This window comes from Dromiciops gliroides, chromosome 2 (genome assembly GCF_019393635.1).
Source record: "Dromiciops gliroides isolate mDroGli1 chromosome 2, mDroGli1.pri, whole genome shotgun sequence".
In the NCBI taxonomy this organism is placed as follows: Eukaryota; Metazoa; Chordata; class Mammalia; order Microbiotheria; family Microbiotheriidae; genus Dromiciops; species Dromiciops gliroides.
The window spans coordinates 621,904,077-622,048,255 of NC_057862.1; the positions used below are offsets into that span (position 1 = coordinate 621,904,077).

At 38.0% G+C, this 144,179-nt stretch overlaps 3 protein-coding genes across 3 annotated transcripts; all 3 read left to right on the forward strand.

The window, feature by feature from the left end:
* The first annotated feature begins 4,291 nt into the window (after window positions 1-4,291).
* On the forward strand, window positions 4,292-30,795 carry LOC122740396 (zinc finger protein 624-like). Its single transcript, XM_043982525.1, has 6 exons — window positions 4,292-4,421; window positions 4,765-4,825; window positions 5,916-6,051; window positions 6,563-6,658; window positions 22,013-22,157; window positions 22,485-30,795. The coding sequence occupies exons 2-6, from the start codon at window positions 4,790-4,792 to the stop codon at window positions 24,265-24,267; spliced, it is 2,196 nt and encodes a 731-aa protein (XP_043838460.1). The 5' UTR covers window positions 4,292-4,421; window positions 4,765-4,789; the 3' UTR covers window positions 24,268-30,795.
* Window positions 30,796-45,783: 14,988 nt separating this feature from the next.
* On the forward strand, window positions 45,784-120,452 carry LOC122739389 (zinc finger protein 420-like). Its single transcript, XM_043981147.1, has 13 exons — window positions 45,784-45,914; window positions 46,258-46,318; window positions 85,087-85,222; window positions 85,785-85,880; window positions 94,210-94,354; window positions 94,834-96,269; window positions 108,042-108,324; window positions 108,442-108,666; window positions 109,010-109,070; window positions 111,163-111,298; window positions 111,820-111,915; window positions 116,435-116,531; window positions 117,161-120,452. The coding sequence occupies exons 2-13, from the start codon at window positions 46,283-46,285 to the stop codon at window positions 118,380-118,382; spliced, it is 3,969 nt and encodes a 1,322-aa protein (XP_043837082.1). The 5' UTR covers window positions 45,784-45,914; window positions 46,258-46,282; the 3' UTR covers window positions 118,383-120,452.
* LOC122740395 (zinc finger protein 850-like) lies at window positions 46,038-57,277 on the forward strand. Its single transcript, XM_043982524.1, has 5 exons — window positions 46,038-46,506; window positions 49,039-49,174; window positions 49,908-50,003; window positions 53,280-53,421; window positions 53,873-57,277. The coding sequence occupies exons 2-5, from the start codon at window positions 49,141-49,143 to the stop codon at window positions 55,833-55,835; spliced, it is 2,235 nt and encodes a 744-aa protein (XP_043838459.1). The 5' UTR covers window positions 46,038-46,506; window positions 49,039-49,140; the 3' UTR covers window positions 55,836-57,277.
* Window positions 120,453-144,179: the final 23,727 nt, after the last annotated feature.

The window sequence follows — 144,179 nt, forward strand, 5'->3', positions numbered from 1 at the left end:
ATCCTGCAACTTTGCTGAGGTTGTTTATTGGTTTGCTAAGTGTTATAGTTGACTCTCTAGGTTGCCCTGAGTAAACATCATATCATCTACACATTGTGATAGTTTTGTTTCTTCTTCGCCTATGCTTATTCATGGCCCATTGGAACAAATCATTCACCTCTGCCTGTTCCACTAGGGGAAGTTTTCACATGCTAGGGGTAGATACCCCTTAACTAAACCCATAGGTTGCCCTTAATCTGGTTTAGCCCATCTGTCAAAAGTTCTACTGGGGTACAGCTGCTGTGTATGCTGCAGCTTCTTTGAGCCACAGGTGAGAGTTGGGTAGCAGGTGGACACGAAAGGTAGAAAGCAACCCTGAAAAAAGAGCTTAGTAACCCTTATACCAGAGGTTCTAGTCTTCCCTGAACACCCATACACCTTGCCTGGCAAACAGTAGGCACTTAATAAATGTTAATTCATAAACTGATTAAGTCATAGAGAGGATGTTCATCAGATTTGAAAAGGACACAAAACTGGGAGGAGTAACTACACAATGGATGACAAAGTCAGGAATGAAAAAGAGGCAAAAGACATTCCTTGCCCTCAAGGAACTTAATATCTAATGGGAGAGACAACATGTGAACAAATATAGACAAACAAGTTATATATGAGATAGATAGGAAATAATTAACAGAGGTAAGGCACTAGGATTAAGGCAAGAAACCTTTTCCTGATCTTACTTAAAGAAAGCCAAAGAAGTTAGCATTCCAATCATTAATAAATTCCCAATCAATCATAAAAATCTTAAAGAGCACATTCCAAGCTCAGATCCCTGGCACTTTCCATTAAAGGCCTTCTCCTAAATTGACACTGAATCACTTGGACAGCTATTCTCTGAGTGAAGCTGTACAATCAGTTTTGAATCTGTCCAACTGCATTATTGTCTGATATACATCTCTTTATCTTTTCCACAAGAACAATATGAGATACATTATCAATTTTTTTTGCTGTTTCCCTGATCTATTATTTTGACATTGTCAAAGAAAAAGGTAATACTGTACTCTGTTGTAGGCCTGCAAAATAGTTTAAAAAGTAATTTTAAATTATTTTAAATTCAACCATTGTTCTCAGAAATTTCCAAGCTGACAGCTCCCTCATGCCCTCAGGCATGTCTCTACATAAGTAATTGTAAAGTCCCAATTTATATGACTTGAATGAACAGTCAAGATAAATCAATGGCTTAGAGTTTAGGTGACAGTTCCCTTAACAGTTTGCTTCATTAAATATTAATCATTTAAATTTCAGCATACTCTTGGAGAATCATTTTCCTGAGACCACTGAATTCCTCTTTGACCACTCTCTTCAAAGATTTTCCTTTTCAGGTAGTTAGTACTGATCTAACTTCTATTTTAACAGTATTAATTAAAGAGACCTTTTACTTCCAATCATTATCTTAATTCCTAGAGCAATGCACTTTACAGTGGAATAAGAAGTTATCTGTCATGAACATGAACATGAGTATAATGGATATTGCTCTTAGGTTGATCCATGAAGGGCTCTTCACTCTTGATTGTTGATATCTTAATTACTTCAAGGAAGGGTCTTTCCTGAGCTGATCAGAGAGAAGGAAGTGTGACATTGTTTTGAAATTGATAGTGTAACACGTGAAAATTCCGAGAGACAAAGTTCCAGGTATGAAAGATCAATTTATTAATTTAGGCTAGCATATAATAAATCAAGACCAGGGGTCTCTTTCAATAACCAAAGATGAAAAGGTAGTTTCTGGGCCACCTTAAATCCCATGTTTTCCTTCTGACAGGGACCTCCCTTGACAAGTAAAAGGCAACCCTGACTAGTAGACATTTAATAAAGAAGTGCACTAAGAGTTCTCAGTTCCTCCTGCTGAGCAAGTGGGCTGGTCATAAGTTCAGCATTCAGAAGCAATCTGTGCAAGGGAAGCTCTCCTGATAAGGATCTCTCTGGGTAACTTTCTCCTTTAAGGCCAGGTATCCCACAACTCTGATGAAGGAAACAAGGACACACAAATAGCTCTTGGTAGTGTGGACTAGCTGTTTGGTTTCTGTTTACAGGGTTAACAGAAAGGCCCATGTCAGATGTTGGGAAATGGAGGAATATGATGAGATTCCTTAGCTAGAATAGACTGAGTAGGTTTTTTCTGTAGGCTAGCATAAAAAAATGGCCTTTTAAACAGAGAAGATATTATAAATTAATATTAATCATAATGATGTAGTATTAAAATTAATTTTTCTCAACAGTTAAAGACTGATAAGGGTTCCACTTTCAAATTAATCCAAAGGTTTAAGACTAAGACAATTTAAAATACTTAATTAATATTTATAAAAAAGGAGAGGCTCTTTGCTTCTACAACATTATAAGGTGACATAATGTAATACAATAAAGTTTTGATAAGATCATATGACACATAGGAGATAGTTTTTAGCATCTAGTAATTTGCTGATTATTGCTGGTCCTTGTGGGTATAGCAAACAATAAGTGAAAAAAAGGATGAAAGTGGATGAATGGGGTGGAGGCAAATTTCCCACAGTTCACTGGCCTTATTCAGCTTTTCTATTACAACCTTTTGCCTCACTCCCCACTCCCTCCCCTCCTACCCCAACACTCATTTCTTCTTGTGACCATTTCTGCAACAAATAGTTTTTGCATGTTGCCTCACTTGTTAGATTCAGCTCCTCAAGAGCAGGGACTGCTTTTTGCCTTCTTTTTATTCCCAGGGTTTAGCACAGTACCTGGCACATAGTAACTGCTTAATAGATACTATGTCCATAGATACCCTATCTGAATATCTTAACATCTACTCTGTGCCCACTCTTGTGCAGTTATCAATTAGTCACAAACAATTTATTAAGCACTTACTCTATGCTAGGCACTATGCTAAACTTTATGGATAGGAGAGGTTTATTTTTCATTTTGTCTTTGTGTCCTGAGCAAGGCTTCACACAGCATAGATGCTTTTATTTTGCTCTTGTTCATTTTAAAAATTAAAACAAAATTAATTTTCTCTCCTTCCCAGACCCCAATTATCCTCCAAGTGAAACTCCATGACAAGCACAATTGACTGACAACTGGCTGAGCCTGACCTGGTATCCATTCCCAGGCCAGTGGATTGCTGGCAGCTGACCAGACTTTGTCAATTCCAGACTCAGGTTGTTTTGTGGCTCCCCCAAACTCTCCCCTCCAGATACTTTCAAGCTTTCTTTATGTATTTTTGCTTGTTACACAACCTACCTTGTGAAAATATAAAATACATAACCCTCTTTAAGGTAATCTCTGCACTTTCTCAGCCTGTTATGGAAAAGAACTTATCTGGTGAAACCATGAGGTACTTAACCCTCCCAAAGGCAGTAGTCTCTTTCTTCTCTCTGTCTTGGTGCCCCATATAAAGCCTGTTCCCAAACCCCACTCCTAGCACTTGCTATGGCAGTATCACGAATTGCAATTCCTGGGCCACACTTAAAGAACTTAATTGTTATGTTAATTGTTTTCATTAATTTTCAGGTTGACATGGGATTCTTAATGTTTTTTTTTAACTTTCCTGGACTTGTGCATGGAATAGATCTAATGAGCCCTTTTAGAATAACATTTTTAAATGAATAGCATACATAAGATTAAAAAAGGAAACAATTATGTTGAGATGTAGTTATCAAATTAAAAAAAAACACAACAAGTTCACGTGCAGCTAGGTGGCACAGTGAATAAAGCACCAGCCCTGGATTCAGGAGGACCTGAGTTCAAATCCGACCTCAGACACTTGAGACTAGCTGTGTGACCCTGGGCAAGTCACTTAACCCTCACTGCCCCACCAAAGCCAAAATAAAAACCAAGTTCACGGACTCCAATTTAAGAACGTCCGCCTTAAACTTTTAATAAGATTTGGTGGTGACTAAAAAGCTCTACAACACCTCGCAGTTGCTTTTCCTTTTCTTTATACACATGCGCACAAACCTCTCTTGATCTCCGGCTACATTTCCGGAAATACAGAGCCAAAACTCCGCTTCCGTTAGAGTAAGGAAGGACTTTCAGTCGCGGTTGCCAAGGAAATGTTGATTGACGCTAATCCAGAGGGAGAAGTATTGAAGTACTAAATCCTGGAGCTGGGGTGCAGTAAGAGAAAGGCGGGAAGGCTGGGAGGACTAATTTGACGTCACTTCCTGTTCCTTTTCGCTTGCGCTCTGTTGGCGTGGCCACTTGGACTTCCTTTTTGTCTCTTCTTTCCTTCCTGTAGTGGCAGCAGGACCTGGGCTTATTCTGGTTTTCGGCCCTCCGTCCCTCCCATCGTCTCCCGCGGCCTTTCCCTGCTCCTGCTGCCCCCAGGGATCGGGGGTCTGCGCTGAGCGGAGCCGGCTGCCAGGCCTTGCCTCGGGGGTCTGCGTGAGCGCGGGGCCGGGCGATTCTCTTGACAGGTGCCTGGTCCGGCCCTTTCCTGGACTAGCCGTCCCCCGCCGGCCCTTGAGCCCGTCTCGTTCTCCCTGTCTGCGGGGAAGGAGAGCTGGGCGCAGCCCCGCGTCCCGCCACCCCTGAGCGCCCGCCCGCCCGCCGCGTCCTGGCCAGGCTCCCCTCGGTCCCCCTCCGGGAATGGGGCTGGAACGGCGAGTGCTGCTCGTGTGCCCGGCCCTGGAAGCCGGGGCCTGGGCTGTTCGTGAGCTCCGTCCGCGGGGGAAGGGAGGACGGGAGGGCTAGTCCTGCCCGTGGTTTGGAAGGGGCCGGGTAGACTAATGCTTGTCTTTGGTCGCTTTCCTTTCCCAGTTCTGTCCTTCTCCAGGAGGGCGGGATGGCCCCTGTATTCCCGGCAGCTCCAAGCTACAAAGTGAGTTCAAGTTTGTTCTTTCGGGGAATGAATTTTACCTGAGTCCTCGAGGAGAAGTTTAAATTTCCAGATGAGTCATTTCAAACTTTTAAGTACTCTGCACATTCAGAGAAAGAAGATAATACAGACTCTAGTTGTGCGTCTGACTTACTTCATAGCAGTCTTGTCTCCTTGAGCTTACAAAGGGGTTAACAGTACAAAATAAAATACAAAAGGAAAGCTTGAAAAAAAATTAAGACTTAACTGGCCACCAATTCTATGGTGTAATTGGGGAGAAAAAAGACAACTGTTGTAATACAGATAATAGTGTTTGGATTAAATTTATTGTGAAAATTTAACATTGTGACAATGTCTGTTTATGGGATTGCGTGGTGTTAAGCTACAAGTGTTGACAATGTATCCAGAAAGACCTGGATTCCAGTTCTGCTTTCTGATACGGGCCATTTTCAAGTTACTTAACATAATTAGGCCTGTTATCTCATTTGTAAACTAGGGGAAGTAATGCCCACAGTATAAACATTGCAGGTTTTTTTTTTTTACCAAGTTCAAATGGGATATCAGCCATATAAATGTATGCTATTAATATTAAAGGGTAGAAATCTATCTACAGGATAGCTATAGTATGTTTGAATTAGGATGAAATGGTGCAAGAAGGAAGAAATGATTTAGAGAATGTTCAATAATTAATGGAGGGTGATTTTGCTTTGTAGCCTCTCGGGTCAGTAATATTTGGAGTTTGATGATAGATGTTAGAGTGGTGTACTTAATTGTTACAGTGTTATCAAATTAGGAATATTTGAAGGAAGTGTATGATTTACCTGTGCTTAGTTAAGGAGATGATGGGTGTGATTGTGCTATGTGACAGCCTTTCTTAGATTCAGTTTTCTCTATTTCATGTGTAAGATGACAATAAATTCTTGGAATTGTCTCACAGGATTTTTATAGAAAATGTACTTAATGAGCCAAACTCGTGCAATCTACAATATAAGCTGCTATAGTTGTTTGTACATAATAAATCTATATCTACATCTATATTACTCTGGCGGGTGGTTCTCCCTAAAATTCCTTCCTAATTTGCTATTCTCTGAAGGTCCACAGGGAGTCAGTGACATTCAAGGATGTGACTGTGCATTTTACCCAAGAAGAGTGGGGAAACCTGGACCCTTCTCAGAAGGAGTTGTACAAGGATGTAATGTTAGAGAATTATAAGAACCTTGTCTTCCTAGGTAAGAAGAGCATATTCCCTGTGACTCTCTATGATGTCTTTCTTCATCCACTTAACTAAATCATAATTTCCTACGTGGTGAACATTTGAGAATAAGTGTTTGCTATTCAGAAACTAATTTGCTAATTCTCTTGTGGCCATTGATGGAGCAGAAGTTGCTCTTTGATCACAGGTGACAGGCCCTTATTGTATGCAGCTAGAAAGTGGCTAGTTTTTTGTTGCCTCTGAGGTTGTGCCTTGCCATTCTTTGTCCCTTCAGCTCAAAGATTCTCAGGTATCTGAGAACAAGGAAGTTTCATCTTCTTGGTGGGGGTGGGTCAAAACTAATTTTTTTGTAATGACAAGTCTGTATGTATATCTTAGGAATATAATGCAGTGGATCTTTCAGAGGTCCTCTGTACCATCCTTTGATCATGATCATCCCTGGCATGCTTCTTTACCCCAGATAATAAGTGAATGGTGATAGAATAATAGATCTCTGTCTTCAATGATTCTCCATTTCTAATGAGCAGGACTTACAGTTTGGAAACCAGATGTGATCTCCCATTTGGAGGAAGGAGAAACACCTTGGATACAGGACCCAGAAGTACTTTGGAGTACCTGTCCAGGTGAGTCATTGAAAACCAGGCATATGAGAGTCGTTATAAGCCATATTTTTACTGGTCTTTTGGGGGATATGCCAGTGATATGTTGGACTGTAAGACCTCCTTAGAGGCCCTTAGATGTCTCTGGAGGAAAGGTGAGGCTGTCTGGCCTGAGCTGTCTGCAAATCACTTTGTTGACATCTCTGCACTCTTGAGTACCTCCAGTTTTGGGGAAAGAGTTTCCTTCAAGCAAAGGTATATCTTTTTCTTCCATTTTTACTTTGGGTTATCTAAATCCTATCAACCATTCTCTTGCCTTGTTTCCAGTGATCATTCTTTTTTAAAAATATGTGTATTAATTTTAATTTAAAAATAAGGGAAGACATCCTATTTTGTTTTGTAATCCTTTCTCATCTTTTTCTCCTCCATGTTCTTTAGAATTAATGTTTTGGGGGTTTTTTATGTAATTATGATTTGAGTGTGTAATGATTGGAATGACGCCACTTGCTGGAGATTTGCTGTAGGAAAGCTCCACTATGAGGAGAAGGCCTCTGAGAGCAAGGCCATGCAGCTTTTCTTTGGTGTCAGGAAGTGATGTTTGCTGGTGGGAGGAAGAGGGGGCGAGGCTGGCTCTCTCGCTCTCTTTCCTGAGGACACTGGTGGAGAGTGGAGCTAGAAAGGCGCTCTCCCTTAGATAATCTGATAGATGAATCTAGGCCTTTCTCTCTCTCTTTACCAAATTCTTATTCTCCTTAATAAATGTTTAAAAGTCTAACTCTTACTAAAGCTTATAATTTATTGGTGACCACTCATTAGATATTTTAGACAGACTAGCTAGAATTTTAGCCCCTTAAAGTGCATATTCTCATTCTACATTTTCAGCATAGTTTTTCCTGGTTTTTCTGATATTAGGAAATGACAATGATGATAGAATAATAATAATAATCCAATTTTAATTATTCAGTATCTTTTCAGCCATTTACCCAAGCATAGGTCATTACAGGCTGGATTTTTGTTATCAGAAATAGGACCTTTGAATATTTGAGATATTTTTCAATTATATCTATAGGGCATTTTCAGTACCCATATTTTTCTTTTTCTTTCTTTTTTTTTTTAAAGTGAGGCAATTGGGGTTAAGTGACTTGCCCAGGGTCACACAGCTAGTTAAGTATTAAGTGTCTGAGGCCGGATTTGAACTCAGGTACTCCTGACTTCAGGACCGGTGCTCTATCCACTCCGCCATCTAGCTGCCCCAATACCCATATTTTTCAATAATATTTTTAGGGTATTTTGGTTTTTTGCAGGCAATGGGGGGTTAAGTGACTTGCCCAGGGTCACACAGCTAGTGTCGTGTCTGCAACTGGATTTGACCTCAGGTCCTCCTGAATCCAGGGCCAGTGCTTTATCCACTGTGCCACCTTGCTGCCCCCTAGGGTATATTGTTAATGTGGGGCAATGAAGTAATATAGAGCACTGGAATTAGAATCAGGAAAATGAGAGTTCAAATCTTTCCTCAGACAGTTTGACTTTGATCTTTGGCAAATCACTTAACCTCTTTATGCCTCAGTTTTCTCATTTATAAAATAGGGAAGTTGAACTTAATGGCCTGTAAGATCCCTTTAAACTCTAAATCTCTGATGCTATTATCCCATAAATAGTGCGATCACTGGATCAAAAGGTATAACTAGTTTTGTTGTTTTTCCATCTGTCTTGCTTTTTAAGATGACTGTTTTATAGGCAAAGTATTTTTGCTAGTTTAATGGGTCTAAAGTATTGCAGAGTTGTTTCCATGTACAATTTTCTAGTTTGAATAAGTTGGGTGTTTTAATCATTTTGTTTCTAGAACCACCTTTTTGTGTGCTTTGACCTTGTATCTGTGTGGTAATAAAACTATCTAAATGGTCTTTTATTTAGATTTTAGAAGTCTAGTTTTTAATTGAAAGGTTCATAGCAAATATTTTTCCCTATTCTTTTTCCTTCTTTTGTAGGCATCTAAAACTCACCATGTCTTAAGAAGTCATATTATCTTTCCCCCCAAATCCTCCATTCTTACAGACTTCCTTCAATAATAGTGTAGTGTACCTTCCTCCTCCTAGTTATCCATTCTCCCTGAGTCAATGTCATTCTCCATTCTTCACCCAAATTCACTTTACATAACTAGTCTCTTGCTAAATCTTGACATTTTGACTCCAACAGCATCTCTCATATACTTCCCTTTTTCTCTGCTCACATGGCTCCCTATAAGGATACTATAGGAACAAAGAGGCCAACAAACTGAGAACTATTGACAACTATGTAAAAGAATGTTTAAAAGGGGCAGCTAGTGAATAGAGCACCAGCTCAAGTCAGGAGGACCTGAGTTCAAATCCAGCCTCAGACACTTGACACTTACTAGCTGTGTGACCCTGAGCAAGTCACTTAACCCCAATTGCCTCACCAAAAAAAAAAAAGCTTCAAAATAATAATAAGAGAAATGAAAATCAAAACAACTATAAGGTTTCACTTCACACTCAACAAACTGGCAAAGAAAACAGAAGATGTAAATAATCAATGTTGGAAATGTTGCAGAAAAACAGATACATTCCTGCTCTGTTGGTAAACCTATGAATTCATATACCACCATGTTGGAAAGCACCTTTAAATTATACAAATAAAGTGACTAAAATGTCTATATCCTTTGACCAAGAGATTTCACCACTAGGAATAAGCCTCAAGGTCATCAACTTTTTTAAAATATCCCTAAGGATTACAGGACTTTTCTGTCTAACTTACAGGTGGGAACTTACATATATTGTCTCCTCCATTGGAATGTGAGCTCCTCAGTGAGAGCAGGGGCTGTCTTACTTTTGTAGTTAAATCACTAACACTTAGCATAGTGCTTTGCACATATTAGGCACATAATAAATGCTTTATTCATTCTTTCATTTGTAAACTATTAACTTGCATGAAAGAACACTTCAAATAATGTAAGTGTCTAAGGCCAGATTTGAACCCAGGAAGATGAATCTTTCTGACTCCAGGCCTGGCACTCCATTCACTGTGCCACTTAGCTGCTCTCTTTTGTGGCATTTATGGAAGTTCTTGATGTCTTATTCTTTTACATCACAAAAATTCCTCCCTCCCCCCTCCCATTTTCCACTCCTGATTCCCAGGGAGCTATACTATATAACAAATATTTCCTAAAGACCAAAAAAAAAAAAAAGATTTTAAAAATCCACCAAAGCTCATCAGTATACCTGCAGAGTTTGAATATATGTGTAAGTACCACACTTATGGATCTCCCACCTCTTCAGAGAGGTTGAGCGGAACGTCTCCTTATAGCTCTTTGGAGCCGTGCTTGTTCTTTGTAAATTTGTACCATTCACTTCTGAATTTTTTTGTGTTTGTGGTGGTTTTTCCACATCCTTAATGGAATCATTATGTGTATTGTTTCTTTCCTTTTTTTACTTTACTCTGCATTAGTTCAAATAGATCTTTCTATGCTTCTTTGCATTCATCATATTGTTCATTTCTTACATCACAGTAATATTTCACAAGTGACCCTGGGCAAGTCACAAGCCCAATTGCCTCACCAAAAAGAAAAAAAAATGCTTCAAAGTACTAATAAGTGAAATGAAAATCAAAACAACTATAAGGTTTCGCCTCACACTCATGTTCATGTATCAGTTTGTTTAGTTATTTCCTGATCAGTGGACATCTTTATCTTTCTCCAGTTCTTACCAACCACAAAAGGTGCTGCTATAAATATTTTGGTGAATACGGGCACTTTCTTTTTTTCAGTGGCCTCCTTGAATTTATAACCTACTAGTGGGACCTCTAGGTCAGAGTTTGGATATTTTAGTTACTTTATTTGAATAATTCCAAATTGCTTTTCACAATGATTGTACTCATTCACAGCTCTATCAGTAAAGCACATGTCTGCCTATTTTCCCCAAACTCATCCAACACGGACTATTCCCTTTTTTTGTTATCTTTACCAACTTGTAATCTGAAGCCTCAGAATTGTTTTGATTTGCATTTTGGGTCAAACGGCTTCTACTAGTAAGAAAGAAATACATTCTACAGTGCTCCCTAGACTAGCTTGCTTTCTCCCTACCCTAGCAAGAGAGAAAAGTCATTCTATCACATTCCTTCCACAGGAATCCTGGTCTGGCCTGCTTGTTGGGAAGGAGAGAAATGCCATTCCACCCTCCTTCCCCCCAATCACTATCTTTAAGCCTTGTTCCCCTTTAGGTATCTCTACTCCCTTTTACCTATACACTACTGCTGAAAGCCCTGTGCTCAGAGCCCAGTCCCTAGGAATGAACTTAGCTGTGATCATTCCTCAGTGATTAGCAAACTCTTAGCTTATTATGCTCTCCCTGTTCCAGTGATTCTGAAATTCTAGCTCTTATTCAAACCCTTTTCTTTGTCCCCCACTACCTTCTCCCTTATTTCCATACCTCTCAACCCAAACCTCCCTAACATCCCCCACTAAAGCTATTGTAAGGGGCTAAAATTCTAGCTATACTATCTCTAAAATCTAATGAGTGGTCACCAATAAATTATAAGCTTTAGCAAGAGTATTGAAGTGTTTAAGTATTTATTTATTTATTTATTTATTTTTAGTGAGGCAATTGGGGTCAAGTGACTTGCCTAAGGTCACACAGCTAGTAAGTGTTAAGTGTCTGAGGCCGGATTTGAACTCAGGTACTCCTGACTCCAAGGCCGGTGCTCTATCCACTGCGCCACCTAGCTGCCCCTTAAGTATTTATTAAAGAGCATTAGGATCAGAGAGAAAGTTAAAAATCTAACTATTTCTAAGAGGCCCCATCATCTGACCCCCCATGGCAAGGTCAGGAACCAAATGAGGAAGAACCCTCTGCCAGCGTCCACTTCCTACTTCGTGTCCTCCTCCCAGAAATGGGAGCTCCTCAAGTTGATTGGCTGGTAGCCTTGATAGATAGTACCCCCGAGCAAATGTCGGGAAGCCAAGGACCTTGACCACATGGCTTGCCCTCAGACACCTTCTCCTTATGGCAGAGCTTTCCTACAGTAGCTCTCCAGCAGGTGGCGTCATTCTAATCATTACACTATCCATCCCTTCCACTTTGTTCTCTAGAATGGCTGGTCCATATGTAACAAACTTGCTTCCATAATAAATCTTTTCTTTTACTTCACCATCTGTCTTCTGGCTTTCAGTGAATCCTGGTACCCTCCTGATGACACATCCTCACTGACAATCCTTTTCTTCACTGGTTGCATTTTTATAAACCCCAGTTCTTTAGTCTAGATGGGGAAGTTAGAATACTCCTTGCTCCTCATTGCTTCTAGGCTCTCTTCTACCATCATCACTCATTAACTTTTTTGAGGTTTACTCAGTTCTGTTTACCATCTAATCAAGATTCTTATAACACTAGGACACTTACCTTCTTTCATCATTGAGTTCAGTACCTGTCTCACAGTCTTTGTCTCCTTCCTATGTCTTCTCCCTGTTATAGGGGACTTCATCATACATACTGATAATCCCTCAAATCCCCATACCTCACAGTTTCTTAATTTACTCATTTCTTTTGACCTATTCCTCTGCTCCACCTTAGATAACGTACAGAGGTCATACTTTTGAACTTGTCATCACCCACAAATGTTCCAATTCTATGTCTATAAACTCTGAAATCCTTTTATCTGATTATCTTTAATTGTTCCATATTTTCTATCTTGCAATTGCATACCCTGTTCTTCATTCTCACTGTGACTTCTAATCCCACCCTTCAGTTCTTTTCCAAGGCCATAACTCTTGCACCGACTGTACATACTCTCTTCCTTTCCCCATATTGGTGCCTTGATAAATCATTTCAGCTCTATACTGTCTTCTTTTCTTGAGTCCCTTTCTTTCTTATCCTGTGTATTGATCTTGTTCTGCTAAGCCCCAGCCTTAGATTATTCTCAACATCCTGAGAAAATCATTAAACTATGGTGACATTATCCACTACGAATTTCTTTTACATAATCTTATGTGACCCCTTACAATGGCAAGGCAGTCCTTCTAAACTTTTCCAATTAACTCACTATTTCATTCACCACCTTTTCCAAACTTTTCATCTTTTCCTCAAGCATCCTAAATTGCCCCTCTCTCAACCTTAACTGAGAACCTTTCTTCATGCTTTACTTTTTTTTTAAAGAAACAATTCTTTCATTTATTTTTCTGAATAATAGAAATATATGGTTTCCAGTCAGTAAAGAAGGGACAATGATAAGACAAACTAATAAATATGTTACCACACAAATTGGTTCTGAATAAATTGTCAACATTCTGTAATTAAATGCAAAAAATTACAGCATGGGCCCAAGAATAAAGAAATTTCATTCTGTTCTTTAGAGGAAACATTTTTTTAATGCAAAGAAACATAAGCATGCCAATAGTTGGGTTTTTGGTTTTTGTTTTAACCCTTACGGTGTAAATTCTTTGATGTTTAATAAGATTTGTATGAGGGGTTTCTGAGATTTTAAAACATTTATACAGATTCTCTTCAGTAAAAATTCTCTGATGTCAAACAAGGTTTGACTTTTTATAGGTTTTACCATGTTGTTTACTTTTGTTCTTGAAAATAAAATTTAGGTATCTTTCATTTTTACATTGCATAAGTTTTCAATCATATTCCTCCCACTTCCAGAGAGCCATCCCATACAACACTGAATATATTTTAGGAAGAAAAATAAGGAGAGATAAAAGTCAAACCCAATAAATACATAAGGGAAAACAATCTGAAAATATTAGGGTTGATCGATACCTGTGAACCTCCCCCTCTTCCAAGGATTGGCAGGTGGGGAATGGAGATGTCTTCTCATAGCTATTCTTTGGGAGCCAGACTGATTCTTTGTAATACTTCACCATTCTTTTCTGAATGTCTTGTGATTGTTCTTTCCATTGACTTCGGTGGTGTAGCCACATGTGTTAATACCTTAGCTTTGCTCCCTTCAGTCTACATCACTTTAGGTTAGGTTTTTCCTTGAAGACTTCCATATATTTATGACTTTTAAAAGGCTTCTCTCCAAAATGAGTCCTTTTGATGTTGATAATGCTTGAGCTTTGACTGAAGAGTTTAAAACATTTATCATATTCATAGGATTATAATTTATAAGGCTTCTCTGCAATGTGAAGACTAATGCTTGAGCTGTGAATAGCCTTCCCCACCTTCATTATTTTCATTCTGAAACCTCTGGTGAACAGTAAGGCCTGAGTTGTAATTAAAGACTTTTCATAATAATTACATTCAAAACATTTCTTGCCTTTGTGAACTCTCTGATATTCATTCAAATTTGAGTTGTGATTGAAGGCTTTCCCATATTCCTCTCATTTCAAAGGCATTTCTCTAGTAGGAATCATTTTAAGATCAGCCACTTACTTCACTCAGATATCTCTCCTGGTTTTCCTCTCTTATCTTTCACATTCCCTGGCATTTTCCAAATTGGAGTTTCTTGCATGTATGGTACATATGCAATGCATATGTAAGTAATGTATATTACATTACATATAAGGCTTCTCTCCATTGTAAATCGTCTTGTATTTAAGATCTGATTTAAAAATGAACTTTCCCACATTCAGTGTATCATAGTAATAATAATAGCTACCAATAGCACTATGTTCCGAGCACTATGCTAAGAACATTACGGATACCTCTTTTGATCTTCACAGCAACCTTGTGAGGTAGGTGCTGTAAGTATCCCCATTTTATAGTTGTAGAAACTGAGGCAAACAGAGGTTAAGTGACTTGCTCAGGATCATAGAGCCAGTAAGTGCCTACAGTCAAATTGGATCTCAGTCCATGTATGAGGATTCTGAATTATTTGATGATTAGACTCATATTTTTCTTAAAAAATTAAAACCATTCACCTAGAGCTCCTTCTCCCACTCCTCATTTCACCCAGATGCCTTTCTTCTCTGTCTCCTGCCATAATCCCTCTATCATATGAAGAGGTGGCCATTCTCCTTGCCAAAGCAAACCCTTCTATATACACAAATAATCTGATTCTTTCCCATCTTTTCTAGAAGATTGCTTACTCTTGGATCCCCATTCTCTTAAGTTTTCTTTTACTTGTTAGTGCTACTACTCAACTGCCTACAAATTTTCCCATGTCATTCTGGCTTCTGACTTCATCACTGAACAGCAACCACTTTACAAAGTTACTAATGATCTTTGATTTGCTAAATGTTATGACCTTTTCTCAATCCTCATCCTTCAGCCTTTGAACCTTGTGATAGTTCTTTTCTCCCTGATATTCTCTCAAGCTTTTCACTACTATATTCTCTCCTAGTTTTCCACCTACTAACTGACTACTTTTTCTTAATCTCCTTTGCCCTCTAAGAGTGGGTGGCCCTAGTACTCTGCCCTGTTATTTCACTTAGTGGATTTTTTCTGCTCCCATGGACTGAATTATCTCTAAGCAAATGTTTCTCAAATGTTGTTATCCAGCCCTATTCTTGGATGTTTTGAACTGGACATCACAGACATCTTAAAAGTTAATATGGGGGTGGCTAGGTGGTGCAGTGGATAAACCACCGGCCCTGGATTCAGGAGTACCTGAGTTCAAATCCGGCCTCAGACACTTAACACTGACTAGCTGTGTGACCCTGGGCAAGTCACTTAACCCCAATTGCCTCACTAAAAAAAAAAAATTAAAAAAAAAAGTTAATATGTCAATAGCTGCCCTCATCTTTCCCCCTAAACCCTCTCCTCTAATGTACTTTTGTATTACTGTGAAGACCACCATCTTCTCAGTCACTTAGGCTCACAATCTGGGTATTATCCTCAACTACTCATTCTCTAACACTCTTCATATACAATAGCCAAATCCTTTTGGTTCTACCCTTGTAACATCCCTCATATAGTCCCCCTCACTCCTTTGACTCTGCAACCAACCCTTTTTCTGGTTCACCCTCACCTCACACCTGCACTAAGTAGACTTCTTGGTTTCCAAAACTCAAGTGTCTCAGGTCTGACCATGTCACTCCCCCATAAACTCTAGTGCTTCCAATAACTTGGAGGAAATATAACATTCTCTATGTGGCATTTAATCTGTCCTCTTCTAACCCTCCAGTCTTCTTACAGCTTATTTTCCCCTTCACATACTTTGGGATCCAGTGACATTGGTCTCTGTCCTGTTCCTCCCACAAAATACTCCATCTCATTTGATGGCCCCCATGCCTTAAGTTCTTTCCCTGTTCATCTCTATCCCTTTGGAATCCTTTAAGTCCCAGATGAAATTTCATGTCCTACAAGAAGCCTTTCCTGATCTGTCTTAATGCTGAGGCCTTTCCTTTGAGATTATTTCCAGTTTTTTCTACATATATATATTTTTTGTATATAGTTGTTTGTATCTTGTATTCCTAATTTAGGAAGCTAGGTGGCATGGCAGATAGAGGACTGGGCCAATAGTTAGGAAGATCCAAGTTCAAATTCTGGCTCAAACACTTAAGTTCTATCTGCCTCAGTTTTAGCTTGAAATTTTTGCTCTTTGAGCCTTTTTCCCCTTATATTCCCCTGTCATGTACTTTCTGAATACTCTCCTATTTATGATACACAAACTTAGCTCTACTATTGAAAAGCTGAGGGAATTTATACTTCCCTACTCTTGGTTTCTGCCCTTTAGTAGAAGGTGCAGGGTCAGTGCTAAGTATTTTTCTTCAGACTCAATCCAGCCTCTCATGCTAGTCCTCAATCCTAGTTATTCTCGTGGAATTTTGCCCTTGCTTCTTTGCCTGGGCTGGACCAATGTCTGTTCCCTTTTGTTGGTATTTTGGTAGGTTTCTAAAGAGTCTCTCCCTTGGGGGTCCCTAACCTAAGTGCTACCCCAGGCTGAAAACTGTCCAATTCACCCCACTCATTTTACTGAGCCAAATCACTGTCTGCCTTAAGGGATATGCTGGTAATCTCAGCAGAAGGGAAGAGATTCCATTATGAGTCCTAGGCACAAAGCTGCTGGTCATTTATGTGTTACTGCCTGCCTGCAACCAGGAGCTTGAAACTATTTGGAAAAGGTACAGAATGTGCTCTTTAGGGAATAGTGTTTTCTGGTTTAGTACATAAGGCAGTTAGCCAGAGTTCTTTCTTGGTGCAGGATTCCTCCTTTTGGGATTTTTAAAAAATTACTAGGAACTGGAAAAAAATATTTGCCATTTATTGTTCATATGACCTAGAATTCTTCTTTAAACTATTTTCCCACAAAATTATTTTTATTTTTTTTCCTTCATTTTTCCTGGCAATTTTTGTTGAATAGGTCATCTTTCTCCTTATTAAGCACCTTAGATGTTATCTGGTCTAATTCCCACATTGTCAAATTAGGAAACCGAGGCCCCAGTTGGTTAAAGAACCCATGTAAGGTAACAGATGTACTAAAATGGCAGAAGTATGATCAGGAAAGGCTTCATATAGAAATAATGTGTCAGCTAATTGAAGCAAACTAGGGATTCTAAGGTAGAGCTAGTGGCAGGGGGATGACAAGCATAGCAAAGGTGTAGAGATGGGAAATGAAGTGCCATGTTTGAAGAAAAATAAAATTGGTTTGCCTGGATTACAACATACAAAAATGGGAATGAAAGAAAGTGAAAAATGGCATGCTTCAGTCATCTGTTCTTTCTTTGGAGGTAGATAGTATGTTTCATTCAATAGTCCTTTGGGATTGTCTTGGGTCATTGTATTATTTTTTGGTTTTTGTCTTTTTTTGGTGGTACAGTGAAGGTTAAGTGACTTGCCCAGGGTCACACAGCTAGCAAGTGTCAAGTGTTTGAGTCAGGATTTGAACTCAGGTCCTCCGGAATCCAGGACTGATGTTCTATCCACTGTGCCACCTAGCTGCCCCTTAAATGTTTTTTTTTTTTTCCAAGCAAAAACTGGCCTTGTCATCCCCTTAACTCAAACTCCAGTAGCTCCCCATTTCTACAAGGATAAAAAAAAATTCCAGGGCAAGTCACTTAACCCAAACTGCCTCACAGAAAAAACAAACTAAGAAAAAACCATTTGAGCAGCTTTGTGGTGGATGGTTTGGAGAGAGACATAAGGCAGGAAAAATATTTAGGAGACTGTTGTAATAATCTAGGCTGAGAGGGGGTGATGCTTTTTACTAGGAGTGATGTATATATGATGTTGAGAAAATTTCTACATTAAGAAGAATTACAGAACCCATGAGAACTGATTAGGTCACCAAGCATGAGTATTAAGAAAACAGTTTAGGACAGAGACTTGTATACTTAAAGTTTAGGGTCACGATATGGTTGATGAACCAACAAAAAGAAATTGAGGAGTGGTTAGACGGGGAGAAGACCCAAGAGTGTAATGAAAACCCTCAAAGAGAAGAAAGTATATAGCAGAGAAGGGTGGTGAGTAGTGTAAAATGGTACAAAGGGATCAAGAAGGATGATTGAGAAAAGGCTGTCAAATTTGACAGATTATGGCAGATTTATAGATTATAAAGTATTAATAAGGGAGTGAGAAAAGAAATTGAGGTGCCTAGTGTAGACAGGGTTTTCTAGTGTTGGGAGAGAAATTCTGAGAGACTTCATCACCGTGATGTCATGGTCCTCTTTGAGTAGGAAGGACAGACAACAATTCATCATTATCAATTTGTTTGTATACCAGCATTGCAAAGATACTGCCTATTAGGAAAATAACAATCACATTGAATATAAAAACATGCAAACCACGATTATATCAATGGATGTAGAAAAAACCTTTGATAAGATATAAGACTTTCTTAAGCTAAATATCTCTCAAAGCAGAGGCATAAAATGAAACTTTAAAAAAATATAATAAGTATAACCCAAAAACTACCTTTGTATTTGGAGGACACACTAGAAATTTTCCCAGTAAATCCTGGAGTAAAGAAAGGACACCCCATTTCTGTGCCGTTATTTGACATAGTTCTGGAAATATAATGAACAGAAATAAAACAAGAGCAAGAAATTAGAAGTATTAAAAATAGGAAAAGAGTAGATAAAACTGTCCCTTTTTAATGATGAGATTATGGTTTATATAGAAAACCCCAGAGACTCAACAAAGAAACTTAACTAATATCATTAAGAAAGGAGAGGTTAGGGGGCAGCTAGGTGGTGCAGTGGATAAAGCACCAGCCCTGGATTCAGAAGGACCTGAGTTCAAATATGACCTCAGACACTTGACATTTACTAACTGTGTGACCCTGGGCAAGTCACTTAACCCTCGTTGCCCTATAAAAAAACAAAAACAATAAATCTACAAAGAGCACTTATATAAAGCAAAAATAAAACTAAGGTGTTAAAGATATTTCTGAAAATGACTACAAAATGCATGAAATATTTGAGAGTCAGTCAGTAAGACACACTGAAGACTTATTTTCTCTTTCTCTCTCTGAGAGATCTCCCTTTGTTGCCAGGCTGGAAATACTTGACTACTGCTGTACAGAGTGTTGCAAAAGTCTTAGTGAAGTTTCAACAGTCAACTAAAAGACTTTGAGATACCATATATAATAAAAATGAAAATACTATGTAAGCTAATTTGGAGATTTATTACTTTTACCAAGCAACCATGGGGATATTTTATAGAGACAGACCAAGTGATAACATTTATTTGGAGGAATAAAAGGACCAAAATTAAATTAGAAGTTGTTGGTTTGGTGTTTATCTTTAACTACAGATGAAAGAGGGAAATATACTTCTCTACCTCCAAGTAAATCAGTTGCTATCAAGATCATTTGACACTTATAACAGTTAAAAAATTGAAAGACACAGTTTCTGGGTAATTTAATAATTTTGTTGATAAGGCCAAGAGGTTATTAATAAAAGGATGGTCATTTGACCGTTTTTCTTAGACCAAAGACCCGTTATGGCAGTGGGGTTACAGCTTATATGCCCTTCAAAAAAGAGGTGTTCCTGAGGGATGCCTAATCACCTCTGATTGGTTAATCAAATGGGATATCTTGGGATATATGACTTAGGTCACTCAAATCTTGGTTAAAGAGACACCAATTTCCATATCATGTGGTTTGATAATAGGGAGAATCAACATTTTCCCAGGACCTCTTTGAGCAAACACAGTGAGCAGTAATACACCCATTAGCCCAAACTTAGAATTTCTTTTACTGTCTGGTTAGATCTTAGCCTGGGTAAATCTCTAAGAGAAATTTTCCACACTAGTTGCTTTCTGGATAAAGAAGTAGAAAAGGGGAAAAACCTTGGTCCTAATACAATAATTAGTTATTAAATATAAGATAGAAATATTCATTTTTCACATACTTTAAAAGTTAAAAAGTTATTTCAGTAGAATGGAATAGGTAAAAAATGGATTTGAAACAATCCTTTTCAACAATATGGTTTTAGTAAACCTGAGAACAAAAGTTATTTGAAGATGAACTCTCAGTTTGATAAGAATTGCTAGGAAAATCCGAAGTTGGGCTGAATTAGGTTTAGATTAACATCTTACACAATATTTCAGTAAGTTCAAAGTGGATATATAAACCTTTATTTTTTGTTTTTAAAAAATTTATGATTTATTTAAACATTCTTTTAAAAATTTTTTTTGAGTTCAAAATTCTCCCTCTATTTGCCCCCTTCCCTACCCATTTAGAAGGTAAGCAATATGATATCAATTATACATGTGAAATCATGTAAATATATTTCTTTATTAGCCATGTTGCCCCTCCTCCAAAAAAAAAAGGCAAAAAAAAAAAAGAAAAAATTTAAATTCAGTTTGCACTCAAAGTTCATCAGTTGGGGGGCAGCTAGGTGGCACAATGGATAAAGAACCGGCCCCGGATTTAGGAGGACCTGAGTTCAAATCTGGTCTCAGACCCTTGACACTTACTAGCTGTGTGACCCTGGACAAGTCACTTAACCCCCATTGTCCCTCAAAGAAACAAACAAACAAACAAAAAATGTATGTGACAAAGTTCAGCAGTTCTCTCTCTGGAAGTCAATAGCATTTTCATCATAAGTCCTTTGGATCATTGTATTGATTGGAGTAGCTAAGTCTTTAATAGTTGACCGTTATTACAATATTGCTCTTCAGCATGTGTTCAGTATTCTGGTTCTGTTCACTTCAGTTTGCATCAGTTCATAAAAGTCTTCCCAGGTTTTCTGAATTCATCCTGCTCATCATTTCTTAACAGCATAATAGTATTCTATCACAATTATGCACTACAACTTTTTCAGCCATTCTCCAATTGAGGGACAGCCCTTCAGTTTCTAAGTCTTAGCCAACACAAAAAGAGCTACTAAAATATTTTTGTACATCTAAGTCTTTTCCCTTTTTCTTTTATCTCTTTGGGTTATAGACCTAGTAGTGGTATTGCTGGGTCAAAGGGTATGTAGTTTTATATCTCCTTGGACATAGTTCCATGTTATTCTCCAGAATGGATAGACAAATTCATAACTCCTCCAACAGTGCATTAGTATCCCACCTTAATTTTAGAGATTACATCAAATAAAGAAGAACCAGATCAGGTAGTACCTTTTGTGGTAATGGTTCTGGTGAAGTTTAGGCAAAGAATGCCAGTCACAAATAAAATAGATCATTTCAGTTGCATGAAACTGAAAAGCATTTGTACTAACAATGAAAAGATTGGAAAGGATGCTCTCATTTCAGGAAAAGCAGCTATATCTAATAACTCTGACAATAGTTTGCTATACAATATACATAGAGAAATAATACAAATATATAACACCAAAAGCTTTCTGTCAAAGGACAAATGGTTCAAGGATATGAAAAAAATGTCTTTAAGAATTGCAGACTGTTGGGGCAGCTAGGTGGCGCAGTGGATAGAGCACCAGCCCTGGATTCAGGACTACCTGAGTTCAAAATCTGGCCTCAGACACTTAACACTTACTAACTGTGTGACCCTGGGCAAGTCACTTAACCCCAATTGCTCCACTAAAAAAAAAAAAAAGAATTGCAGACTGTTAAGAACTATATGAAAGATTTCTCTAATTTTCTACTAAGATGAAAAATATAAATCACAAGTACTGATGGCCAGAAAATTGAGAAAGAATAGAAACCATAGCCTAAAGGGAAATTGAACAAGCCATAACTGACCATCCCAAAGGAAAATAAAATCCAACAAGTGCTCTTGTTCTGATCATTTTAAAAATTAGTGCTCTTAAGTTTCCAGTAGTACAGAAAGAAAATGACTATGCTAAATATCTCTTTCCAACTATATGTGATTCTCAACAATTCTGAGAGAAAATAGAGAATGAAAACTAAAGATAAATAACCTTGATATTGATACAAAAATTTTACAGGACATTTCAGCAAAAAACCTATGGTGATATGAAAAAACAAATGTTGATTTCTTTATGGCAGAGTCAGAAGACAGTTTACTATATTTTCTTTTCAAATTTAACAGGATGTGTTTACATGTTTTTTCTTTCAGATTGGGAGACTGGGCCTGGAACTAAGCAGTTAACAGAGAAAAGACTCAGAAAAGATGGTTCCTATGTCTTTAAATTGGGAGAAGCATTGAAATATTATGTCACTTTGGAGAAGCAGGAGCAAAACCATGAGGAGAAACATTCTAGGCAAGTAAAAAAAAATAATCATCCTAAGGAAAAATGCTAACAAATTTAAGACTTTTCAGGCTCATAAATTCAATCTACTTTTCTTAGCTGATGTCCATATAAGAAACTCTCCATGAATGTGATAATACATAAGTAAAATTTCAGACGTTATTTAGTCTTAAGCATTATTTAATAGATCATTATCAAAGGATCAGTTTTCTAAATATAATGAATATGAAAATGCATTCAGTTTATTATTCAGATATTTTCAAAAGCTTAGAAATCCCACGAATGTAATTCATGTAGGTAAGTGTGCAATCACAATTCATCCATTATTTCTCATCACAGAAATCCTATTGGAGAAAATCTCCATAAAAATCACGAATATACTAAGGCCTTCTGGAAGACACACATGGTTGATCATCAGACAATTCACAACAGAGAAAAGCCTTATGAATGTACTTATTGTGGAAAGGCCTTCCGCTCAAGCTCATACCTTATTCAACATCAGAGAACTCATACTGGGGAGAAACCTTATGAATGCAGTGATTGTGGAAAAACCTTCCGCTGGAGCTCACAGTTTACTCAACATCAAAGACTGCATAGTGGAGTAAAACTTTATAAATGTAATGATTGTGGGAAGGTATTCCCAAATAGGACATACCTTACTGAACATCAGAGAATTCATACTGGAGAGAAGCCTTTTGAATGTAATGATTGTGGGAGGACCTTCCGATGGAGCTCACAGTTTACTCAGCATCAAAGACTGCATACTGGAGTGAAACTTTTTAAATGTAATGATTGTGGGAAGGTATTCCCTAATAAGACATACCTTAGTGAGCATCAGAGAATTCATACAGGAGAGAAACCTTATGAATGTAATGACTGTGGGAAGACCTTCCGATGGAGTTCACAGTTAACTCTTCATCAGAGAACTCATACTGGAGAGAAACCTTATAAATGTAACAATTGTGAAAGGGCCTTTCGTAGCAAATTACACCTTACTCGACATCAGAGACTTCATACTGGAGAGAAACCTTATGAATGTCATGAATGTGGTGAGTCCTTCCGATGGAGTTCACAATTGACTGTACATCGGAAACTTCATACTGGAGATGCTCCTTACAAATGTGATGATTGTGGGAAAGTCTTCTGCTGGAGCTCACAGTTTGTTGAACACCAAAGAATCCATACTGGAGAAAAACCCTACAAGTGTAATGATTGCGGAAAGGCCTTTGGCTGGCTCTCACAGTTTACTAGACATCTAAGAATACATACAGGAGAGAAAACCTATAAATGTTATGAATGTGGAAAGACCTTCCTTGATAGCACATATCTTACTGAACATCAGAGAATTCATACTGGAGAGAAGCCTTATGAATGTAATGATTGTGGAAAGGTCTTCCACTGGAGTTCATATCTTACTCAACATCAGAAGACTCATACTGGAGAGAAGCCTTATAAATGTAATGAATGTGGAAAGAACTTCTGCTGGAGGTCACAGTTTACTCAACATCAGAGACAGCATACTGGATTGAAGTTATATAAGTGTAATGATTGTGGGAAATCCTTCCTTAACAAGACGTACCTTACTCAACATAGGAGGACTCATACCAGAGAGAAGCCTTATAAGTGTAATGAGTGTGGAAAGAACTTCCGATGGAGCTCACAGTTTACTCAACATCAGAGACTGCATACTGGAGTGAAACTCTATCCATGTAATGATTGTGGTAAGTCATTCCTTAGTAACACATACCTTACGCAACACAAAAGGACTCACACAAGAGAGAAGCCTTATAAGTGTAATGATTGTGGGAGGACCTTCCGATGGAGCTCACAGTTTACTCAGCATCAAAGACTACATACTGGAGTGAAACTTTTTAAATGTGATGATTGTGGGAAGGTATTCCCCAATAAGACATACCTTAGTGAACATCAGAGAATTCATACTGGAGAGAAGCCTTTTGAATGTAATGATTGTGGAAGGGCCTTCCGATGGAGTTCACAGTTAACTATACATCAAAGAACTCATACTGGAGAGAAGCCTTATAAATGTAACAGTTGTGAGAAAGCTTTCCGTTGTAAATTAAATCTTAATCGACATCAGAGAATTCATACTGGAAAAAAATAAGTATAATAATTGTCAGTGGCCTTTGGCTAACTCTCTCAGTTCATGACATCTGCGAATTCATATAGGAGAAAAAATACCAATATATGTTACAAATGCAGAAAGACTTTCCTCAACAGCACATATGTTACTGAAACATTAGAGAATTCATCCTGAAGAGAAGCCTTCTGAATGTAATGATTGTGAAAAAGCCTTCTATTACCAACCCACATCTTAAGAGACTTCAAACTGGAAAGAAACTTTATGAATGTGGGGACATTTTCCACTGGCACTCACAATTTATATAGTATCAGAGAATACAAACTCTTATGAAAGTTGTACATGTGAGAGTTTTTTCTGAAGTGACAACTTAACTGAACATAAGAGAAACATTATGAATGTGGAAAGGCCTTTTGTGAAAAGTGAGCTCTTAATCAGCGTCACTTACCTCTTACTGGAGAGAAACCCTATAAATATAATGAATGTGGAAAGATCTTTGAGAGCAAAGCTCCTACTCAACATTATAGTTATATTAGAAAATGGAGATAGAAACTCAGCTAGTCAGCTGAGTCTGGAAGGAAATCAGTAATTGAATGAGAAGATTTAAGATTAGAGGGCAATTCAGGTATGGGGTTCAAAGAATTCAAAGACAAAGAGTTATAAGCTGGATAATACCTTATCAAAATTCTCCTGAAACACCCTCTTTTCCCCCTTCCACATGCTCTTTGCTATGTAGATTATGATAGTTCTTGTCCTGAAAGGCAAGGAAGCTATCCCTAAGACTTAATTGACAAGGTGGGCTAAGCTCAAGCTGTCTGTTGATTGATGCAGCTTCTCCAAACTATGTTAAGGTAGCTTCCTAGTCACTTAAGAACATAAAAAAGCTTGGCTTCCAATTCTTGGAGATTTAGCACATTCTCCCCTGCTAACTAGATTTGTTTCCATATATACATGAAAGGTGGCCTGTCTACCCAAGCTAACTGTGGTACCCTTATTGAGTATCTTTTATGCTATGGCTAAGTAAATCTTTTTTGACTGTTGAATGAGTATGAGTATCTCATTCCATTACAATATTTTACTTTAATTAATGGAACAGTTTGAGACAGGCCTGGCCCACAACATTCAATATATCTGGATCAAAGTCCATGGAGAGGAGTAATGTATGAGTACACCAGAGAGGTAAGAAGGACCTTAAGTGTAAAGAACTTTTAATGACAGATGGTTATATTCTAGAATCACTAAAGAGTCATTGGAGTTCATTGTGTAGGAGACATAATATAGTCAGTTCTATGAGTTAAGAAAATCACCAAATACATAAAGAATGGATTTTAGTTGTAATAGGCTTAAGGCAAACCAGATAGCAAGCTATTTGCAATAGTCTTAAGTGAGAAGTATGATGAGGACCTGAATTAAGGTGATGGCTGTATGGGTGAAGAAAATGGGAAATTTCTCCATCTTTGTGGAGAGACTACTGATAAGATTTGATAGCTAACTGGAAGTTGGGAGTAAGAGTAAGTAATTGAGGATTACACAGGGGTTTGGGACCTGAGTGACAGTAAGGAATAGTGAGTGTCTTGTACAGTAACCGGAACATTCTAATGAACAGTGGGTTTAGGGAGGTGAAAAGATATGAATTCTATCATCTATATGAGAAACCTGTGGGGAAATCCAATTAAAAGACCTGTTAGATAGTATGGATGATGTATGATATGGAACTGAAGCTTAGGAGAGAGCCTTTTGTTAGATATATAATCTAGTTTTCTGTATTGAGATGATAATTAGATTCTGGGGATATGATGAGATAGCTAAAGAATATAGAGAAAAGGAGGCCCAGTACAGAACATTGAGTTGTACCCACTATTAGTGGACGTGTCACAAGATGAAGACTGAGGAAAGAAGAGTGTTCAGCCAAGTAAGAGGAAAACCAGCAGAGAATAGTACTAGGGAAAAAAAAAGAAAAGTATGGTAAACAGTGCCAAATGCCATGAACAGGTCAAAAAGGATGATACCACTAGTTGGGTTATATTATACCCAACAAATTCAGGTATGAGTTGGACTAGATGGCAGCTGACTCCCTTCAGACTCTAGAATCTTATAACTTAAGTGAGTACTTTGCTCCAATGAGCCCTAGTTCTTTTTAACCATTAAAAAATTGTAAGTTATCCATCACTAAAAATAAAGAAAAAAAATTTTGATTAACATTAAAAAGTTAAATCACACAAATTCACAATATGAAGCAAACACTTTTTATTTTTTGTTCTATATCTCTAGGATTCTGAATCTCTAGGTTTTAATCCTAGTTCTCAATTCCATTGTTTGTCCATTTGCAGTGTCAGTATTCCAGAAATCTTAGTACAGTTTGAAGTTTAAATAACTTTAGAACTTCACTAAGACTTTTGGGAACAACTCACATACACATGTCCTTCCATATCTCTGCATATACATATATATGTACATATACAAACACATAGTACATATATAATATACATACATATGTATATATTTATATATAGCATGTGTGTATATATATTTTTAAATTCATTGATGAATGAGTTCTGTAGATTGGCCATTTAATTTTTATATAATATTCCAGACAGTAGATATTCTTTATCTACTTTGTTTTTCCTGTGTGGCTAATTAGGCCAAAATATCAAATGATTGTATATCTCATTTAGGGGGCTCTTCAGTGTTCTAAGATATGAGATTATCAATACAGTCAATGTCATTCATAAGAACATCCTATTGGGAATGATATATATCATATAAACACACATATACACCATATTTCAAAAGAAGGTTGCATTTAATCTATGTACAGTTCTGCTAATCACACTTTGTATGACTTGGTATAGGTCATTTCATATTGCTTTTTTGGTTTTATATTTCCTAATTAATAGCATGATTGTTTTGCATTAATATTATCATACTTTATTCAGGCATCCTCCTATCAATGTGTGTGTGTATGTGAGTGAGAGAGAGAGGGAGGGAGGGACAAGGAGAGGCAGGCATTTTTTCTCTTACATAAAGGCATTAGAGAGGCCTTTTTTTTTTTCATTTTTATTATAAATTTAGTATGATGTCCTTTTATGGAATTGCTAGAATGAAATGTTTGGCCAGTGTTTTCACTAATTGAATATTGCCACATTCTTAAATGTTTGCTAGTTTACCACTTGATTAATTATTTAACGAAGGGTCTATTTTCCCACAGTCTTTATATCATTTCTTCAAAGTTTGAAGGCATTGTGTTCATTATCTAAATTAAATTTACAATTTGACAAGTCCAGGTACTGTCTGGAAAAGGAAAAAGTGCCCATCATTTGGAGTGACTGAACACATAGAAAAACATAATGGAAGTTATTGTAATATAAGAAATTATAGAAAGGGATGGTTTTGGAAAACCTGAAGAATCTTGTGTGAATTGATGTTAGAAACAACATTGCAAAGACTTAACTCTAACAAATGCAATGGCCAAAAATTTACATAGGACTGATGATGAAGAATGCTATCAGCTTCCTGATGGAAAAGTAATAGACTCAAGTTGTAGAATACATTGGAGTTGAGATATGGTTTTGCTTAACTGCATGTATGTTAGAAAAAGAGAAACCATCCTCTCCTATTTGACCATATCACTTACATTTTAAAAGTAGAACAAAGGGTTTTCTATTCCTTTTCTTCCTTTAATTATTTTCTTGGAAAGTATAACAGAGACATGGAGCAGAGAGATAGAAGGAAATATAGTCAAATTCCTCCTCACTGTCCCCCAAACTCCCTCCAGAACAGATCTAGAAAACATATCGAATTGACTCTTGAGGAGGAAATTCTTGAAAAGAGTCAGTCATTTTTCTAGCCCATGTCTGCATAGGGAGATGAAGAGGTCTCTGGACACTGAGGACAGGCTGGCCACAAGCATGCTGTGTGCAGAAGCACTCCAGTGTAAGGAAAGTGTGTGTCCAAGGTAAGACTTGGACCCCAACCCATACCAATGCATCTCAACTTTGTGCAGATTTCAGGAACAGGTGCCACTTGGCAGTTTTGTTGCCTACTACCTGGTTCTAAGTCACAGATTCAAGGTAGAATGAAGAAGAAACCTTTGACCAAGGATGAGAGAACAGATGCTGGGCTGTGTAATAAGTGGTTCAAATTCATAAACAAAGCAGGAGTATGGCCCAGATCTCAAGAGCAGAGTAGAGTTCCAGTTCTAGCCTCTAGCCCCATCTAAATCCTACAAAGGATAACCAGGACAGAATAGATCTAAAGGAAACCTACAGTTTTTTCACTCTGACCCAGCAGATCTTAGCAGGTGGCTAGTAGTGGCTATGTCAAACATTAGTCCATGCTTGCTCAAACTGAGGTCCGGAACTTGCAGAGTTCAGACTAGGGAGGCAACAATTGTACTTTGCTCTGAATCAGAACACTTCAGAAGCATTGGGAGCTTGCAAGTCTCTAGCCTTAGCTTCCCTGGACTCAGTACCCCAAGCAAGTAGCAACAGGACTAGCCCAGACCTTCTCTCTAGGAGTCCTACAGAGTCTACACCTAACATCAAGTCTGAAGTTATAAAGTGGGCTAGAATAAGCAAACAAAAAGAATCCCACCATGAAAAAACTATTTGATGACAGATGCTTAAGACAAATCTAATCAAGAGTGCTTCTAAAAATCCCCACAAGCAAAGTCTCAAAGAACACACCTTAGGCACAAATTCAGATAGAATTTCTGAGAAGAGATGAAGCAAGAGTTTTAAAATGCTTTTAGAAATGAAATGAGAGTCCTTGAGGAAAAAATTTAGAGAAGAAATAAGAGCTATAGAAGAATTGAAAAGGGAATTATAAGCTTGGCATAAAGTCATAAAACCTTGCTCAGGAAACAAACTCCCTGAAAATTAGAATAGATCATATAGAAGACAACAACTCCATGAGATAATCAGAAATATTCAGGGAGTCAAAAGACAGAAAATGTAAGGTATCATAGCAAAAACAACTGGCCTGAAGAATGGATTGAGGAGAGGAAAATTTAGACTCATTGGACTACCTGAATACTTTGACCAGAAAAAGAGGTTAAAATCTTAAAATCATTTACAGCTCTTAAAAACCTCAAAATAGAAACTTTCAGGAATATCATGGCCAAAATCCAGAACCTTTAGGATGAAGAAAAAATACTGCAAGCAGCCCAAAAGAAAGGATTCAGGTACAGTGAGGAGAACCACATCCAATTTAGCCACCACCACTCTAAAGGTGGAGAAAGCTTGGAATACAATATTCCAGAAGACTATATAGGCTTACAACCAAGAATAATTTACCTAGCAGAACAAAGCATAATCCACAGGGAGGAAAATAGATAATAATGTAATAGAGGCCTTTCAAGCATTCCTCATGAAAAGACCAGAGCTTTATAGAAACTTTAAAGTTCAAACACAGGTACTAAGAGAAACATAAAAAGTTAAACATGACTTAACAGTCAATAAAGGACTAAACAAAAATAAAGGGAAATGATATGTGTCCCTTTGGATGCTATCAATAGAGGTGATAACAGGAGTGTAATTAGAGAGATGGCCTGGACTGCTTCAGTTATATCTTAATGATCTTAAAGCAATGGAAAGAAGGGAAGAGGAATATACTGGGAAGAGAAAGGAAGGATATGAAAAATAATCTCACATAATGAGGGTGTACAAATAACCATATATACAAATAAGTGGAGTGGGAGAAAGCTTGTTGACCCTTGAATCTCACTGTCATCTTAACTGGTCAAAGTAGGAAAGAATACACACAAAGTTAGATTCCAAAATACATTTTCTTCAAAAGGGAGAATTAGAAGGAAAGTGGATTGAGAGAGAGGTTAATCCTAAGAAAAACACACTAAGGATGTACAAAAATAATTCTTTTGATTTGGCAATCAATGGGAATCTGAGGGAGATGCTCATAAATTGGGGAATGGATGAACAAGTTATAATATGTAAATATAATGCAATTCTGTTGTGCTGTAAGAAATGATGAAATGGATGGTTTCAAAGAAACCTGGGAAGACTTATGTGAACTCATGCAGTGAAGTAAACAGAACCAGGTAAACAATTTATATAATAACAATATGACAAAGACAAAGAAATTTGAAAGAATTAGAAACTCTTTATCAGCATAATGACTAACCACAACTCCTGAGGACTAATGATGAAACATTTTACCCACCTCCTAATAGAGAGGTGTGTTCAATGCAGAGTGAGATGTTTTATGGGATGTGGCCAATGCAGAAATGTTTTCTTTGACTATACTTGGATATAACCAGGGTTTTTGTTTTTCTTTCATTCTGAATTGGGAGGGGGGTGGCATTAGAGCAGGAGGGAGGAAATGGATATTTGCTGATTGAAAAAAATGTTTTTTTTTAAATGTAACAAGTATAAACTCAATAAATTAAATTCTTCATTTGTTCTAAGTGTAAGAAGTATGTCTTACCACTGACTCATCATATACAGGCTGCTGGTGGAACTGTCACTCCTGATGTTTCTTTGATATAGGGAGTCACCCAACCTCTTTAAAGTTAGAAAAGAATGGAGATCAAGACTATAACCATTAAAGTTGTTTAGAATAAAAGTGGTTTAAAGCAGTCAAGAATTTTTATTTGGCTCATCTTCCTTTGGTATCATTGTTTTTAAAAAATACTAATTTTGATGCCATTTTAAGTCAACTTTTACAAATGAAATAATATTAAATTTTTAAACAGTATGACCAGTATAATTTAAGATGTGTAATTATAAAGTTATCACTGTACAAAATGGGTCATCTTTAAATATCATTCTACAGCTGGTTTTGACTTGTTCTGTCACTGTTTGGTGCCCTATAAACAGAAAAAGTAGAAGTGAGTTAGTTACTCTGTGATCTGGTAACACTCAGTTCCTTGTACCATCTTCCTACTTGCCTTTTTACTGGCTAAAATGTTATCTTCCTATGCTATTTCCATCTTCTGCCTTCCTTCAAGTCTTAGCTAAAATCCTTTCTACATTAATCTCCTTGGTCCTCCTTAATGTAGTTGCCTTCCCTACAAGATTATCTCTAATTTATCCTGCATATATCTTGTTTGTATAAATTTTTTGCATCTTGTCTCCCCTATTAAACTGAGTTTCTTGAGAGCAGGGACTAGTTTTTCTCTCTCTTTGTATCCCCAGTGCTTATCATAGTGCTTGGAATGCATATTGACTCTGGGCCATAATTTTAATTTTTCATTCCTTTTACTTTGAAAGATAGAATTATATAGGAGTGTAACGACTTTATCCAGAAATACTTGTCCTCTTAAAGACAATGGAAGTAGACAAAAAGACGTTCGGCATGTCACTTGCTTCCCTCTACTAGAAGTGCTACTCAGTACAGTTTTTGCATAAGCCAGCAGGTGGTACTCTTGACTTTAGTTACCATGGCCAGTCTCTTGGTATCATCCTAACTTATGGGAAACAAACTGGTGTGAGTTTGCCCTCTAGTCCTGTGGAAGTTAAATTTCTAGTCTAGGGTTTAGAATGTAAGGTGAACTAGGATAGTGCTGTTTTTTTTTTTTTTTAAGTGAGGCAATTGGGGTTAAGTGACTTGCCCAGGGTCACACAGCTAGTAAGTGTTAAGTGTCTGAGGCCGGATTTGAACTCAGGTCCTCCTGAATCCAGGGCCAGTGCTCTATCCACTGTGCCACCTAGCTGCCCCCGATAGTGCTGTTTTAATATAGAGAGAAGAGGACAGATGCATGATCTGTTTAGGATGTTTAATTATTGATTTAGTAATTGATTAGATATTTAATATCAAGGAGAGTGGGGAGTCATATAAATATGTATACTGAAAGCATGGTGGTACTTTAAATAGAAATAAGGAAGTTTGGTAGAAAGGGAAGGTTTGCCATTCAACAAGCATTTATTAGAATAATGGGAAGGGAATAAGCATTTATTAAATGCCTACTATGGGTCAGGCACTATGAGTTTGAGGGATAAAAAGAATGGCAAAAACAGAAACAATTCTTGCTTTCAAGGAGCTCACATTCTAATAGGAAGACAACATTTAAAAAATATGAAATGTATAAACTAGACACAGGATAGATTGTATTAATCTCAGAGAGAAAGCACTAAAATTAAGGAGGACTAGGAAAGACTTCTTTCAGAAGATGGGACCTTAGCTAAGACTTAGGAAAGCTGGGAGGTAGGGATGAGGAAGGAGAACCAGGGAATACACTTGGGAGATGGTGTGTTGTGTTTGAAACAGCACGCAGGACAGTGTCTCTGGATCAAGAGTATATGGAAGAAGCTAAAGTGTAAGAGTATTGGAAAAGTAGGAAGATGCCAGGTTTGTGGGGAGATAAATGAAGCAGGTAAACCAACCAGCAGCCTATTGTAGTAGTCTAGGAATGAGATGATGAGGTCTGTACAAGGGTCATTGAAGTATCAGGAGAGAGAAGCACAAAAGATGTTATGAAGATAGAAATGACAGGACTTGACAGTGGAGTGAGATGACAGCCAAGTTGTGAACTTGGGTGACTAGAAGGATGGTGGTACTTTGGAATGGGATAGGGAAGTTAGGAAGCAGTAGAGGGTGTAGCAGGAAAGTAAATGAGTTCTTTTTGGACATGTTGAATTTATAATATTTCTTTTATGTCCAGTTTTAAATATCCAATAGGTAATTAAATATCCAATAATGTGCTTTGGAAACTAGGGCGAGACTAAGTCTTGAGTCCTTGGCATAGGACTCAATCTCAATCCAAGAGATTACCAAGAGTATAGAGAACCCTGAGGAGCACCCACAGTAGGAGTGTGAACTAGACGAGTAGTCAATAAAGCATCAGAGAAGGATCAAATAAATAGAACTAGGAGAGAGTAATATCCTGTGAGAAAATAATGGGATTTGGGAGACGCCCAAGGCCCTACCTGAAAACTGATTTGGAATTGATTGAATTCGGTGAGACTGAGAACCTAAATTGAGATCACACCTGGCTGGCCCTGAGCGGGGTATTGTTCTCAGAGGCTATGGACTACTACATCAACACTAGACCACTCTCAGCCAATCAGCTTGAAGGATGGCCTCTTCCAGGGAGGGCGACAGGAAGTAGGAGGTGAGGCTGACTCCCTGGGTCTGTTGCACCTCTGGTTGGTGGTAGAGAGGAGAAGGGAAGAAGGGGGCCAGTCTGAACCCTATGGTAGATAAGGCTATTTCTTTCTGTACTCTCTGTACTCCAAGTGTTCTATCTTTACTGACTTCTAATATACTTTAATAAATGGGGGCAGCTAGGTGGCGCAGTGGATAGAGCACTGGCCTTGGAGTCGGGAGTACCTGAGTTCAAATCCAGCCTCAGACACTTAACACTTACTAGCTGTGTGACCCTGGGCAAGTCACTTAACCCCAATTGCCTCACTTAAAAAAAGAAAATGCTTAAGGCCCAAACACTGTTGCTGAATTTTCTAATTTATAAGTAAATTCTAGCTAGTTTCGCACACATACACACACACACAAACTGGGGGGTGGGGTAAGGTGGAGGGGGGGGCAGATGAGGATACACACATTAGATTTTAATTATCACAATCCTCAGGAGAGGGGATACTTTCTAGGAGGAGAGAATGATCAGCAGTATCAAAAGCTGCAAACAGATGATACCAAAGAAGATACCATCAAGTTGGGATATGTGGATCACTGGTAACATTAGAGAGAGGATTTTCAGTTTAGTGAAGATATTTGAAGTCATATTGCAAGATCTTGAGGAGTGAGAGGAAATGAAAACAGCAAATGTAGACAGCTTTTTATAGGACTTTATTAAATAGAGGAGAGCTTTGAGAGGATAATAGGGCCTAATGAAGGTTTATGGATGAAGGAAGCACTTAAGCATATTTGAAGGTACTAGAGGGGAAAACAGGAGAGGTCATCATGAGTCAGCTAGGTGACACAGTGAAAAAGCACCAGCCCTGGACCCAGGAGGCCTGGAGCTCAGATCTGGCCCCAGAAATAAGCTGCCCCACAAAAATCAAGAATAAACAAAAAATAAATGCTTTACAGATATCATCACTTCATATTCAATTCACACCTGTGCCCTCTGTCTAAGTATATTCCTTTCAGCTGCCCAAATATTGAGAAGGATCTTAGGAGTTAAAATTATTATCTTCCCATGCAGGAATGTAAACAGTTTAACCTTTTAACCTCCCTCATGAATTCTTTTTCCTGTTTACCTTTTTATACTTCTCTAGGGTCTTGTATTTGAAAGTCACATTTTCTATTCAGTTCAGGTCTTTTCATCACAAATGCCTGAAAGTCCTCTTTTTCATTGAAGTCCCATTTTTCCCCCTGAAAAATTATACGCAGTTTTGCTGGGTAGGTGATTTTTGGCTGTAGTCCCAGTTCCTTTGCCCTCCAGAATATCATATTCCATACCCTCCAGTCCTTTAATGCAGATGCTGCTATATCTTGTGTTATCCTTACTGTAGCTCCACAGTATTTTAATTCTTTTTTTCTAGTTGCTTGCAATATTTTATTCTTGACCTAGGAGCTCTGAAATTTGGCTATAATATTTCTGGAAGTTTTCCTTTTGGGATCTCTTTCAGGAGGTGATCTGTGGATTCTTTCAATGTCTATTTTGCCTTCTGCTTCTAGAATATCAGGGTGATTTTCCCTGATAATTTCTTGGAAGATGATGCCTAACCTCTTATTTTGTTCATGGTCTTCAGGTAGTTCAATGATTTTCAAATTATCTCTCCTGGATCTATTTTCCAGGTCAGCTGTTTTTCCAAGGAGATATTTCATATTGCCCTCTATTTTTTTTATTCAATTGGATTTGCTTTACTGTGTCTTGGTTTCTCATAAAGTCACCAGCTTCCATTTATTCAATCCTAATTCTAAGGCTATTATTTTCTTCAGAGAGCGTTTGTATCTCCATTCCCATTTGGCTTTTCAAGCTGTTGACTTTTTTCTCATGACTCTCCTGCATTGTTCTCAATTAGAGTTTTAACAAAGCTTATATATTTTTTAATTATGTCAGAGAGAGAAATTATTTTGGTTTTAGAGCTTTCATAAGGGAGACAAAATCTTGTAAGAATTGGAGTGACTCCACCTGCTGGAGTTACTGTAGGAAATCTCTGCCATGAGGAGAAGGCATCTGAGGGCAAGCCATTCAGCTTTTTCTTGGCATCAGGAAGTGATATTTGCTTGTGGGTATTATCAGAGCTATCAGCCAATTAGCTTGGAGCTGGGGAGGGGTGGGGGACAGGATGTTTCCAGTTTTTCACAGTAGGCTTGTGGGATGAAGAAGGGGTGGTTCTCTCTGTTTTGTCAGGACTCTCATGGAGAGTGGAGCAGAAATGCGGGCTTCCTGAGATAGATAACTGAATCTAGGCCTCTTTCTCTCTCTCTTCACCCAATTCTTATTCTCCTTAATAAATGCTTAAAAGTCTAACTTTTTTTTTTCAGGGCAGTGGGTAAGTGACTTGCCCAGGGTCACACAGCTAGTAAGTGTCAAGTTTCTGAGTCCGGATTTGAACTCAGGTACTCCTGAATCCAGGGCCGGTGCTTTATCCACTGCGCCACCTAGCCTCCCCAAAAGTCTAACTCTTGCTAAAGAGTTATTGGTGACCACTCATTAGATATTTTAGACAGTATAGTTAGAATTTTAGTCCCTTACATTCTCACACATTAACCAGGAGAGATATAAAAATTTTACAGAAATAAATTTAAGGGAATTACTTTTCAAGACTAGGCTTATTAAATTTGCCCTACAAGGTTACTTTTGGAGAATTTACAATGAGTTACTGAGAGGAAAGATTTATATGCCAAAGAGTCAGAGCTGGTTGGGATCTTTCTGCAAATAAAGCAAGTTAAATCAGTTTGGGAAGTCTTAAAATGTAGGTGTAATAATTTCCTTTTTCCTCCCTTTTGGCTTCTTATCTCAGGAATGTCTAAAAGCCTTCATTCAATATTAACATCCCATGAAAGAGGCTTCAGCCAACAAAAAACCCTCCTAAACAAGAATATAGAATAATAAAAGGAAATAAAATTTTTATGACAACAGTATTTATTGAGTTACATACAAGGTCTTTCCAAAAGTATTTTATTGTTTTTACTTATCTGGTTTAAATACTTCCTAATATAAAAAGCAATTGAGAAAATATTAACATGCTGGAGGTTTATACATAAACTGTATAATAATTCACTAATGATAACCATAATTTACTGAGAACTGACTGATCCTCACCTATTCCCCATTCCTAGGCCCATGAATTGCCTGCAGCTAACCAATCTTTGTCAGTTCCAGGCTCTTAATTTTCTAATGAATCTCCCTCAAACAAACTATCCTCTCCCAAAGATTCCCCAGCTTACTCCCTGGAATCTGGGTTATTATGTAAAAGGATCCATTTACATTAAGTAGTTTCTATACTTAACTCAAGGATGGTCTCATAGTTCCCTTTGTTCTGTTACCCCATCCATATAAACCTTTCCTCAGTCCCCATCTTTGGGTATTCCTGGCTATCTTGTTTTGCCATACTTCAAGTTATAGCTCCTCTGCCCAGATTAAAGACTCTATTTCTCTTATAGTGATTGTTTCATTCATTTTCAGGTTGTTAGAACTGCAGCTAACAGCATTAGCAACTAAAGTATTGCTAGCAGCTTGAAGGTCAAAGAATCTAAGCAGCCAGCAGAGGGTGATTGAAGGTTTCTTTATTCATCTTTGCGAAGATGGGCACTTAAGTAAAGTCCAGCACCATGATTTATACCCACCAAGGGGTCCCTCCCAACCAATCACATTCCAGTATTATAATTAACCTTATTTATAGCCTATTTCCTCCAATCAACCAATCAGATTATACCAAATGGACCAATCACTTTGCTAAAAACCAATCAGGTGGTACCAGTTGGCCAATCATATTAAGACACTAGGACATAACCTTATTCTGGATAAGAATGTCTATTCCTCACCAGAACTGCGCTGTGTTAACATACATAAACATATATAACTTTTCAAGAAACAAAACTTACTTTGGGGTTTGAACATTGGAGTCATGTGGGAATCACCTCAGGCGCCTCAACGCACTCCCAGTTTAGCTCAGCTCTCACAAAGTGCAAGCCCCATTCCAATCCCTGCTTTGGCCTAAGTCCCAGGGGCCTTGGCTTCTCAGAGCCTTGTGTGCCTGGGTGACCCCCTGCTGGGGGTGGGGGGGCCAGGGGCGGGAACAAAGTTGTGGAACTTGAAACTAAACTCACTCTGTCTTTAGGGCTCTGAGAAAAGTCCAAATATGGTCTTTTCTCTCAAAGTTAACAGTCACAATTCAGTACAAAAAAACACTGGTCACTGTTAGCCTTAATATATTAAGGCGTTTTAAGTAAAACTAAGCTAGCTTGAAGGCAGCTAGGTGGTTCAATGAATAAAGGGCTGGACCTATAGTCAGGAAGATCTGAATTCAAATCCAGCCTTAGACACTTAATAGCTGAGTAACCCTGGGCAAGTCACTTGATCTCTGTTTGCCTTAATCCACTGGAGAAGGAAATTCCATTCCAATTTCTTGTCAAGAACAACAGCATTGGCTTGGTCCACAGGGTCCCAAAGAGTCAGACATGACTAAATGACTGAACAGCAACAACAAAATTAGTTCAAAGATATAACATTAATAGATACTATTCCATATACAATTTCACAATTTACAGAATCTATGGTGAATCAAAACATCATACAAATAACAAACAAATTTTTCTATATTTTAAGTATGAGTGTTTTGGGGGAAGGGTTTAATGACCACAGTATTTCTAGTCTCAGGTATAAGGGGCTAAAATTCTAGCTAAACTATCTAAAATCTAATAAGCTTTAGCAAGAGTATTTAAATGTTTAAGTATTTATTAAAGAGCATTAGGATCAGAGAGAAAGGTAAAAATCTAACTATTTCTAAGAGACCCTATCATCTGACCCACCATGGCCAGGTCAGGAACCAAAAAGAGCCAGAACCCCTCCACCAGCTTCTGCTTCCTACTTCGTGTCCTCCCAGAAATGGGAGGCTCCTCAAGTTGATTGGTTGGTAGCCTTGATAGACAGTACCCATGAGCAAATGTCACTTTCTGACTCTAAGGACCTTGACCACATGGCTTGCCCTCAGAGGCCTTCTCCTCATGGCGGAGCTTTGCTACAGTAAGTCTCCAGCAGGTAGCATCATTCTAATCCTTATACAGGATAGAATTTACAAAAGCTTTATTTACACTTTGTTTACACAGAGCTGATAAAGTTTTAAAAAATTTACTCAGGCATAGCATTTCATAGAAACCAGAAAAGCCTTGTATAACTATTATAAAGCAATGTTTTGGGGGTGGCTAGGTGGCGCAGTGGATAAAGCACCGGCCCTGAATTCAGGAGTTCCTGAGTTCAAATCCGGCCTCAGACACTTGACACTTAATAGCTGTGTGACCTTGGGCAAGTCACTTAACCCCCACTGCCCTGCAAAAACAAACAAACAAAAAAAAATAATAAAGCAATGTTTTACCAAAAGGGTACTCTAACATCCAGGTTTAAGTATATGTGTATGCCTGTTTGTGCATGCAGGTATGTGTGTATTCATGCATGTGTGTACATATGTATGTGGGCACATACATATAAATATTCAAAGTATTATTTCAAGTTAATAGCATTTTATATTATGGTTTCCTAAAAGCACAGTGGAAGAATTTCAGTTTAACTCAGTATCATGAATTTAAAACAGACTGAAAATGAAACCTATTGCCAGGCAAATTACATTAATCCAGTTGAATGCATTTGTGGATTATCTTACATAAAAATTAAATTCATTAGCCTATGAAGTTAGGCATTCTATTTTAGGTGTATCCAGAGACCAGTATAAAGTAATTTAAAACATAGCTGCACTTACAGTTATTATTCTTATAATCCATTCACATTTTACTTTAATGCCAAATTTCAAATGTGTTTTCCATCGAGTACTGTTTTACTTAAACAGGGTCAAATATCACAATCATTCTGAAAGGAAAAAAAGGGGGAAAAATCTCAGTTTAAATGAAACCGCATTACAATATTGTTTTCAAGATCCTTGCTAGACGTGAGCACAAGATACTGAAAAGTAAATGTGAAGTTTATTTACTCAAGATTCACAGCACATCCCATGAGTAGGAGATGGATAAGGGAAGCAATATCACAGATGACATTCATATTTTCCTTCCTTTGGAGCTGTGTTAGCCAGAGAGAGCAGCAAACCAGGTATCTAGAGAGGACACATAGGCAAAACTATAGTAAACAAGAAGAGAGTGCTTAAATTGCTGTAAAGGAAAAAATGTGTCCTTAGTTAACAGCTATTTATTTAAGGCCAAAGGAAACAACCTTTTTTATCAGGTAAGACAGAGAGATGAGGACAAACTTTATACTTTTAAGGCCTTTCTGAAATGTACTACACACCCAAATTTTGGTATACATTCTGAATTGCAAACATAACCTTTGTTACATAGTAACAACCGTGATTGTACATTTATCACATAAAGATATAACTATACCCTTCTATTGGTCCTTCAAGTGATGGAGGTGGCCAGAAGGGTTAACAGATAAACTAAGACCTGAGTTCTTATCAACAGTAACCAGAAGGTTCCAGTCCTTATCAACAAAAACTATCAACAGAAGCCTAAGGAAACAGTAGCCAGAGACCATAAAGAGCCATTAATAACTGGAATGTTTAAGCTGGCATTCCTGGATGACAGGAAACAGAAACTGTACCTAGAAACCAGATCTTAAAACAGAGATATCCTAAACAGAGAGACTTGGGGTTTGACAAGTGTAACACCTTTCTCCTTTGGTGTTCTCCCTGTGGCCTTACAGTCTTTTTTCCTTTTTTTTTTTTTTTTTTTTCAGGGCAATGAGGGTTAAGTGACTTGCCCAGGGTCACACAGCTAGTAAGTGTCAAGTGTCTGAGGCTGAATTTGAACTCAGGTACTCCTGAATCCAGGGCCAGTGCTCTATCCACTGCGCCACCTAGCTGCCCCTGCCCCACAGTCTTTTAATAAAACTTAGAAACAGAGTCAATGAGTTGTATAATTCTTTGATATAACTCACAATCAATTCGATCTATCCCTACATCACAGGGACAGAATTTTAGCAACCTATACTCAAATAATTCTATAGTGCAAATTTATTTATAATTTCTTCACTTAGCAAATGTTCTAACTAAATAAAATCTGCCAAATTTAAATCATACTACAATTCCATTTATCTTTCTGTATCAAAAAGAATATCTAATAGCTGAAATAAAACTCAGAGATCATGAGACATCTTAAAATTGTAACGAAGCATATCAACAAATAATGTTCACAAATTTACAGATGTAGAAATCTTACTCTGATCTCAGTGAGATCCAAACCTTGAAACTTTCTTCCTATGGATTTTGATTAAAGCCCTATCAACTTATTTTACACTTGATTTTTCTCACTACTTTCTCAGTCCCTTACAACTTAATACTTCCCAATTTTATATTAAACCTATTCTCAGATCTAGTTACCTTTAAGAGAAATGATTATTAGTCAACAATGATTTAAAAATTCAATCTTTGAACTTTCTCCTCAATAATGGTCAGACCTGACCCAGCCTTACAGGGAATTTAATATAAGGTGGAGAAGCCCATTGTATTCTACACAGATGTGGGGATAAATTCTGTAAATAGACTGCCCTGGGCCGGGCAATTTAGAAGTAAATGGGGGGCAGCTAGGTGGCACAGTGGATAAAGCACCGACCCTGGATTCAGGAAGACCTGAGTTCAAATATGGCTTCAGATACTTGACACTTATTAGCTGTGTGACCTTGGACAAGTCACTTAAACTTCAGTGCCCCGCAACAGCAAAAAAACAACACAAAGAAATAAACTCAAAATTAAAAAAAAAAAAATAAGTAAATGGCATGATCAAAGTTCATTAGAATAGGTCCAGCCCCTCACTGTAATATTCATTCTCTCTAATTACTTGTTAACTTGAGTTGATTGCCACCCTCAGAAACACCCATTCTTCCAAGGACATATAAACCATGAGCCTACCACCATGAGGAGTCTTTAGCATCCAAGAGTGCAACTGACCCCTTTCATTAATAAAATGCTAGCTTTATTAATAAGATGGTTAATTGATTACCAAGAAATTATGTCTCTTGAACTTTTTAAATGTCACATCTTCATTCCTTTAAATCTCTCCTTTGTAAATTAGCACCATATGAATTAAACTGAATACTTTTCCCAGATGGAAATAAAAGCTTCTTAGAAATCAAAGAAGCAGTCATAAGGTGGTGCAAATAGACTGTTTTCAATCTGGATGCTACCAAACCATCCTCTCATGAAGAAGACCTCTACTCTTAAGAGATTTTGTGCTCTATCTGGATATCCTAATAGAATTTACTAGGGGCCTCCTGATTCCACACCAAATCTTTTTACAACTCAGAAATTTTTTCATGGAAGCAAAGTCCATTCAAATTTGTAGTAGGTGAATTTGCTTTTAATTAACCTAGACAATCTAGTTTTGTTAAATCATTCACAGGGGTAGGATAAAATTATCTGAAAATTAAATTTTGTATTTACTTTCTGATTTAAACAGGCCTCTTTCCAGCTTAAGCACCAGATAAGGCTTTTTTTTGTTCCCTTTTCTCTGGAAAGCTTTCTATGAGAATATCTTCAGGAAATAAAAAGTATGACAATAAAAGTCTCCTTACCCCCAAACCCACTATAATTTCACACCATATTTTCAAAATATTTACAGCAAAGTAAACAGATTTTCTTTCAGTTAAATTTTGCAAAGGGGACTTCCTCATCTTTTTCCCCGTCTTGTTATACCCTCAACCTGGCCAAAATAAGGAACATGAGGATGTGTCAACCCAAAGTAAAGAGAAGGAAGCCAATCTAGAAAAGACTGCGATTTTTACAAGGGAGCTGGAGTTCGAGGTGCCACACAGCAGTAAGTGCTGGAGTGTTCAAAGAGGGGGCTGGGCAGAGGGTTATTAAAAGAGTATTAGAACAAAGGGAGAGGGATAAAATTCTCAGAATGGCCAGGCAACAGGTGGGAGGGGGATGGGGCATCCCCTACTTTGACAAGGTAGGGTGTTTCCCATAACCAAAAAAGAAACTTAGGAATCTTGGGAGGGAAAAGTTAGGTATTTACAGAGTAGTCAGAGGCTGGGTCCTGGTCAGCCTCAGCCTATTCATCCTGCCAACAGGGACAAGGTCAGTTCAGTCATGCACTTGATATAACTTATTGATCAAGACAATGAAGTAATTACAAATTGATGTAGGAGGCAAAAAAGGGTTAACAGAAAAACCTAAGATCCGAGCTCCAATTCAGATATTGATGTAGGAGGCAAAAAGGAGTTAATAGAAAAACCTAAGGCCCAAGCTCTAATTCAGATATGGGCTCTAAGAGGGATTCCGATCCCAGTTAATGGATAACTGACAAGCCAGGATGCTAAGTTCTCTTACCCACGATAAATCAGTACCCATAAAGTAACAGAGGGAGAGAGGCCATGAAGACCTTAAATAAAATGACAGACTATAGAAATTCAGACTAGAAATAAATGATAAATGAAGATGTTTTGAAACTAAGCATGGGAATCAGAAAGAGACGTGCAGAAAAGGCCAAATTTGTCCCCTGGTTCACCTTATGACGTGTAAACCCCCAAAACACACCTCCACTGAAAAAGGTACCCACCTCAGGGGTACCTTTGGCTTAGGACCCCAGGAATTCCAAATTAGGACAGGCCCTCCCCTGTACCTCCCTAAAGTGGAGATTATTATAATGAGACTGATAATCAATTTATCCATACTATAAATATAACTGTCTTCTTTCACTATTCAAGAGATACCTTTCCTCTATTCTGTTTCTCTACCTGTGATCACTCACAGTATTGTAATAAAACTTGGGAAACTGAGTCACTGAGTCTTGTAATTCTTTTGGGATGACTCACAATCAATTTGACCCTAATTCCATCCCACATCAAAATGACCGACAGATCAACCTGAGAGACTCACCAAAAAGATGTAGAATTGTGTAGAACTGAGTATAGAATTGAGGTTTATGTCAGATTTTTATTCTTTAACCAGACTAGAGTGTAAGAGATCCCAAAATTAAGTGCTGAGCACTCAAAGCAGACCTACCTCAGTTTTAATCAGACCAGAGCAAGACTACCTATAAATGTAGCAGGGAGATTAACCAGGACAGAACAGTAATGACAAATGAAAGAACCTTTTCTTTTCTTTTCTTTTTTGCAGAGCAATGGGGGTTAAGTGACTTGCCCAGGGTCACACAGCTAGTAAGTGTTAAGTGTCTGAGGCTGGATTTGAACTCACTCCTGAATCCACTGCGCCACCTAGCTGCCCCGAAAGAACTTTTTCTTGCTTATCTGTCTTAGGGAAAGCAAGATGAAAGAGAACACTATTTGGAAAATACCTATTCTTAGACCAAACATTAAACCAGAAAAGATGAATACAAGAGGCTCTTCTGTTTAAGACCCCAAAGTTTCTCAGCCTAGCCCTTGCTTCTGATTCCTGAAGCACCATGCTCATCAGAGGCTTCCAGTATAAGTACTCAAATTCAGTAGTTGGTGTGATTATTCAACACATGCAATACAGACAATACAGGCAAGAACACAGACCAGTAACTTGTCTTCTGATTTTCTAGAAGGAATAGCAACTTTTATCTGTAGCTGTTTTCCTGCTCAGGAGTTTCCTTACACAGATTTTACCATGTGTGTGCTGAGGGGTTTCTGGGCTGGAAGACCTATTCTTATCCCTTTGTATTCCACCAATTTGATATAAATTTATTCAAGGATTCAATGATAGGTACTGCTGCCAACTGTACTTGTTGAAATTCAGGGACATTTTAATAACATTTATTATATGTTTGGAGCAGTTCCGACGGAGATAAACCAGTGGGCCCCAAATAACATTTTCTGCAACCTTTTAACAGTTTTATCTACATGCCAGAAACAATTAGAATTTTACAAAGAACAAACAGGAAGGTAAAGATTTATACATCAAAAAACCAATAACATAAGGGGAAGAGCTACACTAGACAAAATAATAAATAGACTGGCAAGTACTAGGGAATAAAACTGGAATTTGCACACAGAGCAGTAACTAACCAGAACACAGCAGGGCTGTAATTGATGCCTATTTGAAATTTCAGACTCTAGCTAATTGATGTTACTAGATGATTTCATGAAAAGATGGTCATAAAGCCAATACAGAAAAGTTCTCTTACCACAATACAAAACTATTTATAGCAACTCATTTTGTGGTAGCAAAGAATTGAAAGCTGAGGGGATGCCTATCAATTAGGGAATAGCTCAGCAGTAATGGTATATGAATGTGATGGCAAAAAATTGTTCTATAAGAAAAAGATGAAGGGAATGGTTTCAGAAACAAAATCCCAAATCTGTATTAACTGATACAAAGTGAGCTTAACCAGGGCAACAATTTATGGGGGGAAAAACCCCAGGAATACTGGAGAGATGATCAACTGAAAGACTTAGAAACTCTGATCATGACTAACCACAATACCAAAAGGCTCATTGTGAAATATGTTATCCACCTGCAGACAGAGAACTAATGGATACAGCTCAGATTGAAGCAAATGTTCTTCTCTTTCCTATTTTATTATGTGTTTACGTGAATATGACTAATGTGTAAATTTGTTTTGCATGACCATACAAATTTGTAACGGTTTTGGTTTTCTTGCCTTCTCAATGTTTTGGGGAGGGGCAAGGAGAAAATTGGAAATTGGGAAAAAAAGAATATATGTACTTTCAAAATAAAAATTAAAAAGTATGAAAGAAGAACCTGTTCTGAGTGATAGGAATACAAAAAAGACTGTTTCCAGTGCCTTCGAGACCATTACATTCTATAAGGCAAATGAACCAGTACTCACAGGAGAACAGACCAAGCGAACACGTGGTCTGGGGTCTGGTCTCAAGTAGGGGCGGAAAAGACCGCACGTGAGGAGGAGGAGCTTCAACTGAGCAGGGAAAGAAGCCGGGAATCAATGGATTGGAGTGTAAATGATACTAGCCGCGTACTGGAAACTCCTAGTGTGGAAACAGGGTTTTCAGTGTGGTCTTGGTGTTCCCTGTTTCTGGCATCTGGCCTCATCCCGAAAAGAAGCTAAAGAAACAGACCCTCGGCAGGAATTGGAGGAGAAAACTGGCATTTCCCAACAGCCGCCCTCTTCTGTTCTGGGCATGCGCACAAACCTCCTCTGCACGCCGACTCCACTTCCGGAAATCCCAGCCTCAAGATTCCGCTTCCTTCAGGATAGGGCGGGACCCTCTATGGCAGTTGTCACGGAAACCTTAACACGCACCAAAGTGCTGTGTCCCCAGGCCCCGGGAGACAGGTGACAGAAAGTGGCCGGAAGGGGCGGGAGGAAGTGCGCTCTGACATCTCTTCCGGTTCGCCTCTGCTGTCAGTCGGGCAGCCCAGCCCGAGCTGGGCTCATGGACTTAAGAGTCTCCTCAGTTTTCCCCGGGCCGGGAGCCGGGACTCCTGCGGCCTTCGGCCCACCGTCCCACCGTCCCTCCGTCCCTCCCACCGTGTCCCGCGGCCTTTCCTTACTCCTGCCGCCCCCGGCGAGCTGAGCTGCCCCCAGGGATCGGGGGTCTGCGCTGAGCGGAGCCGGCTGCCAGGCCCTGCCTCGGGGGTCTGCGTGAGCGCGGGGCCGGGCGATTCTCTTGACAGGTGCCTGGTCCGGCCCTTTCCTGGACTAGCCGTCCCTCGCCGGCCCTTGAGCCCGTCTCGTTCTCCCTGTCTGCGGGGAAGGAGAGCTGGGCACAGCCCCACGTCCCGCCACCCCTGAGCGCCCGCCCGCCCGCCGCGTCCTGGCCAGGCTCCCCTCGGTCCCCCTCCGGGAATGGGGCTGGAACGGCAAGTGCTGCTCGTGTGCCCGGCCCTGGAAGCCGGGGCCTGGGCTGTTCGTGAGCTCCGTCCGCGGGGGAAGGGAGGACGGGAGGGCTAGTCCTGCCCGTGGTTTGGAAGGGGCCGGGTAGACTAATGCTTGTCTTTGGTCGCTTTCCTTTCCCAGTTCTGTCCTTCTCCAGGAGGGCCGGATGGCCCCTGTATTCCCGGCAACTCCAAGCTACAAAGTGAGTTCAGTTTGTTCTTTCGGGGAATGAATTATACCTGAGTCCTCGAGGGGAAAAAACATCTGTTTCTCATCCGTGGCCTGGAACCTAAGAAATGGGGCATATCTCGATTGAGCCAGGCATCAAATCTCCTTGGGCTTTGGTTTCCTCGTTTGTAATTGGAGGAACTGGACTAGCTGGTGTCCAAGGTGCTTCTCTCTGTTTCTGCATCTATTATTGTATGCTTCCTAGTCTCATCAGCAGGTAGAATGAAAGTTGAGAGAGGACCATAGTAATCCTGTGGCCCAATTCCCTCATTTTAGGGATTTGGGAAAAGCCCTACAGGGAGAAGTGGTAACAATTGTTATTTATTCAACGTTTGACGATTTTCAAAATCCTTTCTTTGGGACAGCTCTTTTGGGCTTTACAACACCCCTGTATATGGGCTCTACAAATACTATCTTCATTTTACAGGAGAGCAGGGCTAGTAAGAAGTGAGTTTTGGGCCCAGATATTCCTGACTCCCATTCAGCACTTGATCCACAATGTCATGCTTCACATCTGAGGTCACACCTGTAGAATGTAAAAGAACCAGCATTTTGTCATAGGTCTTCTGATTCCTAGGGCTTTTTCCCCCCTGCACTATACCATGCTGCCACTCTGGATAACATACTTTATAGGGAATGTGCCTTCTACTTTGCTGCTGATCCTTTCTTCTTAATCCAAAAATCACTTATTCAAATCTTCTGATTGCTCATTCCTCATTTAAGTGTTGTGAAAGATCCTAACCTTATCAGAAGGTAGAATTGAAAGCTGGAGTTGGTCATGTACTGTAATGCCATTATTTTAGAGATGAGGAAATAGCCTTAGAGAGAGAAGTGATATTGTTTTTATGTAGCATTCTAAGATTAAAAAAAAATTCAGACTTTTTTGGACCTCAAAACACTCTGTGTGTATTACAGGCACTATCCTTATTTTATAGATCAGGGCTTCTTAAACATTTTCCTCTTGAGCTCCCTTTTCACCCAAGAAATTTTTATGGGATCCAAGGAATTATATAGGTATATAAAATACATATATATAACCTTTTATTGTTGCCAAATTTTTCTTGACCCCCACATTGAGTTACATGATGCCATACGGGGTCAAGACCCACAGTTTAAGCAGCTTTGTTATAGATGATGTAGCTAGTAAGATGTAATGTCTCATATCAGGTCTTCCTGACTCCCTTTCAGCGTTTGATCCACAATATCATGCTCAGTGTCTGAGGTCACACTGGTAGTAAGTAGCAGAACCAGGATTCTGTATAGATCTTTTGACTCCCAGGGCTCTTTCCCTTCCCTATACCATGCTGTTCCATCGTGTAATATTTATACTCTATGGAATGTACTTACTCATTCAAGTCTTTTAATTCTAGGTTCTGAATTGGATGTTGTGAGGGATAAAATACAAATAATACAATAATATAAAATATTTAATCAGTCTCTACAAAGGACTTTCATTTTGGAAATGTACAAGTACTATAAGCAATACTTCCCTATTTGACAGGAAGAAACTGTCAGGGAGGGAAAGTAAACAGCTCAGGATTATTCAGCTAAGTAAGATTCAAAAAGGTAGAAGAATATATTGAGTTCTGAGATGAATCAGTTCAATATTAAATATTCTGTGTATTCAGAGAAGGAATATAATACAGGAGCAAATCCTCTGAATTTTTTTCTATATATTAATCTTGTTTTCTTTTTGAGCTAACATAGGGGTCAACCTTATTGCCTGTAATACAAAAGCCTTTTTGTTGTGGTAAAGGCAGAGGAAAATAAGACTCAGTTGATCTCCATGATTATGATTAAATGAGGTCCTGAGGGTAATTTAAAGAACTTCAAGGCAATTGTAATAATGCAAACCATGTTTATTTAAAATTTATTATTAAAAGATAACTGTAAGAATGTCTTTTCATGGTATTGAACAGTATGGTATTGAAGATGTCTTAAGTTTTTGGGAGGCAGTATAGTGAAGTGGTTGGAATATTGCACACTAGTGCAGGAAGACCTGAATTTGCAATTCTGCTTCTCAACACAGTCTGGCCATTTTCAGGTCACTTAATATCCTCGAGCCTTGCTTTCTTCATATGTAAACTGGGGAAAGTAATATGTGTAGCACCTAGTTCATAGGATTATTTCATTGTTAAAATGAGATATGTCTGTAAGGGAGTTTATTAAATGAAATACTATAGAAATGTCTACTATTAATATTAAAGTATGTCATCTTGGGAGTGCTATCATAAGCATGTTTGAATTATCCTGAAATAGTAATGGAGAATGTTATCCAACAGAAATTATATTTGATTATTAATGGAAAGGGATTATGTTGTTACCTCTAATTGGGAATCAGTAATAATGATACTAATGTCGGATATTTAATTATAAAATTATATTGATATCAAATGTATAGATTGGGCATTTGAGAGAAATATATGACGCGTTCTTGTAATGAGATGATGGTAGCATGTAGCCTTTCTTAGAATCATTGTTTCCATGTATGAAATGAAGATAATAAAATTTTACCCTGTCTCATGGAGTTTTTGTGGAAAAAGTACTTCATAAATCAAATGTGCAATAAGCATGAGTTACTCATGTTTTTGTGTAGAATTATACATAGATGATATTTAATATAAATTTAACTCAGAACCCTAAATATCAAGAACTACCCTTTACAATTTCTACCATATTTACTACTCCCAAAAGGTACAAAAGGATTCAGTAACATTCAAGGATGTGGCTGTGGATTTTACCCAGGAAGAGTGGGAAAACCTGGAGCCTTCCCAAAAAGATTTGTACAGGGATGTGATGCTGGAGAACTATAGGAACCTTGTCTTCTTGGGTAAGGAGAGCTATCCCCTGTGACTGATTCTTTCCATAGTGGAGTCATGGTCACTTCATTTAATAAATCAGCATTTTCTACATGGTAAACATTTGAGAGTTAATGTTTGACATGTAGAAAGCAATTGTGTTAATCCTTTTGATGTCATAGATTAATTTCTTTTGCTCTTCAGTCTCAGGTGAAAGGTCTTCACTGTATATAGGATAGAAATGGGATAGTTATTTGTCTTACATCTGAGTTTGGTTTTTTTGTTTTGTTTTGTTTTTTGCATTGTCTGTCCATTCAGGTCAAAGATTCTCCCCTAAACCTCTATTGCAGGTGACTGAGGATGAGAAAGTTTCGTTCTCTTAGTGGGATTGGGTCAGATGTAATATTTTTTGTGATGGCAAATCCTCAGTGTCTTCATCCATTTGTTTTTCTTTCTTTCTTTTTTTTTTTTTTGTGGGGCAATGAGGGTTAAGTGACTTGCCCAGGGTCACACAGCTAATAAGTGTCAAGTGTCTGAGGCTGGAATTGAACTCAGATCCTTCTGAATCAAGGGCCGGTGCTTTATCTGCTGTGCCACCTAGCTGCCCTTGTCTTCATCCATTTCTGAAAAACGATGTAGAGAGGATTCTTTAGATGAGTTTTCTACCACCATTTGGATATCCCTAGCATGTGCCTTTACACCAGATATTGATTAGAAATAGGATAGGGATTTCTGTCCTCAACCTTTTTCTATTCGAATGAGCAGGACTTACACTTTGGAAACCAGATGTGGTCTCTCAGTTGGAAGAAGGGGAAGCACCTTGGATGCAGGACAGAGAACTACCAAAGAGCACCTATCCAGGTTAGTCATTGAATACCATACACATAGGACCTAAGAGGCCATCTAAGCCAACCCCTTCATTTTATTTATTAGGAAGTTGAGACACAGAGGTTGTATTCTCCAAGTCACATGGGTGGTAATTTCTGGAGGCAAGTTCTGTATCCAGATTCTCTTAACTCCTGACTGAGCAAATGCCTTTTCTGTTATATCATCCTGCCTACAGTATGAACTTAAGTAGCTTGATTAATTTCTTTCTCTTGTTTTATTGAGGCAGCTAAGTGGTACAGTAGATAGAGTGCTAGACCAGGAGTCAGGAATACTAGAGTTCAAATCACACACTTAGTAACTGTGTGGCTCCGGACAGGTCACTTCATTTCTGTTTGTTTCACTTTTCTTATCAGTCAATTGGGGATAATAATATCACCTACTTCCACCTAGCAGACTTGTTTTGAGGATAAAATAAAATAATATTCATAAAGTGCTTTGTGCATCTTAGGGTGTTAGCTAAATGACTACTACTACTATTACTATTATTATTGTTGTTCAATAATAATATTCTTCTAGTAATATGTTGCATAACATTGGGAAAAATAAAGCATCCTTGCTTTAGTCTTACCTTTATTGAGTGCTTTATATTCCAGTGTTTATCTGTTATAATTAATGCCCCATCTTAGTTTCAAATGTATACTTTTATAATTTTTAAAAAGAAAAACTAAAAATCAAAAAATGTGAAACTTGATGCAATATTTCAAACCCATAATTTGACCTCTACAAAATCTCTACAGAGAATGAGGAAGGTGCTATGTTGTATTTTTTTTTCCTTTGTACCCAACCTTGATAATTATAATTTCATGGCTTCTATTTATGATTACTTTGTCATTGTTGTGTTTCTATTTACAACAAAGTTATAGTATATCTTTTCCTGTTCCAGCTTATTTTGTATTTCTTCCTATAGTTTCCCATTCTTCCATATAGTCATAAAAATCATCATTTTAAAAATTGACAAAGACAACACCCTATCAAATTCCTTTTATGAGACAACTATTGTTTCAGTACCTAAACCAGGAAAAGATAAAGTACAGAAAGAGGGTTATAGACATATGTAACTAATGAAAAATAAGTAAGAAAAATTTTTATCCTGGCAAATGGGCCACAATAATATAACCAAAAAATTATTCATTAAAACCAAGTTTACGGGGCAGCTAGGTGGCACAGTGGATAAAGCGTTGGCCCTGGATTCAGGAATACCTGAGTCCAAATCTGGCCTCAGATACTTGACACTTACTAGCTGTGTGACCCTGGGCAAGTCACTTAACCTTCATTGCCCTAAAAAAAAAGTTTGTTCATAAGATGCAAAGATGATTCACTATTTAGAAAATAACATAATAAATCTTATTGGATAAAAAAACATCCTAACCATAATTATATCAATGGATGTAGATAATATAAAGTATAACACTGACTATGCCTAAAAAAACCCAAACAAACCACAAAACAGAGGATATGACTGTAAGAAGTCTTATATCTGAAACCAAAAGCACTTTATTCAGTGAAGAAATGCTAAAAAGTTGCCCATTAAATCAAAGCGAAAAAAGGCTACCTTTTTCTGCTGTTATTTGATCTCGTTTTATAAATGCTAGTGATAGAAATAAAAACGAGTAAAAAATTAAGAACAAAAATAAGCAAAAAGAAGTCAAAATCATTCCTATTTACTAATAAAATTAGTAGGTTTACATAGAAATAGCAGGAAAATCAAAGAATTTTCAGACAGCTTCAGCAGAAGAGCAGGTAACAAAATAAACCTACAAAATCATTAACACTTTTGTAAAGCATTAATAAAACCCAAAAGTTTTCAATAGAAAGGGGCATCACATAATAATTATAAAATAAATAAAATGTGGGAGTCAGTCTACAAATGTACTCCCAAGAGCTATACTATTTGAACAAATGAACAATTTAAATATTTGAAATATATTCAATGCTATGGCTTGATGGAGTTATATAATAAAAATGACAATACTACCTAAATTCAGAAATATAATACTCTTGCTTATAAAACTACCAGTGGGGTACCTCATAGAAAAAGAAAAAGAAAAAAATTACAGAGGTATAAAAATTCCAGAATCTGAAGAGAAATTTTTAAAAAACATGAAGGGGATAGTATTTTTATATCTCCTTTTATGTTATAAAGAAGTAGTCAACAGTAGTAATAATAGCTAACATATTTATAGCACTTGTTATATGCAAGGCACTGTGCTAAGCACTTTACAGTTATTATTTCATCTGATTTTTAGAACAACCCTGGGAGATATCATTTTATATTTGTTTAAAACTAGGAAAGCATTTCAGTAGAAAAAGTCTACGTAAGGATGAATCAGGAACAGCAGAATGTGACAATTCAATGTTAGATAAGTCTAAGAACAAAAATTAATTAAGAAAAAACCTTAATAATTTGTCAAGAACTGCTAGGAGCATCTGAAAGAAAACGAGCAAGAATTAGTTTTAGACCATCATCTCATAAAATACTACAATAAGTTCAGAAGTTCAAAATAACCTTAGTGATCACACTTTTAAACAAAATGAAAAATACACAGATCAAAAACCTTATGGACATAAGAGATTGAAGCAATCACAAACTAGAAAAAAAATAATTTCTGTTTAATGAAATTGAAAAAGGCAATCACAGCAATTATTATAAGAAGGAATGCATCACTTATGTCTAATATTTTTGATAATGGCATACTATCTAAGATATAGAAAACTAACAATTACATCAAACCAAAGCCTTTACCCAATGTTTGAGTCATTAAAGTTAATGGTATCAAATATTTCTCTAAACATCTAATAAGATACAAAGTGTAAATCAAAAGAAAATTGAGAAAGGTTAGAAATCTTAATCCAAAGCAAAACTGAACAAGTCATAATTGAACTTTCAAAGGCAAAACAAAAAGCAAAACTTAACAAATGCTCCGGTTAAGTTAAGGGAATGCTCTTAAGTGCTTAATGTTTCCAGTAGTAGAAAAAGAAAGATAGTGTAATCAACTTATCAAATAAATAGGTTCCTCATATCAGTTCCAGTAAGAGCTAAAGTAGAGAAAGAGAACTAAAGATAAATAACTCTATAAATATAGATACAGGTAATGTTACGTAAAGTTTGAGTAGAACCTATAAAAACACATTAAAATTAAATGTAGGCAATTTTTTAATGGAGAAGTTAAGGATTTACTTTATGTAGAGGACAAGATTTACTTTGCTTTCAGATTCAGTAGGGAATATTTACATTTTCATTTCTTTCAGGTTGGGAAACTAGGCCTGGAACCAAGGATACAGTTCAGGAAAGATTCATAAAAGATGGTTTTCACGACTCTAAATTGGAAGAACCCTGGGAATGTTATGCTAGACAGGGACTGCAGCAAAACAATGGGGAGAAATATTCTAGGCAAGTAAAAAAAAAAATCACTTAAAGGAAAATCACTTAAAGTAATTTTGTGGCTAAGTCTGATCCATTTATTTTAGGTTATATCTAAAGATATAAAAATATCTTCTTAAATTTGATAAACATTGATATAACTTTGTACAATATTTAGGCTTTAGCAAATTAAAATAGAATATAAAGAATATGAAAATTTGTTCCATTTATAATTCAGATGTTTTCAATTATTTAGAATATTTATTGGATAAAAACTTTGTGAATGTAATACATATAAGTATACCTGCAATGAAAATTCATCCATTATTTCTCATCTCAGAGTTTCTTTTGAGGAAAACCTCCATAAAAGTTTTGAACACATAAAGGTTGTCTATAATACTTACCTTGTTGAATATCAGATAATTCATAGTAAAGTGAACCCTTACTAAGGTAATAATTGTGGGAATGCTTTTCATTCCAGCTCAGACTTTACTCAACAGCAGACCCTGCATACTGGAAAGAAACCTAACAGATATGGAAATAATTCCTGCAATGGCTCACATTTTACCCAACATCAGAACCTATATACTAGACAGAAGCCTTATGAATGTCATATATTTGGAACAGCATTCCTCTCTAGCAAATACATTAACCACCATCAGAGAAATGATAGTAAAGAAAAACCTTATGAACATAAAGACTGTGAGAAGGCCCTGAACAAGAGTTCACAATTAACTGGTCATCAGGGAATTCTTACCGTAAAGGAGCCTTACAAATGTAATATTTGTGGGAAGTCCTTCTGCCAGAGTTTACAGTTAACTGTACATCAGAGAATTCATACTGGAGAGGAGCCTTACAAGTGTAAACTTTGTGGGAAGGTCTTCAGTAGGAGTTCACAGTTAAGTGGGCATCATAGAATTCATTCTGGAGAGGAGCCTTCCCATAAATGTAATATTTGTGGGAAAACTTTCCGAAAGAGTTCACAGTTAATTCTACATCAGAGAATTCATACTGGAGAGAAACCTTTCAAATGTAATTATTGTGAGAAAGCCTTCCGCCGAAGTTCAAGGTTAACTCAGCATCAGAGAATTCATACTGGTGAGAAACCTTATGAATGTAAAGATTGTGGGAAGGCCTTCCACCAGAGTTCAGGGTTAACTCAACATCAGAGAATTCATACTGGAGAGAAACCATACAAATGTAATGATTGCGGTAAAGCCTTCCGTCGGAGGTCAAAATTAACTCAGCATCAGAGAATCCATACTGGAGTGAAGCCTTATGAATGTAAAGACTGTGGAAAGGCCTTCCACCAGAGTTCAGGGTTAACTCAACATCAGACAATTCATACTGGAGAAAAGCCTTTTAAATGTAATGATTGTGGGAAGGTCTTCCGCCGGAGTTCAAAGTTAATTCAACATCAGAGGATTCATACTGGAGTGAAGCCTTATGGATGTAAAGATTGTGGGAAGGCCTTCTACCAGCGTTCACAGTTAACTCTACATCATAGAATTCATACTGGAGAGAAGCCTTTTAAATGTAATGATTGTGGGAAGGCCTTCCATCAAAGTTCAGAGTTAACTGTCCATCAGAGAATTCATACTGGAGAGAAGCCTTACAAATGTAACAACTGTGGGAAGGCCTTTTGCCGAAGTTCTAAGCTAACTGCACATCAGAAAATTCACACTGGAGAGAAACCTTTTAAATGTAATTATTGTGGAAAGGCCTTCCATCAGAGTTCAGAATTAACTGTACATCTGAGAATTCATAATGCAGAGAAGCCTTACAAATGTAACCATTGTGTAAAGGCCTTCCACCGTAATTCAGAGTTAACTCGACATCAGAGAATTCATACTGGAGAGAAGTCTTATAAATGTAATGATTGTGGAAAGGCCTACTACTGGAGTTCAGGGTTAATTCGACACCAGAGAATTCATACAGGTGAGAAGCCTTATGAATGTAAAGATTGTGGCAAGGCCTTTCATGGGAGTTCACATTTAATTAGACATCAGAGAATTCATACTGGAGAAAAGCCTTATGAATGCAAAGATTGTGGGAAAGCCTTCAGTATCAAAGTACACCTTACCCTGCATCAGAGACTTCACTCTGGGGAGAAGCCTTATAAATGTTATCAGTGCGGGAAGGGCTTCCACTGGAGCTCACAGTTAACTGTGCACCAGAGAATTCACACTGGAGAGAAACCTTACAAATGTACCAGTTGTGGAAAGGCCTTCCCTCAGAGTTCAGAATTAACTCGACATCAGAGAATTCATACTGGAGAGAAGCCTTACAAATGCAGTGATTGTGGGAAAGCATACATTCAGAATTCAGAATTAACTCGACATCAGAGAAGTCATACTGGAGAGAAACCTTACAAATGTAGTGATTGTGGGAAGGCCTTCACCAGGAATTCAAAATTAACTCGGCATCAGAGAATCCATCTTTGAGAGCAGCCTTATGAATTTAACTATTATGGGTCATATCAAAATATACTTTACCAGACATCAGAGACTTTATGCTGAGAAGTCTTATATATCAGAAAATTCATAATGGATAGAAACTTTACAAATGTATTTATTGAAAAAAATTGTAGAGTTCACACTTCATTGAACATCAAAGGATTCATACTGGAGATTAACTATAAATGTAATGATTCTTGAAAGGCTTTTTGCTGCCTCCCAATTTATTCAACATCTGAGAACTTATATGGTAGCAAAATATTCTAAATGATAATAATATGGAATGATCTGCCTGGCTAGAAGATCTTACTGAACATCAGGATTCATATGGTAGACTTACAAATATATAATTTTGGGAAGGTCTTCCATTGGAGTTCATCCTTTACTCAATATTAGAATGCTTTTAATGGAAAGAAGCCTTATAAATATAACGAATATGAAAAGAACTTCCACCAAAGCTCACAGTTTATTCATCATCAGAGACTGCATAGTGAAGAGTAATGCTTTATAAATGAAATTATTATGGAAAGACGTCCCCTAACTACAGCTTAGCGAACATCAGAAACAATACCTTGGAGAGAGGCTCCATTAATGCAATGAAATTATTGTAGGAAGGCTTTCCATGAAAGCATAACTGTGATTCAGCAATGAACTGTTCATACTGGAGAAAACCCTCATGAAGATAAAACCTTGTGAATGGAAGTTAACATGAGAAAACTTTCAGCCAGAGTATTTAATTGAGCTAAGTTGAATTTTGACTTAATTAAGTCTTGACAAAATCAGGGATAACAAGAGGAAGAGATTTAGGAGAAAAGGCCATTCCAGGTGTAATTAGTTCAAAGGAGAAGTGTCATATGTGAGGAAAAGCAAGTGGGCCAGTGCAATATCTAACCCTAACCCAAGTAGATTAGGCTAGGTTTGGGTTTTTTTTTCCCCTAAAAGGCAAGGAAGCTGTCTCTAAGACTTAATTGGCATGGAGGGCTAAAGCTTAAACTGTCTAATTATTAAAATAGTTCCATGTAGGCCTCAAACCATGTAGGGATAGCCTCCTGTTTGCAGGACAGTGTGATCCTGGACAAATCATTTAACCTCAACTTTCTCCTTTGTAAAATGGGGATAACAGTAGCACCTATCTCACAGGGTTATTGCAAGGATAAAATGCTGTAATAGTCATAAGGCATTTATTAGCATAGTTCTCAGTATGTAGTAGACAATAAATGCTTGTTTTCTTCCTAAAGGCATAAAAAATCCCACCTATATAGCATCTGGTCCTTCAGACTCCTAATGCCACTGAAGTCACCATACCTTCTTCTCATGACCTGACATTTCCACATGGAGATATAGGTTGCCTTGTTTTTACAAGACACGTGCATTCTTATTGAGCATCTTTTCTATGTTATGGCTAATTAAACATTTTGTTAACTGTTGAATGACCTATTAGTGTCTCATTTGATTCCAATATTAGAGCTAAATTACTAAGGGACTAGCTTGGATCCAATCTCTGGTGACAGAATTTGTTTGCTTATTGTTCTAGTCTACTTCTTGATTTCTTGTCTAAGGTATTCAAGTTCCTGACCCCACTTTTAGTTAGTTTAACTTGTCCTTGTTTGTGAGTTTCAGTAGACTACTTCTCAACTTAGGCAGTATTCGCTTATTTGGAGGCTCTGGAGTGACTTAACTGTGGGCTTCCTTTTGATCTGGGAACTCTTGCCTTGGCTTCCACTGCAGGTTTCCATGCTGGGTTAGCAGCTAGAAATGAGTCTCCACTCTGCTCATGAGATCAAAGCCACACAGTTACATGTTTCTTCCAGAACCTGTCCTTGCTCAAAACACAGCTGGGGTCTATTTTTTGCCACTCCTCCTCCCTCCCCTGAATTTATGCCCTGGAAATGGGTAATGGGAGACAGAGCTGCCAAATGGCACTTATTACATCCTCTACTAATTCAGGCATCATCTGGGATCTCATTTAGCCTTGGTGCTTCTTGCTCTGATGCACAGTCTCGGCCCTCTTTCAGTCCCCAGGCACTGGAATATTCCTTGTTCAACAGCTATTGGCCATATCTTGTCTCCAGTGTCCATAGACATTTCTCTTTCCCTAAGCTGCTGTGAGTTAAAAAAAAAATGACTCACAGGGGCAGCTAGGTGGCGCAGTGGATAGAGCACTGGCCCTGAAGTCAGGAGTACTTGAGTTCACATCTGACCTCAGACACTTAACACTTACTAGCTGTGTGACCCTGGGCAAGTCACTTAACCCCAATTGCCTCACTAAAAAAAAAAAAAAAAAGACTCACTATGTTTGGTTTTTTTTTCCTTAGTTTTCCCAATCAGAATTCAGTCTGATGTTTTTTCTAGATTTTTGTGGTGGTTTAGTTTTACAATGCTGTATTGCTGCTGCTTCTTCCTCTGCCATCTTGATTCTACCACCTGAGCTCACATAATTTGGCGTGCTGAGTAGTAAAGTGATGATGAAGGCTAACAATGATAGTAAATTATTTAATTGTCAGATTTACCATTTCCTGATTATTGTTAACTATTACAGAGAATCTGAGGTACCAGCATAAGAAAACTGCATGACCCAGCATATTCAACAGCTAGAGAGAGTTCTCTGTTTTTGAAAATTGTAGAGTAAAAGGAGATATTCAGTTGCTGGAGCTGGTAACAAACAGCATAAATGGAAAGCAAGATGCTAAGTGGGCAGAGAAGCACAGGGTTTAGGCATGAACTGACAGATTTTTCAATGGGAAATACAGATTCTGATTCAGAGGTTTTAGTAGAAAATATTCTGCATCCAACTGAAATGATTGCTATAAGGCATGAAATTGGGAATAGAAGTGAGGATGAAACTTGGGATTCTGTGGTGGAAAAAAAATGTTATCCTTTTCTCTCCAAGCTTTGAAAACATTTTTTTTTTCATTCCAGAGAGACCAGCGGGCAGGCAGGTAGATGCTACACATGGAGGCTATACAATGTTGCTTTTTGGTTAGCTTAGAGAGTAGTGCATATGTGGCCCCACAAGGATAAATTTCCATTGCAGCCAGTTCCTATAAGAGGGGTGGGATGATTCTGCAAGAGAGGGGTTGGAGTTCCTGAAGGAAAAGGGGTGGATAGATTGGATCTTTGTGCTATATGTCTCCCTAAGGCTTTATGTACTCTATTAGCAGCCTGAATTAGGGCAATTTAATTCTGTTTTCTGGACAGAGCCCCATCCAAATGGTGTCATTCTTTAGCTATGGATCTCCCTTACCAAAAAAATCATACAGGATAGTGCAGTTCAGTGGGTTAAATTTGAGTGGGACATTGGGAAAGTGATGAGAGCATATGATGCTATCAGGTGCTGTGGGAATGTGAGGTGAGGCACAGTTCTGTTCATGTAGGTAGAGGTGTATGGATGGCATTTTACCTGAGAAATGTAGGAGGGACTCTCAAAAGATGAAGCTGATAAGAAAGTGATCAATTTTCTACCTATGGATGTGTTAGTAAAATTATTTTGAAATAAAACATTGGGGTAGTAGGAGCCTTAGCCCCATATGAACCTAAGGTATGTCCCCAAAGCCTCTACTCTATTTGTAGATACGTGTCTACTGGACACTGTTAATCACAGTACTAATGAGGGAACCCCCAACGGGCGAATTGTTCCATTCCATTTTCCACAGACAATTATGAGAAGAGGTAACAAGGTTTTGAGGGGTGGCACCTGTTTTGGGGGAAGCTAGGAGGTGCAATGGATAGAGTGCTGTGCCTGGAATCAAGAAGACTTATCTTAAAAAAAAAAAAAAAGCCTTATCTTCCTGAGTCCAAATCTGATCTCAGACTTATTAGCTGTGTGACCTGGGGCAAGTCACTTAAACCCCATTTACCTCACTCCCTCATGTATATAAAATGATGTGGAGAAGGAAATGGCAAAGCACTCTAGTATCTTTACGAAGAGAAGCCCAAATGGAGTCACAGAGTTGGACATGACAGAAAAATGACCAAAAAGGAAAACGAACCTGTACTAGCTTCTTTGGTTATTGTGGGTAGGGCAAAATAGAAACACTTGTAATTGTTCAAACTATCCCATCATTAGCACCAAATACTATAAGGTGGTGTTGGGGTGGGTCAAAGAGAATTCTTTTCTAATGATGGAGATAAGGAAGACTGCTTTACTAACATCTCTTTGTGGCTCATGAAGAAAGCAGATGGCACTTGGTGACTTATAGTAGACTACAGGGGGCTAAACAAAGTTGTCATGTCCATTATCGAAGCTGTTCTCGACCACATCAGTGTATTGCATCAATTAGTTTATTCTAGGATGAATGATATAGTTTTGTTTCCTCATTGCCTATTTTTATTCTTTCAAGGTAATTTTCTTGTCTTATTGTTATAATTAGCATGTCTTATAATATTGAATAATAATGATGATAATGGACTCTAGTTTATCCCCATATTTGTGTCAAAGAAGGAATTTGGTAAGACTCCTTCTTTATCTGTTTCAAAAGGTTTATGTAGTATTAGAATTAATTGTTCTTTAAATATTTGATAGAATTCATTTGTATAGCCATTTGATCCTGGAGATTTTTTCTTAGGGAGCTTATTTATGTATTATTCAAATTTTTTCCCCAAAATGCAGTAAAATCTTCTATTTCCTCTTCGGTTAATCTAGGCAATTTATATTTTTAAAATTATTTATTAATTTCATTTAGATTTTAAGTTTTATTGTCATATAATTGAGCAAAATTTCTCCTAACAAATGCTTTAATTTCATCTTCATTAGCAATACATTTACCCTTTTCACTTTTGATACTAGTAATTTGGTTTTCTTCTTTTTTAAAAATCAGTTTTTATAAAACTAGTTAATGATTTTCTTAGCTTTCAATTTTATTAATCTCTTTTGATTTTTAGGATTTCTATTTTAATAATTAATTGGAGTTTAAAATTTTTTTCCTTTTTTTTTTAGTTGCACACCCAATTCCTTGGTCTCTTTCTCTCTTATTTATGTAAACATTTAGAGATATACATTTTCTCCTAAGTACTGCATTGGCTGCCTTTCACAAAATTTTCCCATTGTTGTTGTTAGCCTTAATGAAAGTATTATTTCCATGATTTCTTCTTTGACCCACTCATTCTGTGGGATTAGATTATTATTTTCTAATTGATTTCCAATCTCTGCTTCCAAGGCCTTATATTGTATTTAATTTTTGTTGCATTATGATCTGGAATGTCTGCAGTTAATATTTCTGCTTTTCTGCATTTGTTTGTAAGGTTTTTAATGCCCTAATACATAGCCAATTTTTGCAGTGTCATGCACAACTGAGAAAAGGTATATTCTTTTTTATTCCCATTCAGTTTTTCCAAATCTTTATCATATCTAACTTCTACAAACTTTACAAAAAGTTACAATGCACTAGAGCACAGAAATATTGCAAATAAATGTTAAAAAGGTAAGGATAGTCAATACATTTGAATAGATCATAATGCAATAAGAATAGAAATTAGTTCAAGGACAACAACAACAAAAAAGATACAGACCCAAATGGAGACCTAACAGTGAAATCTTAAATTGTTGTTGTTGTTTGTCTTTTGTTCTTGAAGAGGACCATAACATCAGGATGATGTCATAATTTCCCATGAATTGGATCTAAGTGAGACAGAACTGTGAAAAGTCACCTACCTCACTCCTCTCCAGAACCATCTGGGTCCAGTGGCAAGATATAAATCAGCATGACTGGAGATGGCCCTGGATGTTTAAAGCAATTGGGGTTAAATGACTTGCCTGGAGTCACACAGTAAGTGTCTGAGGTCAAATTTGAAATCAGATCCTCCAGGCCAGTACTCTATCCACTGTGCCACCTAGCTGCCCAGAAATCTTAAATAATGATCTGGTAAAAGAATAGTCATAGAAACAATAACTACATAAAAGAAAATAATGAAACAACATAGAAAAAGTTCTGGGATGCCACTAAAGCAGTCCTCAGGGGGAAATCATATCCTTATAATGTGAACTTAACAAAAGAGAGGATTATTGAACTAAATATGCATTTTCAAAAATTAGAAACTCAACAAATCTAAATAAGCACAAAAGAAGGGTACTAAAAATTAGAGGGGAAATAGATAACTTGGAAACAAAAAAACATAAAAGTGATAAAACTAAAAACTAGTTCTTTCAAAAGACTAATAAAAATTTTAAATCCTTAGCTAACTTGATGAAAAAGAGAGCAGAAATCCAATATAAGGATCATACACTATGACCAGGTGGGATTTATGCCAGGAATGCAGGACTGGTTCAATATTAGGAAAACTATCAGTATAATTGACCATATTAATAACAAAAGCAACAAAAATCACAAGATTATTTCAAAAATGTAGAAAAGGCCTTTGACAAAATACAGCACCTATTCCTATTAAAAACACTAGAGAGGGGCAGCTAGGTGGCGCAGTAGATAGAGCGCTGCCCATGGATTCAGGAGGACCTGAGTTCAAATCCGGCCTCAGACACTTAACACTTACTAGCTGTGTGACCCTGGGCAAGTCACTTAACCCCAATTGCCTCACCAAAAACCAAAACAAAACAAAACACTAGAGAGCATAGAAATAAAAGTCTTCCTTAAAATGATAAGTACTATTTATCTAAAACCATCATCAAACATTATCTGTAATGGGGATAAGCTAAAAGCCTTCCCAGTGCAATCAGGGGGTAAAGCAAGGATGCCCATTATCACCTCTATTATTTAATATTGTACTAGAAATGTTAGCTGTAGCAATGAGAAGAAAAAGAAATTAAAGGAATTAGAATTGGTAATGAGGAAAAAACTATCACTCTTTGCAGATGAAATGTTATACTTAGAAAATTCTAGAGAATCAACTAAAAAGCTACTTGAAATTATTAACAACTTTAGCAAAGTTGCAGGATACAAAATAAACCCACATTAATCATCAGCATTTCTATGTAATACCAATAAAGTCCAGCAACAACAGATAGAGAAATTCCATTTAAAATAACTGTGACCAATATAAAATATGTGGGAGTCTACCTGCCAAGACAAACACAGCAACTATATGACTAGAACTACAAAACACTTTTCACAGAAATAAAATCAGATCTAAACAATTGGAAAAATGCTAATTGCTCATGGGAAGGCAGAGCCAATATAATAAAATTGACAATCCTACCTAAGTTAATGTACTTATTTAGTGCTATACCAAACTATCAAAAATATTTTATAGAGCTAGAAAACATAATGACAAAATTCATCTGGAAAAACAGAAGTTCAAGGATATCATGGGAATTGATGAAAAAAATATGAAAGAAGGTGGTCTAGTAGTAACAGATCTCAAACTGTATTATAAAGTGGTAATTATCAAAACAATCTGGTACTGGCTAAGAAATAGAGCAGTAGAACAGTGAAATAGAATAGATAGAAATTACACTATAGTAAATGACTATAGTAATCTAGTATATGATAAAACCAGAGATCCAAGCTTTTGGAACAAAAACTCATTATTTGACAAAAATTTCTGTGAAGACTGGAAAACAGTATTGCAGAAACTAGGTATAGACCAACATCTCACACTATATACTAAAATAAGGTCAAAACAGGTACTTGATTTACATATAAACGATGATACCATAAGCAAATTAAGAAGAGTATGGAATCGTTTATCTGTCAGATATATGGGGAGAGGAAGAATTTAGGCCAAAGAAGATATAGAGAGCAAAACAAAATGTAAAATAGATCATTTTGATTATATAAAATTAAAAAGCTTTTGCACAAACAAAACTAATGTAATGAAGATTACAAAGGAAAAGACCTCATTTCTCAAATATATAGAGAAGCGAGTCAAATTTATTAAAACACAAGTCATTCCTCAATTGATAAATGGTTAAGGCATATGAACAGGCAGTTTTCAGACAAAGAAATCAAAGCTATCTCTAATCATATGAAGAAATACTCTACTATTGATCAGAGAAATGCAAATTTAAACCACTCTGAGGTATTACCTCATACCTATTAGAATGGCAAATATAACAAAAGAGGAAAATATTGGATGTTGTAGGGGATGTGGGAAAGTTGGGATGCTAATCCACTTTTGGTGGAGTTGTGAAAAGATCCAACCATTCTGGAGAGCAATTTGGAATTATGCCCAAAGGGTTATTGAACTATACGTACCCTTTGATCCAGCAATACCACTGCTAGGTTTATATCCCAAAGACATTGCCCAAAAGAGAAAAAGGCCTATTTGTACAAAAATATTCAGCTCTTTCTCTGGTGGCTAAGAATTGGAAATCAAAGGAATGCCCATCAATTGGGGAATGGCTAAACAAGCTGTGGTATATTATAGTGATGGAATATTATTGTGGTGTAAGAAATGACAAGCAGGATAACTTCAGAAAGGCCTGGAATGACATGTATGAAATGATGTATAGTGAAGTGAGCAGAAACAAGAGAACATTGTGCACAGAGACAGCAATATTGTTTGAAGAAGTACTGTGAATGACTTGACTATTCTCAACAATACAGTGATCCAAGACAATCCCAAAGTACTATAGATGAAACATACTATCCACCTCCAAAGAAAGAATTGATATTGATGGAACAGACTAAAGCATGCTATTTTTCACTTTCTTTCATTTTTTTCTTTTAATCAAGTTTTCTTGTACAAAATGACAAATATGGTAATGAGAATACAAAATTGAGAATACAAAATAGAGTAATACCTTCAAAAATATAAAATATTCAGACTATTAGAAAACCAAATAGAGGAATCTGATATCTGATTTTAAAAATGCTAAGAAAACTGGGAAGCAGTCTGGCAGAAATTAGATATAGAACAAGATCTTAATTTTTTTAATTTTAAAAGAATTTATTTTTTCTCAATTACAGGTAAAAACAATTTTTAACATCCAGTTTTCATAATTTGAATTCCAAATCCCCTTTTTCCTCTTATGCTCCTTGAAAAAGCAAGCATTTTTTAAAATGAAAAGGCAAGCATTTTAATATGTATATTAAGTGCATTCATGTAAAACATTTCCATATGAGCCATGTTGCAAAAAAGAACAAAGACAAGTATTAAAAAAAAAAAAGAAAAATGGAGAAAATTGTAAAGTATGCTTCAATCTTCATTCAGACTCTATCAGTTCTTTTTCTGGAAGTGGATAGCATTTTTCACTATAAGTTCTTCAGAATTGTCTTAGATCATTGTATTGCTGAGAATAACAGTCATTCACAGTTGATTATTATACTTAATGTTACAATGTTCTCTTGCCTCTGCTCACTTCACTTTGTAGCAGTTCATTTAAGTCTTGCCAGGTTTTTTTCTGAAATCATCGTTTGTCATTTTTTAGCACAACAGTATTCCATCACAATAATTACCCACAACTTATTCAATGTTTCTCCAGTTGATAGGCATCCCTTCATTTTCCAATTCTTTGCCACTACATAAAGAGCTACTATAAATATTTTTGTGCATATAAGACCTTTTCCTTTTTCTTTGTTCTCTTTGGGATACAAACCTAGTCACAGTATTGCTGGGTCAAAGAGTGTTTACAGTTTTATAGCCCTTTGTTCAATTTTATAACCCTTTGGGCATAATTCCAAGATGCTATCCAAAATAGTTAGATTAATTCACAACTCCACCAAGAGTACATTAGTGTCCCAATTTTTCCACACCTTTGTCATTTTCCTTTTCTGTCATATTAGTCAATCTGATAGGTATGATGGTATCTAAGAATTATTTTAACTTGCATTTCTCTAATCAGTAGTAATTTTGAGCATTTTTAAAAATGACTATAGACAGCTTTGATTTCTTCTGAGAACTATTAATAACCTTTGACCATTTATCAATTGTGGAAAGACTATCACTTTTTTCGTCTATTTGTTTTTTTGGGTTTTTTGCAGGGCAATGAGGGTTAAGCAACTTGCCCAGGGTCATACAGCTAGTAAGTGTCAAGTGTCTGAGGCCGGATTTGAACTCAGGTCCTCCTGAATCCAATGCCAGTACTTTATCCACTGTGCCACCTGGCTGCCCGTGACTATCACTGTTATAAATTTGACTCATTTTTCTATATATTTGAGAAATGAGGCTTTTATCAGAGAAATTTTTCCCCTAGTGTGCTTTCTTTCTAACGTTGGCTGCATTGGTTTTGTTTGTGCAAAATCTTTTTAATTTAATGTAATCAAAATTATCTGTTTTACATTCCATAATGCTATCTCTTGTTTGATCCTAAATTCTTCCCTTCTCCATAGATCTGACTATAAACTATCCCATGCTCCCATAGTTTAATGATGATACCACCCTTTCTTTCTAAACTATGCACCCATTTTGACTTTATCTTGGTATACAGTATGAGATGCTAGTCTATGCCTAGTTTTTGCCAAACTGCTTTCCAGCAGTTTTCTGGCAATTATTGTCAAATAGTGAATTAATTTCCCAAATTAATCTTTGCATTTATCAAATACTAGATTACTGTAAGGGCCAAATTTAGTAATAATAAGAGTTAATTGGGTGACTTGCCTTAATATTGAAGTAAGCTCCTCTAAAATGTCTGCCTTTTTTCCCCGTTTACCTCAGGATCCTCCCTAACTCACTTTTTCTTCTAACCCCTTTAACACCAACCCCCAACTCAACTCCCAACTGTCTTTTTTTAACTGTATCTTAACTGTCTCCCCAACAGGAAGGAGATGGGGCCATTCTTAGCCCTTCTGAGTCTCCGATTTGGCTCAGCACACCCACATGGTCTGTCCCCATTATAATCTAGCCAGACCCACATGGACGTGGGGAAGCTATTAGAAAGAGGCTTTTGAAACAATGTTTCAATAAATGTTCCCTGTGGTCAGAGTTCCTCTTGTTTGTTAAATTATCTCTCAAAGTATACACGCATCTTCCCCCAAGCTTCTCAAGCCTATATTCCTTTAACTCTGACCATAATGAAGCAAAGATAGGGTTATGAAAACCCCAAGTCACAATTAATTCCTTACATTACTATGGTCATTTACTACTGTATACTATATATCTAACCTATTCCACTGATATACCACTCTATTTCTTGGTCTGTACCAGATAGTAAGACCAACATCGTATACTACACTCCACAATACATAAATAGATACATGATCTTAATAAAATAAGATAATACTATTAAAAATTTAGAAGTGATAGCTAAGAACTAGAAGCCAATTGGGGAATGGCTAAAGAAATTGTAGTACAAAAATATAATAGACTGTTACTATACTGTAAGAAAGTATGTCTGTGATGAAAACAGAGAAACATGGAAAAAGTATATATGAATGGATAAAAAGTGAAATAACCAGAGCCAAGAAAACAATCTACACAGTAACTACAACAATGGATATGGAAATGGAAAGAACAAAAACACTCCAAAAAATCAAAAGTAAATGTAAGCACTGGTCCTGGCATCAGGAGGACCTCAGTTTAAATCCAGCCTCAGACACTTACTAGCTGTGTGAACCTGGGCAAGTCACAACCCCAACTACCTAAAAAAGATAAAAAAGTAAATGTAACAAAATTATAAAGATTACATGGATTTCAAATGAGGAGATGTAAGAAAACACCCCCAAACTGACCTTTTGTGGGGGTGTGAGGTCCACAGGTACTATTACATTACACATTTTCAGATTTTTTCAATATATCAATCAGTTGTGCTTTTTTTTTTCTTCTCTAAAAATACTATTTGTCATATGTGATGGCTCTCTGGGAGGAAGAGGGATACATTGGATAATATGGTGAAACAAGAAACAAAATATCATGGGGGGCAGCTAGGTGGTTCAGTGGCTAAAGCACTGGCCCTGGATTCAGGAAGACCTGAGTTCAAATCCAGCCTTAGACCCTTGACACTTACTAGCTGTGTGACTGTGGACAAGTCATTTAACCCTCATTGCCCCAAACAAACAAACACAAAGAAACAAATTATTAATAAAAACTTATTTTAAAAACAGTATATCACATCTCTCCAGCTTTAGTTCTTTGAGTTGCTGTACCAGGGCCTCTCTGCCCCTCAGTTTCTGGGTGTGGTGATTTGCCCTGTTTGGTCATACTCTCAATGATCTGGGTTCTTGGGAATGATCTCCAATTTCTATAATTAAGTTCCTCTCCATATCTTTGAGACTGAGCTCTAGAGCTTCAAGACTATTTCTGGAGTCTTAGGAAAGAGGGTTGAGGACCTGAGATACCCTGAGCATAAGACAGGGCTTCCTCTGGAAAACCCACTCTTGGTTGTCTCTGGACACAGAGCCTTGCTTCCTACTAGTTTCCCTGGGTCATCTCTGATCATTCTATAGTGGAAGAATTTACTTCTGTAGCTTCCTATCAGATTTCTTGGTCATTATTCAGTCTTTTGCAAACTTTAGGGTTTTGTTGGTATAGGTCTATGAGAGTTGGGAGATCTACCTCCTGATCAAGTAGTCATCTTAGCCAGAAAAGGATCAATCATCTTTTCCACCCCATTTTTAAAAAAATCACATCCAAGACTACTGATGGGAGAGGGCATCCTAACCTTAATCACCCTTTGCTCACATAAGATGGAAGCAGAAACAATGCCTCCTTTCATTATCCCCAGAACTCTTATTTCTATGAGCAGCCTTTTTTGCCTAGATAACCACCTGTGCTATCCCAAACTCCTATTTGAATATCATGTCTTCTGTCCAAGCCTCTATGGTGCAATGTTGGAGGAAGCCTGTAGCTAAAACTTGAGACTACTCAGGTGGGGCTCCACCCAGAAGTCAGGATCTAACTGCCTGATAGATATTGGTCATAGAAATCAGCATGTTGGTAGCTAGTTCACCTAACCCTTCCTTCCTTCCTTCCTTCATTTCTTTCTTTTTGGGAGGCAATTGGGGTTAAGTGACTTGCCCAGGGTTACACATGATAAAATAATGGAATTTGTCAGATGCCCAGGGGTCCCACCTGATTGATTTAGTATTGAGAAACCAACTAAGTACCTACTTGGGATGATTAGATATAGGCCACACCTGGCCTGCCCTGAGTGATGTATACTGTTGACTTCAGCAGGGGGACCAGTCTTAGCCATCCGGCTTGAAGGATCTCCCTTTTGGGGGAGGGAGAGAAAAGGTAGAAAAGGGAATGCTGAGGCTGAGAGCTCTCTTTCCTGTTGGTGAGCTTCCGAGAGCAAACTGGAGAGGGGCTGCACAGCTGACTCCCATAGAAACTACGGACCCCAGGTGGTGAGTTAATAGAAACAAGGCCAGCTCTTTGAATTAACTGAGCTGGAAGCAAGTTTGGGGATTGAAGCAGTCTTTGCTAGATCCAGGGAGCTTGTCCATTTTTCTTTTCCCCTATTCCCTTGTCCATGGCTTTATTAACTTCACCTTTGTTATATATTTTATTCCCATGAATAAAACCTGATTTGTTTGTGGAAAAGAGGCTGTTAATCTCCTTTCTTATTAGCCCGGGAGAAATAACTAAAAAAGGCAATTTGGAAGGGAGGAAACTTTGGACCTAGAGGTCCCTCATTCTTTTCTAAACCCCAATATTACCGTGAACCATCCAAATAACTCTCCCTATATTAAATTTGGCCCCTACACACATAGAGTGTCTCAGGCTGGATTTGAATTCAGGTCCTCCTGACTCCAGAGCTGGTGCTCTATCCATTGTGCCACCTAGCTGCCCCCAAACCATTTCTTTTAGGAATTTCATCCTGTCTTCAATTGGGTCTGATGCAGTCTGGTCCTCTGGTTCAAAATGGGAACAAAAAGATACATGAAGTAACTAATAACAGATTTACTTAAACTATAGGCTGTGGGCCAAATCCTACCCACCATGTATTTTTTTTATACCTTAGGAACTAAGAATGATTTTGACATTTTAAAAAAGAAGCTTTATTGCCTTTCAAAATGTCAAAACCATTCTTTTTTGTTTGTTTGTTTATACGTTTAAAAATATTTTTAATTTTAAAAAATTTTTATCATAAAAGTATTTTATAATTTTCTAGTCACATTAAGATAGTTTTCAACATTTGTTTTTATAAGATTTCTAGTTTCAATTTTTTTCTCTCTCCCTCCCCTCCATCACCCCTCCCCAAGATAGCAAGCAATCTGATATAAGTTATATATGTACAATTATATTAAATATATTTCTGCATTAGTCATGCTGTGAAAGAAGAATCAGAGGTGCAGCTAGATGGTGCAGTGGATAGAGCACCGGCCCTGGAGTTAGGATGAACTGAGTTCAAATCCAGCCTCAGACACTTAGCACTTACTAGCTGTGTGATCTTGGGTAAGTCACAACCCTCATTGCCCAACCAAAAAAAAAAACCAAAACAACAAAAGAAGAATCAGAGCAAAAGGGAAAATCTTCAAAAAACAAAAACAAAAAAAGTAGAAATAGTATGGTTCAATCTGCATCTAGATTCCACAGTTTTTTTTCCTGGATTTGGAGAGCATTTTCCATCATGAGTCCTTTGGAACTATCTTGGACCATTGTATTGCGGAGAAGAGTCAAGTCTATCACAGTAGATCAATACACAATGTTGTTGATACCGTGTACAGTGTTCTCCTGGTTCTGCTCATCTCACTCAGCATCAGTTCATGTAAGTCCTTCCAGGTTTCTCTGAAATCTGCCTGCTCATTATTTCTTACAGCACAATAATATTCCATTACATTCATATACCACAACTTGTTCAGCCATTCCCCAATTGATGGGCTTCCCCTCAATTTCCAATTCCTTGCCAGCACAAAAAGAACAGCTATAAATATTTTTGTACATGTGGGTCCTTTTCCCTTTTTTATGATCTCTTTGGGAAAACAACCCAATAGTGGTATTTCTGGGTCAAAAGGTATACACAGCTTTATAACCCTTTGCACATAGTTGCAAATTATTCTCCAGAATGGTGGATCAGTTCACAGCTCTGCCAACAATGCATTAGTATTCCAATTTTTCCATATCTTCTCCAAGATTTATTATTTTCCTTTTTTGGCATATTAGTCAATCTGATAGGTGTCAGGTGGTACCTTAGAGTTGTTTTAATTTGCATTTCTCTAATCAATAGTGATTTAGTGCATTTTTTCATATAGCAATAGATAGCTTTGATTTCTTCATCAGAAAACTGCCTGTTCATATCCTTTGACCATTTCCCAATTGGGGAATGACTTGGATTCTTATAAACTTGATTTAGTTCCCAATATATTTTAGAAATGAGGCCTTTGTCAGAAATACTGGCTATAAAAATTGTTTCCCAGCTTTCTGCCTCCCTTCTAATTTTGGCTGCATTGCTTCTGTTTGAACAAAAAACTGTTTAATGTAATGTAATCAAAATCATCCATTTTGCATTTCATAATATTCTCTATCTCTTGTTTGGTCATAAACTGTTCTGCTTTCCATAAATCCTAGAGCTAAACTATTCCTTCCTCTCCTAATTTACCTATGGTATAACCTTTTACGTCTAAATCATGTACCCATTTTGACCTTACTTTATTACAAGGTGTAAGATTTTGGTCTATGCCTAGTTTCTGCCATACCATCTCCCAGTTTTCCCCAGCAGTTTTTGTCAAATACTGAGTTCCTATCCCAGAAACTGGAGTCTTTGGATTTATTAAACAGTACATTACTAAAGTCATTTACTACTGTGTCTCCTCTGCCTAACCTATTCCAATGACCCACCACTCTATTTCTTAGCCAGTACCAAATAGTTTTTTTGTTTTGTTTTTTGTTTTTGGTGAGGCAATTGGGGTTAAGTGACTTGCCCACACAGCTAGTAAGTGTCTGAGGCCGGATTTGAACTCAGGTACTCCTGACTCCAGGGCCAGTGCTTATCCACTGTGCCATCTAACCACCCCAAATAGTTTTGATAACCTTTTGTTCTTCCAGATGAATTTTGTTATTATTTTTTCTAGCTCTATAAAATAATTTTTAGGTAGTCTGATTGGTATGGAACTGAATAAGTAAATTAATTTAGGTAGAATTGTCATTTTTATTATATTAGCTCAGACTATCCATGAGCAATTGATATTTTTCCAGTTGTTTAGATCTGATTTTATTTGTGTGAAAAATGTTTTGTGGGGGCAGCTAGGTGGTGCAGTGGATAAAGCACCAGCTATGGATTCAGGAGGACCTGAGTTCAAATGCGGCCTCAGACACTTGACACTTACTAGCTGTGTGACCCTGGGCAATTTACTTAACCCTCATTGCACACCCCAAAAAAATTACTGAAAAGTGTTTTGTAATTGCGTTCATATAGTTCCTGGGTTTTTCTTGGCAAGTAGACTCCCAAGTATTTTATGTTGTCTACTGTTAATTTAAATGGAATTTCTCTCTTGCTGCTGGACTTTGTTGGTCATGTATAGAAATGCTGATGATTTATGTGGATTTATTTTATATCCTGAAACTGCTAAAGTTGTTAATTTTTTCAAGTAGTTTTTAGTTAATTCTCTAGGATTCTTTAAGTATACCATCATATCATCTGCAACAAAACCATTCTTAAAACAAAGGCCACATGAAAACAGGTAATGGATAGGACTTGACCCTCAGGATGCAGTTTGATTAACCTTGAGTTAGAATATTATTACCACCACATTCTTTTGTTGTAAGGTCTTTATGGCCTTATTTTAAAAAAAAATTTAATTTTTAATTTTTTTGGCCGGGCAATGAGGGTTAAGTGACTTGCCCAGGTCACACAGCTAGTAAGTGTCAAGTGTCTGAGGCTGGATTTGAACTCAAGTCCTCCTGAATTCAGGGCCAGTGATTTATCCACTGCACCACCTAGCTGCCCCCCTTTATGGTCTTATTGAGGGATTTCTACTGCATAAATTACTTTGGGTATCTTACTGGCCAACCCTGACCTCTTTTAAATTAATACAAATATAGAAAAAGCCAAACAAAACAATTTCACACTTCCTTGAAGGAGTGACGTTATCAAAGACCAGAAATCCCAGGATTTTGCTCAGTTTCCTCATTCTACCTTTACCCCATTTTGGAAGGATTAAATTGAAGGTCTAAACAATCAAGGCCATATGATAGATGATAACAGATTGTTATAGGTCACATTGAATCTGTCTCTCTCTTTTTTTCTTTTTGGTAGGGGCAATGAGGGTAAAGTGACTTTCCCAGGGTCACCTAGCTAGCAAGTGTCAAGTGTCTAAAGTCAAATTTGAACTCAGGTCCTCTTGAATCCAGGGGCAGTGCTTTATCTACTGCACCACCTAGCAGCTCCCTACATTGAATCTTTTAATATAAAAAAAGTGACAATAAGCAAAAATAGCACTAGGAACATCAAGGCTATGGCAAATGAAAATTTGATGAAAATTTCTGAATAATCACTAATCCTCATCATGGATCAGGGATAATTACCCTTTGAGACTACCTTACTCTGTGTCCCCTGGCTCACCGTCCATGAGGCTCCCAGGGAGAGATAGGGAAGGTTGCAAAAGACTTTGAATGCCAAAGAGAGGATTTTATACTCTTGTAAATAATAAGAAAGATAGAGGCAAGAGTTTGCAGTGAGCAGCACAGGAGTCCCATTTGCTCACCCACTAATTTGGATCCTGTGGTATTTGATTAGGGGATTGCCAAGTAGCAGAAGAGTAGAAGGATATATTGAGGCTGAAGGACTTATGATGAAAAATGCAATCCATTTCCAGAGTGAGACTGATGGTGTCTGAATACAGAATGAAGCATACTTTTTAAAAACTTTATTTTTCTTGAGTTTTTTGTGTTTTCTTTCACAACATGACTAATATGGAAATGTTTTGTATGGCTACACATGAATTGCTTGCTTTCTCAAAGGCAGGGTGGAGAGGAATAGAGAGAATTTGGAACACAAAGTTTTTAAAATGGATGTTAAAAATTGTTTTTATGTGTAATTAGGGGAAAATTAAAGGCAAAATTAAAAGAAAAAAAGATATTTACTTACAGATTTTAGACTTGCCCCAGCTTATTTCTGCAAAGGACTGTGAAGAGTTGACAGAGGGGAGGAATGTAATGAGATCTAAAGCCTACTATATAAATGGATTCTCTCCTCATTGAAAAATATTAATGCCTGGGCAGGATGGAGTTAGCAAGAGTAGGAGAGAGCTTTAGTTTTCTTTGGGTCTTTAAGCCATTTACTTCAGGAGCTTATAGCTTCCAGTTTTGATAAAAAACATGGATAAGGCCAACCCCACTTTAGGTAACTGAAGGAAAAGATTCTGGTTGAAGTGAACATGGGAGGAGCTGACAGTTTCTACCATGTCCTATCCCCAGATTGCTTCACTATGGACTTTTGGGAATTTACCTTTGGGTAAGATCTAGCACTCTCTCTTCTCATTGAGCTGAATTATCTCACTCTCAGTGGGAGAGTTCTTTTATCTTGTAATGTTTGGTGCATATTCTTCTAGATATACTTTCTCTGAATTCTGCTTTTGATTTTTACTTGGATAAATGGCTTTCTTGGCTACATGCTATGTGTATTCATTATGGAACTGGTATTTCATGAGAAAGCTTGGGGTCCTTCACCCTCCAATAATGAAACAGCAATGAGAAGTTAGATTGAACCTGAAAAACACATTCTCTAGACTAACAATATTTAGAGGAAAAGATATATAATTCTAGCCAAGCATCCCCTCTCTCTGAGAAGAGCAGAGGGGCCAGTCTTTGGCCCTGACTTTCTGCTTCCCCTCCTGGCAAAAATTAAAATCTCCCTTGGAGAAAGATGGAGGGGAGAAGAATCTAGAGGTGTTTATTTTGCTTGCCTTTGAGCTATACAATAACAACCACATGTGGGAGACAGACTTTGTCTCATATATATATATATATATATATATATATATATATATATATATATATATATATATATATATATATATATAAATAGAAAACTTGGTATCTGATCAACACAGTGACTAACTTCAGTTTTCTTATCTAGCTGGAGATAATAATAGCACCTACTACATAGGATTGTTGTAAGGATCAAATAAGGTAATAATACATGTAGAGTGCCTTGGAAATCTAGTGTTATCTAAATGTTAGCTACTACATACAATATATACATACTGTAGAATATATATTATAGATATATTGTAAATATCACATATATAACATAATAAGCACATACGGCATGTATAATATGTATAATGTGCTTGCAGTTGTATATTATATATGTGTGTGTGTGTTTGTGTTTTGTTTTGGTATTTTTGCAGGGCAGTGAGGGTTAAGTAACTTGCCCAGGGTCACACAGCTAGTAAGTATCTGAGTCCAGATTTGAATTCAGGTCCTCCTGAATCCAGGGCTAGTGCTCTTTATCCACTGTGCCACCTAGCTGCCCCCAATATATATGTATATTTTAATAAGGCACAAGTTTTATTACAGCGTGGCCATGTAATGATTGGAATGATGCCACTTGCTGGAGACTTACTGTAGGAAAGCTCCGCCATGAGGAAAAGGCCTCTGAGGGCAAGGCCATGCAGCTTTTCTTTGGCTCAGGAACTGACGTTTGCTTGTGGGAGGAAGAGGGGGTGAGGCTGGCTCTCTTGCTGTCTTTCCTCAGGACTTGGGTGGAGAAGGGAGCTAGAAATGCACTCTCCCATTAAGAGATAGATGAATCTAGGCCTTTCTCTTTCTTTTCACCAAATTCTTATTTTCCTTAATAAATGCTTAAAAGTCTAAACTCTTGCTAAAGCTTATAATTTATTGGTGACCACTCATTAGATATTTTAGACAGAGTAGCTAGAATTTTAGCCCCTTACAGATGGCTGACCATGAAGAGAAAAGCTGAACCTATAATCTTCTGATCTTCCAGTTGGGTAAGAAATTTCCCCTACCCTGTCCCTTTAAACTCTGAAGTACCTGCTGTTTTCCCTTTACATTTTCAAATGGGCTTTTTCAACTCCCTAAGTACCCGATTTCTGATTTTAGTCTGTTTAACCAGACAAATGGGGGATAAGATCATGTTAGTGCTTTGTTTTTGTGGATTTTCTATTTTTATTTTTATTTTTGTTAGAAGAGACAGCAAGGTGCTCACACAAGGGAATATAAATATCCCCTCCTCTCCCAACCATGCTTTTTCAGAGATACCTCTGACTCCTGCAGCTCTTCCAAATTCTAACACTAATTGTTGTTCTAATTTTGCATGCCTGGAGGCAATGACCCATCCTCTAGAAGCCTTTAATCCCCTAGAAGTTGGGGATGGGGAAATCAGGCCTGAGTTCAATTCCGGGCTGTGCACAAGTGGGAGAGATGGTCCCCTCCCCTCCTCTTGGGACCCCACCTCCTCTGACACCACCTCCTATTCCTCCACCCTCCTCAGAGCATGTGCAGCTTTCTCTTGATACATTTGCAGCTTCTACTCAGTTACCAGAGCAGTCAGGCTCAGCCCTTCCCCAGCCTGGCTGTGATTCTGACTCGACCTGCTGTGGTTCTCCCAAACCAAGCTTAGAAAACCTTTTAAATTCCAGATATGCTCGTTTTGTTCATAATTTTGCTAATCTGCTTTTGTCTTTAATTAGTAACCTTATAAAGCATTTGTATTATGAAAGGACTGACAGACAATATAGAGGGGTTAAAGAAGACAACCTTAAGCTGAATAAAAATGACAATCATCATGATATTTCAAGAAGACATATTTTACAGAAATGTAGAAGTAAATAGCAAGGTATTAATATGAGTATTAGGGATTTTAGATATTGGAATCAAAAGTGTTCTAAATTCACTCAGAGAAATAATGTCAGTTCAGAGGTTACATAGGATTTCTATGCTATTACATCTACATTTTGAAATGAATGGTATGGGTTTATTTTCATAGAGATTTTCATGCTTTTAAGATTATGTTTTATACTTAGTTAAAAAAGCAAGAATATTTGTAAAAGCCTTTTATAGTCATGTGATCAAGTTTACATTTTGGAATACTCTTATTAATGTTAAGTTCATATTCATTTAATAATGTTTAATATTATCAGCCATTTACATTCATTTAGGTTTCCCTAATTTGAATTTCATTTTCTTTTATTTTTCCATGTGTATTTTCTTCTATTCATTCATCTATCTAATTTTGAAACAATGCAAGATGGTTTTGATTTCATAATACAGTGTTAATTCCGGGAGTATTGTGCTCCCATATTCTGAGGGGTTTTTTTGTTATTTTTTTTCTCTCCACCGATTATTTCATTGAACTCTATAAAGCATTTCCCTGGCAAATTGGTTGCCATGGCAAGTGTGAATTGATTCTAGAAGTATTCTTTTTGATAAGCATATTTAAAAAAAAGAGGGGAACATTTGTAAAAGTTTTTTTTTAAGTTTTCTTTAAGATTGTGTTGTGTTTTAACTTGTATTTAAATATGTTCTAATTTTTCATAAAAGTAATTGTGTACTTAGTAAAAAAAAGGTATTATTTGAAATAGTTGCATAATTGTATATTATATTCTGAGTCAAGGTACATTCACATTTTTTGTGATCATTTATTATCCTCAAATTTTAAATCCATATGAAACTTGGATTATGGGAATTTATCATTTAAGACATTAATTGCCTTCATTCTGAGTTATCAGATGCCAGTTGGCCATTATGCCATCCAGTTGAAAGAGGAATACATGTAAGAGCAGACAAGGAACTGTCACATGAGGGGAGACATGCATGAAGTCAAGTTATGGCTGAGGGAATGGCTTTTGACAAATGTTGAGTTTGGTTTCTCTTGGTTTAATTTTTTTCCCACAATATTGTATAGATTGCTGGAAGTTTTGATCCCACCCATCTCATTCTACACCTGGCTTCTGTGCCCCCTCCTATATGTCTGATGCCATGGACGTCTCAATCCCATGCACCTGATTAAGTCTGACTCAGCTTCCTCCAATATGTTCGGTGGCATGGACATATATTCCATCCACCTATTTTAAGCCTGGCATACTGCATGAGAAATATATATTGCTCAAGTGTGGGAATGCTCATATTCCATCATTTCTCTGTTCTTTTATGGTAACCCCCATAATTATCTCAGGTATCATGATAAATACATTGTTTAATTTGGCCTTGACACCTGTTACCAATTATAGTAGACTTTTAAATTTCTCATAATGGCATGAGGAATATTAGGCAGATGATACAAAAAGTGATGAAACAAAGATAAAAATTATTTTTTAAAATTAATTATCGCAGGGGCAGCTAGGTGGTGCAGTGGATAGAGCACCAGCCCTGGAGTCAGGAGTACCTGAGTTCAAATCCAGCCTCAGACACTTAACACTTACTAGCTGTGTGACCCTGAAAAGTCACTTAACCCCAATTGCCTCACTAAAAAAAATAAATTAATATCACAGCAATTGTCTTTCTCAATTTACCCTCCACAAGGGGAGACTATAGTAATATTAAGTTTTAGAGAATGTTTCAATTTTTGTTTTATTATATGTTTCATGTATAACAACTAAGATTCTGAATTCCCTTAGACATGTTTTTGAAAACTCTCATTGTTTGATTTGATTATTGACAAAGCTATTTTAAAGTTATGTTAAGCTCAATTTTGTAGGAAATTTTCCTGATTACCAGCATCCACACATCAACCCCTGAAAAGACTTCCATTCCACGACTACACACAGAGGACATCCCAAGAACCATCTGAGAAAAGACTTTCAAAGACTTTAAATGAACAGTTTTGTTTTGTTGATTTTTATTCCTTTCTGTTGTTATGTACACCATTTGTAATATGTATTCTCTGCAGAGTCAAAGCATTGGTTCATGAGGGACCACCCCTCTAGACAAAACTTTTCTCTCTCCCTTTATTGTTATTAACACATTGTTTGCTAGCATAGGCTATTACATTGTTATTTTTTGACTGTTTCATCAAGGAAACACACCATGTTTCTTGAAGAAACAAAGGGGGGACTGTAACGATTGGAATAATGCCACCTGCTGGAGACTTAATGTAGGAAAGCTCCACCATGAGGAGAAGGCCTCTAAGGGCAAGGGCATGCAGCTTTTATTTGGCATCAGGAAGTGACATTTGCTTGTGGGAAGAAGAGGGGGCGAGGCTGGCTCTCTCACTCTCTTTCCTCAGGACTTGGGTGGAGAAGGGAGCTAGAAATGCACTCTCCCTTTAAGAGATAGATGAATCTAGGCCTTTCTCTTTCTTTTCACCAAATTCTTATTCTCCTTAATAAATGCTTAAAAGTCTAAACTCTTACTAAAGCTTATAATTTATTGGCGACCACTCATTAGATATTTTAGACAGACTAGGTACAGCCAATTTTGTGGGGGTGGGGAGTTTGGTCTCAAGAACACTGTTAGATTTAAGGTTCTTTTCATAAAGAAATTGCCATTATAACTACATTATTCAAAATATCTTTAGTGCTGCAAGACTCACATGGTAAACACTTAACTCCTACTCCTGTTCTGTAGTGTACATTCAATGAAAAATAAAAAGGCATTAACAGCTACTTCATTTAGGAAGATAACAGGATGAACACTGAGGTACTAAAATAATTTGATGACAGTTATGACAACTTAATTGTCCCTTTTTGAGAGGGACAACCTTATTACATAAAAGTGCTTTCAGTGCATAATTACACATATATGTGTGTGTGTATGTATGAAATGCAATGAAGTGCAACTCTAAGTAATACTGAATGAAGTTCAGCATCTGACTAGTGGATCATACTTTCAAGCCATTCAATTAGCTAACCCTTTGCAGTTTTCTAAGGTATTCATATATTGACTATCATATTGTTAGGGCCAAATTTAGTATTGGGAGTTAATTGGGTGACTCGCTGTAATATTGGGGTTCAGAAAATAATGGGGGACCTCTAGGTCCAGAGTTCCCCCTTCTCCAAAGTGCCTCTTTTCCAGTTATATCTCCCAGACTAATAAGAAAGGAGATTAACAGCCTCTTTTTCTTTCTTTTTTTTTTTTTTTGTGTGTGAGGCAATTAGGGTTAAGTGACTTGCCCAGGGTCACACAGCTAGTAATTGTTAAGTATCCGAGGCCAGATTTGAACTCAGGTCCTCCTGAATCCAGGGCCAGTGCTCTATCCACTACACCATCTAGCTGCCCCAACAGCCTCTTTTTCAATAAACAAATCAGGGTTTATTAATGGGAACAATAATACAACACAAGTACAGGGTAAAAAGGCCAGGTACAATGAGAAAGGAGATAGAGATAGTTAGAATCTAAATCTCTAAGAGTAAAAAGGCCCCCAGGTACCTCGAATAAGCTCTGCCTCCTCAGCTACTCAGAACAGCTTAGGTCTGGTAAAAAACTAACTCAAACACTAAACTTGTTTCCAGCTCAGCTGGCTTAACAAGCCAGCCTCCTGGAAGGAACACAAAGTTACCACCACCTGGGATCTTTAGTTCTAATGAGAATCAGCTTTGCAGTGTCCCCTGGTTAGGTCTGAAGATCAAAAATCACACCAGCTTTTCTCTCTCTCTCTCTCTCTCTCTCTCTCTCTCTCTCTCTCTCTCTCTCTCTCTCTCTCTCTCTCTCTCCCTCCCTCTCTCTCTCCCTCTCTCTCTCTCTCTCCCTCTCCCTCTCCCTCTCCCTCTCCCTCTCCCTCTCTCTCCCCCTCTCCCCCTCTCCCCCTCTCCCCCTCTCCCCCTCTCCCCCTCTCCCCCTCTCTCCCTCTCTCCCTCTCTCCCCCTCTCCTTCTCTCCCTCTCCCTCTCCCTCTCCCCCTCCCTCCCTCTCCCTCTCCCTCCCCCACCCTCTCTCTCTCTCTCTCCCTCCCTCCCTCCCTCCCTCTCCCTCCCCCTCCCTCTCTCCCTCTCTCCCTCTCTCCCTCCCCCTTCCTCCTGCTCTGACTGTTTCTGAGAGTCCTCCTCTCCCTCCTTCCTGTATCTCTCTGAGGCAGGGTGGTTCTATAGCCAAGTTGATTCTCCAATTGGTTTAACGTACCCCCTGGACTGTCCCTATTATAATTTGGCCAGGCCCATTTGGGCTTGGGGGAACTCCTAAATGGGGCTTAGGTACTTTATTTTGATACTTAGATTCAATAAATGTTCTCTGTGTTTGTTCTATAATCTCTTAAAGTACACATCCATCTTCTCTTAGGCTTTTAAAGCTTGCATCTTTTCAGTCTGACCATGATGAAGCAAAGATGGGGTTATAAAAAACTCCAGATCACAATTAATTCCTTACAGTATTCATCTTAGTTCTGCAAAGGATGCACATAATGCCATTTGTTTTGGTAAAATGTGATGTGAAGGGGGCAGCTAGGTGGCACAGTGGATAAAGCACTTAACCCTCATTGCCCAGCTCCCCCCCTCCCCCCCAAAAAATTGTGATGTGAAGGCATTCCTCTGGTTCTACATATAACTACCAGGATGAAACAGTCTAATGGCAATCACTGGTAGGCTGCTTAAATTACTGACATCCCTTTTAACTTTTCTGGGAAGGTATGGTAAAGGTGAAAAACCTAACACTATTCCAAACTGATGAAGCTGCAGAAATGGAAGCTACTTCCAGATGGCACTTCACTGTCATTTTATAAAGGTTTTCCTTCAAGTGAAACTACTACATTCCCTCCCAATTTGTCTCCAAGTGTTGAACGAACCTTAATGTCATACAAGCCATTTAGTTGCCACTTGTGTTTAATATCTGTAAATTTCTTTTTAATGGCATCTTTTGAGCTAGCATAAATAATCTTGCTTTTTAAAGGTGCACATTCAGCCAGCTGTTGGAAGATGTCAAAATCCTTTCCCTTCCTGTCCCAGTGAGGGTCAGTTTCTTCAGCCTCCTTTCGGGATGAGGCCCTATGCCAGAAGCTGGGCACATCAAGACCACATCGAAAACCCTGTTTCCACACTAGGAGCTTCCAGCAGGGTGCTGAATCGCGACTTTTAGTGGAATCCATAAATTTTCCCAGTTCGGTTGAAGTTCGTCTTGCCAAAAGGGGCCTTTTCCCCCTCCAGACCTACCCACCCCTTTCCCTGGACCGACCATGTGCTTGATTTGTATATACTCCTGTAGATTCTCCCCTTTGAATGTAATGCCTTGCAGGCAGGGACAACTTGTAGTCCATCACCTAGAACAGGTTGTAGCATGTAGAGGACCACTTACATTTGAGACCTTACCCTGCTTCCTTCAATCTATAAAATGACCAGGCTGCCTTAATTTTGGAAGGGTTAGGGTGTTTGTATAGAATTTGGCTATCAGGTGGCACTAACCGAAATCTCCCAACAGCTGCCATCTACTGTCCTTAGCATGGGCAGAAACCTCATCAGCTCTCCGACTCCACCCCCATTCCCCGCCCTTTGCGTGAGGGTAGGGCAGGGCCTTCTATGGCGGTTGCCACGGAAACGTTAACTTGCACCAAAGTGCTGCCTCTGGAGGGTTGGGGAGACAGGTGACAGAAAGTGGCCGGAAGGGGCGGGAGAAAATGCTCTCTGACGTCTCTTCCGGTTCGCCTCTGCTGTCACTCCGGCAGTACAGCCTCATGGACTTGCTTTGTGTCTCTTTAGTTCTCACTGTCCAGGACTCGGGAGCCGGGCTCCTTGCGGCTTTCGGCCCACCGTCCCTCCCACCGTGTCCCGCGGCCTTTCCTTACTCCTGCCGCCCCCGGCGAGCTGAGCTGCCCCCAGGGATCGGGGGTCTGCGCTGAGCGGAGCCGGCTGCCAGGCCCTGCCTCGGGGGTCTGCGTGAGCGCGGGGCCGGGCGATTCTCTTGACAGGTGCTTGGTCCGGCCCTTTCCTGGACTAGCCGTCCCCCGCCGGCCCTTGAGCCCGTCTCGTTCTCCCTGTCTGCGGGGAAGGAGAGCTGGGCGCAGCCCCGCGTCCCGCCACCCCTGAGCGCCCGCCCGCCCGCCGCGTCCTGGCCAGGCTCCCCTCGGTCCCCCTCCGGGAATGGGGCTGGAACGGCGAGTGCTGCTCGTGTGCCCGGCCCTGGAAGCCGGGGCCTGGGCTGTTCGTGAGCTCCGTCCGCGGGGGAAGGGAGGACGGGAGGGCTAGTCCTGCCCGTGGTTTGGAAGGGGCCGGGTAGACTAATGCTTGTCTTTGGTCGCTTTCCTTTCCCAGTTCTGTCCTTCTCCAGGAGGGCCGGATGGCCCCTGTATTCCCGGCAGCTCCAAGCTACAAAGTGAGTTCAGTTTGTTCTTTCGGGGAATGAATTATACCTGAGTCCTCGAGGGGAAGAAACATCTGTTTCTCATCCGTGGCCTGGAACCTAAGAAATGGGACATATCTCGATTGAGCCAGGCATCAAATCTCCTTGGGCTTTGGTTTCCTCGTTTGTAATTGGAGGAACTGGACTAGCTGGTGTCCAAGGTGCTTCTCTCTGTTTCTGCATCTATTATTGTATGCTTCCTAGCCTCATCAGCAGGTAGAATGAAAGTTGAGAGAGAACCATAGTAATCCTGTGGCCCAATTCCCTCATTTTAGGGATTTGGGAAAAGCCCTACAGGGAGAAGTGGTAACAATTGTTATTTATTCAACGTTTGACGATTTTCAAAATCCTTTCTTTGGGACAGCTCTTTTGGGCTTTACAACACCCCTGTATATGGGCTCTACAAATACTATCTTCATTTTACAGGAGAGCAGGGCTAGTAAGAAGTGAGTTTTGGGCCCAGATATTCCTGACTCCCATTCAGCACTTGATCCACAATGTCATGCTTCACATCTGAGGTCACACCTGTAGAATGTAAAAGAACCAGCATTTTGTCATAGGTCTTCTGATTCCTAGGGCTTTTCCCCCCTGCACCATACCATGCTGCCACTCTGGATAACATACTTTATAGGGAATGTGCCTTCTACTTTGCTGCTGATCCTTTCTTCTCAATCCAAAGATCACTTATTCAAATCTTCTCATTGCTAATTCCTGATCTAAGTGTTGTAAAAGAGGAATAATGATAATGACAATGATGATATGATAATAATATTGAAATCAGTCTTCTAAGCTTACAAAGTACTTTCCTCACAGAAAGTTTAGATAGTGCAAACATTATTTCTTCATTTGACAGATGGGGAAAGTGACAGAGAGCAATAACTTGCCCAAGATCAGTTAGTTAAGCAGTATTCAAATGCTTCAGTTTAGATTTTAAGTACTCTAATGTATTTGGAGAAGAAAAATAGTATAGAATCTAGTGGTTTCTAAATGTTTTCCTTTATATTAATTTTGCCTTCTTTTTCTTATTTTGAGGTAGTGTTAACCCAACTTTTGTTGTGGGAGAGACAGGAGAAAAAATTAAGACAGAATTATTGACTCTTCATCTCTGTGGTTTAGTGTGGCCCAGTGGGTAATTGTACAGATTAAAATAACTGCAAGTCAATTATAATAATACAAATCATCGTGTTTGGCTCAAACTTATTGTTAAAAGTTCACTTTTTGAGAATGCCTATCTGTGGATTTCTAGTGTTAAGCTACAAGATTTCTTTCTTTCTTTCTTTTTTTTTTTGCAGGGCAATGGAGGGTTAAGTGACTTGGCCAGGGTCACACAGCTAGTAAGGGTCAAGTGTCTGAGGCTGGATTTGAACTCAGGTCCTCCTGAATCCAAGGCCAGTGCTTTATCCACTGCTCCACCTAGCTGCCCCAAGCTACAAGATTTCTTAAAGTGGTTGAGGGCAGTTTGGTGGCATGGTTGGTATTATACATGGATCCAGGAAGACTTGGGTTCCAGTCCTGCCTCTCAATACTATGTGACCTTTTTCAAGTCAGTTAACTTCCTTGGTCTTCAGTTTTCTCATCTACAAACTGGAATAAAGTAATACACACAGTATCTACCTCATAGGGTCTTTGGAAGGTTTAAAAGAGATAATTATAAAAGGCAGTTTTCAAAATGAAATACTATACAAATGTAGACTACTTGGTAATGAGCCATCTAGGGGACAGCTATAGTAGGCATGTTTGAATTAGTCTGAAATGATACAAAAAGGAGGAAATGGCACTGAAGAATGTTATCCAAAGGAAATTACATTTGATTATTAGGGGAGGAAGATTGTGTTGTTGCTTCTAATTGTAATCACTAGTATTTGGATCATGATAACAAATGTTACTGTTGTGTATTGTGAGACTGTTGATAGCAAATTATGAATTGAGCATTTGAGAGACATGTCTAATTCACATGTTCATTTAACGATATTATGGACAGGTGATTGTAGATATGTGAGTTAGCCTTTCTTAGATTCAATTTTCTAATCTGTAAAATGACAAATTCTTGCATTATCTCAAAGGGTTTTTTTTTAGAAAAAATACTTTATAAATCAAGTACATGCAATATACACAGAGCTGCTATAGTTGTTTGCACAAAGTAAAAGGTAAATAATTGGTACTCTATATATTTGACTTGGAATACTAACCATCAGGAACGACTTTTTCAATATTCCTACCAAATTTATAACTACTTGAAGGTCCAACGGGAATTGGTGACATTTAATGATGTGGCTGTGGACTTTACCCAAGAGGAGTGGGGAAACCTGGACCCTTCCCAGAAGGAGTTATACAGGGATGTAATGCTGGAGAACTATAGGAACCTTGTCTTCCTGGGTAAGAAGAACTATCTCTTGTGTCTCTGATTCTTTCCATAGTGGAGTCTTTCTTACTTGGCATAGTAGATTAACATTTTCTAAATGATAAACATAGATAATCTAATCTAAATGATAAATAAGAGTTTAAGACATGCCAAGACCAATTTGCTAATCCTTTTGTAGCCACCAATGATTTGCTTTGGCTCTTTAGTCTCAGGTAAAAAGGTACTTACTGTGTATAGCTGGTTGTTGGGTACCTGTTTGTGGTACCTTTGAAGTTGTAACCTTTCCATCATTCTTTGTCTGACAAGTCAAAGATTTCCCCCCAAAGTTCCAGTGTAGATGTCTGAGGACAAGAAAGTTTTATCCTCTTAGTGGGAATGAATCAAATGTACTTTCATTTGTAATGGTAAATCCCCTGTGTCTGACTCCCAACCATTTAAGGAAAACAATACAGATGATACTTCAGAGGTCCTCCAGACCCCCTTCAGATATACTTAACATGCTTCTTAAACCCAAATAGTGAATAGGGATAGGATACAGGCCTTTGTCCTCAACATCTATCCATTTCCAATAAGCAGGACTTACAGTTTGGAAACCAGATGTGATCTCCCATTTGGAAGAAGGGGAAGCACCCAGGATGCAGGACAGAGAAGCATCAAGAACCATCAGTCCAGGTGAGTCGTTGAAAATCAGGCAAATATAGATCTTTGTGAAGCACACCTTTAAGGGAACTCGAAGCAAATGTGCATAAACAAATCCCCTCATTGTCCATGTACTAAAAATATACCTTGATCATTCTTTTATGTATATATATATATATATATATATATATATATATATATATATATATATATATATATATATACACAAACACACACACACACTTACTTGGGGACAGCTAGGTGGCTTAGTGGATGGAACGCTGAGCCTGGAGTTGGGAAGTCCTGAGTTCATATCCAGTCTTAGACACCAGCTATGTGACCCTAGGCAAGTCACTTAATCTTGGTCTTAAACTATTGGAGAAGAAATTGGCCATCCACTACAGTGTCTTTAGCATAGAAAACCCCAGGGCAGCATTGACAAGCCCTGGGTCATGGGGTCACAAAGAATCAGTCACAAAATGTCAGACATCACTGAACAACAACAACAATACCTAAAAAGGTAAAAAGAAAAAGGAATTTCTTAAGGGATTCAATAAGGTTAAACTGTTTACATTCCTACGTGGGAAGATGATATTTGTAACTAGTAAGAACTTTCTCATTGTTAGGGCACTTGGAAAGAGTATATATAGACAAAAGGCAAAGGTATGAGTTGAATATGAAAGGATGATATCTAAACTAAAATTAGGGGGTGAGAGGTGAGAGGGAGGGAGTGAACCTTCAGAATTAGCCCAAAGAGGGAATAACATATATACTCAATTGGGTATAGAAAATATCTAACCCTGTATTAAAATATGATGGGAAGGGGATAAGAAAAAGGGGGTGGTGATAGAAAGGAGGATAGATTGGGGGAGGGGGTAATTAGAAGCAAAATGCTTTTGAGGAGGGACAGGGTGAAAGGCTAGAGAATAGAATAACTGAGGTAGGGGTGGGGGTGGGGGCAGAGATAGGATGTAGGGAAATATAGTTAGCAATAATAACTGAAAAAAATTTAAAGTGAGTTTCTCTGATAAAGGCCTCATTTCTCAAACATGCAGAGAACTGAGACAAATTTATTTTTTATTTTATTTTATTTTTCTGAGTCAAATTTATAAAAAAAATAAGAGCCATTCCCCAATTGAGAAACGACCAAAAGACATGAACAGTTTTTAGATGAAGCAATCAAAGCTATCTATAGTTATATGGGGAAAAAAATTTCTCTAACTTACTATTAATTGGAGAGATGCAAATCAAAATAATTCTGGGATACTACCTCATACCTATTAGATTGGCTAATAGGACAGAAAATGAAAATGACAAATATTGAAGGGAATGTGGGAAAAATGAGACAATGCATTGTTTGTTTTGGGGTTTTTTTTTTTGCAGGGCAATGGGGGTTAAGTGACTTGCCCAGCGTCACACAGCTAGTAAGTGTCAAGTGTCTGAGGCCAGATTTGAACTCAGGTCCTCCTGAATCCAGGGCCAGTGCTTTATCCATTGTGCCACCTAGCCGCCCCTGACAATGCATTGTTGATGGAATTATAAATTGATTCAACCATTCTGTAGCGAAATTTTGGAACTATGCTCAAAGGGCTATAGAATTGTAAGGGGCTAAAATTCTATGCTGTCTAAAATATCTAATGAGTCATTGCCAATAAATTGTAAGCTGTAGCAAGAGTTTAAACTTTTAAGCATTTATTAAGGAGAATAAGAATTTGGTGAAGAGAGAGGCCTAGATTCATCTATCTATCTCGGGGAGCTACAGTTCTCCTTCTCTGCTCTCCACAAGAGACCTAGCAAAAGAGAGCAAGAGAGCCAGCCTCGCCTCCTCTTCCTCCCAGAAGCAAACGTCACTTCCTGACGCCAAAAAAAAGCTGCATGGCTTGCCCTCAGAGGCCTTCTCCTCATGGCAAAGTGTTCCTACAGTAAGTCTTCAGCAGGTGGCGTCATTCCAATTGTTACAGAACCATGCGTATTCTTTGACCTAGCAATACCACTACTAGGACTATATCCAAAAAGAAATAAAAAACAAAAAGGAAAAGGACCTTTAGGTACAAAAATATTTATAGCAACTCTTTTCTGGTGGCAAACAATTGGAAATTGAGGGGATGCTCATCATTTGGGGAATGGCTGAACAAATCAGTATGTGGTTATGATGGAATACTATTGTGCTATAAGAAATGATGAGCAGAGGGCAGATAGGTGGCACAGTGGATAAAGCACCGGCCCTGGATTCAGGAAGATCTGAGTTCAAATCTGGCCTCAGAAACTTGACACTTACTAGCTGTGTGACCCTGGGCAAGTCACTTAACCTTCATTTCCCTGCCCCCAAAAATAATAATAATAATAATAATAATAATAATAATAAAAATGATGAGCATGATGCTCTCAGAAAAACCTAGACTTACATGAGCTGGTGCAAAGTGAAATATCCTCTGTACAAAGCAACAGCAAAATTGTAAGATGATCAGCTGTGAATGAATTAGCTTTTGTCAGCAATACAATGATCCAAACGAACTCTGAAGAACTTAATGATGAAAAATGCTATCCATCCCCAGAGAAAGAACTGATGGTGCCAGAATACAGATTGAAGAATAATTTGTTTTTACTTTATTTTTCTTAAGTTTGTTGTTGTTGCTGGTCTTTTTTTTCCTTTCACAACATAACTAATATGGAAATGTTTAGCATGACTCCATGTGTATATCCTATATCAAATTGCTTGTCTTCTCAAGGAAGGTGGGGTGGAGGGAGAGAATTTGGAACTCAGGGTTTTAAAAGATTAATGTTAAAATTTGTTTTTATATGTAATTGGGGTAAATAATACTAAATAAATTTTTAAAAATAAAAAATGAGAACACCAACTTGAACACATAGATAGAACACTTTGTGTATTAGGCTTTTTCTTAAATTCTGAGGATACAAATTCAATTTAGAAAGCAATCACCTTCAAAGAGTTTACAGTTTAATGGAGGGAAGAAAATACAGGAAAGCGAAGCTAAAAAGCATGAGATAGAGGGGAATAGGTTATGTGGTTAGGGTATGGGGAATAGTGGGAGCCAGCAATAGAGTGAGCATAGCCTGGACACTTTGGAAATGTAGTCTTAGCTAGAGACTAATGACTCAGGAAAGTGAGTCTCCAGGGTGGGAAGGCTGCTAGAGAACAAGTGGAAAAGATAAAACAATAGCAAAAACATCCTATTTTCTGACATATCTCCTCATTTTTTTCTTCTAAATGTTTCTTAGAATTATGTTCTGTTTTTTAATATAATTCTTTTTGGAGTGTATATCATCAAATTGCTTTCTTTGATCTACTTTAGTATAGGGTAGTCTTTCTATTTTTGTATTCTTCAGGAATAACAATTACACTAGTATAAAAATAATAATAATCCATTTTAAATTATTCGTAATCTGTTTAGCCATTCCCCAAGAGTTGGAAGCATGGGCCCTTTGTGGTCATATTTTATAAATAAAATCTCTGGGGAGAGAGAGAAAGAGAGAGAGAGAGAGAGAGAGAGAGAGAGAGAGAGAGAGAGAGAGAGAGAGAGAGAATGAGAATGAATTTATTTTTGTAGTATTTAAATATGTTTGAAAAAAATTTATAGATTATTGGTACATATGGATCTCATTATGGTATATAATATGACATATTTCCATTACTATTTGTCTCCTTATTTCTACTGTTTTTCCTTATGTTTTTATTGAGTGATGATACTCTTCCCCAGTATTCTGTAATCTTAGATTTGAGGTACCTCAGACTCAACATGTCCAAAATGGAACCACTCATATTTCCCCCAAAATTCATTCCCCCTTCAAACTTCCCAAGTTTACTGATGCTATCCTATCTTTCCATTCATCTGATTGTGCAACCTCAGAGTCAGCCTTGACTCTTCTTTCTCCCTCAACCCTTTTATCTGGTAAGTTATCAAGTGTTATTGGTCCTATTTTTACAGAATCTTTCTTATCTCCTTTTTTCTCTATTCACACAAATTCTACCTTACTTTATCACTTTATTTATCACTTCTTGTCTCCTAATGTCTCTCTAGGGACAGGTAGGTGTCACAGTAGATAAAACACTGACCCTGGATTCAGGAAGACCTGAGTTCAGATCTGGCCTCAGACACTTGACACTTACTAGATGTGTGACCCTGGGCAAGTCACTTAACCCTCATTGCCCTGCAAAAAACAAAACAAATTCTTAATTAATGTCTCTCTACAAGATACTGCGCTGTCTTATTGATTCTCCATGCTGCTGCCAAATTGATATTCCTGATGTCCTTCGTATATGCCCCCTTCTCTCCTGGCAATGCTACCACCCAAGTGCAGGCCTTCATTACTTTGTGCCTAGTTTATTGTGGTAATCTGCTGGGCCATCCACTGCCTCTCTATTCCCTATTCTACTCAGTTGTTCCAAAATTCCAGGTCTAACCCTGGTCATTAAAGTCCAGTGACTCCCTATTATTCCAGGATCAAATATAAAATCTTTTGTTCTAGATTATAAAGTCCTTTCAACCTAGCCCCTTCCTACCCTTCTAAACTTTATTTTTCTCCATATGTCCCATGATCCAGCTACACTTGCTGTTCGTTACAAATGATGCTCCATCTCCTGACTCTGGGCATTTTCACTGGCAGTCCTCCATGCCTGGAACTACTTCCTCCTCTCCATCTGGATTCCCTTCCTTCAAATCTGAGCTAAAGTACTACCTTCTACAAAAAGCGTTGGTTGTTCTTTAATCTTAGGACCTTCCCTCAGAGATTATCTCCAGTTATCCAGTCTATAGTTTATTTGCACACTGATATTGGCATGGTGTATTCTTCATTAGACTATGAATTGTTTGAAGACAGAGACTATTTCTTCCTTTCTTTATATCTTTATCACTTAGCACAGTGCCTGGAAAATCATAAGTGCTTAATAAATGCTCATTTACTTGACTTGGTTTCCTGAAGCACAGAATTTGTCATCTCATTTCCCTACTTCTTGACCTTACTTAAAAAAAAAAAGAAATCTCCAATGGCTCCTTATTACAGAATATCCAAGTGAGAACAGAACTCATTGGGCATCCAGTCTAACCAATAACTATAAAGAAATTACCACTACACTATATCTGATATGGTCATCTCACCTTTTCTGGAAGACCTGCAATGAGGACAAACCCACTTCCTTCTGATTCAGTTTGCTCTACTTTTGTATAGCTTCAATTTTTAAGGTGTTTTTCTTACATTATTTCTAGGATAAAATAGAAACTGACAGTTAAAGATTCCTACAATCTGATTCCCACCTGCTTTTTTGGACTTGTTCCATTACTAATTGGATTGTATATTTAGAGCTGTTAGGAAGGCTTACAGGTCATTTAGTCCAACCTGCTCATTTTACAGATAAGGAAACTGAGAGATTAAGTCAGTTGTCCAAAGTCATATATGTTACTAAGTAACAGGTGAGATCTGAACCTAGGTCCTTTGACCATGAATCCATTTCTTTTCCCACTATACATACTGCCTCCTTTTTCTGCCTCTATTTCTTTCCATTCTTCTCCTCCTTTTCTTGCAACCCTTGGCTTTCTGTAAATTACATTTCAGATACCACCTCTTTTATGGTAATTTTTGTAATTTGTTCCACTATTAGCAACCACCCTCTTTAATTATTTTGCATTATTTTGGCTTATACTTTATAGTTTTGTTTTGTTTTGCTTTGTTTTTTTTTGTAAGGCAATTGGGGTTAAGTGACTTGCCCAGGGTCACACAGCTAGTAAGTGTCAAGTGTCTGAGGCCGGATTTGAACTCCGGTCCTCTTGAATCCAGGGCCAGTGCTCTATCCACTGTGCCACCTAGCTGCCCCTACTTTATAGTTTTTATAATTTTCCATCCCTATACTCAAATGTACTTTAGCTTTGCTTCAAGTTTACTTGAGCTTTTTCACAATATGGGTTCCAGTTTCTCACAGGCGAATCATGAGTTATCTAAAGTAGTCTATATTTTCTATATCAGATTTTTGTGCCCCGAATATTGCACAAATTGAGTTGGTGCAATTTTGATACCCTTTCTATTTTATTTACTTTAATATCCTTTTTACTATATTTGTTGACAGATCAAGAACCATGTTTTTATTTTTTTTGTTCTTTTAAATCATTATCCACATGTTATACATTATGTATAATAATGTTAAAACATGCATTTTAATTTTCTTTTTGGCTAGGGAAATTTGTCCCCAGTTTATGCCAGTATAGTAAAACCAGTGGTAGTATTTATTGTGATCATAGGTATTTCAAAGGTTTTTTTTTTTTCCCTACAGTTTTACTAGTTTTTTTTTCATATATAAGAATGCTTTTCCAGTAGCATGTTTTAGCTTACTTTACTTAGTGTTAGTTCATGCATGTTAGTCTTTACAAATTCATGAGGAACAAGCCAGTAGTAAGATATTGAAGATTAGAGAGAGAAATTAGATGATTGTGAGAGGGTAATCTGTTGGATAAAAAGAGAAGAAATGGAATCAAGGAAATATGTAGAGGGATTGCTTTTAACCTTGCACAAACTACTTAATTTCTCACTCACCTGACAAATGTCTTAAGCCTTCAAGTTATATATTAATTGATAAATTGCATTCCTACGGGAATTTTTCTATATCTGGATTTCACCTCCTTCATGAAATCCATAAAACTAATCTGGACCATTCACCTTCAAAAATTTAATTCTGATCTCAATGGGGGTGGGGATTCAACTATGAATAATGAATGTCTCCAATTATTTAAATATGTTTTATCCATATTTGTATGAAGTCCTCTCTCTGTTGGATTCCCCTCAGATCATTTGTCTTATCTTTTTCTTCTGGTTTTCTTATGAATGTACAGGCAGTGTTGTATACTTTTACATAAGTTTGGTTTGCATTTTGCTACTTTGTTGATGCTCTAGGATCGTTGATCTAAAGCTAGAGGGGATCACAGAGGAGGTCTAGTGCAACTCTTTATTTTATAGGGTAGGAAGTTGAAATACAGAGAGGTTAAAATAACTGGCCGAAATTCACAGTAGGTGGTAATTATCAGAGGCAGGTTCTGGACCTTGGTCTTACTCCAGAGCCAGCTTTCTTCCCTTTTAACAATGTTAAGTTAATAATCTTGATTAATTTCTTTTTCTTGTCTTCTTGAATGATATTGAGGGGGAAAAAGACATCCTGGTTTTATTTCTGAAGTTACTAAAGATGCATTATAAAAAATGTTTCTACTCTTAGTTACAAATAAATACTTATTTTTTTCATTTTAAAGAGTATTACTTTGATGCCCAATTTTTGCTACATGTGTATTTGAACATTTCACAAATGCTTAAAAGTTTGAAAAATATATTCATAGTTTATTTTCACATTAGCTACTTTTCTCATTATACTTCTATACCCCCAGAAAGCTATATCCTAAAGATTTCTTTTAAAAAATAAGTAGAACTAATAAACACATCAGGATTCTGAAATATAATGCTATATTTCAAACCTATACTCTCAGACCTAGGCAAGTAATGGAAGAAATATTTTCTTGTATTTTTTCTTTGCCCCCTTACTTAATTGTTATATTCTCTTGGTATTTATTTTTTTTTAAATAATTTTGTCATTGTGTTTTCCATTTACATTGTTTAACTGTATATCGTTTCCTATTTTACCATATTTTTTCAGTTCGTATGCCTTCCCATGCTTGCTAATATTAAGCAAATTCATTATTCTTTTCAAAGTTGAGAAATAATGTATTCTGCTAAACTCCATTTACAAAAACAAACAAACAAACAAAACCCCTATGGTCCCAATATTTAAACCAGAAAAAGATAAAACAAAAGAAGACAATTAGGTACACACATTAAATAAAAGTAAATATTGAATTTTAAAAATTAAATCATAGCCAAAAAGACCACAATAATATCCAAAAATATTATTCATTTATGATGAAATTGATATTTGTGCATATTTTCTAAGATATGTAAAAACATACACAAATATATAATGCCAAATGCCTCATTCCCTCAAAAACCAAAGCCTAACAAACACCCTGATCCTGATCATTTTGAGTGAGTGTTCAAGTGTTTAGAAGTAAACATATTTATTTTTATAAGTAACTAGGTTTCCAATAGTAGAGAAAGAAGACATCATGCCAAATTCCTTTTTACCAAGCAAATAAGATCTTTATACCAATTCCGAGATAAGATAAAATAGAGAAAGAATTAAAGATAAATATCCTGATGAATATTCATATAAAATGTTATTTAAAATTGAACAAAAACCTATAGTATATAAAAAATAAATGTAGATAATTTTTTCATGGTGAAGAAGTCAGAAGACAGGATTTATTCAACTTTCAGATTTAACAGGGAATATTTATATTTTTATTTCTTTCAGATGAGAAAAGTAGGCCTGAAACCAAGGGACCAACTCATCAAAAACTGAGAAGGAATGGTTCCCATATTTCTAAATTGGAAGAATCCTTGGAATATTATGTAGGATTGGAGGGACTACAGAAGAACCATAAGGAGATACATTCTAGGCAAGTAAAAAAACACTCAAAGGAAAACTCCCAACATATGGTGGAATTTTTTGGTTCAGTCTAATACATTTACTTTAGTTGGTGTCCATATATGAAAATATCTACATAAATAAATTATCCATTAATAGAAGTTCATACATTATTCTGTCTTAAGGAAATAAAATTAAAAAGTAATGAATATGGGCAGCTAGGTGGCACAGTAGGTAGAGCACTGGCCCTGGAGTCAGGAGTACCTGAGTTCAAATCCGGCCTCAGACACTTAACACTTACTAGCTGTGTGACCCTGGGCAAGTCACTTAACCCCAGGTGCCTCACTAAAAAAAAAAAAAAGAAGAAGAAAAAATAATGAATATAAAATGTATTCAGTTTATAATTCATATCTTTTCAATAGCTTATAAACCAATTAGGTACAAACTTTATGAATGTAATGCATATAAGTAAACCAACAACCACAATTCATCAATTATTTCTCATCACAGAATTCGTTCTGGAGAAAATTTCCATAAAAGTCATGAATACATAGAGGCCATCTGGAGTACACACCTTGTTGAATGTCAGACAATCCATAATAAAAAAAATCCTTATCAAGATAATGATTATGGGAAAGCCTTCTATTCCAGCTCATTCCTTACCCAACACCAGAACTTGCATTCTGGAGAGAGACCTAATGAATGTGGAAAGGCCTTCTGCTGGTACTCACAATCTACCCAACATGAAAGACTTCATACTGGAGAGAAACCTTATGAATATCATGTATGTCCAGTTGAATTCTCCTATAGCCAATACCTTAACAACCATCAGAAAATTCATAATGGAGAGAAGCCTTATGAATGTCACTATTGTGGGAAGACCTTCCGTTGGAGATCACAGTTAACTGCACATCAGAGAATTCATACTGGAGAGAAGCCTTATGAATGTCACCATTGTGGGAAGGCCTTCTGCAGGAGATCACAGTTAACTGTCCATCTGAGAATTCATACTGGAGAAAAGCCTTACAAGTGTAATGAATGTGGGAAGGGATTCCGCCATAGTACAGAACTAAACCTACATCAGAGAATTCATGCTACAGAGGAGCCTTACAAGTGTAACAATTATGTGAAGGTCTACAGCCAAAATTCAGACTTTATGCTACATCAGAGAATTCATACTGGAGAGAAGCCTTATGAATGTAACTATTGTGAGAAGGCCTTCCATCGGAATTCACAGTTAACTCGACATCAGAGAATTCATACTGGAGAAAAGCCTTATGAGTGTAATTATTGTGGGAAGGCCTTCCGTCAGAGTTCACATTTAACACGACATCAGAGAATTCATACTGGAGAAAAGCCTTACAAGTGTAAAGATTGTGGGAAGGGCTTTCACCAACGTTCAGAGTTAATCCCACATCAGAGGATTCATACTGGAGAGAAGCCTTATGAATGTAACTATTGTGGGAAGGCCTTCCATCGAAGTTCACAATTAACTCGACATCAAAGAATTCATACTGGAGAGAAACCTTATAAGTGTAACTATTGTGGGAAGGCTTTCCACCAGAGTTCACAGTTAACTCTTCATCAAAGAATTCATACAGGAGAGAAACCTTACAAATGTAAAGATTGTGAGAAAGCCTTTCACCAGAGTTCAGAATTAACTCTACATCAAAGAATTCATACTGGAGAGAAGCCTTATAAATGTAAGGATTGTGGGAAGGCTTACAACCGGAATTCAGAGTTAACTTTACATCAGAGAATTCATACTGGAGAGAAGCCTTATGAATGTAAACACTGTGCAAAAACCTTCCGCCAAAGTTCACATCTAAATCGACATCAGAGAATTCATACAGGAGAGAAACCTTATAAATGTAACTACTGTGGGAAAGCCTTCCGCATCAAAGAACATCTTATTATACATCAGAGACTTCATACTGGAGTCTTTTGAGTATTGTGAACGTAGGAAAATTTTCCACAAGAGTTTACAATTAATTCTACATCAGAAAATTCATACTGGAGAGAAGCAATAAACATATACTGATTGTGGGAAGACCTAGACCTAAAGTTCATGGTTAACCTAACATCAGAGACTTCATCCTAGAGAGAAGAAACATCAAAGAATTCATTCAGCAGGCCTTCTACAGGAGTTAACATTTAACTAGAAAACAGAAATCATACTGGACAGAACACTTATGGAGGTAATTATTATGGGAAGTCTTTTCATATAAAAATATACCTTACTCTACAAAGATGTCACACAGAGGAGGAATCTCTTAAATGAATGTGGGAAAATCTTCCACTAGACTTTAAAATTAACATCAGATAAATCCATACTAAAGAGAAGCCTTGCTATGTAATGATTGTATAAAGACCTACCACTAGAGTTCAAAGTTAATTGACATCAGAGAATTAATATTATAGAAAAGCCTTTTTTTTTCTTTTCTTTTCTTTTTTGTGTATGGGGCAATGAGGGTTAAGTGACTTGCCCAGGGTCACACAGCTAGTAATTGTCAAGTGTCTCAGGTTGGATTTGAACTCAAGTCCTCCTGAATCCAGGGCTGGTGCTTTATCCACTGTGCCACCTAGCTGCCCCCAAGAAAAGGCTTTTAATCTAAGTGACTATTCTGGAAAGACCTTCAGTATCAAAGAACATATTACTCTACATCAGAGACTTCAGTTGGGGGAGAAACCTTACTTATAAATGTAATGAATGTGGGAAAGTCTTCCCCAGGAGCTCATACTTAATTGTATATCAGAAAACTCATAAGAATTATAACAACTACAAGACAACCTGCAGCCAGCATTCATTCAACTTCAGAGAATTTGTACTGGAAAGAGGACTTTTGAAGGCAACTATTCAAGGAAGGACTATATCAAAATATGACTCAGACCAAGATATCATACTAAAGAAAAGCCTTATAAATGTCATGAATATGGGAAGGTCTTCCACTGGCCCTCACAGTGGACTGTATATCATAAATCCATAGTAAAACATCACCTTAAAATGTATTTATTGAAAAAAATCATTCTGTTGGAGCTTGTGGCTCACTGAATATCAAAGGATTCATACTGGAGAAGAGCTCTACATGCATAATGATTTGTGAAAAGGCCTTTTGCTTGGCTCAACATCAGAATTCTTACAGGAAAGAAAAGTTATGAATGTGGAAAGAACTTCCTAGATAGCACCTACTTCATGGAATATTAGGTAATTCATGTTAGGGAGAAACCTTGTAAAGTTAAAGATTGTGGGCAAGTTTTACACTGGCGTTTCATACCTTAATCAAAATCAGAAGACATAATGGAGAGAAGCCTAATAAATGCTATGAATACGGAAATAATTTTTGTTGGATCTCAGTTTGTTCAATACCAGATTGCATAGAGAAGTGATATTTTATAATTAAAATTAACTGTGGGAAGACATTCCCCAACAGCACATATCTTAGCAAACATCAGAACCCTAACCATGGAAATAAACCTCATGAATATAGCATAATGACTGGAGGAAAGTCTTCCATGAAAGTAGAACCCTTATTCAACATTGAAGCTCTCATATTGGAGAAAACCTTCATGATGATAGAACCTTGTGAATATAATTATATAGTTACCTTGTGACAGTTTTTGCCTTACTCCATTGAGCTGAATCATGACAAAATCAGGGATGAGAAGAAATTTTTGAAAGAGGGCATTATAGGGGACAGTCTTATGTTCAAGGGAAAGCAAGTAGGACAATGTGATGAGCAGTTCTCAAGTAGATTAAGCTAGTTCATTCCCTAAAAGGTAGGGAAAGTGTCCCTAAAATTTGGCTGACCCAGGGAGCTAAGGCCCAAATGGTCCAGTTAATTTAAATAGCTTTCTGCTTGCCTCAAACCATGTTGAAGTGACTATCTGTTCAGCTAACGGCATAAAAAAGCCCATTCATGTTGACTCTGGCTCTTCAGACTCCCAAGGCCATGAGTGTTATCACATCCTTGTCTATTAACCTGGCTTATTTCCATAAGGAGATGAGGAATGCCCAAACAACTGCTGCATTCTTATTAAGTATCCTTTTTATGCTATGGATAATTAAACATCCTTTTGTTAAATCTTGATTGACTTATGAGTATCTCATTTCATTCCAATATTGGAGTTATACTACCAGCTTGAATCCAACTCAACTCACAGCATTTAGCATAGCCAGTAGTAAAATGAGTGCAGGAAAAAGTTTACAGGGAAGGTACATTCATTACCAGATCTATCCTCCCTTCATTGTTTTGATCTGCCTTAGAGAATCTGAGGTGGCACCAAGAAAGTTGCATGTGAACTGGCTTAGCACATTGCATGGAAAGAGACAGATTCCCATTTTTTAAAGACTACAATAAGACAAGCAGCTGCTGAAGGTACTAATAAGTAGTGCAAGTGGAAAGGGTGATAGTGTTGGGGGCAGGGACAGGCTTTAGGAAGGAACTTTTAGTCAAATTATGAGAAGTATGGTTTTTGACCAAGAAGTTTTGTGAGAAAATGTGTTGTATCCTTCTAAAATCAGTGTTGTATGACTTGAGAATGGGAGTGAGGATGAAACTTGAAAATTAGAGGTTAAAAAATCTTGGACTGGGGGCAGCTAGGTGGTGCAGTGGATAAAGCACTGGTCCTGGATTCAGGAGTACCTGAGTTCAAATTCGGCCTTAGACACTTGACACTTACTAGCTGTGTGACCCTGGGGAAGTCACTTAACCCCCATTGCCCCACAAAAAAAAAAAATCTTGGACTTCTCCTTTTACTCTTACTAACCGCACGCCCCCCCCCCCCCCATGAAAAAGTTTTACTCCATAGAGAGAATGTAGGGTGGAAGGGCATTCACCACCAAGGAAGTGGGAAGGTTAACCATACAAGAAGCTTAAGTGGCAACTAGATGAGATGCTAGAGTGAGGGTGTGATTCATTAGGGCCAATTTGGTATCCACATCAGTCTTATAAGTTTGGAAAAGTTGTAAAAAGCTTTACTTTTTTTGGGCCAGTTAAATCAGTTGTTACAGATGGAGACTTTCCTTTGTCCCTTTTTAGGTAATTTAGATGGACAGTAATGCATAACTGGCCCCATAAAAGTGAATTCGCATTGAAGCCAGTTCCCTCACATTGAGGGAAGAGTAGGGAGAGGTCCTAAATGAAAGGGGTATGGTAAATTTGATCTATGTGCCTCCCTCCATTAACTTGCCATGCTCAATGATAATGAGTTGGGGCAATTAGATCCTGCCTTCATGTGGATGTATTCTTGGTTTTTTTTTTGTTTGTTTGTTTTGTTTTTTGCAGGAAATGGGGGTTAAGTGACTAGCCCAGGGTCACACAGCTAGTAAGTGTCAAGTGTCTGAGGCTGGATTTGAACTCAGGCACTCCTGAATCCAGGGCCAGTGCTTTAACCACTGTGCCATCTAGCTGCCCCCATGTGGATGTATTCTTCATCTAAATGTTATATTTTAGCTATAGGTCTCCCTCCTCAAAATCATTAAGAAAGATGGAGATCACAGTAGATTAAATTTGACTGGGATGTCAGGAAAATGGCCAGGACACATAAATGCTGTCATTGCAAATAGAGCCAGTGGGATCAAGATTGACGGAATGAATATGGGGAGGAGGATCCCTCCCAATCACCCTTAGGTGTGGACAAAAATATGATTGTTCATACTATGCAAAAGATAATTTTTTTAAACAACTCAGTAGTACATAGAAATTATATTTCCAACTGCTGTAGTTTATTATGTAAGTTTTATTCCACATATTAGAATTCAATGATACATTTCAAAACATAGTATATTTAGTCAATGAGGTTATATTAATAAAGACTTGGTTCAACAGTGAATCAAATGAAATATGTAAAGTGTTCTTCAAACATTAAGACATTTATCTTGCTATCAATAATAAACTGGCTTATTGGGTTCTTAGAGACTTCTCCTGACTCCTTGCCCTGATGTTCTCCCTTTACTGAGTTACCTGCAAGCTCACTTCTTTCGAGTGGGACCCAGAACAAACTTCTGCACTGCCTTAAAGCAGCCCATACAGCTAGACTCTTGGGAGTTCATGGGTACTCATGCTTTTGGAAGTCCCTATTCTTTTGTTTTTTTGTTTGTTTTTTTTGCAGGGCAATGAGGGTTAAGTGACTTGTACAGGGTCACACAACTAGTTAAGTGTCAAGTGTCTGAGGCTGGATTTGAACTCAGGTCCTCCTGAATCCAAGTCCAGTGATTTATCCACTGCACCACCTAGATGCCCAGAAGTCCCTATTCTTTAAAATTTTTTTTTTTAATTTTTGAGGGTGGGGTGGGGCAATGAGGGTTAAGTGACTTACCCAGGGTCACACAGCTAGTATCAAATGTCTGAGGCTGGATTTGAACTCAGGTCCTCCTGGTGTTTTATCTACTGCACCACCCAGCTGCCCCCAGAATTCCCTATTCTTAAAGACCAGGTTAAGTGGGCTTTGGCAGATACTTTTTGGGTGGTGAGAATATATGAAAGCTTCCCAAAGTATCCATTCTCCATACAACTTTTGAAAAGAAGTTGCTTGCCTTGGCTCTGGTTGCTATTGAACAGGTGCTCAGAGTTATATCATCACTGTTCATAGTTGGCTGTCATGAAATGGGATATATAAAAAGACCCTTCTAACAAGATGTGTAAAACATAGCTCCTATCATTAAACCAGAATGGTATATTAAAAATTGCTCTTGTATAGGCCCTATGTATATTAGTGCACTTCACAAACAGGTTGTGGCCTCTTAACACTTGGGAGCAAATCTAATGAGCCTCCACTTCTGTGGATCTGGCTCCTGAGCAGTTCTTTTGTTTTTTACCTATGGCTAGTCCTTCCTAAAAGCAAGGCATATACGATTGTATTTCACTGGCCCTAAGTTGTCATGGGCTGAGCAATAGCTAGAATGGTTGGTAGGTGAAAGAGCACTGAGATCAGATAAGCTCATCATATACACTGATTCCTGGGTGGTGGTCATGGGTCTGGCTAAGTGGGTATAGTTCCATTGCCAATCTGGATATGGAGCCACTTTGCTATATTGTACTGAGTAAGGAATCATTTGATCCTCCTAAGGGTAAGGCAACTGTTCTTGTACAACTCCTTAGGCCAAGATCCATTTCCACCTAACCACCATTATTATTCTGTCCCTAACTAGCAAACTGGCTCTTACCCCATCTCAAAGCAAGAAGTTTGTCCCTAATTGACAAGATTGGCACTTCCCAGAAGTCATGTCCATCATGATTCAATATCAGCCTAAGATGAGAGATGGCTTTCTGGTTCAGCAGTTTCTAGGATTCAGCCTTCATAAATATATCCAATAAGGATAGAGTGCTTTTGGATAATTCCAGATGACTAGCTCTTCTCCTGTCCTTCCTTCTTTGCTGGCACAGCATTGCCCCAGGTCTCTGAGGTCCTTGTCTCCTCAGAGGGATCCACGTACCCTAAGGAAATAGCTTAGGTATTTTTCAAATGATAGCTATTTCCTCTTGGACAGTTTAGACAATGTATAAGAAAGGGCTTGGAAAGCTAAGGGGTGGTGTTCTTGGAAAGTGCCTTGCTTTTTTGAGAGCACAGAAAGTCAAACTATTGCCATATAACTATTAAAAGTTTGTAATATAACCCAGAAGAAAGGGGATCCTTTAACTGATACAGTGTCAAACCTGAGATTCAAGATGGTGGGGAGTTTTTACCCAACACTTTTGAAAGAAAAGGGTATCCCCTGAGTAGACATCTATAAAGAAACAAAAATTTGATATTTATCCAATGTGCCTCCTAGAGGTGGGTATCATGGATGGTGGCCCATGGAATAGAGGTGGTACAGGACAAGTATCAAAATTGGTACTAGGACAGGCTGAATATAAGGTGGCAGTGACCTCTTAATTACCTTATTGCAGTTGATCCTAAAATGTGATTTTTTTAAAAAAGTGAGTATCAGAGGTATCATCTGTGCAATGGCCCTGATGTTCTTGGTGCTTCTTTTTGTTCACTGTCAGCATTACATCAGGAGACCCACTGTGAACTGCATAGATCCTTTGGATATCTTACTACAGCTGAACCTGAACCCTGATGAAGAACTTGTCACTGTATCAATGGTGTCATCTGTGCTTTAGCCCTGATTTTCTTAATGTTCCTGCTCACCATCTCTCCTTTCATTGGAAGATCCATTGCAAACAGCTTGACCATTTCAACCTCTTACTACAAAAGACTGACCAGAGATAAGAATCAGTAACTATACCTAAAATTTCATAATTTATGCTATAGCCCTGATGTTTCTGGTGCTGCTGCTTCTTCTTTTTTGGGGGGGAGGTGAGGCAGTTGGAGTTAAGTGACTTGCCCAGGGTCACACAGCTAGTAAGTGTCAAGTGTCTGAGGTCAGATTTGAACTCAGGTCCTCCTGACTCCAGGGCTGGTGCTTTATCCACTGTGCCACCTACCTGCCCCTCTGGTGCTTTTTATGCTCATTCTCATCACTTTACATCAGGATAAGCATTGTGTGATGAGTAAAATTAAATACGGTTGCCTTATTTCTGTCCCAAATTTGGTGAAAATTAGCTGGGGTTTCTAATATATTTGTTAGTTACAAATTAGAAGCTTAAGCACCAGTTTAGGAGCATTAAGCATTTATTAATGCATACCAAGTATTAGTAAAAAGAGAATACTTGGGTCAGAAAGTTAATAAAAGGCCTATCTAGCCTAGAGCTCCAGCCTCGCCTGTTTTTTCCTCCAAGTCCTCCAACATAAGCCTGTCTGAGAGACCACACTGCCTGTAGAAGCTTTCTCTGTGTCTGGAGGAGAGCTGGTCCTTACACTTTGCTTCAAGCTAATTGACTAGCATCACCCAAATTCATTGGTTCACTGGACTTGAGGGTGGTCCATAAGCAGAATGTGCCGAGGTCAGAGAACCCACCCCCTGAGAGCCAGCATCTCAGGTAGGTATGGTTTCAATCAAGTCAACTTCAAGTGAGTCAATCAGCAAAATCAATCCAATTAATCTTAATATAATCAATTCTTTCCAGCTGGGGCCTTTGGACATTCCAAAACCCATTATTTTCTCACAAATCAACTACAGACTTTTAACATCATCCACCATGTGATCAATATTGTTGAGATACAGGATTCTTTTGAAGTAGGGAGACAGCTTAGGATCTTGTCTTCGTTCTCTTCCACATTTGGTCACTCCTTCAGTGGGAAATTAAATCTTTTGTTTTTTATATCTTTCAGACTCTTAAAATTTTCTTTTTCTTCCATTATTGTCTATGTCCAATTCCTTGTAATCCCAGGATATTTCATCCGTTAATCACGCTAAAACCATTTAAATGGTTGAAAGTCTTATGGAAGATCTGGAAGTCCTTAACCCCCAGGGATGGAGTGTGTTGGATAAATATCTACTAGTGTTCACTACTGTCTTTCCTGCCATGTGGGTTGAGCTGTTTCTTTCCCTGGAAAGCAAAGAATCAGTCCCCAAGACTTGATTGGCCCTAAAGGCTAAGAATCAAGCCACCTAGCTGATGATACATCTTTCTGGTGGCCTCAGGTCATGTTGGAATGTCTTCTTGGTTACAAAGGGCTTTTTATGCCCACTCATGCTGAAGTTGTTGTTCAGTTATTTTTCAGTCATATTTGACTTTGTGACCCCATTTGGAGTTTTCTTGGCAAAGATACTGGAATGGTTTACCATTTCTTATTTTTGCTCCTTTATAGATAAAGAACTAGGACAAACAGGGTTAAGTGGCTTTTCCAGGTTACACAGCAAGTAAATGTCTGAGGCTGGATTTTAACTCATCTACGAAGATGATTCTTGCTGATTTCAAGTCCAGTGCTCTAGCCACTGTGTTACCTAACTGCCAAAGAAGGGGCATACAAATTGGAAGGTATCTCAAGGCCTTGGAGTCTTTACACACTGTCTGAAAGGATGTTTCCATAATTCATAAATCTCATATTAATTTCACCAAAGACAACATGATGGTAAAAATGCATATTACGTTGCATAACTGAGGATATACTTGTAATATATACAATAATTCCAAACCATACCCAGAGTATACATAGTCACATTGACAGATCAATGATAAATGAATCTAAATGGCTGATAATATTACATTATTACATAATCTTCTTTTAGAAAATAAACCACATCATCTTGTACATGAATTCCCTATCTAGTATGACAATAACAGATACTTGAAGTGATAATCAATTTATCAAAAAGAAATAAAACATCAATCAGCAAGACTCAATATTCAATGTTTATTGATAAACCAGGCAATAGGGTTCAATACCCCCCCCAGCTTTTTAAAAAACATAATCCCATAAACAAACTCATTAAACCCATGGTTCTCTTCAGCTTCTGAGGCCCAATGGCCCCACAGCATATGCTTAAAATGTCTTTTAAATTCACTCCATTTAAAAAATTGAATTAAAAAGAAAGCAAAAGAAACAAAAGTCAAAATCAAAACAAAACCAAAAATAAAAAAGCAAAAGATTTGCTAAGTACCCTTTTGTGTTCATGAGAAAACTTAAGTGGTGAATTCCAGGTCTTTTCAATGCCTTTCAAAAACAAAAACAAATAAACAAAAAAATGGTTTTAAGGAAGTAGGGTTAAGTGGAGGGAAGGGAAAGGGTGGGGGAGGTTGAGGTAGGCCAGAAAACAAGGCCATGTGCTTTCAGTGGTTTACCTGTAGAAGGAAAAGCTTGTTAAAGTTAAGTTATTATATTGCTAGAGTTTGGGATACACCACATTGTTTTAATTGGTTCCCCAATTCTCTGTATGCCAAAGTGGTAGGGGTTTCTGAATTGTCATTGATTTTTCTAATGCTGTCATAATGTTCTTTATGGTAGAAAATGTGGAGGTTTATTCAACTGATGAATGATTACATTCAGCTGGGGATTCAGGGTCAGGTTTGCTCACTAGGACTGATTTAGAGGCTCCTCTATCTAGCAGACAATCATAATACGTGTCCCTAACTTTGAGGGTCACATGGGGTTCGTTACTCTGGGGAGGTGAATGGATTGGTATAAGGGGGTTTATATAATCAGGATCTGGAAATATGTAGCTTTCAGTATTTATTTTCCATCCCTCCCCTTTGTCTCATCAATCCTGTGCCCCACTCTGAGGGAGTCCATGGTTATCCTGATTCTGATCCTTCTGTACCTCCCTGATAGGGTCTACAGTTATTCTGATACTGTCTCTCTGTGTCCTCCTAAAAAGATTTATATCCATTTTGATCCTGCCTGTAATAAGGCCTGTAATTACCTCCGTTGTTTCCTTTATGATAAAAGTTTCCATAATTATCCCGATTTTCTCCCCAAAATTTCTCAAGGCTCTCGGGCCATTGCCCTCTTAAGTTCTTGTTTGCTAGTTCTACATTCCCTCAACAAGTGCCCTTGTTTATTGCAGTAAGAGCAAAATCTAGGGGGCTGATAGTGATTTTCAACTGTCCGGTCTCATTGCCTTGTTGTTTCTTGTACTGGAGCTAAAATGTCCTGCTGTTCCTTTCTTCTCTCTCATTTCCTTCATAAATATATGTTGCTATTTCTTTAAGTCTGTCGGGAATCAAACTATTCCAGCCTGGACACTGCCTTTTAAAATATTTCTGGATTTCTGGTAAGGACTGGTATACAAAATGAGAGCAGATAATATGGGCGTCTCTAGGGTCTAATGGGTCTAGTCCAGCATATTGCCTGGCATACTTACACAACCTGTCATAGAATCTATTAGGTCTCTTATCAGGTCCTTGAACTGTATCTATAAATTTTTGCCAGTTATCAGTCTTTCTAGTACAGCATTCCATTGCCTTCAGCAATGTTTCTCTTGCATCTTTAAAAATATCAAAATGCCTAGGGTTATTGGGGTTCCAGTCAGGGTCTTGAACTAAGGTTTGCAATATTTGGTTCAACTCCAGACAAACACAATCTTAAATCTGGTTCTGTATTGAATTTATAACTGTATTTTGATTTAAAACTTGAATGAAATGAAAATGCTCATTCACACAACTATGTGCTGGGAAAAGGTATGAGAATTTAATGTCTTGTCTTGCTGAGAGATAGAAATTCATTTAAAACATTTTTATCTTTAAACCATAATTTGAAATTTCATAGTAAAGATAGTAAACTTCAGTTACAAAATTAGTCTCTAATAGTTTATAATGCCAAAAGTTTCCACAATCCAGGATTTCAACCTATCCATATCTGTCCATCTTGTAAAATGCTTGTCTGTATCTTCCAATAAGCAATAAGATTGCTAGAGGGAGATTCCATTGATGTACTAGAGGACTTTCTCAAATTCTCTTGGGATGGTTATAAGTGGAACTATTTGGCTGTGTGTGGTTTGGTTTTGTTTTTTTCAAATGACCAGACCAACTATTTGGAGGGGAGAAAGTCATACTGAGTTCATTTATCTTTACATCAGTCATTTCAACTTAATTAAGCAAAAGCATTTGATACAGAGACCCCAGTGGATAATGTATACAATATTCTGTCCTATGAATCCCTTTGCAGTTTTTCTTCTGCTAGGCTACTATTTTCTTGTTATGTTATGATGTTTCAGTAAGTCAGAGGGCCACTAAGAAAAAAGTAAATTGGTAAATCCTATGTATGGAGAAGATGGGGCAGTGAATGAGCAGGGAAGCTTGCAAGTATTGGAACAAAGACTGAGCACAAATGAATGAGATTTTCAATTTTGGTAATTTCCAAACACATTCCAGGCCATACCTCTTTAGAGCTTGGGCAACACGGTACCCAATGGTACTGGAGAGATCAGAGCACAATTGATTGGGTACTGAGTAAAACTAATGCTAGGGAGAAAGAAAACTCTTATTACTGTGGTAGATGCCCAGGGGTCAGACTTGATTGACTTAGTAGTGTTTGAATTGGGTGTGAATGAGGAACTACTAAGTACCCACTTAAAGGTGATTAGATTTTAGTCACTAGCCAATCCTGAGGAGAGTGTGCTCTCAGAGGCTATGAACTGCACAGCCCACTCTTAGCCAATAAACTTGAAGAACCTCCCATTTCTGGGAGGAGGACAGGAAGTAGAAAGCTAAGGGTGGGAGGGGATCTTCCTCTTTTGGTTCTAGACATCTTCGTGGTGGCAGAATTTCAAGTGGGCTGTTAAGAAAGGAAAGGTTTCTGTCTCTTTGGCTATACGGAATAGATCCAAGCTTTAATAAATCCTTAAAAGCCTAAACTCTTGGTGAATTTATCAGTGATTTTTAGCCAGTTTTCCCCAAAACTGGGGGACAGATTAGAAACCACATCTAGATTTTTAAACAATACACTACTCTCTGATGGAATCCATAGGTGGCCTGAAGTTAGTGTCACCTGGTGGATAAATTCTACATTATATCCCAACCCCAGCCCTCCTGGTGGGTTAATTAAATAACCACAAAACAGCCTGGGCACACTGTAGCTCGAAGAAAGCAGGGAAAGGACCCAGATGTAAGTGGAGCACCAGTAGGTCCTCTACGTAAGCAATGGGAATACAAAGACAAAAAAACTGTGGCCCCTGCCTGCAAGTCACTTATATTCTACAGGGCAAAGCAACAGGTATACACAAGAAAACAGACCAAGCAAACACGTGGTCAGGTCTCAGGAGGGGGCAGAAAAGGCCGCACGTGAGGAGGAGCTTCAACTGAGCAGGGAAAGAAGCCGGGGATCAATGGATTGAGGTGTAAGTGGTACTAGCCACATACTGGAAGCTCCTCGAGTGGAAACAGGGTTTTCAGTGTGGTCTTGTTGTGCCTGCTTCTGGCATCTGGCCTCATCCCGAAAAGAAGCTAAAGAAACAGACCTTCGGCAGCAACTGGAGGAGAAAACTGGCATTTCCCAACAGCCGCCCTCTTCTGTTCTGGGTATGCGCACAAACCTCCTCTGCACGCCCACTCCACTTCCGGAAATCCCAGCCTCAAAATCCCGCTTCCCTCAGGATAGGGCGGGACCCTCTATGGCAGTTGTCACGGAAACCTTAACACGCACCAAAGTGCTGCGTCCCCAGGCCCCGGGAGACAGGTGACAGAAAGTGGCGGAAGGGGCGGGAGGAAGTGCGCTCTGACATCTCTTCCGGTTCGCCTCTGCTGTCACTCGGGCAGCCCAGCCCGAGCTGGGCTCATGGAGTGTTACTTAGAGTCTCCTCAGTTCTCCCCGTCCCGAGCCGCGAGCCGGGAATCCTGCGGCCTTTGGCCCACCGTCCCTCCGTCCCTCCCACCGTGTCCCGCGGCCTTTCCCTGCTTCTGCCGCCCCCGGCGAGCTGAGCTGCCCCCAGGGATCGGGGGTCTGCGCTGAGCGGAGCCGGCTGCCAGGCCCTGCCTCGGGGGTCTGCGTGAGCGCGGGGCCGGGCGATTCTCTTGACAGGTGCCTGGTCCGGCCCTTTCCTGGACTAGCCGTCCCCCGCCGGCCCTTGAGCCCGTCTCGTTCTCCCTGTCTGCGGGGAAGGAGAGCTGGGCACAGCCCCACGTCCCGCCACCCCTGAGCGCCCGCCCGCCCGCCGCGTCCTGGCCAGGCTCCCCTCGGTCCCCCTCCGGGAATGGGGCTGGAACGGCGAGTGCTGCTCGTGTGCCCGGCCCTGGAAGCCGGGGCCTGGGCTGTTCGTGAGCTCCGTCCGCGGGGGAAGGGAGGACGGGAGGGCTAGTCCTGCCCGTGGTTTGGAAGGGGCCGGGTAGACTAATGCTTGTCTTTGGTCGCTTTCCTTTCCCAGTTCTGTCCTTCTCCAGGAGGGCCGGATGGCCCCTGTATTCCCGGCAGCTCCAAGCTACAAAGTGAGTTCAAGTTTGTTCTTTCGGGGAATGAATTATACCTGAGTCCTCGAGGGGAAGAAACATCTGTTTCTCATCCGTGGCCTGGAACCTAAGAAATGGGACATATCTCGATTGAGCCAGGCATCAAATCTCCTTGGGCTTTGGTTTCCTCGTTTGTAATTGGAGGAACTGGACTAGCTGGTGTCCAAGGTGCTTCTCTCTGTTTCTGCATCTATTATTGTATGCTTCCTAGCCTCATCAGCAGGTAGAATTGAAAGTTGAGAGAAGACCATAGTAATCCTGTGGCCCAATTCTCTCATTTTAGGGATTTGGGAAAAGCCCTACAGGGAGAAGTGGTAACAATTGTTATTTATTCAACGTTTGAAAGGTTTATAGAATCTTTTCAGACAGCTTTTTAGGGCCTTGAAATAATTGTGCAGATAACTTACATTAGGTAAGAGGTAAGGTTTCATCCAGGTCTTCTTGACTCCCGGTCAGCACTTAATCCACAATGTCATTGGACCTTTTCAGTGGTCACACTGGTAGCAGGTAGCAGAGCCTGGATTCTGCTGCAGGTTCCTTGACTCTTGGGGCTCTCTCTGTTTTATACCATATTATCATTCTGGGCAACATGCTCCATAGTAAATGTGTTTTCTACCTTGGCTGCATGTATCCCTCTCTTTCCATTCAAAGTTAAATCATTCAAACTCTGTGATTGCTGAGTCCTAAGCTGGGTGTTGTAATGGATAAAAAGATAAATCATATGAAAATACCGTAGATTTACATTAATCTCTTACAAGTTACACAGCATTTTCCCCACAGAAATGTGCAGGTATCGAAAGCAATATTTCCCCATTTGGCTGATGAAGAAACTGACAGAGAGGAGAAGTGACCTTCACTCTATCATAGCTAGGCAAGATTTAAAAAGGTAGAATAAGTTCCAAAATGAGTTAGTTTAAACAAATACATCAAATACATAATACATTCATAGAAGGAAAATAATATAGAATCTGTTTGTATATGAATCTTTTCCTTCTTATCCATCCTTTTATTTTTTCTTTTAGCTGATCTAGAGGTTAACCTTATTGGCTTCAATACAAAAATTTTTGTCGTGGGAGAGGCAGAAGAAAAAATAAGACCTGGTTGGCAACCATCTCTATGTTAAATCCAGCTCAGAAGGCAGTTGGAGAAAGAAAAATAATTAAGGCAAATACAGTAATGCACACATCTGAATTTAAAAGTTAACTGTGAGAAGCTATTCATGGAATTTTATTGTGTTAAGCTATAATATGCCTTAAAAGTTAAATTGTTTAGGAGGCAGTGTGATAGAGTGATGCATATGGTTCCTGGATGACTTGGGTTTCAATCCTACCTCTTCATAGACTTAACTGACACAGAGCAAGTATCCATTTTCAAGCTGATTAATCTCCTTAACTCTCACTTTCAGTTAATACTTCCCACAGGTTATATATGAAGAAAGTATTTACCTCATAGGCTCTTTTCAAGGTTCAAATGAGATAATATCCATAAAGTAGTTTGCAAACTGAAATTCTTTACAATGTCACCTATTAATGTTAAAGAAGAAAGTGCCATTTAGGGGGTTTTAATGGTAGACATGTTTGAAGTAGTCTGAAATGGTACAAATAGAAAGAAATGGCAGTGGATAATGTTAATCAATGGAAATGATATTTGAGTATTGGAGGATGATTGCTTCTTTGCTTCTGATTGGAAATCAATAATACTTGAATATTCTTAATATTAGTATTAGGTATTTAATTTAAAAACAGTTGGTCATTTGAATTGTGTTCTCTCTTAAGAAGATGATGATGAGTGTGATGGGGTATCACACTTAGCTATTCTTAGAGTCATTTTCATATCTGTAAAGTGAGAATGATAATTCTTGCCCTGTTTCACAAGAAATTTCTAGAATAAAGTATTTCATAAACTAAACACATTAGACATGTGTTTTATTATGCATATATAAAATACATATATATGCTATTGCTGTTCATAAATTGTGAAAGGCACATCGTTGATACTTGTAATTGTATTAAACCTTAAACATCAGGAACTTCCCCCCTAAAATTTCTGCCAAATTTACTGTTCCCTGAAGATCCAAAAGGAATTGGTAACATTCAAGGATGTGGCTGTGGACTTTACCCAGGAGGAGTGGGAAAACCTAGGCCCTTCTCAGAAGGAGTTGTACAGGGATGTGATGCTGGAGAACTATAGGAACCTTGTCTTCTTGGGTAAGGACAGATGTCCTCTGTGCCTCAGATTCTTTTCATTGTGGCAATTTTTCTTCCCTTGTTAAAATAGCATTTTCTAAGTGGTAAACATTTGAGAGTTATTGTTCGGCATGCAGAAACCAGTTTTTGTTGCCAATGAAGCTGTACCTCTGTTCTTTAGTCCCAGATGAATGGTTTTTCCTGTGTACAGCTGGAAACTTGCTGCTTATTTGTGTTGCCTTTGAGATTGTAATCTTCCCCATTCTCTGTACCTTTAGGTTTAAGATTCTCCTCTAAAGGTCCAAAGCAGATTCTAAAGACAAAAAAGTTTCATCTTCTTAGTGGGAGTGGGTCAAATGTGATTTGTAATGGCAAATTCTCTATATGTAGCCCCAATGTTTCTCAGGAATACAGTGTAATTGATTGTTCAGAGGCACTCTAACATCCTTAGAGCATACCTCCCATGCTTCTTTATCCCAGAGATGGAGTGAGAATATGATAGGGGCCTCTGGCCTCAATACTTCTTCATTTCCAATGAACAGGACTTACAGTTTGGAAACCAGATGTGATCTCTCACTTGGAAGAAGGGAAAGCACCTCAGATCCAGGACGGAGAAGTACCAAGGGCCATCTGTTTAGGTGAGTCAATGAAAACCAGGCATCTGGATGTTGTAAATTATACCTTAGTTGGTCTTTCTGGGGAAGAACCAGTGAAATATTGGTTTTAAGTTTCCTTAAGGGCCCCTAAGTCTCAAGAGAAAAGAGCTGTGGCTATGTCATATGAGTTATCAATGAAATAGTTTACTTATATCTGTACTCTCTTGAATTCCTTCATTATAGGGGAAGACTTTCCTTCAATCAAAAATAAGTCTTTCTCTTCCCTTTCTTCCTTGGGGTTATTTAATCCCCAACAGCCATTCTTTTGCCTCATCTCCCTTGGTCATTCCTTTAAAAATTTTTTTTTCAATTAAGAAATTATTTTCTCTTTGTTTCTCCTCCCTTTCTTGAAAGAAAAAAAGAAAGAAAACCAAACTTGGAACAGATTTGTAGTCAAGAAAAACAAATCCCCGAATTGGCCATGAAATAAAAGCATAAAAATAAGCAAAGAAGAGATTACTACCCCTTTTTACTGAAGAAATGATAACAAATAAACTGGGAAAACACAAACAAATATCAAGAAAACACTAACAAAATCTTGCTGAAACAGTCAACAGTTTCAGAAAACTAGGTTATAAAACCCACAAAAATGAAAGTACTTTTACATAACCCTGATTGCCTCTGAAAAACAAAATCACAGATTTAGTACTCTTTTTTTTTTTTTTGCAGGGCAGTGAGGGTTAAGTGACTTGCCCAGGGTCACACAGCCATAAGTGTCAAGTGTCTGAGGCCGGATTTGAACTCAGGTACTCCTGAATTCAGGGCCAGTGCTTTACCACTGTGCCATCTAGCTGCCCCCAGATTTAGTACTCTTAATAATCAAACTACCAAGGAGTTACTTGATAGAGCTAGACAACATAATTTCTTTGGAGGAACGAAAATTCAAAAATCTGAAGAGAAGATTTTTAAGTCGGAAGGGAGGATGGGTTGGGGGGCAGGATAGCACTTCCACTTGTTATTAAACAGACATCAACAAAATAACTTATTATTTGTTAAAAATTACAAAAGTATTTCAGTAGAAAGGACTAAATGTATCAGAAATAATTGCAGTCATTGTTAGATAAGTCTAAAAATAAAAATTAGTTGAGGAAGAACTCACAATTTGGTAAGACCTGATAGAAAAAACTGAGAGAAATTAGACTTGAATTAGGTTTAGACCAGCATCTTACACAATACTGTAATAAATTAAAAATGGATATACAACCATTATATTACAGATCATATATGAAAACATTAAAAAGAACAAGATCCAGGTTTATATCACAGCAATTACTGGGGGTAAAACTTTAACTTTTTTTTAAAGAGTAAAGGGAATTGACACTTAACTAGCTGTGTGACCCTGGGCAAGTCACTTAACCCTCATTGCCCCCCCCCCCCAAAAAGAGTAAAGGGAATTAAAAACTATAAAATAGATTGTTTTAGTTACATGAAATTGAAAGGTATTAGTACTGTCAATATAAGTAACTGGGATAAGGAGGAATGCTGTCATGTAGGAAAAACACTTCATAATGTGCTACCTAAGATACACACACACACACACACACACACACACACACACACACACAGAGATATGTAGTATTGTATGTTCTTGTTCCATATATATATATATATATATATATATGTATATATATATATATATATGTATATATATATATATATATATATATATACACATATACATACATACATACACGCACATGGACACACAGACACAGACACATATATGGAACTAATGAAAATATACAATACCAAAAGCCTTTCCTCAAAGGATAAATGGCTAAAGGATATATTTTTTTTAACTCAGAATTACAGATTGTTAGGTAGTGTTAAAGATTTCTCTTAAGTCTTTAATAAGATGAGAAATGCAAAAACAGAAATTGAGAAAGGATAGAAATCTTAATGTGGAGGGAAATTGAGTAAGTCATAATTGAACTTCTAAAGAATGGAAAAAAACAAACTGGCCCAACACCATGATCTTGATTAATTTAGAAGTGAATGCTCTTAAGTGTTTATTTGTGTGTTGGGTTTTTTGGGGTGGGGCAATGAGGGTTAAGTGACTTGTCCTGGGTCACACAGCTAGTAAGTGTCAAATATCTGAGGCCAGATTTGAACTCAGGTCCTCCTGAATCCAGGGCTGGTGCTTTATCCACTGCGCCACCTAGCTGCCCCCCTTAAGTGTTTAATGGCAATATATACCTCTTATAAGTAAATTCATTCCAATAGGGAAAGAAAAGTACTCTACTCGGTTTCTTTTACCAAGTAAATATAATCGTTCTGCCAATTTTAGGAAGAGATAAAGTAGAGAAAGATGACTAAAGGAAAATAGCCCTGATGAATAAATACAAAGATGTTCTGTCAAATTTAAGCAAAGAATATATAATAGTATGTTTAAAAAAATGTACAGTTTTCTTGATAGCTAAGTTGAGACAAGACTTGCTTTATCAACTTACTATCCCAATTTTCCAAAGCATCTTTTCCAAATTTTTCATCCCTTCTTAAACTTCCTGTGGCTCCACCTAACCCCACCCTGTCAAATTAGATCCTTGCTTCATATTTTACTGAAAAAATTGAAGCCATTTCCTAAGAGCTCCTTCTTCTCCTCTCTACCTCATCTTATATAACTCAGATTCCTTTTGCCACTGTCTCCTTCTTGATTCTTGTCTCACATGAAGAGGTAGCCCTTTTTGGTTCTAACCCTTCTACTTACTCAAGGGATCTTATTCCATCCCATCTCTAAAAGATTGCCACCTCTGTCATCCCCACTCTTTCACTTATCTTCAATTTCTGTCTACTGGATCTTTTTTTGTGGTCTACAAAAACATTCCCATGTGCTCCCCATTGTCAAAAATCCGTCACTTGATCCTTCCATCTCAATTATCATCCTATAAGTCTTTTGCCCTTTATGGTTAAACTCCTTGAAACAGCTGTCTGCAATAGGTGCTTCCTCTTCTCTTACTTTCTTCTTAATTACCTACAATCCAGGTTCTGATCTCATCATTCAACTGGAACTACTCTCTCAGCAGTTACCAGTGATCTCCTAAATGCCACATCAATGACCTTTTCTCATTTCTCATCCTTCTTGATAATGTCAACCACTCTATTCTCCTTAATACTCTCTTCTCTCTAGGTTTTTGGTATACCACTCTCTCCTGGTTCTCCTCCTACCTATCAGACTTTTCCTTCTCATCTCCTTTACTGGATCTTCGTCCAAATCATACCCAGTAACCATGGTTGTCCCACAGGGGACTGTCCTGGGCCCTCTATACTGCTTCACTTGGTATTCTTATTACCTCCCATGAATTATTTATCAGCACATCTGTGCTGATGACTTTCAAATCCAGCTGAACCTCTCTGCTGACCTCCACTTTTTTTTTTTCTTCGGGGCAGTGAGGGTTAAGTGACTTGCCCAGGGTCACACAGCTAGTAAGTGTCAAGTGTCTGAGCTTGGATTTGAACTCAGGTCTTCCTGAATCCAGGGCCGGTGCTTTATCCACTGTGCCAACTAGCTGCCCCTGACCTCCACTATTTTATTGCCAACTATCTTTCAGACATCTCAAACTAAAAGTTCTGTAGATATCTTAGACTCAATGTTACTAAAACTAAACTCATTATTCTTCCCCTTAAACCCTTCTCCCTTTTGGTTGAGGGAACCATCATCTTCCCAGTCCCCCAGGCTTACAACCTAGGTGTCACCTTTGACTCTTCACTCTCCCTTCCCTGTAACCAATCTCTTGCCAAGGTCTGTAGATTTTACCTTCATAAAATCTCTTGAATAGGACTCTTCTCTCCTATGATACTGCCATCACATTGGAGCATGCCAGCATCACTTCATGCTTGGACTATTACAGTAGACTGCTGGTAGGTCTACTTACCATGTCTCTCCCTGCTTTTGTCCATCTTCTGGTAACCTGTCAAATGATTTTCTAAAATGCCAGTTTGTTCATGCTACCCATATACTCAAACTCCAGGATTTTCCTATACTCTCAGGATCAAATATGAAGTTCTTTGGTGTTCAAAGCCCTCCATAACCTAGCCCGTCCCATTACCTTTCCAGTCTTCTTGTATCTTATATACCCTATCCCACTATTTTCTTTGTTCCAGTGACACTGACCTGGATATTCCACAAACAAGATATTCCAATTCAGCTCCAGGCATTTTTTTTTCTCTATCCCTGGACCATTCTCTCCTGGCTTCCCTGACTTCCTTCAAGTTTCAACTAAAATTCCACCTTCTACAGGAATCTTTTCCCAATTCCTCTTAATTCTAGTGCTTTCTCTCTTAATTATTTCCTATTTATCCTATACATAGCTAGTTTGTGCATGTTTATTTACTTATTTTCTCCACCATTAGACTGGGAACTCCTCAAGGGCAATGACTGTCTTTTGCCTTTCTTTTTATCCCCAAGTCAGTCCAATGCCTGACACATAGTAAGTGCATATTAAATGCTTACTGACTAACTTTCAGGATTAGCTCAAAATATTTACATTTTTGTTTCTTTTAGATGGGAAAACTAGGCCTACAACTGAGTCAACTCAGGAAAGACTCAGAAGGAATAGTTTCCATATCCTACAGAGGAACCAAGAGGAGAAACTTTCTAGGCAAGTAAAACAATCATTCAACAGAAAACTCAGAATATGTGGTGCTATTGTCAGGTAAAATTCAATTTATTTACTTTAGCAAGTTTCTATATATGAAAATATCTCCATAAATGTAGTATATATTAATAAAATTTCTAATAATATTCAAATTTAAACAACTGAAATTTGACTATACTACATATGAAAATTCCTTCAGTTTATATTTCAAATGTTTTCAGTAGTTTAGAACAGTTACCACTAATCCATACATAAAGACCAGCCAAAGGCTTAGTTTTAAAGTATATTCTTATCTGTGTTTTATTGTATTTTTATCTATTTTGTTAAATATTTCCCTATCACACTTTAATCTTGTTTGGACCATATGGGAGTACTGTGGACTGCATGTGGCCAGGGCCATCTTTTTGATACCTCTGATTTAGAATATATAGAGAGAGTAGACATTTTGTGCATATAACACATACAACTACAATTCATCCATTCTCATTATGGAGGTCCTATTGGAGAAAATCTTCATAAAAGTAATGAATACAAAAAGGCCAACTAGAGTATATACCTTTTGCACAAAAGATAATTCATAGTAGAGAGAAGCTTTATGAATGTATTTATTGTGGAATGCTTTTTGGTTCTAGCTTTACTCAACATCAGAGCCTACATATTGGAGAGAAACCTTATGAATATCATATATATGAAACAAAATTCCCCTATGACAAATACCTTAATGACAGTCAGAGAATTCACATTCAAAAGAAGCCATGTGAACATAAGGATTATGTGAAGGCCTTTGACCAGAGATTACAATTATCTCCACATCAGAAACTGGATACTGGTGAGAAACCTTATGAATGTAACTATTGTGGGAAGGCCTTCCGCCAGAGTTCACAGTTAATTGCACACAAGAGAATTCATACTGGAGAGAAGCCTTACAAATGTAACCGTTGTGGGAAAGCCTTCCGTATTAAAATATACCTTACTATACATCAAAGACGTCATACTGGAGAGAAGCCTTATGAATGTAACTATTGTGAGAAGGCCTTTTGCCAGAGCTCACAGTTAACTGGACATCAGAGAATTCATACTGGAGAGAAGCCTTATAAATGTAACTATTGTGGAAAAGCTTTCCGTTGGAGTTCACTGTTAAGTGGACATCAAAGACTTCATACAGGGGAGAAGCCTTATGAATGTAAAGATTGTGGGAAGGCCTTCTGCCGGAGTTCACAGTTAACTCGTCATCAAAGAATTCATATTGGAGAAAAACTTTATAAGTGTAATGATTGTGAGAAGACCTTTCATCAGAATTCACAGTTAACTGTACATCAGAGAATTCATACTGGAGAGAAACCTTACAAATGTAACAGTTGTGAAAAGGCCTTCCACCAGAGTTCAGAATTAACTCTACATCAGAGAATTCATACTAGAGAGAAGCCTTATAAATGTAATAATTGTGGGAAGGCCTGTAACCGAAGTTCAGAGTTAACTCGCCATCAGAGAATTCATACTGGAGAAAAGCCTTACAAGTGTAATGATTGTGAGAAGGCCTTCCGTATCAAAGCACACCTTACTAGACATCAAAGACTTCATACTGGGGAGAAGCCTTACAAATGTCATGAATGTGGGAAGTTCTTCCGCTGGAGCTCACAGTGGACTGTACATCAGAAAATTCATACTGGAGATGCCCCTTACAAATGTAAAGATTGTGGAAAGGTCTTTTGCTGGAGTTCCCACTTTACTGAACACCAAAGAATCCATACTGGAGAAAGGCCCTATAAATGTAATCATTGTGGAAAGGCCTTTGGCTGGTCCTCACAATTTACTCAACACCTGAGAATTCATACAGGAGGAAAAAACCTATAAAGGTTAAGAATGTAAAAGGACCTTACCTGGGAGTATACCCTTTATTCAAGATCAGAGGAATTGTTTTTGAGAGAAGTTTTATAAATATGATGTATATAGAAAGGACTTGCACTAAAGTTCATAGTTTATTCAACTTCAGATACTATACAGTAGAGTGATGCTTACATGAAGCAAACAATGTAAATGAAATGATTATTGCAAAACTTACTACAGCAATATACACTTTATCATGTTTAGCATGAGAGTTCATCTCATGAATGTAATTAATGATTATGAGAAGGCTTTGCCTGATAAAGGCAAGAACCCTTTTTTCAATATTGAAGAAGCACAGATACTGGAAAAAACCCTCATGAAGATAAAAATTTTTGAATATAATTAATGTGAGAAGACTTTCAGTCAGAGTACTTAATTGAGCTGTTTTTACAAAATGAGTAATTCTAAGAGAAAGAGTTTTAGAAGAAGGCTTTCCACATATGGGGGACAGTCAGTTCAAAGGAAAAGAATTGGAAGATAGAAAAGCAAGTAGGCCATTGTGATATGATCAGTATCTACCAGGGTGTTTCTTCTCCTTTGCTGTGTAGGTTAGGGTGATACTTTCCTTAAAGGATAACGAAGATGTCTCCAAAATTTATTGATTCAGGAGGCCAAGGCTCAAATTACTTAGCTGTCAAAACAATTTCCTTCCAAACTCAAACTATATTAAAGTGGCCTCTGGTTCACATTTTAAAAGCTTAAAAAAGTCTGGCTTTACAGACTTGTCAGGCTGCTGGAGTCACCTCAGGTGACTGCTGACCTGACTCTTTTCTACATGGAGATGAGGGATGCCTTACCTATTCAAGCCAACTGCTGAAGTCTTATTGAGTATCTTTTTTATGTTATAACTGATTAAATATCCTTTTTCTAATTGTTGAATGACCTGAGTGTCTCATTTCATTCCAGCTAAACTACCAGGGACTAGTTTGAATTTTCCTTGCATTTGGCATAGTCAGAAGTAAAGTGGCTGTAGGAGAAGGCTGATAAAGTAAATTAAATGATATATTTACTATTCGCTGATTATTGCTAATTTTCATGGAAAATCTGAGGTGCTTTAAGAAAACCAAACTGGCTCAACACATTCAATAGCTATAGACAGCTTTTTGTTTTTTAAGGACTGTACAATGAAAGGAGAAAAGCACATGCTGGAGCTAGTATTAGTAGCCCACATTGAATGGGTGATGCTGGTGGGGGTGGGGTGGGGGGAACCAGTCTCGGGAAATGACAGGACTAGGATGGGAAGTAGTCTTTGACCAAGAAGTTTCACTGGAAAAGGTACTATATTCTACTGAGACTAGTGCTATAAGACATGAATTACAAGCAGAAATGAAGATGAAACTTGGAAATAGGTACTTAAAAAAAAAAAAAGGATATGGGCTCATGCTATTACTTATCCCCTGGAAAGAGTTTTGCTCATAGAAAGCAGAGAATGGATACCTTCTCACCACCAAGGAACTGAGAAGGTTTCCAAAAAAACAGTTTAAACTGAAACCTCATGAAATGCTCGAGTTGAAAGTGTGATTCATTGGAGCTTATTTGGGTATCCACATCAGAGTTCTGTGGGCTTGGAGAACTCTGAGAAGATATATTTTTCTTGTGCCAACTGAGTCATTTAGATTCTTTAGATATAAAATACCCTTTATCCTTTTTGAGGTGGGTTCAGATGAAGAACACTGCAAAACTAATCCCATAAAGATGAATTCCCATTGGATCCAGTTCCCTATTTAGGGGATAGATGGTAGGAAGTCTATGCAATGGATGGGTTGACTTTCCAAAAGGAAAGGGGTTTAATAGGTTGGATCTATTGGGTCTATTTGTCTTCAAATAAGTTTTAGAAGCAAAATAAGTCCAATTAGCTACTTCAACACATGATTCTATGTGGTGCTTTTAACCTTGTTAGAATGTTGTATTATTCAGTTACTTGGCTGGAATTTTTCAGTGTTTGGATATTCGCTTTTAAGTCACAGTTCTTCATGAATATTACTAAACTTATTATTTATTAATTTTTTAACATATTCATAATGATGAATAAAAAGTTTGAAGACTATTGAAAATATTTAGAAAATGAAAAAGGAAAGCAATCAACTTGCCAGTTTGTTTTAAATCATTATACAATGGTTAATAATAATAAAACATGAATTTATCATTGAATATTTTTATGCTATTCTGAGTATCCAAGCCACAGGACCTTCATCCCATTTCCAGCCAGCAAATAGGCTGTCTACCTTGTTTGAGAGCAAGAGGTTTGCCCCCTGTTAATAATTTTGTCATCATGTCCTTGACAAAATTGGATGTTCTGTTTCCCAGAAATCATTCCCATTAGAAACCAGTGTCACCTTGATGGGAGGGCAATGGTTTTCTGGTTCAGTGGTTTCTAGGATCTAGCCTTCACAAGATTTACCTGATAGGGAGACTGCTTTTGGAAGTTCCAGCTGACCAGATCTTCTGCTACTCCTTATTCCTTTGCTGGCACAGAGTCACCTAGGGTCTTTCAAGTTCCTATATCCTCAGAGGCCTCCAAATACCCTGAGGAAATAGCTCAGTTCCCTCTGGTATGTCTTTCCTCGTGGATGGTTTGGATAATGTCTAGGAAAAGACTTGGGGTACCAAATAAGTATTCTTGGGAGTTGTTTTGTTTTCCTGATATCATAGGGAAATATATCAGTTGTGATCATAACCACTGTGAATATATATTGTAACCTAAAAGAAAGGGGATCTTCTAAAATATGGTGGCAAATCTGAGATCCTAGATGGATGTAAAGGAGAATCCATATTTAATGCTTTTTGACATAAGTAGGTAGCCCCTCAGCAGATACATCTAAAGAGGCAGAAATCTGACATTATTTCTCCCATGTGACTTCTAGAAAGGAAGATATCATGGATGGCAGTCTATATAACTGAAACAAATAAAAAGCCTGAGACAGAATTTTTGGATAATTAATAATCAATTTATTAATTATGCTAGCAATAATAAATTAAGGTCAACGGTTTCTCTTATAACCAAAGACCCTGAATGAACATCAATGAAATGTTTAAATACCTTTGGAAAAGGGGATGTCCCTGAGGGTGAAAAATCAACTCTGATTAGTTAACAATGAGGGGGTGAACATATAAGGAAGTGGCTAAAACGTCTTTAGCTTTCCCTATGGAGTATGTGACTTGATGAGACTCAGCTTCCTCTGGCTATATGGACAAAGAGATCAATCTTCACCCAGACCACTTAAGTTGTTGAACAATGGGCTGCAATTCACCTCAGATTCTTTTTACCCTTTAATCAGAAATAAGCTCTCTCAGGTGAGGTCCTGCTCAAGAATGAGGGGAACGCATTGTCAGCCCTGTCCTAATAATTGGTTATTTATGATCAAAAAGAGGATCATTGGGTCCTGTATATAAAATTGGTTATTAATGTAATAAGATAATCCTTATTCTCATTTCCCCATTTGATGCTATTAAGAGATGGAGTTTCCTCAATGAGTCACTAACATAATGACAAACACTTCATGAAAGGTTTTTCAACTATGGGGCTCATGAGGGGGTAAAAGGGAGAGACTGACACATTGATGTGAGCTACTGGAGGCAGTCTCCTTTGGTAAGCAGACTTTACAGATAAAAGGCACATAGGGAAAAAGTAAATAGAAAAATAAAATTGTCCATTTCATAGGTCCATCAAATCTTAAGGCTCAGACATCTCATCTCATACAGCTGTCTGGTTCTCTGGTCCTCTAGAGATCTCTTAGGCATGGATGGGACTTCAGAGCAGCTTCTAGCAGTTCAGGTTGCTTAGTAGAGATCCCTTTTTTCTGCTAAAATATTTTATAAAATAGATCTTAAACCAATTTTTAAGTTTATTTTGCTCATAACCAAGTTAAGTAATGAGAGTTAACTCAAACTCTATGTTTTTACTAACAAGAAAATCAAATTGAAAACCTTTTAGATAACCAGAGAATTTACAATTTTAGGTTAGCCAATTGTCATGTTGATATATCTCAGAGGAAATTCAAATACAAACTGAAAAATTAAGCTGAACCCAATTTTTATACTTGGCATTGTTCATTCCCCCATTAGGAGGATGAGATTCTGCTAAGGAAGTAATAACAAAACACTTTTTACATAAGATGACCTCTAATGTACAACTGAATTCTCTTAAAAGTTACCACATTAACTACAATTGTAGGAAAAGGTGTTGGGATGGAAGGCAATTTTAAAATAATGCTAATTAAATAAGTTGTTTATAATAAAACATTTTCAGTTTCTGGCCATGTTCAAATGAATAACCCTGTATAAAAGTGGATATATCTTTAAAGCATTTACAAGATAGACCACAAATCAGTCTTCTTTTGAGATAATTGTGCTGGAATAATTTTCATTAAAACAGAACAGAGGGCAGCTAGGTGGCACAGTGCATAAAGTACTGGCCCTGGATTCAGGAGGAACTGAGTTCAAATCCGGCTTCAGACAGTTGACACTTACTAGCTGTGTGACCTTGGGCAAGTCACTTAGCCCTCATTGCCCTGCCCCAAAACACCCCCAAAACCAAAAACCTAGAACAGAAAAGTTATATTAACCTCACTAAATCACAGAATTATATCATTACCTATTTATCCCCATACCATTGTGAGAAATTAAAAGACCTTATTTTATACAGAAATTTATAATTAGTAACAGACATGACAAGACTAACTACTCATTTACTTAGTTGATTAGAATATAGAAAAGGATTAAATTCTAGTCGAAAAACCTGAAACCTTATACTAGCATCTTATAGTAGCTCAGATGACTCCAGTATTAGCCTACGAGATAAAGATCTAATATTGTGTATACTTAACATAATTATAGAAATCTGCCATAAAAGAATAGGGACATAGCTATATGCTAAGGGAAAATGTTTCCCTATCTTGATGTCAGTTCCAGGCTAGAGACATATAGATTGCCAATTGCATTGACTCAGGCTGCAATTGTGGGATATTTTCCATTCAAGAGGAAATGTCCTAGAGAAATTGAATCATCATAATCCTATCTCAGCCCCCAGTTTTCCCCATGAGAACTCTAACTGCAGTAAATGGATATCAATCCTAGAGGTTGCTGACATCATGGATCATTGGTTTAATAGCATTTCTTGATGATCATACATGGAATCATACTCAGAATAATATCAGTTAATAGTCTCATAAACCATAAGCAAATTCCCAATTACCACAAATTCCTAATTACTACCTCCCACCCCCCATCATCAAAAGGTGTTTGCAATGGGGAAGAGATTCAGTTTTCTAAGTGAAGCAATACTAAAAATATACCCAATTAAGTTAATCATATCATAATAACTCCTAATAATTTAACCAATCTTATAATTGTAATAAGTAATAGCCAAATAATTTTAGGTGTCCCTTCCTCTCAAATATAGGCAAACCTGGAATTTTATAATGTCTTAAATTATAGTACTTCAGAATATTACAACATGGTCAGTGAGGCTGATAAAATGAAATTAGTTTCCAAACATTTTTTGCCTTCTTTTAATAGTATAATTCATAATCTAACAACATCCAGATTCTAAGAGAAGTTGCTTTTCTAACAGCATCTGATACAATAGTTTACCAAATTTCACAAGAAAAATTAGAAACATAACAATACCATAAACAAAAGTATGTGTTTGAAAATTAAAACCAATTAGGTGACCTCAATTCAGTTAAATGCATTTCCAAATTACCTTACTCAGAAAATCATTCTATTTTTTTGTTTTGTTTTGCAAGTCAATGAGGGTTAAGTGACTTGCCCAGGGTCACACAGCTAATAAGTGTCAAGTGTCTGAGGCCGGATTTAAACTCAGGCTCTTCTGAATCCAGGGCCCGTGCTTTATCCACTGTGCCATCTAACTGCCCTTCAGAAAATCATTCTGAACATATTTAAGTGCAACTTATATAAACTGATCTTTTAATTTCCTATTTATAATCCTGTCAAAAATCTTATTAAAAACATTTTTCATTATTATGATTCATATAAAATGAAATACTCTTAACACTGATTTTATGATGAAACATACTCAAATTACAAGAATGTCCATTGTCCTAATTATGTTGATGTTACCAAGTTTCCCAATATAGACATGTACTTAAGTTTCACATTAATAATACTAGGAAATACATTTAAAGTTTTACAAATAGCTTGAATTCATACCTGTCATTGGGTTAGCTTAAAGTATGCTGGGCTAAGTATTATAAGTCATTACTTTTATAATTTCTTATCCTAAGATTCTGAATGACTGATTTTTAGCCCAGGCAGATAGCTGTAAGAAGTTGCTAGCAGAATGTGATGTTTCCTCAGGCAAATGCTTTTGAGTTTTTACAGAAGGAGTTAATTAAAAGATTCTTAATTTGAATAATATAAGGAAATATTTAAGGTCCTATATAATAGTCACAGATCACAATAACAATTTTTTTTTACCATAACCAATGTTTATATAGTATTGGATTTATAATATAGACTTTCTGAAAAGGTGGGTTGACACAACTAACTAGATGCTTATTTAACTTTACACAAGGAACTGAAGTCAAAGCTGAAACTCATTCTTAGAACAGTCCAATGGTTAGAGACTAAATTTATTATTTTTTAATAAGAATAAATTTTTTTTAAATAAAATCTTTTCCTTTGCAGTTTTTAGTTTTTAACTAAAATCAAATTACTGTACTTTAACCTGAGCATGGGGCTAGATCTTGAAGTCTGAAAATATTGATACCTTACTCAGTTGCCAATCTGCCACAAAAACACTCAATGTTACTTTAAACTGTTAATAGGTCTAGTAATATTTTAGGACTCTACTTTTCACAGATGAGAACGTTTTAAAGGCACTTTTTGCTGCACTAACTTTGCAGAAAACTATTATAACCATCTCCTATATTTATAAATAGTTTTTTAAATAACATATTTACATCAGTCTTGTAACAATTAAATCCATAACCCAAAGGAATGAAAGAAAAATTCACTTTTCTAACTATTTCTAATATAATGAATTAGCTTAATGTTAGGCACTTTCTTTAACACATTACAAATCACATAACTGGAGTAATGGCTTAAAATCACACAGCTAGTAAGTTTCCTGATCCTTATAGTTTAATAATAATAACACTTAAAACGAGACCAGAATATTCAATTACACGTGGATCTATTTTCCAAATAGTATCATATAGAATTTCAATTTATAATTTCATTTATTTAGTATTATATTTTACACAAGGGCTATTTATCCCAAGCAATATTATTGGATTTACTACAGCTAAGCTGCTACAAAAGATTTTAAAAGTGACAGCATTCTACCCCAATTATCACACCTAGGAATACCTTGTTTATTAAATTTCTCCTAACCCTCAATAACTTTCAAATCAAGGTATACATTTTTTCATTTTCATTCTATTTACCTATACAAAAGTCAAACTCTCCTATCTGAAGCTGGCACATGGGTGGTCAGAACAACTCTTCAGGGACAAGGGGGCCTTGGAGCATGTGACCTTGCTGCTGCTTGCCTGTTGTATGCAGGGTGTGTTCCCTATTAGTCCCAAAATCTTCTTATTTCTATGTTTTCTCTCCAGCCTTTGTCTGAAGCCAGATTTAGACTCAGGGTCTCGTGACTTCTGGGCACCCTGTGTATCTCTTATTTTTAAATGTTTCTTTTAAACAATATATTGTTGCATTCTGGTTTGTGATCTATTCTGCTGATTCTGTTTAATGGTTGAATTTATCCCATTCCCATTCAGAGTTATAGTTACTGGTTGTATACTTCCCTCCATCTTATTTTCCTCCACTGTTTATCCTTCTGTCTCTCCCTTTTTACACTATCTCTCCTCAGAAGTCCAATTTAGTTCTGACTGCTGCCTCCCTAATTTGCACACCCTTCTCAAAATTCTTTCCTTATCTTATTCCTTTGCCCTCCTGTTTCTTAATTTGCACACCATTTTAAGAGTTTTACATCAGTTTAAAGAAGTCTTTTCAGGCTACTCTGTTCATCATATTCATTGTTTATTCCATTACATTCAATATTGTATTATCTAAATTATTGTGGGGGCTAGATTGTTTCTGACTAAATTATTGGGGAACTAGGCTGGGTTTTTCTAAAATATTGCTACTTATAAATAAATGGCTATTGCACCCATTTAGGTAGTAAGCATTTATTAAAGTATATTAAATGTGAGGAGAGCATTGACCACATTTAACACAAGCCGGAAACCCCCCAGCACCATATTAACTCTAAGAGAGAGCACAGAGCCCCAAACAGAGTTCAGAAGCCCTACCTTACCTAAAGATAAGAGCGCTCATCAACCAGACAGCCTTCCCAGTCTTGAGCACCATCCAAAATGGTGTTTGCCTCCTCATCTCAGTCTTTTTCCTCTTCTGTTAGAGATGAAAATACACACTGATGAAAATTGGCTAGCATCATTCATTTCCTTTGGTTGGCATGACCTGAGGGTGGTACATATTAAAATGAGCTCTACCATGATGACATCAAGGTCTAATGGGAGAAACCCTCTGAGGGCAAAGGCACATTCAGATAGGTGTGGTTCTATCTCCATTTCTATGGATCTGCCCATGGGCTCCTGGGCTGGTACTAAAGGGAATTAGCTAAAGTTCCTAAGAATTACACTTTCAAGTAGGGGAGAAAGCCCAATATGACACAGGGAATAAAAACTGGGTCCCTGTCCTCCCTCCCTCAAGATATTCGCTAATAATAATTGTTGTCTCACAATACCAAGCTTGTTTAGTCATTCCCTAAATAGACATATACTTTGTCTTCAGTTTTCTGCTTTAAAATATGCTGCTAAAAATACTTTGGTACATATGAGATCATTCTTTTTATCAATGACTACCTTGGTGTATATGCTTGACAGTGAAATCTCTCCTTCAGAAGGTGTAGAAATTTTAATCACTTAGTCTAAGTGGTAAATTATTGACAAATATTATTTGGTCAGCAGAACCCAAACTAGCTTGCTGGGTTTGTGTGTGTGTGTGTGTGTGTGTGTGTGTGTGTGTGTGTGTGTGTGTGTGTGTGTGTGAGGCAATTGGGGCTAAGTGACTTGCCCAGGGTCACACAGCTAGTAAGTGTTAGGTGTCAGAGGCCGGATTTGAACTCAGGTCCTCCTGAATCCAGGGCTGGTGCTCTATCCACTGTGCCACCTAGCTGCCCCTAGCTTGCTGGTTTTTTAAAAAAATTAATGGATAGGAGCTAGCAATGTGATTTTGCTGCCCTGAGGTAGTACCTCATCCATTTTCTGTGTCTTCTGGTCAGAGATGTATGTACCCCTAATGTTCCAGGGTGGATGTCTGAAGACTAGAATCTTCCCACATTCTTAGCTGGGAATAGAGCAAATGAACTATTTCTTATTTTGAGGGCAATCCTTTCAATGACTCACCCCCACAATCTCCAGGAGCCTAGTACAGAAGATCCTTTAGAGGTCCATTGTAGCACCCTTTTAGGCCTTCCTAACATGTTCTCTTCATAGTGAAAGAGGGTAGGATACATTTTTTTTGTATGGGGGGCAATCAGGGTTAAGTGACTTGTCCAGGGTCACACAGCTAGTAAGTGTCAAGTGTCTGAGGCTGGATTTGAACTCAGGTCCTCCTGAATCCAGGGCCAGTGCTTTATCCACTGTGCCACCTAAGCTGCCCCAGGTAGGATACATTTTTGAAGGGGTGTCATTATCCGAAGTATTTTACCATTTCTTATGAGCAGGACTTACAGTTTCCAAACCAGATGTGATCCCCCAAATGGAAGAAGGGGAAGCATTTTTGATACAAAAGGAAAAAGTTCCCAGAAGCACTTCAGGAGGTGAATGAAGAAAACCAGGAAGCAACAAGTTGGCTGGTCTTTTGGGGAAAATTCAACTGCATTGTTGTATAGCAAGCTCTCTGAGGGCCTCAGAGCTGAGCCTGTCTTCATCCAGGAGCTGCTTCATGGTAGGTCTCATCTTTGTGTCTACAGATTACTTTTGTGATGTCCTTGCAGTTTGAGAGAAAGAATCCCTTTAAAGGGAGATGGAGCTTATTGTATTATACCTTTTTCTTGGTATTATCTCCTTAGGATCCATTTTCTTGTCTCATCTATCTAAACCATTCAATCATTTATTTATCCATTTTGTTTTAATGTGTGTGTAAAAATCAACACAGCAATAAAAAATGTCTTTTCTTCTCTGTCCCCTTCTATGGATTTTTAGAATTTTGCTGCTACTTTTTATAGTTGATGAATATTCTTCTTCTTCAGTGTACATCATTGGATATAAGTCCACCAGTATTCCCTAGAATTCTTAAGCAGTTATGAAGATGCAATAATAGTAGTTTCCCCTTTTGTTTTTACAGACCATTCAGCACTTCCAGTTATTTGTTGTAATTTTGGTTCAGTTTTCTTCACTCTTTGCACTTTCCCAGTCACCAACAGAGTGAAGCGGGGCTGTGTACTTGCTCCCATGCTTTCAGCATGATGGTTTCAGCAATGTTGTCAGATGCTTTCAATAAGGATGAAAATTGCTAGTTCACTGACAGTAAATAATTTAACTTGAAGAGGCTACAAGTCAAGACTAAAGTAGAGAATTTGTGTGTGACTTTTTGTTGACAGATGATTGTACACTTGATTTTAGCCTTCGAGGCTGAGATGCAACAGATTACAGATTGATTTTCTGCCATTTGTGCTAATTTTGGCCTAACAGTTAACAATAAGAAAACAGAAGTTCTTTTTTTTCTTTTAATAGAATTTTATTTTCCAAAATATATGTAAAAACAAATTTTAACATCAATTTTTTAAAACTTTGTGTTCCAACTTCTCTTCCCCCATTCCCACCCCCCACCCACAAGAACTCAAGCAATTCAAAATAAGTTATACATGAGTAGTCATGGAAAACATTCCCACATTAGATAAGTTGTGAGAGAAAACAGTAAAAAAAAAAAACCAAACTTCAGATTAAGGAATTGTCAAGGAGGAAAAAAAATTTAAAAAAATGTGTTTCCATCTGTTTTCAGATACTGTCAGTTCTTTCTCTGTAGATGGGTTGCAATTTTCATAAGTCCTTCAGGATTATATTGGATCATTGCCTTGCTGAAAATAACCACATGCTTTCCAGCAGATCATCTTATACTACTGCTATTATTATGTATACAGTACATTTCACTCTGCTTCAGTTCATGTAGGTCTTTCCAGGTTTTTCTGATAGTATCTTATTCATCATAACCTGTATATAGTACCTTAAACTTGACAGAGAATTTTCTTCATAATAACCCAGCAAAGTAGGTACCATACGTTTTGCCATTATAATCAATCATAACTATTTCCCTCCATCCTTTTTCTTCCCATGATATTTACTCTATTTTCTATCTTCTTTTTACTTATTCCTCCTCAAAAGTGTTTTACTTCTGACTGTCCTCTCTCCTGCTCTGCACTCCCCTTTTTCACCCTTCCTTCCTTATCCTCTTCCCCTCCTACTTTCCTGTAGGGTTAAATAGATTACTCCTCCCAATTGGGTATGAATGTTATTCCCTCCATGAGCCCACTCTGATGAGGTTAAGGTCTTTGAGCTAATTCTGTGTTCTAAATTTTTCTTCCTCCTTCCCTCCTCAACCCTCCCTATGAGATCAGGCAATTCAGTACGTCATACTTGTCCAGTAATGCAGAACATCTTCACCTTCCTTGACAGTATTTTGCTTTTTACTGCTCTCTTCCCCAATCTGCCCTTCCCTCCCTCCCTTCTTCACCCCCCCCTTATCTCCCTCCTCTCCCTTAGGGCAAAAATATATTACTATACCTACTTGAGTATGGATGTTAGTCCTTCTTTGAGCCAATTCTGATGATATTAAGGTTCACTCACTCCCCAACTCCTTCCCCCTCTTTCTCTCCCCTCCATAAGCTTTTTTCTTGTTTCCTTCATGTGAACTACCTCTCCCCAGACCATCTCTCCCCTTCCCCTCCCCCAGTCTATTCCTCCTACACCTCGACCTTATTTTAAAGATGTCATCATGAGTTAGTTAGGTGGCACAGAGGACAGTGCACCAGTCCTGGACCCAGGAGGCCCCAAGCCCAAATCTGGCCCCAGATATAAGACACCCCACCCTGTCTGCCCCACAAAGAACAAAACATAAATGCTTTACAGATATCATCCCTTCATATTCAGTTCAGACCTGTGTCTTCTGTGAATTCCTTACTGAGATAGTTCTTTTGAGTTTGAAGTATTATCTTCCCATGTAGGACTGTAAACAGTTTGATCTTTTAATATCCCTCATGAAGTCTTTTTCCTGTTTACCTTTTTATGCTTCCCCAGGGTCTTATATTTGAAAGTCAAATTTTCTATTCAGTTCAGATCTTTTTATCACAAATGCCTGGAAGACCTTGCTCTTTTTGGGGTGATTGTATCAGGAGCTCTGTGTGCTTAATGTCTTTCCTCCACCATCTTGGCTCTGCCCCCCCCCAAAGTTCTTTACCAGCAAGTACCATGCTATCCATACATGGAACCATCAGTTACAGCAAATGGTGAAATTTTGAATGCTATGGAACATGAGTGAGTGGAAGGATAGCTGTTCCATTGGTAGGAATTGTCAAGGTGAATTTGTAGGGGCAGATAAGTTTCACTGTGGATAAAATGAATTTATGTTGCCTGTGGAACATCAAGATGGAAACATCTAGCAGGAATTTGGTGTTCAGTCATTGGTGATCATTCCGCAAAGTAGATTGAGAAGGATTGGTCAAACAAGTAAGATCATAAAATACAAAAGGCAGTTTTAATTTCATAAATTTAAAATACTTTTGTATAAATGATCCCCCTTAATGCTAGTGCTGTCCTCTTGAAGTTATCTCCAATTTATCCTGTATGGATCTTTTTTTTCCCTCGGGGCAATGAGGGTTAAGTGACTTGCCCAGGGTCACACAGCTAGTTAAGTGTCAAATGTCCGAGGCCAGATTTGAACTCAGGTCCTCCTGAATCCAGGGCGGGTGCATTATCCATTGCTCCACCTAGTTGCCCCTGATTTTTCTTATATATAGTTTGCAGGTTGTGAGAGAAGGGACTAACTCTTTTTGTGATTTTTGTTTTGTTTTTTTCCTCTTTTCCCCTCTAGTGCTTAGCACGATGCCTGGCATATAGTAGAAACTTAAGAAATGCTTGTTGACCTGACAAAAGTAGTCTAGCTAGGAGTGATCACTGTCATGAAAATCAAGAGAGCATTAACATATCCAAGTGGAGGGATGGTCAAAGGGTCAGCTGCTGAAAGAGGGCAACAGAGACAAGGACTGAGAGCATTCCCTTGTACTGAGCAACAAAGAGGTTGCTGGTGATGCATATGAAAGCAGTTTTAGTCCATTTGTGAAGTTGAAGTTAGGCTGCCTAGACTTGAGTGTTGAGTAGGAGGGGATAAGGTAAAGGAAATGAAGAGACCATTTTTTTTTCCTAAGAACTAAGAACTTTTCTAAGAACTTGTAAAAGGGAGCACAAATTAAGACAATAGCTTGAGAGCACATTACTTTCTAGTGCAGGGATTTTTTTTTGTTTGTTTTTTTTTAAGGATAGTGGACAATCAAATGTGTTGGTAAGAGGTAAGGTTGGAAAACCTTGTTTAGCATCCTTACTTAAATACTGAGCAATGTGACCTCACAAATATTACAAAAACATGCACTCAATTTCCTTCTTTGGAAAACATAACTACCCCATTACTTTATTAAAGGATGAATTTCAAATTGAGAAACTATATTTTGTAAATTTAAATGCCTATTCTTCATTCTTTTCAGCAATGTTAAACAATTTATTGATGCATTTTGTTTTTACACAATATTACTTGCAACAACCCTTCACTCGTAGTAACTTCTTTTACCAAAAATGGGAAAAAAAGAAGTACTTAAGCAAAACTGCATGTTATAGCAGTTTTACTAACATTACCTTGTACTTTTTAACTTAGGGAAGTACATTTTACTATGTCATTTGGAATAAACATTGGTTCTTGTATTTAATTTGAATTTTTTTCTTTTAGAATCGTTTTTATTTGCATTATTATAGCTGTGTTTTATTATCTTTAATGTGTGATAAAATAATAGAATTTGGCAGACTCCCAGGGGCCACACCTGATTGATTTAGTATTGTTTGAATTGGGTGAGAATGAGAAACTGACTAAGTCCCTACTTGGGAATGATTGGAGGCCACACCTGGCCGGCTCTGAGTGACATGTACTACTGACAGTCACTAGGGGGACCACTCTAGCCAAGCAACTTGAAGGACCTCCCTTTTGGGGGAGGGAGAGAAAAAGTAGGAAAGGGAACACTTGCTCAGAGGAGCTCTCTCTTTTACTTTTTCCTGCTGGTGAGCAGAGGAGCATACCAGAGAGGGACTGTGCAGCTGACTCCCATTGAAACTACAGACCCACCCCACCCCCCCAGGTGGTGAGTGGAATTGAGGCCAGTTCTTCAAACTAACTGAGTAGGAAGCAAGTTTGGGGTTTAAGTCAGTATTTCCTGGAGCAGGGGAGCTTATTCATTTTCTCTTCCCTTATTCCCTTGTCCTTGGCTTTATTAACTTCACCCGGTTTGTTTGTGGAAAAGAGACTGTTAATCTCATTTCTTATTAGCCTGGGAGAAATAACTAAAAAAGGCAGTTTGGAAGGGAGCAAACTTTGGACCTAGAGGTCTCTCATTATTTTCTGAACCCCAATATCATGGGGAGCCACCCAATTAACTCTCCCCATAGTAAATTTGGCCCCTATAAATGTATTATTGTTAATCATTAATTGATTTATTAATTTAATATATTGTTTTTTATTATATTATAATAAAATATTATTATATTGTACCCTATTTCCACTTAACTTTTTTTGAATCAATTCATGAAAGTCTTCCCATGTTTTTCTGAATTCTGTATATTAGTCAGTTATTAAAGTGAAATAATCTGTTAAATGCACATGCACTATTTGTTTAGTGTCCTTGCAGTTGCTTGGTATATACTTTGTATCCAGCTTTTTTACTACTATAAAAAGTGATAGTGTGGTATCTTCACCTTTGAATCTTCACCATCCTCAAATTCCATGACCTACATTCTGGGGAAAGATCAAGAGTAAACTATTATAGACTGCTCCCATCTCCCAAGGCTGATACAAGGTATGAGAATTGGAGCCAAGTGACTTGAGGTTACCTGAGTAAAACTTACAAGGAAGGGGAATATTAAATTTAGCTTGACAAAGCCTTAAAATAGAAATAAAGTCACCTTTCACTTTTACAAATGAGGAAATTGAAGCCTAGAGAGTTGACCTCATTTGTCTAAGTTCACAGTTAAGTTGTTAAGTTTCAGAATTTGACCCAAGGTACTTTAATGACAAATTCACTGCTCTTTCAAATCCTTACTCTTCATCCCATGAGAAGAAAATGGCACACTGGTGGTGAAGCTATAAACTAATTTAATTATTCTAGTAAACAATTTGGAATTATGTAAGAATAGTCAATAAACTAATAATGCCCTTAAACAAGGTCAATGGCAGTAAAGTAACCACATCAGCACTTTTCAGAATAATAAAAAAGCTAGATACAATGTTTATGCCTTTATCTGGAGATCTGAATAAAATCTTATTTGTGGCTAAGGGGGTTTTCAGAAGGGGAGGTCCAAGTGATGGTAATATCAAATGGAGATCAGAAGGTTTTGACTTCCTGGCCATTTTTTTTTTTTTAGTGAGGCAATTGGGGTTAAGTGACTTGCCCAGGGTCACACAGCTAGTAAGTGTTAAGTGTCTGAGGCCGGATTTGAACTCAGGTCCTCCTGACTCCAGGGCCGGTGCTCTATCCACTGTGCCACCTAACTGCCCCCCTGGCCATTTTGCTACATCCATGTAACATGAAATTTTGCTCTGCCATCTTATTAATTATTATAATATGCCTTGTACATCCCTCACTTGTGGTCTGTGGCTTTATTCAAGTACTCATTGATCCACTTTGTTAGTAGATTTGAGCTCTGCTAATAAACTGATAGTGCTTAGAACTATACCTTAGCCTACTTTTGTTTACAACTGTGACACATCTATATAATGGAAGGACTTTGCTACACATCTTTTAAGGTGCTTTCTAGATCTTTTTCTGTGATCTTGTGATTCTTCCTTTTTGATGGCTTTTTTATCATTTTGTACCAATTTGGATCTATTTGAATTTCATTTAAAGTGCTTTATTGTGCATTTCTTTTACTATCCTCTTCAGTTTTCTTTCTATTTGGTTTGAATGATATTACTTAAATCACTTACCCATTTTGACTTTATTGTGATGAATAAAATACGACAGACAAAATTTTGGGTAAATTATAATCATGATTATCAATCACAACTGGTAAGAGATTGACAAAGACAGCTCTTTAACCTCTCATAGTTCAAAAAGAGAAAAAAAAGAGACCATATGCTTGCTTCAGGTTATTATGATATTTTGGACAAGAGGTGGTCCGTTGAGCAGCAATCACATCTGATTGGTCGACTTAACTTGGAAGTAGGCTATGTTAAAATGAAGGCTATACCAGACTGCCTCCAGCCTTGGGCTAACTTTTAAGAATACATAGCCTTCTCCATAGGTGGAATTAATGGTCCTTTTCTGGAGGAGAGGCCTTCCTGTCTAAATAAAAGATCTGTCTCCTTAGCAGAACATAATGGGAATCTTCACCCCGACCAAATTCCTGGCTCCAACCAGGATTAAAGAAAGTCAGTTCTATCTTATCAAGAAGGACTATGGAATAGGGAAGTCAGGACTGTGAAAGAATGGGGGGGGGCAGCTAGGTGGTAGAGTAGATAAAGCACCAGCCCTGGATTCAGGAGTACCTGAGTTCAAATCTGGTCTCAGACACTTGATACTTACTAGCTGTGTGACCCTGGGCAAGTCACTTAACCCTCATTTCCTCTCCAAAAAAAAAAAAAAAGGAGGAAGTCAGAACCTCCAAGATATTGGTTACAGTAATCATTTCTCACATGATCCATGGTTGAAATTGCTGGTGAGAACTTGTTTTCTATAAAACTGATTTCCTGTTTTTTCAATATCTCTTCTCAAATAGGGAAACTTTTCCCCAATAGGTGTGTTTTGGTGCTTACTCAACATTGGGTTGTTACACTCATTGACTTTTAGTAATTACAGGCTTTTACTAATATATTTTTTACTTTTTATCCAGTACCAAGTAGTTTAATTTCTATTAGATTTACTTCTTTTTAGTTTTACCCCATTATTTCTCTTGCAGCCCTCCAGATGAATTATTGGTTGAATCATTCTTGGTTTATAGTTATTTTTAAACTGTTTTATTCTGGTATATAGGCATCATGACTATCATTGTCTAATAAAATGAGTCCATAGCATCGAAAGTGGAGTTGAGGAATTTAGGCTAGATTAGTATAATGGGATGTGAAGGCAGGGGAGAATGTTTGGGTAGAGACTGGACTGAGATTACCACAAGCAAAACAAACTACAAGGAACTAGTCCTGCTGTTTTTGTTGTTTTTGTTGTTGTGCCTGACTTTTTCATTTCCCCATTTGGGGTTTTCTAGGCAAAAGTACTGGAACTGCCATTTCCTTTTCTAGCTCATTTTACACATGAGGAACTGAATCAAGCTAGGTTAAGTGACTTGCCCTGAGTCAAAGAGCTAGTAAGTGTCTGAGGCCAGATTTGAACTCATGAGGATGAATTTTCCTGATTGGAAGCCTGGTGCTCTATCCACTGTGCCACCTAGTTGTAGTGCTTGTATAAAGAATTAGGGGAGGGATTACAAGAATTTAATGGAGGAAAACAGAAACTTAACAGTTATAAACTTGAAAGTGAATTGATAAACCTTGAGTGAGGGATGACAAGGTATTTTATAATAATTAATAATATGGCAGAGAAAAATTTCAAGCTATACAGATTTAGCAAAATGGCCAGCTTTTAGCTGGATACAAAGTTTATGCCTTTATCTGGTGATCTGAATCACACCTTATTTGTGGCTAAGGGGGTTTTCAGAAGGGGAGGTTGGGAAACTAGACAAAATCAAATAGTCAACTCCTAGAATTGGTACTGCTATGGAAGAATTACCCCAGAAAAGACTCATAAGGCATAATAACAAATCTTTGTGGCTTATTATTTAGGTTTTGATGGCTTAAAATGAAAGTAAATTGTTTTCTATCCAGAAATTTTGAGAGGCTTTCCCTCCCAGACTGATAGTTTTATGATGGTTAATTGGGCCATCTTTTGTCTTAATTCTTACCTAGCCCTTAGTTATTGAATGGACATTGCCTCAGACAAACTGAGATGTGGGAAGGTACTAACTTAGAAAGGCCAAGGTCACCCACTGCATCCTGGGCCATTGCCAGTCTTCATGACTTTTGTTTTGCCACTGGACTTCGAAGACTCTGGAGGAAAGTGAGGCTGAGGACTTTGTGCAACACGGCCTCACTTAAATCCAATTCACATGAAAGTCAAGACATCATCCTGTGATGTCATTGGTCCTTTTTGAGAATGATAAATGAACAACAACAAAGATCAAATATAAAATCTTCTGTCTGACATTCAAAGTACTCCATGACATGACCCTTTCCTACCTTTCAACAGAGGTGATACTGAGAGAGAGAAATGGAGAGGGCTAAAGATAGTACTTTGGGAGAGACCAATATTAAGGAATTGGGAAGAGGAAAGGGGGCCCATGTCTACAAATCCAGTCCTAATCTACTCTCCTCAGATCCAATCCCACACTACCAATTGCCTTTAGTACATTTTGAACTAGATGTTCCAATGTCCCACGGGTATTTTAAACCCAGAATCTTTTTTTTTTTTTTTTTTTGGTGAGGCAATTGGGGTTAAGTGACTTGCCCAGGGTCACACAGCTAGTAAGTGTTAAGTGTCTGAGGCTGGATTTGAACTCAGGTACTCCTGACTCCAGGGCCGGTGCTCTATTCACTGCCCCACCTAGCTGCCCCTTAAACCCAGAATCTTCAAAACAGTACTCATTATTTTTCTCCTGTAAACTGAGGCATGAACCCTATGAGAGCTGGATACTTCTTTCCCAAAGGGAAGAAAGTTGGAGGGAGATAGTACCTGTAAAAGTCAAGTGATCTTTATTAAGCAGGTACAGGCATGATCATGTGGAACAGACAGTCTAATGCTGAACAACTCAATTTGGGGAAAGCAGGAAGTAGTTTATATATTTTTCTAACAAAGGAAGGTGGGAAATGGGAAAGGGAGGTGGGAAGTGGGCTCATTTGGGGAGGGAAGTGGGTATGTTATGGACAAAGAGTTCCAGGCACCAGGAGAGGAGAGTTCCAGGAACAAGGGCACTGACTTCTTGGTACAAGATAAGCACGATGATGCAGAATCCAAGACTCAAGTACAGACCAAATGAGCAGGATGTTTAGAAATTCCTGAGTAAGGTCTTGAGTTTGCAACTTCTGCTCATGGTTGCCCCTGAGCTGGTTCTGTGGTTTCTGGCAGCTACAGGCATCTCCAAATTCAGCTAGAGTTCACTCCTAAAGGATCACTGACATGTCAAACCATCCTATATCTTGTTTGTTCAAGTCAGTCTCCTCAGTGACCTGGATGATTGAGGAGCTCAAGCAAATCAAGGCAGTTAGCATATTCATTTTCACACCCCCAACTTTCCAATAGAGAACCAAACACATATCTTCCTGGTCACCCAAGTACTTTCAGATTTCAGAAGGGAGACCTACATTTTGGTTAATCTATTTAAAAAAAATTTATTTTGTGGGGCAATGAGGGTTAAGTGACTTGCCAGGGTCACACAGCTAGTAAGTGTCAAGTGTCTGAGGCCAGATTTAAACTCAGGTCCTTCAGAATCCAGGGCCAGTGCTTTATCCACTGTGCCACCTAGCTGCTGCCGCACCCCCCCCCCCCGCCACGTTAATATATTTTTGAAAGGCAGACTGGTAGTGTCTTGGGAGTCAAGAACTGTTTGAATTCTATCTTAGATACCAGCTGTGTGACCCTGGGAAAATCACAATCTCCTTCAGTCTCAGTTTCTTTCATCTGTTAAATAGGGATAGCAACACCTATCTCCCACACTGTTTTGAGGCTCAGATGAGATAATATTTGTAAAGCACTTTTCAAACTTTAAAAGTACTAAAGCTAGCTCTTCTGATCATTCCACATGAAGAAACCCAGAACCCATAAAGAATTGATTTTTGAAGATCAGTATTTACTGAAAATCTATAGAGTGCTGGGCCCAACATCCTTGAAGCTTGATGCATGGAAAAGTTCACAATATAATTTCTCTTCCCTTCAAAAATTGGAAAATATGAAATTTTAGAACAGCGACCAAGCACTTATATAGCACTTTAAGGTTTGCAAAGTACTTTACCAATATTTATGTCCAGAGAAGTAGAAAGCAGAGGAAGGACAATCCTCCTGGCAGGACATGAACCCTAAAGCCCAGCCTCATCCAGAAGTAGCTAATTACTTTGCTAAACCTTAACTAGTCACTGGACATGCTGAACAGCTGGAACTGCTATTTTACTCCTCAAATCAAAGCTGCTTAAGAAGGCCGATGCTTTGACTCTACAACTAAGAAATGGGTTAAGGTACTGATTGGAGAATTTCGTCAATACATTCAAAGAGGAAAAGAAGGAAGAGTTTCCTGGTCAAATTGGACACTACCTTCTTATTTGCTCTCCTGGACTTCATCATTGTCTGAAGATATCAAGAGCCCTTCCCAGATCCTCCATTTAAGAAGGGGACAGCCACCTCATCATTTCCTACCTGGTAACCCTCTTGGACTTGATCTTTGTTTCCAGAAACTCATTTTCCTACAAGATAGAGTTAACTTTGAAACACATACCTCTGCACTCCATACCCCTGTGGCCCCTCTCCCCCTCCAATTGGAGAGGGTGGAGGGTAGACCCTTCACTTAAGAAAGGGGCCCAGGGCACTGAAGGCTACAGGATTGTAATATGCCCCTGTACAAGGTAATCTTCCCCTTTCCCTATTTTTCACCTTTTTTATGTGCTCTCTTCTCCCATTAGATTGTAAGCGCCTTGAAGGCAAGAACTGGTAGTTTTCTCTTTCTTTTTTGGGCTTTATTTGTATACCAGTGCTTACTACAGTATCTGGTACATAGTGGGTGCTTAATAAATATATATTTACTGGTTTATTTGGAGTTTATTTTTAATGTTTTATTGATGCACTTATTTAAAATATTACTGTCACTTCCCAAACACATGCTCTCCACCATTATAGTACCCTCCCTTCTAAAAAAAAAAGTATATTCAAACAAAACAAACCAATACATTGTCCAGGTCTAACAATGCAGGCCTCAATCTGCCCCTGGCACATTTCCATCCAGAGAAAGGAGGTATGTTTTACTGTCAAGTATTCTGGAATAGAAATTAGTCATTTCGTTGAACAGAATTCTGATGCCTTTCAAAGTTGTTTTCTTTACACACCTGTGATAATTATGTTAACAGTTCTGTTGATTCTCTATTTCATACTGCAGCAGTTCAACTTCCCAAGTTTCTCCAAATTCTTCAGTCCTTTTTTCTTTTAACGGTGCAATATTTCACTAGATTGCTATGAAACAATTTGTTCAACTGTTCTCCAACTGGATATCCACTTTTTCCACCAAGTTCTTTGCTACCACAAAAAGTGCTGCTATAAATACTGTATATGGGATTTTTCTCTTTTGTCCTTGACCTGTAGGGTTTATGCTTAGTAGTGGTATTGCTGGGTGAGAGGGTATGTGCAGTTCAGTGATTTTTCCATATTTTCTTCATCACTCCCTGACTCCTCCTCTCATTACAATTTCCTTCGTGGCTGGTTTTTAAAGCATCTCAGCATCCTCCCACATTGCACAATTTATGGTTCTCCAGCATGTCTCTTCCTCAACTGACTTTTGGGTTATCAGAACTGCTGGGCACTCTGTTTTCCCCCTCAGGTATGGTGGGGTGCTACACATGCATGCCCACATGCATGGTAGTGTCCTGGTCACCTGACCCCTGGGCTGGTACCAGGAGTTCAGTGTTTTTTCTGGCACTGGCATTTTTTTGAGTTGTAGCCCCAGGCAGGTTTTTGCTCCTGAAGGTCTATGGCCAACCTGGATATCAAACCTGGGGCAAACTTCTGCAGCACAGGTCCCTATAACTATGGAAATAAGGAAGGAAAACTAGGGTATAGGAGTCTTTTAGTGCTACCTCGCTGCCAGTATCATGGGAAATAGGGGAGGGGTGCTGAGTGAGCAATGGTGCCTGGGTTATTTAAAAAAAAATTTTTTTTTTTGGATTTTGGTTGTCATTGACCATGCAAACAGCTCAAGTTCCTTTATCTTTGGTGTACAATTTATTTTGGAGGTTTTAGAGGTCATAGGGATTGTAGAATATTTTGAGTTATCCTTTAATTTCTAATTTGTGGTGAATTTTACTTGTTCATTTTTTTTAAATTGGGTAATTTAGTTTTCTAAAATCACATTTAGATTCTCATAAGGGCCTCCAGTGACTTGTGGAAATTGCTTCTCATCTTAATAGGTCTGGTTTCTGGGATAGTCTCATATGTGGAACAAAGGTAAATTTGCACTTGGTCTCTGCAATTACAGCAGCTGCAAATAATTATTTTTGACTTGTCTTTTCTCACTAGGTCTTCATTTCCTCCTGTTTCCCTATTTCAAATTTCTTTTAATTATTGTTCCCCCTTCCCTTTTTACTATGCCAGCATATGGCCACAATTCCTTTTTTTTCCTGTTCTTTCCAAATCCACCCCCTCATTTTGAGTAATGTACATTTCTGATGCCCTTTTCTAAGAAGTATTACTTCTTTACTCCTAGTTTCCTCTAATACAATTTACTTCTTTCTCCTAGTTTCCTCTAATATCTATTTTACTGTTTCTCTATTCTCATACAAGATGGAACTCTTAGGGGACAAAAGCTTTGTTTTGTTTCCTTTGTTAAGTCATATTTCAGTTGTGTTGGACTCTAAATGATCTCATTTGGGGGTTTCTTGGCAGATACTGGAGTGATTTTTGACTCCCTTCTCCAGCTCATTTTACAGATAAGGAAACTGAGGCAAACACAGTTAAGTGACTTGTCCAGGGTTACATAGCTAGGAAGTACCGGTGGCTAGATTTGAACTTGGGAAACTCTTTCTAACTCCAGGCTTGGCAATCTTTACTGTACCACCTAGCTTCCTTTCTTAGCACAATCACAAATCATGTCTATACCTTCCTTCTATTTTTTGTTTTATTTGTTTTGATGGACTTTTTCTCATGAGATCAATTTTCTGACATTTCAAATCATAAAGGTCTGTTGTGGTGTGATTTTTTTGTCAGTTATGAAGCCTGGTCCTACTCCACATCTTTACATTCTTTATTGGCCTATCCTAACAACAGTATTACTCTCCTCCCTGGATGCAGGATGTCCACAAGGAACCATATATTGCTACATTCCCCCGCCCACCCCACCAACCCCCACCTTGGGTTGCTAGGTGGTGTAATGGTCAGTGTGAGACCTGGAGTCAGGAAGGCATATCTGAGCTCAAATCAGGCCTTAAGACAAGTTCAAGTTGTATGACCCTGGGCAAGTCACTTCACCTCATTTGCCCCAGTTCCTCATCTGTAAAATGAACTAGAGAAGGAAATGGCAGACTATTCTAGTATCTTTGTCAAGAAACCCCCAAAAGGGGTCATGTAGAGACCAAACACTACAACCACCTTGGGAAGCATGACCCTTGCTTAAAGGGGTAGGGACAAACATTTCCAAAGCTTTTCCGACATTACTCTTTTATTAGTGTCTCTTCTTTCTTCTGCCTTTGTCAAAGTAGAGGGAGTTTCACATTAGCAAATAAGTTGACAAGCTGAAGGACACACAGAGAACCATCTTGAAGGACTTTAAGACCGTATAAAGATCTGCTAAATAGGAAACTTTAACCTGGAGATCAGACTGGGCTGTCATGTAGAATGACACAAATTTGGTAAACATTCTGTGTCTACTGTATGCAGCCATGGTACTAAATATAGAGCTACAAGGACAAAGGGAATAGTAGTCCCTACTACCAAAGACTTTACATTCTCCTGCTCCTGGTGGAAACATGTTTAAAACACACACACACACACACACACACACACGCACGCGCGCGCACACGCACCCCCCCCCCCCACGATAATTTCAGAAAGAGGGAAAGGAAAGTGCACTAACAACAAATTAGATCAGGAAATTTCAGATAGGAAATGGCACCCAAGCTGAGCCTTTAAGAAAGCTAAAGATAGCAGGGGCAGCTAGGCAGCGCAGTGGATAGAGCACCGGCCTTGGAGTCAGGAGTACCTGAGTTCAAATCTGGCCTCAGACACTTAACACTTACTAACTGTGTGACCCTGGGCAAGTCACTTAACCCCAATTGCCTCACTAAAAAAAAAAAGAAAGAAAGAAAAGAAAAAGAAATAAAGCTAAGGATACTTAGAAAAAAAAGGAGGGTGCATATTCCAGGCATGGCAGATAGCCTGTGCAAAAGTATAGATGCAGGGGAACAAGTGCCTAATTTAAAGAACAGCAAGTAGTCTAATTTGGTCGGAATCTAAAGTGGAGAAGGGGAGTAATGTGCCATAAGCCTAGATGGGATAGCCAAATTGTGAAGAGCTTTTAATGACAAATTGAGTTTTATTTTATCTTAGAACAGAGAGCTTGAAAAGAATCAGTCAGAATTGTGTTTTAGGAAGTTTATGTTGTGGCAGCTATGTAGAAGATGGTTTGAAAAAGGAAGAACTAGGAACCCAGAAACTAATTAGTAGACTGCTGCAACAGTCTAAGTTAAAGCTAAAGGTTAAAAGTGCAATGGCCATATGAATGCAGATAAGTTAACAGATGTAGCTGGACAACTAGAATGATGGTAGTGCTTGAAAACTGGAGGAAATGTTTAAAGGGAAAGATGGGGGAGGGGGAGGTAGCACAGGACAGATAGATAATGACCCAACAGAGGACAATGGAAGGCAGATTAGACATATTTTTCTTGGCCTCAGAACTAGGAGCAAAAGATAGAAGTTGGGAAGAGGCTAATTTAGGCAAGGTATAAAGAACATTTTTAAACAAATTCAAGCAAATACTACTTAAAACTTATATAAAAAGTGAAAGGAAGCATTTTTGCCTAGTTCATCCAGTATAACTCTTCCGCAATGAACTCAAAAACCTCTCAGATAAAAATTCTGATTTTAAAGGCCAAGAAAAAGTCACAGCAATGGCAGCTTAGGGAGCCAGAGAAGTCTGCAGATGCAAGGGCTGGCCAGAAGCATGTGTGACAGCAACAACAGTGAGGAGTGTTTCAGTGCCCAGGGAAAGAAAGAGGGTTGAGATAGGGTTTCTTTCTATTCTAGTGCCCTAACAGATTCCTAAATTAGCATTTGGTGCAGAAATGCACTGTCACCTGCCAGGTCTGTTGTCTGTTATCCCAATTTTGGTTCATCCAGGGTGAGGAGCATTTGCACGAGAGCATGGGCCTTAACTATGTACTGAACAAGGAACAAGTTCTGGAACCATAGCTGTGTGACTCTCTGATCCCAGTAGCAGAGCAGTAAGGACTCAGTTCTAACCTTTAGCCTACTAAGTAAGCTCGTAGTGGAATAACCAGAGGAGAAGTCCTAGACCAAAGGGTAGCCAGCAGTTCAGTTACTTTGAACCTATAGAATCTTCCAGTAGGTTAACTGTGAATTAATTCAGCAGGAATCTGCCGAAACTCAATACACAAGCCAACAAGCTAAAACCTGGGTCATAGATTTGCCAAGCTCAGAGGAGTGTATTAAACATGTCTCCCTGATCATACCACTTTGGTGGCACTGAAAACTTGCGGTTCCCC

Bases quoted from the DNA above. Each gene is read 5' to 3' on its own strand.
- LOC122740395 (XM_043982524.1), top strand. From the start codon at position 49,141: ATGCTGGAGAACTATAGGAACCTTGTCTTCTTGG. The intron at 49,175-49,907 runs GTAAGGAGAGCT...TCGAATGAGCAG, and splicing joins TAGGAACCTTGTCTTCTTGG to GACTTACACTTTGGAAACCA. The intron at 53,422-53,872 runs GCAAGTAAAAAA...TTTTCATTCCAG, and splicing joins AATGGGGAGAAATATTCTAG to CTCAGACTTTACTCAACAGC.
- LOC122739389 (XM_043981147.1), top strand. From the start codon at position 46,283: ATGGCCCCTGTATTCCCGGCAACTCCAAGCTACAAA. The intron at 94,355-94,833 runs GCAAGTAAAAAA...TTCTCATCACAG, and splicing joins CATAAGGAGATACATTCTAG to AATTCGTTCTGGAGAAAATT. The intron at 111,916-116,434 runs GTGAGTCAATGA...TGTTTCTTTTAG, and splicing joins ACCAAGGGCCATCTGTTTAG to ATGGGAAAACTAGGCCTACA.
- LOC122740396 (XM_043982525.1), top strand. From the start codon at position 4,790: ATGGCCCCTGTATTCCCGGCAGCTCCAAGCTACAAA. The intron at 6,052-6,562 runs GTAAGAAGAGCA...TCTAATGAGCAG, and splicing joins TAAGAACCTTGTCTTCCTAG to GACTTACAGTTTGGAAACCA. The intron at 22,158-22,484 runs GCAAGTAAAAAA...TTCTCATCACAG, and splicing joins CATGAGGAGAAACATTCTAG to AAATCCTATTGGAGAAAATC.